The 144,179-nt window shown below is 44.3% G+C and overlaps 2 protein-coding genes and 2 pseudogenes across 2 annotated transcripts; all 4 read left to right on the forward strand.

Moving 5' to 3' along the window:
• Positions 1–46,496: 46,496 nt before the first annotated feature.
• KLHL6 (kelch like family member 6) lies at positions 46,497–98,008 on the forward strand. Its single transcript, XM_066347213.1, has 7 exons — positions 46,497–46,955; positions 62,938–63,103; positions 81,219–81,668; positions 86,609–86,846; positions 91,136–91,338; positions 92,953–93,166; positions 94,439–98,008. The coding sequence occupies exons 1-7, from the start codon at positions 46,663–46,665 to the stop codon at positions 94,738–94,740; spliced, it is 1,866 nt and encodes a 621-aa protein (XP_066203310.1). The 5' UTR covers positions 46,497–46,662; the 3' UTR covers positions 94,741–98,008.
• A 7,667-nt stretch (positions 98,009–105,675) lies between these two features.
• LOC136379545 (large ribosomal subunit protein eL39-like) lies at positions 105,676–105,942 on the forward strand. Its single transcript, XM_066346923.1, has one exon. The coding sequence runs from the start codon at positions 105,676–105,678 to the stop codon at positions 105,940–105,942; it is 267 nt and encodes an 88-aa protein (XP_066203020.1).
• A 25,767-nt stretch (positions 105,943–131,709) lies between these two features.
• LOC136379546 (adipose-secreted signaling protein pseudogene) lies at positions 131,710–132,998 on the forward strand (annotated as a pseudogene).
• A 757-nt stretch (positions 132,999–133,755) lies between these two features.
• LOC136379547 (large ribosomal subunit protein eL36-like) lies at positions 133,756–136,272 on the forward strand (annotated as a pseudogene).
• Positions 136,273–144,179: the final 7,907 nt, after the last annotated feature.

Genomic DNA, 144,179 nt, shown 5'->3' on the forward strand with positions numbered 1-144,179 from the left:
AGTCACAAAATTTCCCTTATTTTATTTGAGGAGTAGAGAACAAACAGTTGCATTCAGGGGATGGTTTGAACAGGTAGTAAAGAAAGGGAATAAAATAGTTTTCTGATTTGGCCAAGTGTATCCCTCTTGCTCAATGTATCTTTAAGATTGGCTTTTCCCTCTTTTGTCCAACATCTAAATGAGGTTGTACCCCAACACCTATCCTGAATAGTCTCCCATTTTTTCCTACAATTCCTTGATATGCTATCCCTTTTCATTCTATAGCTTTGACCTACCCTATGCTGGTGACTTTCAAATGTGTATTTTTAGCTCAAATATTTTCTATGAGCCCAAGAATCATGAATCCAATTGGTACTAGCAACTTCACTTATTAAGCCTAATAGGCACCTTAATGTGCCTCAAATACCCCTGTCTCATCTCCACTATCTTTTTTTCTCCAATTCATTCTTATGATAATAAAAAGCATCACCTTGCAACCAGTTGCTTAAACCCAAACTTTAGGAGTCTTTCTGGGTTTTCCCCTTATCATCATCTCCTACATCTGGTCCATAATCAAGCCCTGTCAGTTCTACACGAAGCCTCTATCTCTAGTCCTACTTCTTTGCATCTTTGTTGTCACCCCTACTTCAAGGCGCCATCAGGTTTTCCTGCATGACTGCCAAGCCCTACTCTCTGGTCTCCTTTCTTCCACCCTTTTCCTGTTTAGTCTGTTTTCTATATCGCCAGAGTGAATTTTAAATCTTTAAATCTAATAATGTCACTGCTCTGCCAAAATCCTCTTATTTTCCTATTTCATATACAATAAATTAAAATAAACCTCAAACTCTTAATCATGGCTTACAAAAGCCTGTGTGACCTAGTTCCGTCTTCCTCTTGAAGTTCATATTGATTGGCCACTCTCTTTTTTCTCACTATGTTGCAGCCTTTCTTTCTTGAATGGCCCAGCCTCTTGCTTGCCTCAGGACTTTGCACTTACGGTTTCCTCTGCTTGGAATGCTCTTTCACTAATTTTGATAAGGCTAGATTCTTCTCAGCCTCGGGTCTCTGCTCAAATATCATCTCCTGGGGAAGGAGCACCCTTTCTAAAGTAGCTCCTTTGGAGTTTTTTGTTATTCTCTAATAACCTGTTTCTTTTACCCATAGCATTTATCACAAATTGAAATGATCTTACTATTTGTTTACTTATTTTATTTTTTATTATTTTACCAAGATGTAAATTGCGGTCTGACCTGTGGTGACGCAGTGGGTAAAGCGTCGACCTGGAACACTGAGGTCGCCAGTTTGAAACCCTGGGCTTGCCTGGTCAAGGCACATATGGGAGTTGATGCTTCCTGCTCCTCCCTCCTTTCTGTCTCTCTCTCTCTCTCTCTTGCTCTCTCTCTCTCTCTCTCCTTTCTCTCTAAAAATGAATAAACAAAATCGAAACAAAACAAAAACACCACACATTAAAATCTTAAAAAAAGGTATAAATTGCATGAAGAAAGAGACCTTTTTGTCTTGGTCACACCAGTATTTTTGGCACCTAGAATAGTATCTGGTAGATAATAGATGCTAAATAAATCCTCAGTGAATGAATGAATGAAAAGTGCAACATCCAACAACAGGTAAGTAACCTCTGGAGGAACCCTGAGTATTTGAGTTAGAAGAGCCCAGGGTGAAACCACAGAGCCCTAAAGAGTGAAATCAGAGGGGAAAAATGTTGCTTCAAAGTGGGGTTTCCTTTAACTGAGTGGACGGATGCCCCACTGCACTGTGTTACTTGGGGAGAAAACCGGGGAAGGTAGATGTGAGCAATAATTAGTTGTGTCTTCTTTGCAGTTATAAGATGACAGTGAAGGAAGCTTACTTAAGGCTTGGGCAGCCCCTCCCCAAGAAAATCCTGCTAGAATGGCAGAAAGGGCAACACCGTAAGCATTAGAACCTGTAATGGCTACACTGAGCCCCAAACCCTTCAGTGCACAGGACCCAGGGGAAGACCTCCCTTCTCAGGGACAGAGTGCTTGCCTATCCTGGACCTCCTAAGCCTGCAAATGGCTAGCGTGCACCCAACTAACAGAGGATCCAAGGTGACTTGAATGAGGTGCTGTGAGTCACAGAGTGATGAGAATTTCTGGGATACTCTCCTATCATTATAACTTCCACTTCCTCCTCCATAAACAAATTTAAGTTGTAAATAACAATAGATGACAATGGCTATTTGATCAGCCATGTGGAAAACACATGGGCTTTGGGGTCAGAGATATCTGGGTTCTAATTCTATCTCTGTCACTTACTGGCTTAATGATCTCGGGCAAGTCGCTTAACCTCTTTTAATTCTAGTTTCTCCGTCTAAGAAATAATTACTTTGTGAAGTTGTTTGGGTTTAAGGGTTGAATATGTGGATAGAGCGAATAAATGATGTCATTATCATTATGGTGGGAGAGTTTCAGCTTATACCTCAGCATGCTAAACACTTCATAGGCATAATAAAACTCAAAATCTGTCTTACTTTTCTCTTCCCATCTTTATAAATCCTGGAGGATCTGAGCCTTTTAGAGAAGCCATATGCCTGAAAACAAGAAGTTGTTCTCAAATGAATTTGGTCAAGGTGTTGGGACATTTAACAAATCATTAGTGTATTTTAAGACTTAGAAGCACCTGTGATCCCTGCTGGAAATGAAAGGACCCTAATTCCGTGGACAGGAGGTTATCAGGAAATAGCAGGGTTATAAGGTGGCAGGCTGAAACATGACCTAAGAGATTAAGTAGAGAAGAATTGGAAATCGTGCTTCCTGGCAGTGCCTTCAGTTTGGCTCAGATAAACTCATAAAAATTATTAAAAAAAAAAAAAAAGAGGTTAAGTCTAAACAGGGGAATGGCAGTCTAGGCCAGTTCAACTTCTTAGTCAACAAATGGAAAACTATAGGGCTATGAAACGATGTTAATGACCTCTTCATGTCATTGGGTTTCTTAAGCCTGTTTTGTTTTCTAGCCCTTTACCAATGACATCTTACATATCCCATCAGGCATGGGGGGTAATTGTTTGCCACGAGAAATGAGCCATATTTTCCATCACATGGATAGAGAAGCTAGAAGAGCCAGTCTGAGAGAAAGAATAAATCAGATGTTAAAAAAAAGAGAGTGTCTGCTAGTTTATTTCCTGGTCATAGGTTCAAAGCGATCTCCCCATATCTGTAACAATATCTATTTTTATGTTTGTGTCACTTTGAGTTGGCTTTTGTTACTCATAACAGCAAGAGTTCAATTTTTTTTTCACTTAAAGAAACCGTTTTATTTGTCCCAAGCAGGTACAACTTTTATAAACATTGTTATTAGAAGTGTTTATAAACACTTCTCTAAATGCACTACGGAACAGCTATCACACCCACTCCCCGAAATAACACTTCTCAAAGTAGCACGCATGGAACATGCAAGAGTCCTATCTACTACAGCATATGACACAATGCTTGGTACATAGCATCTCTCTGGCAAATGATTGCTATTATCAGCAATCGTTTGTTACGACTCCTGCCATTGGTACCAGTCTAGGAAGATCATAACCCTAGCCTCATCGGGGCTTTCCTAAAACTCAACGTCAGTGTGGTCTTCAACGATACTTCCCCCTTTGACCTTTTGAATTAATCTGGCCTTATATCCCCCCTTTCCTGGGTGTGTGCTATTATTTATGGCACAGGGATAATAGTACCGTGCTTTCCCTGTAGATTTGTAGTAATTTCTTTGGAAATGAGACAGAAGGTGTAAGTTCCACAGAAAAGCCTGTAAGCCCCTTGAACTGGGCTCATAAACATAAGAGGCTGGCCATGATATCCCTCATAAAGGGTTAAGTTTGTAGGAGAATTTCTTCTTATTAATCATGTTAGAAAGAAATAAGTTAGAACTTAACTAGTGTATGAATATAGTAAATGAATAAAGTTTAACTAGACATTAGAATCTTAGGTAAGGTGTAGTGGAGTGGCCCGTTGCGTGGCCTTGGATGGGAGTGCAGCTGGCAAGTAAAGAATGTTTTGTTAAAAGACTTGTTTTGTCACTGAAGGCAGTTGCTGGGCTTTTCTCAGTAAAACATTCTCATGAGATTTTTGTATTTTCCAAGAATAAGGAGAGGAATGTGGTAGGATTCATAGCAGCAATAGCAATTAATGCTTTCCGATATTATGTTGCTACTAGCTATCTTGCAGGTGCACTCTATGTATCTTTAAGTAAAAGTTACTCTTAATGCTATGTCAGTTTCTTAAATAGCAAGCCTTTTGTAGTCTTGTGAAAAAAGAATTAGGACATTACATGAACTCAAGGCTATTTGCCTGAGCAAGCGGTGGTCCTCTGCTAGTCCTTGATGATTTCGTCTGCTGTCTCTCTCTGCATCCTTGACTCACAACAACAGTAAACTAGAGTTATTAATTATTACTAATCTTTTAGAAGTTTGTACCGATATTGTTATTACTATTCAAGTTATTGTATAACTGTACTTTGAATGATTTACCACCTGATTTGTAGCTTATAGATATGAATTAACTGTTATCTAGAAATATGTAACCATAGTGAAACTAAAACAATGATGTATTCAAAATACCATGTGATTGTAACTTAGTGTGTGTGCATAAAGTAAAGTTAGACCAGCCATTGGCAGAGATGCCTGGCAGTAAATGCTAACCAGAGAATAAAGAGAAAGAAATAAATTCGGCTCTCTCACTCGATTCGTGCCGACGCCGTCTCTTCCTGTGGGACCCCTGGATCCCCCCCACCCCCCGGGGCTGGACCCCGGCATTTATCTATTTATCCATTCAATATGCCACAAAGTAGGAAAAATAATTTCTTTTTTTAAAAATAGTCATTTTATTTATTTATTTATTTATTTATTTATTTATTTATTTATTTTTGAGACAGAGACAGAGAGAGAGAGAGAGGAATAGATAGGGACAGACAGACAGGAACGGAGAGAGATGAGAAGCATCAATCATCAGTTTTTTGTTGCGACACCTTAGTTGTTCATTGATTGCGTTCTCATATGTGCCTTGACCGTGGGCCTTCAGCAGATGGAGTAACCCCTTGTTCAAGCCAGCGACCTTGGGTCCAAGCTGGTGAGCTTTTGCTCAAACCAGTTGAGCCCACGCTTAAGCTGGCAACCTCGGGGTCTCGAACCTGGGTCCTTCCGCATCCCAGTCCGACGCTCTATCCACTGTGCAACCGCCTGATCAGGTGAAAAAGAATTTCTTAGGTAAATCATCTGATAACAAGAAGCAGAAATTCTTCCCCTTGGTAGCGACAGAATGACCTGCTGGTGGGGTTCTACAAAGAAATACTTGTTAGCACTCTACAGTGAGACTGTTTTGCCCTTGGACAGTGCTTAGATGGGCCATCCCTCTATTGGCAGTAAGTGGGTATTTTACAGGCTTGAGCTTGTCCATGGACTGCCTGACCCTGCTTGACCCCATGTCAGCCTCCCGGCTCCCTCGGCATTTTGCCTTACTAACATTTATTACCCTGTGACAGCTGTTGCCTCCTCCCCTGGTGCTGCCTCAAACTGGGCCTGCCCCTCCCTGGATTCATTAGAACAAGCATCCAAAGGGCTGGAAGAGAATTTCTGCTTGTCTTTACAGACGGGATTTTTCCCCGATCACATGACCTCTTGGAGTCTCAGAGAGTCTCTTTTCTGTCATCTGCACTATTAGCTGTGGCCATTTCTGCCCTCTGAGCTCACCATTGCCAGAGATAGCTGGAGCAGCAGCACATAGCGCCTGGGGAATGTGTCTTTGGAGGTCGATCATTTTCATCAGGCTGGGAACCAAAACCACTCATTCTGCCTCTTCTGAGAGGCACGGCCATGAAAGCACAGACAGCATAGAGAAGCTAAGCAGCTGTGGTAACATGCCTGAAAATGCAAATCAGAGCAGGGAGTGGCCCTGGGCCAGGGCTGTGGCATCACTCAGTGCTCAGCCTACACAAGCTGGAGGCCCCTTCTCTGTTCTGCCAGCAGCTTGGGGGCGTGGCATTGCCGAGACAAAGGAACCAGGGAGGAGCCAGTAGTCCTGGGCCTGGGACTGTGGATTCTTGGTGGACTGATGCCATTCTCAGGACTGGAGATAGTTCTGCTTTTAGGAGTGGTGCCAGGGCAGCGGGGTCACAGGCAGGGCAGATGGGCGAGGGCTGTTTGCTTGAGGTAGCCTGAGCCCATGTGGCCAGGGTGGGGAATCAAAATCACCCCCCCAAACAGCAGCACAATCAGAACTGGATAAAGCCCAGGGAGTGGGTCAGGGAACCCTGTTCAAATGAAGTCTGTGAACAGCAAGTTGTGAAGGAGCCTCCCTTCCCGGAGGGGCTTATGCAATTCTGGGGGTGGTGTGAGGGGTTACACTACCTGCACAGGGTGCACAGATGGAAGGCAAAGCCTGGAACCACGTGGAAGGGGAATCCTGCAGATTCCTAGGGCTGTGGAAGTGTGGCATTGATCAGACTCCTCATATAATTGGTTGCCCTGACTATAAAACTGTATCTTATCTATGTATAACTTCACACACACACTCACTGGGTCCTGCTTGGAAGGCAGAGTCTGTTTATCACATCTGTACCCACTATATTAATTCCTATCCAGATGGCATAACTTTATTTAATTTCCGTAATTGCTTTTAATATTATATCTTCCATATTTTTTTTCTATATTTCTATATATTTAATTACTATAACCTTATATTACTGCAACAGCAATCAATGAACAACTAAAGTGCAACAAAAAAAGAATTGATGCTTCTCATCTCTCTCCCTTCCTGTCTGTCTACCCCTATCTGTTCCTCTCTCTGACTCTCTCTCTGTCTGTCAAAACAAAAAAAAAATTCAGGTGCCAATCCTGGCTAGGTTAGATGGTCATTCTGATATGCCAAGGTTGTGGTTTCAATCCTTGCACACACAAGAATCAACCAATGAATGCATAAATAAGTGGAACAACAAGTTGCTCTTTCTCTCTCTCTCTCAAATCAATAAAAAATAAATAAAAAGGAAAATACAAGCCTTACCTCCAGACAGAAAGATACAATCTGTCTGGATGGGCCAAGGTATCAGTCTTTTTCAAAAATGCTTCAGATGATTCTAGTGTACTGTCAGGGCTGAGTATTACTGTGGTGAGCTCTAGGAGTCTAAGAAAGAATGTCTATATACAGACATACACATATATGCATATACTACTTGTGAGTTTATGCATGTACACATGGTAAGAGAGTATTCTTTTTAATTTTTTTCCAGAAAATGAAGAAAACTAGAATCTTCTCCTTTTCTCTTTGTGATGTGTGAATAGAGATGGCAGAGAAGGATCAGAGGAAACAGCAAAATGACTGTCAGCCAAAAAGCCAGAGTGCACAAGGCCAGCGAGTTGCCTTGTGTAACCCCTGAACGTCCAGACAGGCGTGAACCACTGTGAGGCAGTGCTCCGGAAACAGGCTCCTCAATGCAGAGCGTGCCAGCCAAGGGTGCCTGTCAGATCTGGGGCCATGCCTGACCAAACTTTTAAACGAAAACTCTTTTTGTCTTTAAACCTAAGTAGGTGTACAAACAAGGAGGGCTAAACCACCTGCTAGTTCATAATTTGAGAACTTTATTCTAAGCTTGGAAAAGTTGAGTGCACTTACCATAAACCAGACACCTGCAATAAAAAAGGGTAAAAAGATTTCCACTGTTTATTCAAGCTGAAGAAGGAGGCTCAAATACCTGACTTCTATTGCACCGTTCATTAGAAAAGCAAAAGTAAGAGAAAATGGTTCTTTGAAACCACAGCTGTCTTTAAGGATGTTGAATGTTGTTTAAAAACAAAACAAAACAACAACAACTATAAAGTTAAGGCCTCTGCTGAAAGAGCAAACGACTCATTTATTTATTCAGCTGAGCCCCTTGAAGGGTTTGCTTCAAGTTGGGTCTGGGATGACTCGGGAAGGAGAGGCTGAATGGTTCATCTCAAAATGTGAGGAGAATTTGGACCTAAGGGTGTTGGTGACTGGAAAGAGAAGAGGGGAGAGGGAGGGACAGGCATGAGCCAGGCTGGGGGGTCCCCCGCTGGGTGTGGGCAGTGGGATATTCCCCGTGCTGCTTGTCTGAGGGGCCTGTTGAGAGCAGGTCTGCATGAGTGTCAGCTGCTGTGAGGCAGCCCTGGGATGTCTCCCCTGGCAGCCTGGCTTCCATGGCTGCTTCACAGGGTCACGCGTGGAAGGGCTGTTCCCGTGTGAATCAGATCACAGCCCGGGTAAGGGACAGCCCAGGGCAGCAGAGTGGAGAGCCCGATTCCAGGAGGCTGGGGACCAGAACTGAAGGCACTGTGAACAGTCCCTCCTGCCTTCCCCATTCGCAGAAATCTTGGGTGCCCTGGACTTTCCACACGACCCGGAGCTGGGATTTGAACCTGTCTTATCTAGACCTTAAAGGAGCAGGACTACCCTGCTGACATTGGGGCTACATTTCAAGTCAGGTTTATTGAATGATGTGATGAAAGAAATGATTAAGATTATGCATTTTTCCTCATGCCTGTGCTTTGAACTATTACCCGGTTCAGACATTTGGAAATAGCCGAACCCAGAGTGCAGAGGGAGTGGCTTGTTCTGATGTAACGAGTGGGTAGGATGAGGAGCTTTGTTGACTTGCTACTTGAGAAAAATGACTTATTGGGGACTTAAGCTCTGAGAGACTGCACTTCTTAGTGATACGACTGTGACAGTTTATGGGAACATTGGCCTCGATATCTGTCCAGGGAGGTGCACACAGCTGAAGGCTTGTTTTCCACCTCTGACTTGCTCAGAGCTCAGTGAAGTCCCAAGTTTTTGAAGAGTTATTTGGCAGAAATAAATTGAGACTTTGGAAAAAGTTTAAAGAGCTTGACTCATGCTTTAAAGTTTCTGTGGCTGCTGCTGGGATTTTAGGGAAGGATTTCCATGTAGTTTAGTAATTTCCCAGGAAAACTGGTTTCCTTAGTTTGAACACTGACTTAAAATATAAGTAATGAAAATGCAGTAATGCATTTTGCAGCCAGCGCGTGGCCCAAGTTGGTAGCAGGGCTCAGCGTGGGACTCTGCCGAGTGGCCTTTGGGACGGAAACGCGGGCCTTTCAGCTCTGCTCACGCGGAAGCTCGCCCCTGAGTGGGGCTGCATCCTCTGGGGGAAAGGGTGCCGTTTTAAAATCTGCCTGCCCAGAGTGGGTGCCTCTCTCTAATCACACAAGGATGGCTTGTTTGTAAGCAGACATTTGAAAGGCCTCAGCAGATGATGCCACATGAAGGGGACACCCCTTTGCCTCCCTTTGGCTACGCTGAAATGGCAACAGGGTGGGACATCCCTGCGCAGGTACCACACTGAGGGTGGCCAAGGGAAACTTGGATGTGCCTCTGAATAGGTCCCGGTGGACTGATTAGTTCTCAGTTGCCTTGAGATAATTAAAATACTTTAGCGGACTTGTGCTTTAACTCTGGGTGGCAAACCTCCAGGTTCCTGGATTAGCAAAGTCATGCCTTATCAGTGTATTGTACTTATAAGAGCTTAAAGATAAAAATGTATTATGCCCACGTGACAGCCTCCAGGTCTTTGGGGTTTTGGAGGTGAGCAGGTGCTAGGGGACACCAGACTATAAACTCCACGAGCACACGGGCCTGGTTCTATCTTGTCAATGTTGCGTACCCAGTTTTGGTGCAATGTCGGCCATAGAATGTAACTCAATAAATATATTTGAATTGAAGGATGCATGAATGGTGCTCTGTGGAGGTAGGTCAGAGCAGAGGAGAAAAGACAAACTTCACAGTGCTGACCAAAGAGAAACCACATTTATTTGGGGGCACATCTAAAACAATCCTTCTTTAAGAGGGCTTTTCAAGGGGCTGGGTTTGGTATTAGTAATAGAGCTAAGAGTCAATAAAATTTTATGCTTATTTGTATTTAAGTATCAAAGTATCTTTATTGATGATAGAGTTGCCTGAGAAACATGTGTTTAGGGCATTCACTATTTTATTTATCAGATTTTTATTATCTACTCTGCTTGACACTAGAGAGATTCAAATGTCAAAAACACAGTTTTTGTGCTCACATTGCACACTGGTGTAGTGGAATGGGCACTGGAACAGATATTTCCAATAAAGGGTATCAAGGGCCATGGCAAAGATGCTCAGGGTTCTATGTGAGCAAATGGGAGGCACATCTAACCCAGCCTGAATGGGATGAGCAAAGGCTTCCTGGAGGAAGTGGCCTTTTTGAGTTCCTCTCAATGTAGTACATGGTTTGTTTGGATTCAGTGGTTGGTGGCTTTCCTATGTTAAGTCTTCACAGGTATGAGTCCCACTACAGGTTCCATCCTGGGCGTGGCCACCACTCCTAATGGAAAGTAGCTCCCATCTGGGAGAAGCCTACACCTGAAAAAATGTCACCGCTTCCTCCCCTGCAGCTGCTACCTGACCCATTACAAAGGAGACCAGAATTACTCTTCAATATCTTTCTTCTAACACATTTCAAAATTTGTTGAAAAGACCATTATATGCAGGGTTTTCTGTATTGAAAACAACCACTTATTTAAGTGTTTAAGCTATAATGTTTTCCAATTCTAAACCAGTCACATTCTCAGATTAAGAAATCTGATTGGATGTTGTGAAGCTTAAAATTTTCCCTTCAAGGATAAAAAAAAAATCACATAATTTGTGTTCCATTCCTTAGTGTTTAATTTTGTGAAGAATAAATAAGTCAGGAAGATATTACAAAAAGTGGGGCCCTCTGTCCTGGTTGGTGATAGCAAAATAAAGAGTAAAAAATTGATTTGGGTTTAGGAAGTACTGACCAATTGAATAACAATCATCTCATTTAAAATAGAGTCCAAAGTACATAAATAATTAACTGTTGAGTGTGCCCACATCCTGTTCTTGCTTATGATGAACTTTTTAGGGGAGCATGTTTAAATTTATCGGTTATTAAAACGAGAAGCTAATAATACTCTAGACAACAGGTGGTACTCAAGGCACTTACTGGATGGTCCATAGGAGCTGAGTTGCTTGGAGAGGTAGGACGGTGGTCACCTGTTGAAGTGGGGAAGTAAAATGTGATGGTTGGCAGAGAATCCAATTACCTACAGGTCGTCTCCATCTGAAGGACCTTTGTACACTAGAAACTCAACGCTAAGCCTAAACCTGAACCCACTGTCTTCCTCCTTAAACCTGCTTTGCCTCCTGTGCCCCCATACTAGTAAAGGATATCACCATGTACCCAATTACCCAAAGTAGAAACTTGGGTGTTTTTCTTTATTTCTCTTTTCTTCTTCTTCTTGCCTCTCTCTTCTTACTTCCAATCACTGACCAAATCCTGTTGGCTCTACCTTTTAAATATCACATGAATCCATTCACTTTTCTTCATCCCTATGACCACTTCCTTATCTCAGACATTCATCATCTCTCACTTGGCGTGTTGGCAGGTTACAGCTTTGATTTCTCCACCTCCCTTCTTCTCTTATTCCAAGCCATCCTCCACGCAGCATCCAGAGCTGATCTTAAGATGCATACCTGATTGTCTCCCACTTGTTCATAACTCTTCAGTGGTCCTACACTCCTCCCAGTTAATGTCCAGGGTCCTATAGCTCAAATAGCCCTCAGGAACAAGCCGTAGGTGTGTGTGTGGGTGTCTCTCCAGCTTCGTATGTTGCCCACCCCAAATTCCATGCCATGGTCAACTTCCTTCAGTCCTTTGAATACCTTTGCCCCTAGGCTTTTTCTCATGTCCTTTCCTATGATGGAAATGCTTACCAGTCTTCTACTTGTCTTTCAGATTTTAACTTAAATGTGACTTCCTTCATGAAAGCTGTCCCTAACTTTCTCAAGTCAACAGCATGTTTCCGTGTTGTGGGCTCCCGTACAAGATGTCTCCCATCATAGCCTTTATTCTGGGTTGTCCTTGCTTTCTAAGACCTCAAGAAGACAATGAGACACTGAAGATGGAGCTCTCTTCGTCTCAGGAGTTACCATGTGGCTGGTGCTCAGTAATTGTTTGTCGTTTCTGGGGAGTCCAAAAAGATGGTTGCCCTCCGAAAGATTTGATAGCAAATACACTATGATAAAAAAGATTTAAAGGAATTCTGTTTCCCACCCATCTCCACTCTTTGCAGTTCTATCCTCTGTATGCCGCAGTTTTGACAAGCACGTGTGATGGGACAGTCTGCTCTGATAGAAAAAGCCCCAGACTTGGTCAACATCTTACTACATGCCAGGTTGTGTCCTAAGCACCAATATTAACTCATTTAATCCTTATAATAGCTCTAGTGGGTAGGTACTTTTATTGTCATTTAAGAGATGAGGAAACTGAGGCAGAGAGAATCAGACCCCAGTTTAAATCTACGCTCCATCACATGTAAGCTGTGCGATCTTGGGCAAACAACCTCTTCTGAACTTTTATCTCCTGAGCTATAAAATGGAGACAACACTTGCTGACAACTTGACTTATAAATGTTTAGTTTTCTTATATACCACGCATGTTACACATCAGCCTTCCACAGGTTTGGGAGGCCGTGTGTCCACGTCACGTCTCAGCAGACGCGCGCTCGTCAGCGCAGCATGGGGATGCTCCAGCCGGCTGCCAGCCAGGCCAGTTCCAGTAGCACAGCTGGCATGCTTGTTTGATTAAATATTTTATTGCAACTTTCCCTATTATTTATAAAACTGTGTGGAAAATGAAAATAAAACTTCTGATGCTTATGATTAATAAGAATAACTAACCATTATTCAGAACTGTGCCAGTTAGTAAACTGCTGTCTCTCAGCTTCAGACCCACTCTTACACATTCTGCTTTGTAAGGCCAGGCCGGGCCGCTACCACCCCATTTTTCTTTGCTGGCTGCTTCCCGTTAGGCTCTGCCAATGAGGGGCACTAGAGGGGGCTCTCAGGGCCAGACCAGGAAGAGGGGACTTACTTTTCCTCTTTGTTTCTGGTTAACTTCTGGTTGGCTTCCTGTTCCTGTCATCAGCATCCATCAGTGTTGCTTCTTCACTCCAGCAGTCAGTTCATTCCAGAAGCAGTTTGATATGGGCTAAATTGTGTCCCCCTAAAAGTCATATACTGTCGTCCAAACCACTACTCCTTCAGAAGGAGACCTTATTTGGAGATAGGGTCTTTACAGAGGTAATCAAGTTAATGCGAGGTCATTAGGGTAGGCCCTAATCCATCATGACTCATGTCCTTGTAGGAAAAGGATGTTTGGACACCTAGATATGCATGGAGGGAAGACAAGGTGAGCAGACACAGGGAGAAGGCAGCCATCTACGAGCCAAGCACAGAGGCCGGGAGCAGCCTTTCACAGCCTTCAGAAGGAACCGGTCCTGCTGACACCTTGATTTTGGTGATTTGTCTCACTTCTAGCCTCTGTGAGACAATACATTTCTATTGGTTAAGTCACCCAGTCTGTGGTACTTTGTTAGGGCAGCCCTAGTAAATAATCCAGTTTGAGGTTTTGCCAACTTGCAAAGCCATCCTCATTGCATCCTTGCAGAGACCCCGGCTCAGCTGGTGGGCACCCCTTTTCAGAAGTCTGGGTCCTAATTTACTGGGACTCTCCGGTAAGCTTCTAAAAGTTAATAATTCCAACCTTTCCCTCATGTTGTCTCAGCCCTATGTGCTGCTTCCTGCTGTTGCTACCTTTGTGATAGCTCTAGTGTTCTTTTTGCTTTTTCAGTTACTTAGTTAACAATTTATTTTTATCACATTGTTAAACATTCTCTATATTACATTCTCTGTGTTAAAATAACTGGAGCCTTGGGGACAGATGTGCTGCTCCTGGCCTGGCAGAGCTGTGCAATGAGGCAGCTGCCCACATGGCTCTGGAAGGTAGGCCATTGAGCTAAAAAGGATTATTCGCAAGTCTTAATATCTAAAGGAATTTGTCTTGCTAGGTTTGAGACCTGTTTGGGACCTTCACCCCTTCCTTCGTTCCTATATTTCCCTCATGGAATGGGAATGTCTCTCCTTTGCCTGTCTCACCACTGTGTTTTGGAAACACAGAACTTGTCTGGTTTCATAGTTCACAGCTGGAGAGGGATTTTTGCCTCAAGATGTGTCATAGCTCTAGTCCCACCTTCATCTGACTTAGATACTCGGATGGCAATTTGGATTTTAGAGTTGACACTGGAATGAGTGAAGACCTTGGGGCTGTTGGGATGGAATAAATGTATTTTATATGCAATAAGGACATGGATTTGGGGGGACAGAAGCAGATGCTATGAACTGAATTGTTCTCACAATTGTTGAAGTCTTTACTCCCCAATGTGGCAGAGAGAGCCTTTCTTGCATAGCCTGGCGTTAGGTAAACAAATGTTTTCTTTAGTTTGCTCTCTTGTATTGGGGCAGCACCATGTGTATATAGCCTATGGAAGGCTGTGTGCTTGCCCTCAGGGCAGCAGATTGCAAATTGTGGATCGCCTGCTGCTGTGGAAAGGGGGGATTGCTATTGTTTGCTGGAGAAGGTTGGTTTTTTTTTTTTTTGTTTTTTTTTTTTACCGCAGCCTGTTTTGCTGGAGAGTACAGAGAGCAGAGAGAGAGTCCAGAGGGTAAGTCTGGAGAATGAGTTGTGGTTATGGAATCGGAGACCAGTCGGGACTTGGGAGCCCTGATTTCCTCCCGGCCTGTTTGGCTGGGGAGTGCTGAGACTGGTGGGGTCCTGAGATGGGAGAGAGAGAAGTGGTCTTCCCTGCCTGTTTGCTCGTCCACGGTTAGGAGACTTTAATAAATGGAATGGCCCACCATCCTCTGGCTCTACAGTTCTTTTACCGTCTGCCTGAATCCAATGTGAACCTGCATGGCCACGACAGCGGTGGCCACTGGCTCTACACCTGGTCCAGGTGGTAGTAGGTACCTTTCCTCTAATAGGCAAGAACTCCCAAATTTAGCACAATTGCGACAAAGATGGCAACTTTTAAGCAAACTGAGAGGTGGATTTTGTTTTTTCACTTCAATGTATGGTGGGCTTAAGCCCATTAGCTGAGTGTTCAATTATTATGGAAAAGAACTAAACTGAAGCAAAGAATAAAATGTGGTTAATCTGTGAAGACTGGGTGGCAAGGCTTCTTACAGGGTATCTTGTTTTCTCACAGCAGTCTGCACGCCCCACATTCTGTTTAGAGTCTTTCTGTTCACAGGGGCCTCATTAGGAAGAAGGTCGGCAGCTCCTTGAGGGCAGAGCTGGGGGATATTTCATCACCTCGTGTCCCCTGGTGTCCAGAACTGTGGCTGTCCCATGTTTGGCATTTAATAAATACTGATCAAACGTGAACTTAAATTTCGGAAAAGGGCTTTTTCAGCTCTGCATCGTCAGAGTCATCTTTGACTGTCGTTGGTGGCCCAGGACAGAGCCCGTGGAGAAAGGGGGCAACCTGGGGAAAGGAACTTGCTCTGTCCAATTTAGACACAGAGATAACTTTCCATTGAGGAGGGTTATTTTGAGAGGGTAGACTGATTTACATGACAGTCAGTCAGTGACCAAAACAGTTCTCATCTCTAGAGGGAATTTATGTTTCTGCTTTTTTTTTCAGTAAAATTTGAAACTTTCGTTATTTAATAATAGTCTTTTTTTTTTTTTTTAACACTACTGTATATCAGGTATGGTGCTAAGGATTTTTCATAATGACCTCTCATTTAATAACCACAGCAATGCCATGAGAGGGATAATCCATCTTATAAATGAGGAAACTGAATCGGCAAAGTTAGGCAAATGACCCACAAATGCACCAGTTGGGATTAAAATCGGCTCTGACTCCTGAGTTTGGCCCTTTTCAATGGTTTTGTGCTTTCCTGCTCAAGCTAGGACCCCAGGCCCTGGGGATAGGGTGTGGATCTCCTCTCTCCCCGCACTAGGGTCCTTTCTCTAGGTGCAAGCCCTGAGAATCTCAGTTGTCCCTCTGAGAAAGTGATGCTTAGTTTTTCATTTCTCAGCTTGTGTTGGTTAACACACCTTCCCCTTCTCACACACCTCACAGGAGGCAATCCGCAAGGCAGCGATGAGTTTCAGAACTCAGTAGGAGTTTTAAGTGCCGCCACTCTCAATATCTCTTACCGTATTTGGACCTGGAGGGTTAAAATGATGATTAACTATGTTATGGTTAGACTACTGGCTACATAGGGTACGTTTTAATAATATTTTCTTTTTTCATTTGTGTTCATCCACAATGCTGAGCAGCAGTGTGGTTAACCCAAACTGTATATTGTCTGAAAGTCCTTCTTCAATGGCTTTGAAGAAGGACATTTGATATGTGCTCAAATGTTTCTACATATTTTTAAAGAATCATAAAAAATCAAAGCTATTGGATTATATTTATTGTGTCAGGTTTTAGTATGTTAATCTAGAACAATTTAGGTTAATTTAGGAATCTCTGGATAATTTGGATGATACCCTCATAAACAGAAAAACTTCTTTTGAAGTGATGATGTGAAAAAAGTAGATTGTTTTAACCCAATTTATTGTTTTTCATGCCCCATCTAAAGGTATATTAAAATTTTGTAGCTTGCAAATTCAAACAGACTTGATCACATTTTTTTACTCTGGATGAGGTGTCTTAAGGGTAAAAAGGCCACCTGGTTGTTTCAGAATGAGATTGATTGGAAGTCCCCGCCGCCCACCTCCCTTGCCCCATGCTCTGCCTTGGTTTTATCCTCAGCCAATCAAGCTCACACATTAATTCTATTGCCTCACCCAGAAATGACCTCCTGTTGGATTTATTTACTCAATTGGAGGTTGTCCTAAGATTAAGACCCTGGGAGCTGTGGCTTCGGTGTAACAGTGCTGTCCCGTGCCCTGTACTAACGGTGTCAGTGCTGTGAGCTGCCACACTGTCCACTTGAGGAAGAGGACAGAGACATCCTGACCCAAAGCTAGAGAATTTTGCTCCCCATAAATCCTCCACACATTTAAAATTTAAAACATGGAAGGATAGTGTAAAGAGCTCTCATATATTCTTTTCTTTATCTCTTTCTTTCTATAAAACATTTTTCTTTGCTGAACCATTGAAAGTAAGTGGCTGGTATAATGACATTTCACCCCTAAGAAAGCATGTGTCCCTGAGTATAAGGATATCCCCTCATACAACCACAATGCCATCATCACATGGAAAAAAATCTAATCTTTATATAATATGATCAAGTATAGTTCATATTCAAATTTTCCTTAGTTCTGAAAATGTCCTTTATAGCCACTTTTTGAGCAATGTAATCAAACCTTTAAATTCATTTTATGCTAGATTAATCCACACATAAACTGAAAATGTCATAGATTATTTTAACTATCCCAGGGCTCAACTTTGATTAGTTTTCTATTTCAAACCCAAGTTCGTATTTAATACCATTTCTTCTAAGGATATTTTATAACATGTGACATTTGATGTTAATATATTTGGAACCCTGGAATACCCTGTGCTCAATATTCCCGATGTGTCAAAACTGAATAGAAAACTCTTTTTCGTTTTAAGCTGTTTTTGTAGTTTGTTTTTTTTAACCAAGCTAACCATTTTTAAGTGTAAAGTCCTGTAATTTAAAGTATATGCACAGACTGACTGAGTGGTGGCACAGTAGATAAAGAGTGTCAGCTTGGGATGCTGAGAACCCAGGTTCGAAACCCCGAGGTCGCTGGCTTGAGCAAGGGGTCGCTCACTCTGCTGCTGGAGCCCCCCCCCCCCCCAGGCACATACGAGGAAGCAGTCGATGAACAGCTAAGGTGCTGCAATGAAGGATTGATGTTTCTCATCTCTCTCCCTGCCTGTCTGTCTGTTCCTATCTGTCCTTCTCTCTCTCTTGCTAAAATAAATAAAATAAAATAAAATAAAGTATATGCACATTGTTGTGCAACCAATTTCCAGAACTTTCCTCATCTTGCAAAAGTAAAACTCTGTATTCATTAAACTGTAGCTTCCCATTACCCCTCTTCCCACACCCTCGCAGCCACCATTTTACTTTCTGTCTCTATGAATTTGACTGCTCTAGGTGCCTCCAAGTAGAATCACCCAGCATTTATCTTTCAATGACTGGCTTATTTTACTTAGCTTGTCTTCCTCATTCATATTGTATTTAAATTTACTCATGTTGTAGCATACAAGAGGATTTCCTTCCTTTTTAAGGTGGAATAATGTTCTATTCTCTGTGTAAACCTCATTTTGTTTATTCATTCATCTGTCAATGGACTCTTAGGTTGCTTCCACTTTTTTTTTTTTTTTTCTTCATTTTTCTGAAGCTGGAAACAGGGAGAGACAGTCAGACAGACTCCCGCATGCGCCCGACCGGGATCCACCCCGCACGCCCACCAGGGGCGACGCTCTGCCCCCCAGGGGGCGATGCTCTGCCCATCCTGGGCGTCGCCATATTGCGACCAGAGCCACTCTAGCGCCTGAGGCAGAGGCCACAGAGCCATCCCCAGCGCCCGGGCCATCTTTGCTCCAATGGCTGCGGGAGGGGAAGAGAGAGACAGAGAGGAAAGCGCGGCGGAGGGGTGGAGAAGCAAATGGGCGCTTCTCCTATGTGCCCTGGCCGGGAATCGAACCCGGGTCCTCCGCACGCTAGGCCGACGCTCTACCGCTAAGCCAACCGGCCAGGGCTTGCTTCCACTTTTTGACGATTGTGAATAATGTTACTATGAATATGAGTATGGGTATTGTTTTTCCCTTTTAAATCCAGGACCCAAACAAGAATTACACACCCTATATTGAGCAAATAAATTCAGTTTCTGCTAAAAATCAGCTAGTGGTGACTTGTTACTATTTACCAGAAACTCAGACTCTATCCAAATGTATCTGGGACAGCATAGTTTTCTTGTATGTGAGAGAGCTTGATTTATAAACCAGACGTTAAATGCATTAACTCATAGTGGGTCGTGGTGAATATGACTGCTGTCTCCCACTTCTGATGTTTTTTTTTAATTTTTTTTTTCTTTTTTCATTTTCCTGAAGCTGGAAACAGGGAGAGACAGTCAGACAGACTCCCGCATGCGCCCGACCGGGATCCACCCGGCACGCCCACCAGAGGCAACGCTCTTCCCACCAGGGGGCGATGCTCTGCCCATCCTGGGCATCGCCATGTTGTGACCAGAGCCACTCCAGCGCCTGAGGCAGGGGCCACAGAGCCATCCCCAGCGCCCGGGCCATCTTTGCTCCAATGGAGCCTTGGCTGCGGGAGGGGAAGAGAGGGACGGAGAGGAGAGCGTGGCGGAGGGGTGGAGAGGCAAATGGGCGCTTCTCCTGTGTGCCCTGGCCGGGAATCGAACCCGGGTCCTCCGCACGCTAGGCCGACGCTCTACTGCTGAGCCAACCGGCCAGGGCCCCCACTTCTGATGTTTTCTTTCATTATTAGCCTTACTCTCCTGAGTTTTCTCCATCCTTACTTCCCTCCCATTGTGCCTCCGTGTGATTGGTGAGTTAGGAGATTGGAACTATGTGCATGGCCCAGTGCTCTCTGCTTTGCCACGCTGGTTGTGAGGTGGAGGTGGGGGCGCCCGGGCCATCTTTGCTCCAATGGAGCCTTGGCTGCGGGAGGGGAAGAGAGGGACGGAGAGGAGAGCGCGGCGGAGGGGTGGAGAGGCAAATGGATGCTTCTCCTGTGTGCCCTGGCCGGGAATCGAACCCGGGTCCTCTGCACGCTAGGCCGACGCTCTACTGCTGAGCCAACCGGCCAGGGCCCCCACTTCTGATGTTTTCTTTCATTATTAGCCTTACTCTCCTGAGTTTTCTCCATCCTTACTTCCCTCCCATTGTGCCTCCGTGTGATTGGTGAGTTAGGAGATTGGAACTGTGTGCATGGCCCAGTGCTCTCTGCTTTGCCACGCTGGTTGTGAGGTGGAGGTGGGGGCCAGCCCTGGTTCACTGTTGCCATGACTGGTTGGATAATCTATTGACTACATAATTTGATTCTCCAATTTAGCTAACACGCAAGTATTTGGTCCTTGTGTTACCCGATTCTTTGTTTTATTTATCAATTGGTTCATCTCTAGGATGAAGAGGAAAGCTTGCTGTTTACTGGGCTCCTTAAAACACCTCAGTTATCAGGGAGACACCTGGATCCTAAATGTGGCCGTTTATCTGCACTGTGGGTTGTGGGTTTCGCTCCTATTGCATTTGTCTGGCCAGGACACCAAGTTACAATTTAGAAAATAGCTAGATCTGTGTATACTCATGGAAAAGGAATGTGGTATTGCCAAAGAGATATTAGCATTAAGCTAATTGGGCTTTCTCCTACTCTAGGGACATTCTTGTTGAGGTCACTAATTCCAGCTATGAGAAGTTGAGTACTCTCCCTTGCTACTAGCACAGGGGACAGTTTACTCTTTAAAGACTCTATTTAATAATATATTGTTTATTAATAAAAATTTTACAAAAGCTTATCACCCAGAAATAGACACTTTTAATTTTGATATACCAATTAATATCTCCAAAACAAATTTCTTTGAGCTTCAGACTGTATCAAACATCTCACCTGATAGCACATGTATTTTGAGTGTTTCAGACCAGTAATAAATCCATACTCTTCTTCCTGTTTCCTTTCTGGTGTTCCCTGTTTCAGAGTGTTGATACTGCTATTCATCCAGCTATTCACTAAGGAAACCTAGGCTATTCCTTTTCCTTCCTGAAGAAATGGAATGAAAATCCATTCCGTGTGCAATATATCACCAAAGCCTATTGATTTTAACTTTCATGTATGCTTCAAACTCTTCTGCTGTTTTTGTCCCCAGCTCTACTTCCCAACCCATGCAGCTGTCACCTGCCATCTGGACGGACTACTGTGATAGGTTCCACACCTGCCCCCTTCTCTTCTAGCTCATCCATGCTGGCCCTTGGTGATTTGTTCTCCATATGGAAACAGATATTTTCAAAGTGAAAATTTGATGATATCGTCCAAACCCCACCCTCACTTGCTCCCCGAGTGCCTCAGTGGTAAAGATAAGACTCCTTAACCTGCCTCAATGCGGCCCTGCATGGTTTGGCCCTGCCTACCTCTCCGGCCCCATCCTACACCATTCTCTGCCCAACTTTCGTTACTCCAACCACGTGGCCTTCTTTCAGTTCCTTGAACTTGCTGTGGTCCCTCCCACGGCTGAGCCCCTGCTATAGCCTCTGCCTGGATAACTCTTCATGTAGGTTCTGTGTACTCATCCCCCACAACTCTGTCACCACACAGGCATCTGCAGACCTTCCTAACCAGGGAAAGTGACCCCTGGGAAAGGTTCTCCACCAAGTACGTCTTCTCCCTAGCACTTAGGATTATAGCAGTGATAGTATTAGCTATTATTATTCAAACCCTTTCTGGAGAAAAGAAAGTGTGTGCATTTCAGTCTAAGTCTGGCTTCTGGTTTCAGACCCCGAACTCCTTACGGGCGATGGCCTTGGTTAGTATCTGATCATGTTGGTCCCCTCACTAGACGAGAACTCCTTGGTGGCAGGAACTGTGCCACTTTCTGCTCTCCCTTTACCCTGAGCACCTTGAACACACTCATTCAACATTTGATGAGTGAATGAGGGCCTTTTTCTAGTCTCTTATATATACTTATATTTGCAAAAATGAGAGCATTCCGTACCTACCATTTTATAGCTCCCCCCCCCCCCTTAGCAATATGTGAACATCTGGGGTCTGTTCTTATTAACAAAATCCACTCTTTAGAATTTTTGCTGTTTCCAGTTTGCTCTTTGACTCTGCATTCGGAAAGGTCATTTTCAATTTGGACGTGAATAAGAGACTGAGTTAGCACTGCCTGCAGTTACAGTATCTGACTCTTTTTCAGGGCCCCTCTCTGGACCTGCTAACTTCTCTGGTCTGTGGAGAGAAGGTAGCGCAGAGGTTAGTGTGAGGGTTGTCAGACAGGTGCGCTTTACAATACTGCTCTGTTTCTGTTCCAGTGAGGTCCTTGTAGATATAAGAAACAAAGTCCCAACCAAGCTACTTGAAGAAAAGTGGGATCTAGGCATTAATCTCTGTGAACTCCAAGAGCAGAGCCCTGACCAGAGCCTGGGAGCAGGTCCAGACCCTCAGGGCTTCAGCAGCAGGAGGCCCTGTGTATGGCCAGTGGCCACCACCGTGGCCATGCAGATGTAGGTTCTCATTGAATTCGGGCAGGGGGTAAAGGAACTGTGGAGCCAGAAAATGGTGGGCCATTCTGTTTACTAAAGTCTCATAATGGTGAATGAGCAAACAGGCCGGGAAGACTGCTTCCCTCTCACTCAGGGCTCCCAAAGCCCTGACGCATTCTCTGGCTTTACCGGAGTCATAGGTCCCCACAAGCCTCAGCAGGGCTCCCAAGCCACTCAGCACTACCCTTCTCTCTCTGCACTCTCCAGTAAAACTGGCAGGAGGGGGGGGATCTCTTCTCCATCAAACAATAGCCCCTCCCACGCAGTCAGGCAATTCACAATTTCCAAGCTGCTGGCCTGAGGGCAAGCACCCACAGCCTTCCATAGACTATGGCGTTGCCCCAATACAAGCAAGCAAACCTAAACACACTTGAAACACATTGGTTTGCCCAATACCCAGTTCTCCACCCGACTCAGGACTACCCGTCCACATGTTGTCTTCAGTCTCTTTTTACATCCCAAATCCCTCTGCTTACTTAGAGATTTTGCTTTTCAGAAGTTTGGCTTTGCCTGGTCTGACTCTATTTTATGGTGTCTCTTGATGAATCCTTTTGTGTCCTATTTCTGCTCTCAAATGGCAAACTTTGCATTTCTTATTTAAAATAAGAAATAGAGAGAGAAAGACTCTAATTGTCCTATGTGATCTTATTGAGCCAGTCATATTTGTCCTTGAACTAATCTCTTTATATACACTTGCTGGTCTTTGCATAGGAGCACGCACTCCAGTCCCGTTAACAAGGGAGAATGGCGGAGTCATGTGGTACCAAAAATGACTTCCTGGGGGACAGGGGATGTGGGCTGGGAACTTTCCATTAGAATAGGGCACGGGCAAATCATATACTATAACTCAGTGGTCCCCAACCCCCAGGCCGCAGACCGGTACCAGTCCGTGGGCCATTTGGTACCGGTCCGCAGAGAAAGAATAAATAACTTACATTATTTCCGTTTTATTTATATTTAAGTCTGAACGATGTTTTATTTTTAAAAAAATTACTCACTCTTGATGCTTGTCTCGGTCACGTGATACATTTATCTGTCCCACCCTACAGGCTGGTCTGTGAAAATATTTTCTGACATTAAACCGGTCCGTGGCCCAGAAAAGGTTGGGGACCACTGCTATAACTGACATACCCAATACAGCCTGTGTGACCTGGGGCAAAGCACCCAACTGCAGTCTTGAGCCTTGGTTTCCTCAATTGTTAAAGAGGATAGTGATCCATTTTATCAAGTCATCAGGACAAAAGGAAATAGAATAAGAGAAAGCATACAGAGCACTTAATAATACTCTTTATAGTAATTGTGTATCTGTAACATATTAATATATTTTTCAAGTTGCCTCTCTAACCTGGGTTACTTTTGGGAAGAATTTCCCAGATGGATAAATCCTCTTATGAAGTGTTGTTACTTTGGTAGAATAATACAATATTTCTGATGCACAGGGGTGATGGGAATGTTCATTTCTCTGGGGAGATCGTGGTCTGTGGGCCCCTCTACACTAACTACATTGGAATGATTCAAGGTAACATGGGAAAATAGATAGCCTGCAGATACGAACAAAGGCTATTATTGTACTGAAGGAGTTTTTGGTCTGAAGCCAGAAGCCAGATTTAGACTGAAGTTCACATACTTTCTTTTGTCCAGAAAGCTAATACTTACATAGGGCTTAATATATGCCAAGCATTGTCCTAGGTCTTCACATATATTCACTCATTTCCCCTCTTCACAACAGATTGAGGTAGATGTTATTTTTACATTGCAATTTACAGATAAAGAAACTGAGGCATTGACCTGTTGGTAAAATCCTTTCAATAAACCATAATCAACTGACCTTGCTTTAACCTTATGCCCATCTCTAGTGCTTGGTCCTCTGGGTACCATGGTCGGTATTACTGTTTTCCTAGGACTGGAGTTATTTTTGTTTTGTTTTGTTTTTTTCTGTATTTTTCTGAAGCCGGAAAGGGGGAGAGACAGTCAGACAGACTCTGCATGTGCCCGACCGGGATCCACCCGGCACGCCCACCAGGGGCAACGCTCTGCCCACCAGGGGGCGATGCTCTGCCCCTCCGGGGCGTCGCTCTGTTGCGACCAGAGCCACTCTAGCGCCTGGGGCAGAGACCGAGGAGCCATCCCCAACGCTCGGGCCATCTTTGCTCCAGTGGAGCCTCGGCTGCAGGAGGGGAAGAGAGAGACAGAGAGGAAGGAGAGGGGGAGGGGTGGAGAAGCAGATGGGCGCTTCTCCTGTGTGCCCTGGCTGGGAGTTTTTGCCTTGTACCTCCAACTTCTTCCCAGACTAACATTCTTCCATGAACACTAAACCCAAGGACTGCCACCAGAGTCCTTAATATTTTTTCTTTTCACAGTCCAGAGGTATTTTATTGATTTGTTTTCTATCTATCACACCACGGATCCACAGAGTAAGGGTCCTGGCAGCTCAGGCTCCTTCCCACGGGCTTTCACACGGTGAGCGCCTCTGGGCAGAGCAGGCTGGCGCTTCAGTTGAATCCAGGGACCTTTCTCTTTGGCTGCCTTCCTTTCCTGACCATTTTCCTACACATGTTTCCAAAAGCTAGGCGGTTCTTGGAGTGTTCAATGTGCTCAATATGTACATTAATTCTCTTCACCAGAATCTTGACCTTCACTACTGTTTACAGCAATGCCTGCAACATGCTGGGTGACACTGTAGGCTGGTCCAGTTTTGCCAGGGGAACATTTGTGGAGCATTCCTTTCGGAATGTCCACCCCATTAATGTCTACAATATCATGTTTGTTATAGACCCGCATGTATATGGCCAAGTGAACAACTCCATGTGTTCTGAAAGGTCTAGAGAACGTATAGTGTGTAGTGGGTGCCTCTCCTCTTTTCCTTGTGTTGGTCATTTTTGTAAATTCCTGGAATTCACCAAAAAAGAATTCATTCATATCTTGAGCAGGCCTGGCCAAGAGGCAAACTGGGATATGAAGTCATAATGGGACAATGAGTAGAGGCGACATGGAGCTAAATGGTAAAAAATTAGTGTCTGTTGGGAAATTCCCTGCATGAAAAAACTGCATTTGCTCTCAGGGCAGGTGTAGAAGCTCAAAGGTAGTACCAAGTTAGGCTGTGACTGTGGCTTTGGTCATGTGGCCCTGTGCAGCTCAACCAAGCTACCTTGAGAAAGGGAAAGTTTAGGCAAAATTTCTCTGAAATCCCACAGTACAGCTTTAAGTAGAGCTGGAGGGTGGTCCAGGTTCAACATGGCCTCGGGAACTCACAGTCTAAAGAAAAAAATGTGGTATATCCGTTGTGTATGGTAACCCTTTTCATATCCCTCCTCCCTTCACACCATGCCTGATTACTAGCGTTTACAAGTTTCTATGGTGTAAATACTTCGGTGACAGCCAATTTCAACCAAAACACGATATCACCAAACTCGAAGCAGGGAAGAAATGTATGTAAGTGAGTGTCTAGAGTTGGAACGACTCTATTGTAGTGCACCAAATGTTAACTTTGATCTTTTTCTGAATTTTCCAAGGTTTCAACAGTAATTTATTGTTGTTTACAATCAGAGAAACAGATAATAAAAGTTATTATTTATTTATTTAATGTATTGATTTTAGAGAGAGAGAAACATCAATTTTTTGTTCCACTTATCTATGCACTCATTGGCTTATTCTTGCATGTGGCCTGACTGGTGTTTGAACCTGCAGCCTTGGTGTATCAAGACAAAGCTCTCATCAGCTGAGCTACCTGGCCAGGGCTCAAACATTATTTTTTTTAATATTAAAAAATATAAGAGGTGTAGTGTGGTGTATTGGGATGAGCTTCTCTGATTTCACCATTTGTTGTGGGTCCATCTTTGCTTTTGCCATCAGTTGCCTCTGCTGGCCCTTGGGGTCACCTAAGGGCTTACACAACTTTGGTTGGGCTCAGAGCTGCCTTCCAGAAGCCATTTCCAAATTTTGACTCCTTGTTTTGTGGACATTATTTCAGAGAGAGAGATTGCTCAGACCTGGTGGGGATGTGGGGAACACCTGACTTTCCTTAAATTCAGATTAGTAGAGGACGTTCCAGGGGGATGCTTAGGGACCAGGCTAGGTGGTCCTGAATAGAAAATTTTAAAAAACTATAACCCATATATGACAAGCCTTTCATTATGTGGACTAAAAATGCAAAGTCACACTATGAAAAATGTATGTAATGTATGTGGATTTATTAGAGAAAACAGAGCCTTTGCACAGATCTGTTAAAAACGATCCCGTCCACATTCAGTTATGAAATAGGTGGCCTGGATCTGGCCCTGCACTCAGATTTTGGTTTCCAGTCTCCCCACTTACATCAGCCTGTGCTCCTTTTCATGCATTTGCCAACTTCCTGTTTCTGATTCAGGCCGGTCCCTAGCTCATTGTTTTTGGAAAGCATTTATCCTTTGTTAGTATTTATGCTGGGATATGGTTAGTAAGAGGAGGTGGTCTGAGGAGCCCAGGGCTGGGCGTTTGATGGGCAGAGCCTAGGAGCGTTGGGCAGCTTTGAATTAAGCAGGAAGAGAGACCAGGTGAGCAGGAGGGGCGTGGGTGAGGCTGGGGCACTGCACCCAGGAGCTGGAGAAGCGCAGGTGAACGCTGACCTGAGATGGGAGCTGCAGGCTCTCTGTCCTCTGGTCTGGCAGGTGTTAACTGGAACCTGAAGATGGGCACAGAGAGAAAGCAAAGCTACTCTTGTTTGAAGTACAGGTGGAGAGTCCAATTACTTCCCACTTACGAGTAAGGTGCACCTGATGTCCTGATCCTGCTCCTTCATTCTGGGTGATGGATCACCTGCTGCTTCAGAAGCTGCAAGCCCTGAGCTGTGGTCCCGTTTCGGCTACTAACTAGTTGTGTCACTTTAGGGAAGTCACTTAATTCTCTCGGGTTGTTTCACGATCTGTTGTTTGAGGTATTTGTAGACCAGCCTGGCAAGGCTTTACTGATTTGACAATCCTTCACGCAGGTCTGCAAATGCCTTGCCTGTAACTCCTTTCTGTTGGCTTTGATTTGATTCACTGGAGACATCCTCTCGCCACTCCACCTGATGGCCTTTCCAGTCCTGTATCAGATTCCTTCTCTTTCCTTTTGCTCAACATGTGCCGAGCATCTGAGAGATTCACATTATAACACTCATTCCCAATGAATGCTCCCGGGGCTAGCAGCGTCAGCGTCACCTGAGACTCATTAGAAAGACAGATTCTCGCCTGACCTGTGGTGGCACGGTGGATAAGGCATTGATCTGGAATGCTGAGGTCGCCGGTTTGAAACCCTGGGCTTACCTGGTCAAGGCACATAGGAGTAGTTGATGCTTTCTACTCTTTCCACCCTGCCTTAAAATCAATAAATAAAAATCTTTAAAAGAAAAAAAAGAAAGACAAATTCTCCAACCCCACCCCAGACCCACCAAATCCGAACATCTGGGGCCCTGATCATGCTGATCCCTGCTCTTGTCTTAGCATCACTGCCACAGAGTGTGGGTCTAAGCCCCTTCGCTGGCCTGGGCTCTTGCTGTTGCACCTCTCTTCCCTAGTCCCTCCGCACCCACACACTTTTGCTCCAGGTATACCCAATGGCTTGTCATTCTCCAAATACTCATTGGTCCTTTACACCTCACCTCTGAGTGTATACGCTACCCCTTTTCCCTGGAAAGCCTGTACCCTCATCCTTTTCTCTCCTTATACATTCTCCTTGTCCTCCTGAGCCAGCTGCATGTCCCTTCTACATGCAGGAACTCTTTCTAAGTGAGTAACAGGCTACAAGGCAGAGTGCTTCCTCCTGCTGCCAGCAATAGGTCTCCTCCCCTTCCTACAGCTCTGGAGTATTCTTCCGTCCAGCCAGGAAATCCACTGACCTATCTCATCCTTCTTGACTGAATCATATGTAATTGTGCTTGTGCCAGACTAGGGGGTATACAAGATACTACTTGGGAGAACTCAGCCGTGCCCTCAGTGAGCTCACAGCTTACTGGGGGAGACAGACAAGCAGGCATGTTATGACAACACGGTGCTTTAGCAAATGCACAGAAGCATGCGGGGCAGCGTGGGCATCGGTTCTGCCGTCCAGGTGTGTGGGGCAGCTTTATGGAGGGGGCGGGCCTTTTCACCACAAAAGGTGAACAGACATTGTGTAGGCAGAGAGGAAAGTATGGAGCCCACGTCCTCCTAGTGGAGTTTAGACCCTGACACAAATCTTACTTTGCTTTATCTGCTGGTTCCGCCCTCCCACGCCTCTTTTGTCTCTTATCCTGGATAAATCAGGTTAGCTTGAACTACCTGTTTAATGTATACAGGGTGGGGCAAAGGCAGGCTTATGGCTGTGAGTATGAAAAACAGATTTTATTATTGTACTAATATTTATTAATTATTGTATTGTTTTCCATAGGGACAACTGTACACCTACTTTTGCCCCATCTTGTAGATATGTACATATATTTAATATTTTAATGACAAGAAACATGAGTTCTCTGAATCAGAGAAAATACCATTTATTACACAGAAACCACCTATACCAGTTTCCTGCACCCCGAGCCCTACGGGCAACGTGGTGAGTCTGCCATTACCCTGAGTGCAATGGGGTTGCACCACAGGAGAGCAGCCCTGAAATGAGGAGGCTCAGAGCTTATACTGGGCCACGTGCTCATCCGCCCATTCTCTCTGAGAGAGGGAGAGAGAGAGAGAGAAGAGAGATTCTGGGATTCGTAAACTGATCTTCTCTGGGGAGAGAAGTGGACAGTCCTAGACTCTACTTTTCCTTTACTACCACGTAGTGGAAGCAAATAGCTTCAAGGGAAAACAAGTTCCTAAATGTCCCTGGAACAAGCCACTATCTCTAACTTCCAAGAGAAGCTTTTTTGTTTAATCTCCCTTTAGCCAGTGCTCTTTGCTCAGAAAGCCCATAGCATGCAGAAACATGAAAATGTTCATAGGTGATTATCTTCCAACACTGAGAGGGCTGAAACCACACACTGTCAACACGTGACCTGTGCATACGTTCCCAGGCACACAGAACTCAGCCTAGAGGATGCTGGGTAAAATACTCAAGAAGTGGAAATGTAGGTGTGGAAAGAGGGGGTGGGAATGAGATGAGGGGAAGACAGGACCATTTTCATTTCCATCCAAGTACAACATTACTAATTTCCTTATTCCAACACTAATTGGGCAAATGTTGTTTAACACCTATGACAGACAAGGTATTTGGCACCCAGGAGGACAAAGAAATAGGGTGGTCAAATTGTCTGAGGCCCAGTTTCAGCTCAGAAAGTCCAGCGTCCTGAGAAACCCCTCAATCTGGGCAAACTAGGCTGGTGGGTCACCTCACACACAGGAGGCTCCTTCCTTCTCTCAAGGGCTTCGTTATCTAGAAAGCAATATCCGCTCCACATCGTCAAGAAATATTGAAGCATGCCTTAAGAAAAGTGAGAAGATAGAAAATGAAAGAGAATATACAGCCATGGATATCAGGAAGTTTCATGAAGTTAGTGCCATTGAAAATGGCTAGTATTGTTTTTACAAAACCCAACACGGTGGTTATTTCTGGGAAATGGCAGTCAGACTCTTGTTTTGCTTTATATTTCCTAAATCTTCAGTGAACATTATTACTTCTGTAATAAGAAAAATAGAACACTACCCTCCCCCCAAACCAGAAACAATATAAGTAGATTTCAAATATACAGTGTATCCGTAAAGTCAGGTGCACTTTTGACCAGTCACAGGAAAGCAACAAAAGATGATAGAAATGTGAAATCTGCACCAAATAAAAGGAAAACCCTCCCAGTTTCTGTAGGATGATGTGGCAGCATGTGCGCATGCGCAGATGACATAACACGTGTATACAATGGAGCAGCCCACAGCCATGCCAGTCGAGATGTGGACTGTGGACGGTACAGAGGAAAGTTCAGTGTGTTCTGTGGCTTGCTAAATTCGAATCCGCGACCAAAGTGCAACGTGAATATCAACGCGTTTATAACGAAGCACCACCACATAGGAATAACATTACTCAGTGGGATAAGCAGTTGAAGAAAACCAGCAGTTTTTGGAGAAACCCTGTTCTGGTAGGCCATCAGTCAGTGCCGAGTCTGTAGAGGCTATACGGGATAGCTTCCTAAGGAGCCCTAAAAAATCTGTGCATGCGTGTGCTCGACAATTATACCTAAGCAAGACTACAGTTCATAAAGTGTTAAAGAAACGTCTCTGTTTTACAGGGTACACATTGTGGCTGTTGCACGCTATCAAACCGGCGGATAGACCCACACGATGCGCGTTTGCTACAGATATGCTTCATGAGATCGACAATGATGCAAGATTTTTGTAGAAGATTGTGTTTAGCGATGGGGCGACCTTCCATCTCTGTGGAAATGTTCATCACCATAATGTCCGAATATGGGCTGCTGAACATCCTCATGCCTACGTTGAGTCTGAACATAACACCCCTAAAGTGAACGTGTGGTGTGGCCTGATGCATGATAAGGTGATAGGCCCATTTTTTTTTGAGGAGTAGTCTGTGACAGCAAAGTCCTATCTTGACATGTTGGAATTATATGCAGTGCCACAATTTCCAGAAGGTGTCATCTTTCAACAGGACGGCGCTCCTCCACACTGCGCCACCATTGTTCGTGAGTTTCTGGATAGAACATTCCCAAGGAGGTGGATAGGCAGGGGTTCTGTCAAGCCATGGCCACCACAATCCCCAGATCTGATGCCCTTAGACTTTTACTTTTGGGGTTATGTGAAGCAACATGTGTACATTGAATGTATCAATGACATTAATTACTTAAAACATAGAATCACAGACGTTATTCACTCTGTTACACCAGATGTCCTTACCCGTGTGTGACAAGAACTTCACTATCGTTTGGATGTCTGTAGGGCAACAAATGGAGCCCACATAGAACTGCACTGAATAGGTATGAAATTGGGAGAGTTTTCCTTTTATTTGGTGCAGATTTCACATTTCTATCATCTTTTGTTGCTTTCCTGTGACCGGTCAAAAGTGCACCATGACTTTATGGACACACTGCATATTAGAGCAAAAAGGATATAAGAAGTATTACTAATGTTACCACTGGAGATAATCACAATTTAACATTTTTGACAGGTATATAGCTAGGGCAATGTTTCTCTACCAGGGTGATTTTGCCACCTGGGGGACATTTGGCAGAGTCTGGAGACATTTTTGATGATCACAGCTGAGGGAAGGTGCTACTTGTATCTAGTTGTTAGTGGCTAAGGATGTCTACCATGTACAGGACAGCCCTCTCCTCCAGCAAAGAATTATCCAGTCTAAAATGTTAGAAAAGAAAAGGCTGGGAAACCCTGGTCTAGGATTTACATATGTTTTTGGTTCTAATTTACAAGAATGGTACAAAACCTAAGTATTGTTCGGCAATCTGAATGTGTAGCATTTCTTCAAGAAAATAAGGAGACAGACACTCTAGGCACACATCTCAAAGACAAGAAGACTCTGAGCATATTTAGAGATAAAATATGTAAGTGTCAGAGTATGTTACAGCCATTAAGGACCAGACTTTGGGGAGAGCAAATGGGATTTGAATTTTAACTTTATGTCTTTGGGCTGAGTGGAAGCAGCGGAAGATGAGATAGAAGGTGTGTGACCTTAACAAGACATTAACCTTCTAATAGCCTCAGTTTCCACAGGCTTAAATTGAGGAACAGTGACACCTACTTCAAAGGATTATTGTAAGCATTAAAAGAGGTAATGGTTGGCAAAGCCTTTGCATCCAGTAGATGTTCAATAAATGGAGACTATTGTTACTACTATTACTGTTACCTTTTAATTATTTTTTTATTTATTTTATTTTATTTTTTTACAGAGACAGAGAGAGAGTCAGAGTGGGGGATAGATAGGGACAGACAGACAGGAACGGAGAGATGAGAAGCATCAATCATTAGTTTTTCGTTGTGCATTGCAATACCTTAGTTGTTCATTGATTGCTTTCTCATATGTGCCTTGACCATGGGCCTTCAGTAGACCGAATAACCCCTTTCTCGAGCCAGCGACCTTGAGTCCAAGCTGGCGAGCTTTTTGCTCAAGCCAGATGAGCCCGCGCTCAAACTGGCAACCTCGGGGTCTCGAACCTGGGTCTTCCGCATCCCAGTCTGACACTCTATCCACTGCGCCACCGCCTGGCCAGGCAACTGTTATCTTTTTATTATCAAAGCATAGATATAGAAAATGACAAACAAAAATAACATAGCTCCCCATGTATAAGACGCACCCTGCTTCAAAAAATTTGGGATCTAAAACTGGGTGCGTCTTATACAGTGGTTGTGGCATTTCAAATGCCATAGATGGAACTGAGGACGAAGCAATATATGAAGACAGTGAGTGATTCATCATCAGACACAGATGAGGACAAGCTAACAGATGAGAGTTTTGACAGTGATAAGAAGTATGAATTTTATGATGAATAAAACTTGAGTTCAATAACTTTATGTAATACATTTTTCTTCAAACTTTGGGCCCCCAAATTAAGGTGCGTCTTATACATGGGAGTCTTATACATGGGGAAATATGGTAGATAGCTTAGTGAATTATTATAAGGCACACCATACAGCTCAACTCTTCACTCACGCATGTGGTGCATGCTATACTTTTTTTATTTTTTTTAATTTTAGTGAGAGGAGGGGAGAAAGAGAGACAGACTCTGGCATGTGCCCTAACTGGGATCCACTGGGAAAGTCCACTAGGGGGACAATGCTCTGCCCATCTGGGGCTGTTGCTCCATTGCTCAGCAATGGAACCTTATTTTAGTGCCTGAGGTGGAGGCCATGGAACCATACTCAGCTCCTGAGACCAACTCCTTTGAGTCAGTCAAGCCACGGCTGTGTGAGCAGGGTGGGGGGAGAGGGTAGGAGTGGAGAAGCAGAGGATTGTTTCTACTGTGTGCCCTGACCCGGAATCAAACCCGGGACATCCACATGCCCGGCCAACACTGTACCATTGAGCCAATCGGTCAGGGCTATACTTTTATTTATTTATTTATTTTTAAAATTTTTAAAAATATATTTGGTGGAAGAATGATTACAGTTTGGGATGGAGAGAGAGTGTATGACAGTAGAGTTTTTAGTCTTTTGTTTCCATTTGGTAAATTTATTTAAGCTTTTAAAAAATTTCTTAGTAAAGTTTGTTAGGTTTATCTTACATTTCTTGCTAAAGTTATTCCTAAGCATTTACATATACTTTATTACCATTGTGAATAGCATTATTTTTCCATTATATTTTTAAATTGGCTCTTGTTGATATACTGGGAAGCATTTTTAATATTTTTATCTTGTATCCAGCCACTTCCCTGAATTATCTTATAAATCCTGCAGAAGTGATCTCTCATGGTCCCCTCACCCACAGACTGTGAATCAGGCAGGAGAGACTTCTGTGTAGGGACAGAGAACTTGTCTGGCTTGTGTAGGGCAGAATGGCTCCTGTGTGAACTGGTGGTGGCCCTAGCCTTCCCCCTCCCTTCTTGCAGTCTCCCCAGGCATCTTTCTCCCTTTCTCTTAAGGTTCCCCCCCCATTGCCTCTGTAACTTGTTTGCAAAAGCCCCTTTCTTCCATCTCTGTGGCTTTCTAAATATGCCTTCTCTTATATACTGCCCACAAAAATTAGGTGCTATTAGAAAATGAATATGAAGCGATGAAAAAAAAGCATTTGATTTTTCTTTTTTATTATTTTTATTTTATTTTAATTTATTTTTATATATTTTTTTATTTATTCATTATAGTGAGGGGAGAGAGAGTGAGAGAGAGAAGGGGGGAGGAGCAAGAAGCATCAACTCCCATATGTGCCTTGACCAGGCAAGCCCAGGGTTTTTTTTGAACCGGCAACCTCAGCGTTTCCAGGTTGATGCTTTATCCACTGCGCCACCACAGGTCAGGCCGATTTTTCTTTTTTATTAAACAAGAACATCAGAAAAGCAAAGGACAAGTCAAAGAAAGTTGTTTGATTATGCAAATGAGATGCAAAAACCAACTTTTATTTCATTGGTGAAAATGCACTGTACAAAAGGCTGAAAGTACTGGAGTATCTGCACGTTCCCGGATCCCCTAATTTTTGTGAGCAGAGTAGTTTGAGTTTTGGCTCTGAATTCTTTCTTAGCCAGAACTCAAGTACCAAGGTTGCTGAACCAAGGTCTGGTCTGACCCGACTGGTCTAACGTCCCGTGCCATTTTCATTGTCACTGCCACCAACACAGGATGATGGGCTAGGCACAGAGATCACTAGGGTGGAAAGCCCCAGGGGCCCAGCAATGAGAAAAACTGGGAAAACAAGGACCTCACTCCTAGGGTAACCTTTCCTCCACTAGCAAATTGCTGGTCATGCAGTTAGGCCCATGTAGCAAGGGAGTAAACAAGGGGGCTGGAGAATAGTCTTTAAGCATTAAGCCCCTTGGACAGTGAGATTCTCACCTGAATCAAATAGATCTAGCTCTCCAGGCCCAGAAAAGCAGCAAAACAGGACAGACACTGCCATGACTGATATCAGGACCAGCTGTGATGACCAATGATCCCCTGCACTGACCAATCAGTGGGGACCTGGACCCTAAAAGCACACACCTGGAGAGCTGATAAATGTTCTCTTGAGATCTTCTCCTGGGACCTCCCCTAGACCCCCACCCTGAAAAGCCCTTGGACAGAGGACCCAGTGCTCTCTCCCTCCTGGGAGCACTCCCGGGCCTTTCCTCTCCTCCTCTTCTTCTTCCCCTTAGGCCAGGTTTTCTTGCCTCTCCTTTTCTCCTGAGTTCTGAGGAACCCTACAAGACTAGTGTAAGGCCAGTGGCCATGGCCATGTAGGTTCCCATTGGATTTGGGCAGACAATAAAGGAACAGTGGAGCCAGAAAATGGTGGGCCATTTGGTTTATTAAAGTCTCGTGATGGCAGGTAGAGAAGACCCTTTCCTTTTCTCCATCTTAGGACCCCACCAGTATCAGCAGTCCCCAGCCACACAGGCCTGGCAGAAATCAGGGCTCTCAAGCCCCTCACCCCCGCCCCCCATCTCTGGTCTCTCTTCTCTGGTTCCACAACCCAGACTTCTCCAGATCTAACCCTCTGGACTCCAGTGCTCCCCAGCTAAACCGGCTGGGAGAAGAAACCCCTTCTCCATCAAACAATAGCAAATAATCACCCCCCCCCCCAAGCAGGAAAGCAATCGCAACTTGCAATCTGCTGCCCTGAGGGCAAGCACCTGAAGCCTTCCATAGACTATATTTATACATATGGCACTGCCCCAATACTGTGGTAAGGTTACAAAGAGTTGAAAATTAATATTAATATTTTAGGAAAAAGAGTAGGTTTTTTGCCCTCTCCTTTCTGTAGGGAGTGAGGGGAGAGGAATGAGGGAGTTTTTCTGGCTTGCAGAGACATACTGTGTAGGAAACCCCCTTTTACTAGGAAAATTAAAGGGCATTTTATAATTTGGGCTAAGCCCAAATTACAGAGAGATTTTGTAAATATGATTTTATACTGTGTGTGATTTGCATCAACTCAGGATAGACAACAGCATTATATTGTAAATAGAAAGATTTTGTGCTAGGTTTTGAACGGAAATAAAAAGAAAACTTGAATTCCCCCCCTTCCCCTGCACCTGTGAGGAAGAGAATACACACCTAACCAGGTGCAGGGAGGGGGAAGGGGAGAGAGATTAAGAAGCCTTTCCTTTCCCTTTCTTTCTTTCTTTCTTTCTTTCTTTCTTTCTTTCTTTCTTTCTTTCTTTCTTTCTTTCTTCTTTCTTTCTTCTTTCTTTCTTTCTTTCTTTCTTTCTTTCTTTCTTTCTTTCTTTCTTTCTTTCTTTCTTTCTTTCTTTCTTTCTTTCTTTCTTTCTTTCTTTCTTTCTTTCTTTCTTTAATGGGCCGTTCACAAATGCTTACCCCTGGCGCCCTGTGGGCTCCCCTCCCTCTCGAAGGCGTATAGTTAATGTATGTACCTCTAATAGCAGATGAACACTGAAAGATTTAGAAATATCTTTTAATATGAAAAACACATTATTCGCTATTGTGTTATAAGTTTTAATATATAGAAATGTTTTTTTATAAATCCTATAGCTTAATTATAAGCTTAATAATAATTATAAGCTTAATAATAATTAATTATGTACTGCCCCCCTCCTTTTCCCACCAACCTGTGTGATCAAAGGTATATAACCTGCCTCAGGGATATAGTCTGTACAATATGATTTGGGTCAGCTATGCTCCGTGTTTGTCATATGCGGCCAGCATATTAATAAATCTCCTCCTTTAATAAAACTCCTTAAAAATTCATTTGGACTTGGTGTCTCTACATAAACCCAACGGAACGTTACTTTACAACATTTGGGGGCTCGTCCAGCATCCGGTGTTCCATGTCACTGGCTAGAGACAGCGGAATCGGCTGGTCTCTCCAGGGGACTGCCTGACCCCGCTAGAATCTTGAGGAGAGGCGCCACCTGAGACGTTGCTAGGGCTGCCCATTTTCCTGTGGGGTTGGGACAGTTCTTTGGCAGACACCTCTGGTTCCCAAATTCGACGATTTGGACAATTTGTCAGAGATATCCAGGAGTGTAAAATTCTGACCTCCAAAGGTATGTAGGTAAGGCAAATCTTCTGCTTTGCTGTTCGTGACTCCGGAGGTGTGTAGGTAGGCAGATCTTTTTTTTTTACTGTTTGTGACTAGTCAATCTAGGACTATTGCATGGGGATTGGACACAATCTTACTCATGCAATAGGCTCTCCAAGACCGAGACTTCAGGGGAGAGTTTTGGGTCCTGCTTTGGGCTTTTCTGGGACACATCTAGTTGTACTCTAGAGGGACGATTAGTAGGGACTGAGTTAACCAGGTTGATCAGTCCTGTCTCAGACTTCTGGGGACACCTAGTTGTACTCTCAAGAAAAAGACCTGAGTGGGGACATTTGGTGGTGCTCTTGGGAGGAAACCTGAGTAGGGACTGAGTTAATCAGTCCTGTTTCAGATTCCAGGGACATCTTTATGTTTACTGAGATCTCAGCCTTGGTTTTTAATGTTTCTGTCTAAAACCCCTAAGTGATTGGTGTGTGAGTAGGTATCTCTGGTGCTGGAGCCTGAGTTCCAGGAACGTGGCTGAGCAGGCACCTGAGAGGCTCTCACCGGGAAACCCTTCCTTTGTCTATTGAGCTGTGTGCTTAAATAGCAAATAATCTGTTTTGTCTCTTTGTTTGTCAGGAAAATCTCTGATATAATTTTAATTAAAATAAGTAAAGCATGCTCATTTAACTTTCTTAATTTGTGATTTGTGTATGTAAAGCCTTTGTTTAAGGTTTAAATGTGTCTGTTTTTAAGGCCTGAAATTAAGTTCTTGCATATAAAAATTGGAAATCTCTGGCTTAAAACCAGAAGGCAAAAGTGAAGGGAAATTCGTAAACCTCATATGAGCTAGTGGCTGTCCGCTGGATCTCGTAAATTATAAAACTAACAAAATTTATAAAAGTGTTAAAAATTCCTAAATAGTAAATTGTCTGTGCTATAAATTCTTTTTATGTGTCCAAGAAATCTCTCATGACATTTCATGGTTTGGGCCTTTCTTCCCAGACCCACTACTTCTCTTTTCTTGGATCCAAGACCTCTGGCTTCAGGGCACTCTGTCTGACTTCTCCCCTGAAGAAATTGTTCTCTTCTGTTGGCTCCTGCCTCTTGTTTTGTGTAATAATTGACACCTCTATTGTCAAACATCCTTTATTCTGAGTACTAGTTATTATCTGTGACTTATCTTTCTTGCTTTTATTGGTATGCAGACTCTTGCATTCTCCTGGACAGTTCCAATTTTGTAAATCAGTGGCTTTAGCTATGAAATATGGGAGGAGGGCCCAATACACAAAAGACCCCCTTAGGTGTCTCCTAAAGCATTTTCAAGAAGCTTATGGAGACAATCAAGGGTATGGAATTAAATAGTCAAAAAGAAGACTTCGCGCTCTCTGTAAATCAGAATGGCCCACCTTTGGGGTTGGCTGGTCATCTGCCGGTAGTGAGGGAAGTCTGGAACATCATATCTGAGGATCCAGGCCACCCTGACCAGTTTTCATACATTGACCAACGGCTAAACTTAACAATGAACCCGCCACAGTGGCTAAAAGCATGCTTGATACAGAAAGGGCACTACTCTTCCTAGTCTGGCCAGATTTGCATTTAGGACAAAAAGGGGATTTAAGAGAAAGAATTAAGACTCTGCTAGAAAAGAATCAATGTGCATTTTATAATAAGGAATACGCCCCTCGAAGTGTTTCTCCAGCCTCTGGGGAAAAAAAGCAGCAAGTAAGCGATATAGGTAAAAAAAAAAAAAAAAAAAGTAAGAAGCCAAGCTGGGTGCGGGTTGTGAGGAACAACGAGGTGGAGGCGGAGGTGAGCTCAGGCCCACTGCTCGCCCCCCCCTACCGTGTTCCTGCCTTGTCCCCACCCCCCCACCCAGCACACCTGAGCAGGCAGCCGATCCGGAGATCCGAGCCCCGCCGCCCCAGTGCACAGCCAGGCTAGGGTTCAGCCCGCCTCCGGTTGTGCAAGAAGGGCCAGGTAGAAATGTTTAGAAAATAACAAACCACAGGTGTAAACCTTGTTAATTATTAGTTTCTTAAAATAAATTACAGCTCCACGAAAGAGAATAAATAATAAATCGTCAGGGATAGGCCCACTGGCTGCCTCTTCCCCCTACCCTTTCCCGTAAGACTTGAAAGTCACTCAGGCCCTTCATTGAAACCCTGGTCGGTGAGCTGCAGCTCGCAGACCACATGCGGCTTTTTGGCCCCTTGAGTATGGCTCTCCCGCAGAGTGCCATGCACAGGTGCTGCCTCGATGGGACATGTGCCTACCTATCTAGTTTAAGTTTGAAAATTTGGCTCTCAGAGGAAATTTCAATTGTTATACTGTTAATATTTGGCTCTTAACAAATAAGTTTGCCAGCCACTGGGTTAGGAATAATAGCTTATTATCCTCCACTAGTATGTGAAAAATTATTAAAAAAACTATTTTCTATGTTAAAAATGTATATAATATTTCAAAGGTCTTTTATTAATTATTTTTATTTATTATTTCATAGCCCTATAATGTTGAAATCTTAGTTTAAATATTAGGAAATATTTAATAATATATTTTTATATAATATTTAGTTTATTATCATTTTTGAAACAGTATTGTTTAATGTTGGGTCACCAAACCCAGAGTAACAAATATTACTATTAATTAGCTTAACAGTAAAATTCTCAACATAATAAGTTAAAAAAATAATTAATTAATTGTGATAATAAAAAACCATTTAAATTGAGCCCAGATTAAAAGGGCTAAAAAATATAAACAAAAATCTGTTTCTCTTAATCTTTTTAGACATTATCTATTAGGGTGCATAAAATTAGAGCATAAATAAGGTGTATTTTCTTAAAATATAAAAAAAGTTGTAATTAAATAAAATATAAAATTTATTAGTCATTTCAACTAATGATTGTAACTAAATCGTAGGAAATAGTTTAAATCCCTTTTTCCCAAATGACCTATAGAATTAGAAAACTCAGAATTCCCTTTATCAGGAAAGCCTCAAACCCTAACAGGACTGTTAGACAATCGAGACCATCTCAAAAAAATGTTTCTAGTTGCCTAGCTTAAGTAGAATTCTAACAACCAAACAAGCAAGGCAAGTTTGAATACTTTCCACCAGTTTCTGTTAGCCAGGATCAGAAAAGATACTGAGGCAGTCAACTTAGCCTTTACATAACAATCAGCTCTAAAAAAAAAAAAAAAAAAAAAAGTTATAAATTTTAAAAGAATAGCATCATCGGCTGCTAAAAATAATAAATAAATAAAACTAAGCATTTGGGAAAGGACACTGCTCCTCCCTCGATCACATAACCCTGTCTGGCCCTTAGTGATGGCTGGTTAGTCAAGGATGGGTAAAATCCCTGACAGCAGGCACGACCTGAGACAGGAGCAGTCTAACCTAAGCCAGAAGGAGAAGGCTTAGGAACTAACAAAGTGAGGCTCAAACCTTCACCCCAACAATACTGGAGTCTGCTCCCCTGAAATAGTGAGTTTTATCCACTAACCAGGACACCAAAAGAGGAGGACTCCCTAGAAACTCAAGAACAACCAAACAGCTGAAGATGCTACCTAGAACCAGTGGGGTTTTTAGGAAATTTTAATAACTTTACTAAAACCCTTGTTGCCAAAGGTTTATTCACAACCAATTAAAAAGATTTTGTCAACAGGAAAGGAATAACTAAAAAAGCCAGACTTAGAATCTATTACAGAAGGCATGATGTGTGAGTGTTTAATCTGTGCACAAATAAATACTAAACAAAGTAAAGAAATAGTAAAAAAAAAAAAAAAAAAAGGAAAAAGGAACTTTCCCAGATAAATATTTAAAAATAAATTTTATTAACAAGTAGGTAGAAGTTTTCCTACTAAAATGAGACCACAATAACAGTTATTAAGAAATTGCTATATGAAATTCTTTCCAAATTTAGCTTGCCCATTCTAATGATGGGCCTGCATTTGTATCTAAAATCTCACAGCTAGGAGGAAAGGAACTCAATATTAATTAAAAACTAATTCAAAATTACATTGTGTCTATAGGCCCCAAAGGTTTAGGGCAGGTAGAACACATGAATCAAATCGTAAAGGAAACTTTAACCAAATTTGTTTTTGAAACCGGTGAGAAGTAGCCCTCCTTAAAATGAGATACACCCCCTTTCACCCCTCCAGCACCGACAACACTGTCTTCTCTTCAATCCTGCCTTCCCTCTGATCCAGCATGGAAACAGAGCCTCCGCGTATTCCTGACTGACAGCTAGACGCAAGGGCGGCAACGACCAGGACCCGGCTGCACAGAGTTCGGCCCTCTGTTGTTTACTCAGTGCAGGGCAAGGTGAAGCTTTTGCAGAAGTGCAGTTGCGGGAGCTCGACCTGCTGCGTAGTGACCAAAAACAAGCTTGTCAACCACAGATGCCCCTGCCACAACACACCCCAGCCTCAAGTCCAGCGTGAGGCAGCAGGCCTCCCTCAGCATGTGCACTGGGGAGTGAGGGTCCCTCCTCTCCACCTGTGGCTACAAACTGGCCCAAGCTTGCCGCTTACTGCGAACCTCAGCCTCCATGTACGTCTATGTTGTCAGCCTGGTGTTCGGCATGTGGCTGCTGGTGCTGCTACTGGTACTGCCCATGATGCTGTTATCCAGCTGGTCCACACGGAACACAAAAGCCTCTGCCTGCCGGCTGGGAGCCAAAGCACCTACCGTGCCTGCCTGACACTGCTCTTTAGGACCAGCATTGTAGAACCTGGCGTGGTCATTGGACTGCTCTGCGTGCACCTGGCCTGGGCTTATTGACTGTCGCAGCAGGCCTCCTTCCCACAGACGCAGCGGCCCCAACCCCAGAGTGCTGCACCTCAACCTGGGCATTGTGCTGCTCTTCTGGGCATGCTCCATGCCCTTCTGGATATAGCAGCTGCTGGCCCAGTGCTTTGCCCTCCAGCCGCTCACACCCCGCGGCAGAAGCACCAGTGGGCGCATAGGCACCCAAGACTTCTGGCAGTGCACCCCACTCTCGGCATGCCTTTAGCAGCTTGCTGTTCTCCAGCAGCCAGCTTGGTTGTCACTGAAGGTTAAACTTTTTAAAATTAAAAATTCTGACTAAAAATATTGTTATAAAAGCCAGTTAATTTTATATAAATTACAGAAAAATTGTACAGTTTATAAAAAATTAATAACATTTGTTTCTTCAATGGACTGTATTACTATTAATAAAAACATTAAGTCTGTCTGTTAAGTATCTGTTACATATTATAGGCTAATATTTCTACTCAACAGCCTCATGCACCTCGTTAAAATAAGTCAAAAATTTGACTCAGGATATAAAACCAGTGGGGAATGTGGTAAGGTACCAAAGAATTAAAAAATTAATATTAGTATTTTAGGAAAAAGAGTCAGGTTTTTTGCCCTCTCCTTTCTGTAGGGAGTGAGGGAAGAGGAATGAGGGAGTTTTTCTGGCTTGCAGAGACATACTGTGTAGGAAACCCCCTTTTACTAAGAAAATTAAAGGGAATTTTATAATTTGGGCTAAGCATACAGAGAGATTTTGTAAATATGATTTTATACTGTGTATGATTTGCACCAACTCAGGATAGACGACAGCATTATATTGTAAATAGAAAGATTTTGTGCTAGGTTTTGAATGGAAGTAAAAAGAAAACTTGAATTCCCTCCCTTCCCCTGCACCTGCGAGGAAGAGAATACACACCTAACCAGGTGCAGGGAGGGGGAAGGGAAGAGAGATTAAGTGAAGCCTTTCCTTTCCCTTTCTTTCTTTAATGGGCCATTCACAAACACATACCCCCTGGCGCCTTGTGGGCTCCCCCGCCCCCTCGAAGGTGTATAGTTAATGTATGTACCTCTAGACAAAGGAATAGCAGATGAACACTGAAAGATTTAGAAATATCTTTTAATATGAAAAACATTTTTTGCTATTATGTTATCTTATAAGTTTTAATATTTAGAAATATTTTTTTATAAATCCTATAGACGAATGTTATAAGCTTAATAATAATTATGTCATAACCCCCCCTTTTCCCGCCAACCTGTGTGATCAAAGGTAAATAACCTGCCTCAGGGATATAGTCTGGACAACACGATTTGGGTCAGCTATGCCCTGTGTTAGCCATATGCAGCCGGCATATTAATAAATCTCCTCCTTTAATAAAACTCCTTAAAAATTCACTCGGACTTGGTGTTTCTACATAAACCCAGCAGAATGTTACTTTAAACAATACAAGCAAGCAAACCTAAAAAAACCATTTTTTTACTCAACAACTTGCCACCAGGGAGCAATGGACAGTGGCAGCTGGTCCTGGGCTGACCCCCTGAACCTGTCTGCAAGGCCCCTTATTCTTTGCCTGTTTAGTCCTTTCTGCGTGTGTTTCTGCATGGCCAATAAATTCTTGCTTTACTTGCTGTAAAAGAAAAGAAAGAATTGGTAGCAGCCCTGTCCAGGCTCCTCCTCTCCGGGAGAGAGCAGTGGGCTGTTAGCAGTGGTGGTGTGGAGGGCAGTGTGCCCTGGTAAACGTGGTAGGCAGAGGCCCAGAGCCACTGGAAGGACAGCTTGTGATGCTTTGGTGCCACTGCCATTGTGACTGTGCCCTACAAAGGCAGGCAATGGTCTAGTTGGCTTTGGGAAGTCCTACTGTCCGTGATGAATCAGGCCCTTGAGCATCAAGACGTGCAGCAAAGATGGGAGCCAGAGCTGACTGGACATTGGCTAGGTCAGTGGAAGTGGTAGAATCCTCTCACTATGATGGATCAGGTCACGGTTGCCTTGGAATGTTTCTGGGAAAGCCTCTGTTTGAACTGGGATTCTGTTGGGGTCACAGAAGAACAGTGGAAAGTAGAAAGCACAGGTTTTAGAGTTCGCCAGACCTGAGTTCAACTTTTGATTCTGCCCCTCAGTGGCTATATGTTTTAATTTACACTCCCCACCTCGCCCCCAAGCAGACTTTAAGACAGTGATGGTGCAAGCAGTTTCTTTGGGAGATGACATAGTGGGGTGGGAAGTGAGATGGAAAGGTCAGGAGACCCCTAGAGGATGAGCAGGTCACTATGATGGGCAACTGGAGCTCAGCACTCTGGGAGTCCTCCAACAGACGGTACAGAACCACTTCATTGTTCCACCAAGAGACAAGGAAGCTAGCCCATTTTTCTACTGACTCCTGACCCTGAGGTGAAGGTCACTCTCGGGGCATTCACTCTCCAGCACTTCTGGTGAGCTGATGTCTTCTTGTAGCCGGACAATGCTGTCAGCCAGAGCGATGCTTTTGGAGTGTACGAGAACTGTCTGTGGGTGAACTCCAGGGTGGGCGAAGGGACTTTGGTGTGACACTGAAATTTTGTCTGACAATTGTGTGACCTGATCTTCTTTCATGTTTCTGAAATGGAAATCGCAGTACTTAACTGCACTGGATCAGTGGGAAGGTTAAGTGCATTAGAGTTCATAAAGTGCCTCTCATAGTTCCTGGAACATACGTAGTTTATGCTCAATAAAAGATCGTTTTGTAGCAATAAGTTAACATGAGGGAATAGTGTTTCTTCTTCTGTAGCTGATTTAAGACCTGTTTCTATCACTATTATTTGACTTAGAGAAGACAGTTGGCCGGAGTTAGAGGGGCCATCTGTGGCCTTCGGAACTGAGATTTTCCTTGAGTGAAGCTACCCACTTGCATGGGGACAGAATCTATTCCTTATAACCATCATAAAACCAACTAGCTTAGAAAGATATAATTAAATTGTTTTCTCAGTACTAAAACTTTTGCCAGTGGCTTGTATGTTTTGTTGCCTGGTAGGAAAAATAAATCTTTCACCGAACAAATGTTCTGACTGTAGCTATAAAGAATATATATACCTGTTCATGCTGAATCTTGGAGTATATCCAGTTGACATAATTGCCTATCCAATTGTGTTTTTTACCTTTGCACTAAAATATAATTGTAGGTAGTATCATACAAGAGATGTGTGCTTGCTTACTAGGAAAATGGAAAGTTGTGGGGAAGTTAACAGTTAACTGCTTGTGTCAGGGGATGGGATGGATGGGCTTGGATGGTATATGGAAAATACTAAGAGAACTTAGTGAACAAGATTCATCATAAATAATTGAGTTTTATTTTTAATTTTGTTTTAGTTGGGCTGGTCGGGGTGAATATGAATATGGCCAATGTTGTTCACAACTTGCGTTCCTCCCAGCCAAGGCCTGCAGGAGCGTTGACATTGTGCATACCTTTGTGGCAGGCACAGGAGGTTAAGTGCACACCCCTCTTCTGTGCTAACAGGCCTGGATTTTGTTCAGCTATTCAATCTTGGAGAAAGTAGGCTAGTCTCAGTGGATGGATCAAGTTTGGTTCAAGCCAATCATGGTCTTGCGGTATAGTTCCTGGTGTTGATGTGAAGTAGACAAGTGACCTAGAAATCTGATAGGGATTTTAGGAAATATTTTTTCTCTGATGAAAACAGGGGGATGGAGGAGAGAAGACCTGCTCTTTTACTTCTTGATATTGGCTTAAGGTTCTATCAAGACATAGTGTTTAGTGCTGTGGCAGCTATAATGTAACCACGAGGGAACCTCCATCACACTGAGGGTGACAGAATGGAAAGATGAAAAATCTTGTGCCTCTGATGCATTTTTTAAGCTTCTGGATCAACCTGGGACTCCACACCTCTCTTATACTCAGAGACCCTCTGTTATTGAAACCCAAAACATCTTGATCGACAGATCTCTAGAGAAAGAACAAGTTTGGGGGAATATCAAAGACCTTGATTTTAAGAACAAGCACCTGTGGGAGAGAAGAACTGAGGCAGAATTGAGACGCCTGGAGAGGCTCAGTCACCACTGGCCAGGACAGCGAGAGGATCAGGACGCCCGTTGATCAGGAGGATTGGTAGTCTTCCCTGCTCCTAGAAGGCGAGTGAGGGCAGGAGTGAGACAGCGGAGGCCACCTCGGCAAGGCCTCCGGATGGTGCAGCCGTGGCAGGCAAGCCCTGCGGTCCTCTCTGGGAGACTCAGGAGTTCGGGTCAACATGATGTTACAGCTCTGAGAGCCTGATGGTGGTGGAGGATAGACCGGCTTTGGAGCCCCACGGAACGGGGCCCTGCCACTCAGCGGAACAGAGCTTCAGTGTCCTTAGCTGTGAAATGAGAAAAGTCATTTCTACCCCCAGTGGGTTGTTACAAAGATTCAAATACATTAATTTCTAAAATTGTCTTAAGATATAGTGGAAGTTTAGTAGTAAACGATAGTTATTGCTATTTAAGGGAGATATGCAGAGTAGTGCAAATATATACTTCATGATCCACCGCCAGATGCCTGACGAGATGCTGGGTGAGATCAGGCCAATCTGAGACTTGCTGGGGCAATTTACAGACCTGTCCTAATTCACCTTCTCAAGAGAGAAGACCCTGGGGATGGAGTCTTAGAGCCCATTTCTTCTCTGCTCTTATATCTAAAACAATAAACATTTTGGGAAGGGGGTAGAGAACATAAATATTTGCCATGGCATTGTTTTCCCCTGAGCAGGGAGAAAGACAAAGACTGAAGATATGCAGTGCTGAGAGAAATGAGAACGCAAGAAATAAGGGTTCCCAAGGGACTCTGTGGGTGCTCATCGGGGGCCTCAGACTCCTGGGAAGCTGGAAGGGAGGATTGTAGAACACTCCCTACCCATCCCATCACCGACAACTTCAGTTATAGAAGCACCAGGAGTACAAATTTAATCGCCAGAACCAGCGGCTTCCTGCTCACGGATGTGAGGGGGGAGGTGGACTAAAATAACTGTGCGGCACTCATAGCAGACTCTGAGAAGCCACCCTTCTCTCCCAGAGCCCCTTGCTGCACACCCCTTCTAAGTAATGTCCAACCTTGTGAATATTCACAGAAAGAAGAAGAATGGAAGTCACTGGCGTTTGTAGTAACAGGATGAGAAAGTGCAAGACTTCCTGTTCTCTGTGAGTGACAGCTGGTGATAAGTGCAGGGCCCTGTGCAGGAAATCCGCTCCGCTTCTGCAATGTGACCTGTTTGAAACTTAGACTCCCCTTCAGTCTGCATGTTGATGGCAGGACCAAGGGGTGCCTGGACTATGGACGATGTGGTAGAGAAGAGCTTGGAAGGACCTCTGGCAGCTCCTACAGATGAACCCTCCCAGAAAAGGGGAGACCTGATAGAATTCTTAAATGGGGACAAGGTCAAATTTGACGACACGGGACTGTCCTTAATTCTGCAGAATGGCCTGGAGACCCTCCGAGTGGAAAACGCTCTGACAGATGTCATCTTGTGTGTGGACATTCAGGAATTCTCCTGCCACCGCGTGGTTCTTGCTGCAGCCAGCAACTATTTCAGGTCAGCATGCCTAAGACAGCACTCATATTGGGTGCAAGTTGTCAGGAATCTCTGTGTTGATGGGACAGCCCAATCTAGCTAGTTGCCTGTTGCATTATGGTTTGTATATCTATGCAGGCTTGTGTGTCTATTCAAGATGCAAGAAAGGAAGCTATTCAACCTTAAATTTTAGGATTTAAACCATATTAAAGAGAGATTAGTATTATTTAAAAGCAATATTTATATATTATAGTAAATCTTCTGTGTGATATGTCCTTGTTCCAAAGGGTGGAAACTTACTATAGTCATGGGGGATTTTTCCCTTTGGTCTGATTAGTGTGTTGGAAACACGATGTTGTCTTTTATTCACCGAGAGAAAAGGATGTGGCTGCTCTTCTGGAGTTATCAAATGACTTGCTGAAAATGAGGAGTTTCTGTTGTGCTGAGGGGTGGGTGGGAAGGCAAAGCCGTTACAAAGGTGCTTTACAAGCTGAAGGCTCGTAGTTACAACTAGCTAGGGAGGCCTAGGCTCCATCACACTCTGTCCCTTCCTGACCCTGGGCTTTTATGCAAGTCACTCAATGCTCTAAATTTCTGTTTTCTCATCTGTAAGATGGGAACAATAATGATTACCTCTCAGGATTGTGTGAGAATTAACTACGAGAGGGGAGAAGTCTTCCACACTGCCTAACATATAGAAGATGCTCACTATATCTTTATTGAAATTCAGCACCTCATTCTGCTTGGTGTGGCTAAGAACCACTGAACAATGAGCAAACACCTGCAGCAGGAATGTGGGCGGCTCAGGAACTCAGTGCAAACAGCTGAATCCAGCATGCTCCAGGATGAACCAGTCCCCAAGGGAAATGTGGGCGAAGAGGGTATTTGGAGAATTTTTAAAAATACCCTTATAATTCTTCGCAATGAGATTCTTATGAACTCTTGATTCTGGCTGAGGAAATTAAAAACTATATATTTACCTACGTAAATATTATGGAAGGTATTTTCTTTTATTCTTTCTTTTTGTTTTCTTTTTTAATTTGAGCTGTGCAGAGGGAATTTTGTTTTGGAATTCAGAGTCAGGTCAGGAGGTTGCTGTGGAACTGATTAGGTCCCATATGTAGACAAGACAAGGAGAGGTCTGGATTTGTAGGAAGTGGTGCTTGCTAAGGGCCAGACATACATAGTTACCCGATTTTATTTTTACAACAGCATGATGAAGGTGGCTGATATGCCCTTTTACAGATGAGGAAATGGAAATCCAATATTACATGTCTAGTCATTGCTGGAGCAGGGATTGGGCACATTCTAGAAATCCTCACTTTTACTGCAGAACCATCTGCTACTAAAGTTGGGGCTTCTTTCCACAGGAAGTTTATAAAAGGTGAAGCACAGCCATAAAGATGGGTTGACGTGACAAACACATCACTTACTGCACCAATATTCACCATATGCTTCCACACTGATCACAACCCAATTCAGAAGTGAAGGAAAGTCAACTTAGCTCAATGTCCTGAGTTCTCACTTTTAGACTCATTCTTTCTGTTTTGAATCACAGGAAAACTGCTATCATAAAATGTACCGATTAGTAATTTTGTTAGTTGTTGGCTCCTCCTGGCTGTGTGCTCTCAAGGACATCACTGGCTTCTCTGGCCCTCGGGTTTCTCACTAAGCAGACACAGTGTGGGTCAGTCCTTCGATCCGCGGATGTAGGATACATGCAGGACAGGTAGGGAGAAGTGTCTGCCTGTCCTCCCGCAGTGAGAAGCGCGGGCGCCCACACGCTGCACATGTTTCTGCTGGTGGCTAAAGAGCTTCTTCCAAAACTGTCTGGTCATGAAGGGAAATTCCTCCTATTCTTTTCTTCAGAGCAGTGACTTCTGATTCTTATATTGGTATTTCCAAGATGATTGTCCTTCCTCTCGTCAACATTAATTACTCCTGGAGGCAGGATTCCTTTTCCCGGTACCACTGTTAATAACACCCGTGGTTGAGCACTTATTGTGGGTCAGACACAGACACTATCCCCCAACAACCCTGGGAGGTAGGGAATTTTATCCTCCTTTACAGATGAGGAACCAAAGCTGAGGGTCTCAGTTAACAAAGTGACCGAGAGGGACTTGCCCCTAAGACTGATGCTGACTCGGACATAGCCTCCCCGCCATGCTTGCTTTGTTTCTAAGATTTTGAAAAGGGCAGAGAGTCAAGTTCCCTTTATGTTCAGACTTTGGAAGGGCAGAGTCGGCTCAGTCTGGAGGCTTCCGACACAGCCTTCTAACTTCTGGAGGGCCTGGAAGCTGCTTGTAAAATTATGTAGATTTTAAAAGATCTTTATTTATTGAAAACATAAACATTTTCCACTAAGTGATTAACTTTATTTAACCAGCCACCGATTGATAGACGTTTGGATTGTTTTAAATCTTTTACTTTTATAAACAGTGTTGTAATGAATAACCATATATATAGGTTATTTCATATGCATGCAAGAGTGTCTGGGTGCATTTCTAGAGGAAGGTTTACTGAGTCAAAGAGAATACATCTGCAATTTTAGTGGATATTGGCTGATTCTCCTGGATGGAGGGTCAATCATTTTGTACTTCCCCCACCTTTGCCAAAAGAGGATAGCCTCACATTTGGATTTTTCCCAATGTGATTGATGAGAAACAGTATCTCAATTTAGTTTTAATTTGCATTTCTTTTATTTTAAATAAATTCTGCAGTTTTTTTTCTGTGAACTGTCTCTTCATAGCCTTTCAAATTTTCATATACATTTTTAAAAATTAAAATTTAATTTTAGCAAAGAACTACACAAAAATTGTTATCAGAGTTAAATAGTATTTAAAGGCTTATAATGAAAAACAAAAATTTATCTTCACCTCTTCTACCTGTCAGTCTTGCTCACCAGAGCCCACCATTTTCAATGTTTAGCTGTTTCTTCTGATATTATATTTATTTTTCTACAAAATATGCTTATATTGCTTTCTTGATTTCTTAGTGTTAGACATTTATGAATTCCTAGTATGTCTGATAAAGACTTAACACTTAGCCTGACCAGGCGGTGGCGCAGTGGATAGAGCGTCAGACTGGGATGCGGAAGGACCAAGGTTCGAGACCCCCAGGTCGCCAGCTTCAGCACGGGCTCATCTGGCTTGAGCAAAAAACTCACTAGCATGGACCCAAGGTCACTGGCTTGAGAGGGGGGTTATTCAGTCTGCTGAAGGCCCATGGTCATGGCACATATGAGAAAGCAATCAATGAACAACAACAGTGTCACAACGAAAAACTAATGATTGATGCTTCTCATCTCTCTCCGTTCCTGTCTGTCTGTCCCTATCTATCCCTCTCTCTAACTCTCTCTGTCCCTGTAAAAAAAAAAAAAAGACTTAACACTTATACCTAACTCTCTTACCATATACTTACTTTCTCTATAATCTCTCAATATAATGTTATCACATTTATTTGATAAATTTGTATTAAGAGTTTACATCAGGGGTCCCCAAACTTTTTACACAGGGGGCCAGTTCACTGTCCCTCAGACCGTTGGAGGGCCGGACTATAAAAAAAACCTATGAACAAATCCCTATGCACACTGCACATATCTTATTTTAAAGTAAAAAAAAAAAACGGGAACAAATACAATATTTAAAATAAAGAATAAGTAAGTTTAAATCAACAAACTGACCAGTATTTCAATGGAAACTATGCTCCTCTCACTGACCACCAATGAAAGAGGTGCCCCTTCTGGAAATGCGGCAGGGGCCGGATAAATGGCCTCAGGGGGCCGCATGTGGCCCGCGGGCCGTAGTTTGGGGACCCCTGGTTTACATTATGTCCATGAAGACATTGTTTTCTGTTGAGACAAATTGTGTGATATGATTACATTTCTCTTTTTTGTAAACCCTTTGCCTTTCCTGAAATTAACAATTCAGTTTTTCCATTTGCTTCGGGGATATCTTTCACTCACAAACCTTTCTATAACAATCTTCCATGTGGTCCAATGCACTCGTTCCATTTCCCCTCAGATCTTCCTCCCTCCCATCATCCTGTATGTGTTCTCTGGACCTGCTGCCCAGCTATTGGCTAGCTGCATATGAAAACATGTGGCTGTAAACAGGGCCTATATTAGCAACTCAGACAATGTAGTTCCCTTTGAGGGTCTATTTAAAAGTTTTGAGTGGAATGAGGAAGTTGGGAAAATTTGAGAGTTGAGACTGAGAAAAGGGTGAGTGTGAATAAAGCTTCAAAAGTGGCTCATAACATACATTAAATGTCAAACAGCCGAATGTCAAGGAGTACAAATATTTTCATGGCAGAAAAATTGAGGGAAACTTAGGTTTAACATTCATATTAATATTAAAAATTTTTTTTTTCCTAAGACTACTAGTGTCTTTTATAAGACTACAAATAAAGCTGTCATTTGTGCTATGCCTTGGACACGTCTTCACATTGGAGTCACTGGAAGGGGTTGTTCGTCCTACATTCTGTGCCCATCTCCCCAAGGATATCCACTTAAATCAGTGGTTCTCACTGAAGAATATGGCACACTCCATAAATGATGTTGACCTGTGAGAACAACCATGTTGTAATTTCCAGGGTTGGCAGAGGGATGGGAGTCATGGTGATAAAGGGAGGGGTCATCAGGCTTCTCTCAGTCTTACTGGCCCTTCCTGTGGGAATATAAAAGCTTCCAGGCTTAGTCTGAGTCAATAGTGAGCTCCTTTGTTGGACTAATGCTGAAATCCCTGCCTGGGCATGGCCCCTGCCTTCTACCTCAGTACCTTAGTCTCTGGGTCTGGTTCCCTGAGGCTACAATGAGGGGATTTTGATGACTCAGTACCAAAATCAAACATGAGGTCAGAAATTAAAAGAGTATTGTGGGCACAATCTATTTATAACTACTGGATGACAGAAAGGGAGTGAGAAGTTATTCTTAAACTATATGTACATGTTGTAATCCTTTGTTTTTTTCTCCATAATGTATAAGGTGCCTAAAAAGGAGCCAGCAAGTGTAGGTGGTAGACTGAGTGTGAAGGAAAACAAGAATGAATTAAGGCCACCTGGGTCTAGATAATTGTAGAGGTGTTGAGGATTGCTGCCGCCACTGTTGGTGTATCTGGCAAACTCTAGCGAACTATTTATTGGTGATACTTCTAACATTGGGCTCTGCATTTTATTTTATTTATTTATTTTCTTCTTTTCCAAGTGAGAGGAGAGGAGACAGACAGATTCCCACATACACCCTGACCTGGGTCCACCTGGCAACCCCCGTCTGGGGCCAATGCTCTGCCCATCTGCAGCCATGCTTACAACTGAGCTATTTTTAATGCCTGAGGCAGAGGCTCCACGGAGCCATCCTCAGTGCCCAGGGCCCATGCACTGGAACCAATCAAGCCGTGGCTGTGGAAGGTGAAGAGAGAGAGAGAGAGAGAGAGAGGAAGAAGAAGGGAGAGGGATAGAGAAGCAGATCATCACTTCTCCTGTGTACCTTGACTGGGATTTGAACCCAGGACATCCACACGCCAGGCCCACACTCTACCACTGAGCCAACTGGCCAGGGCTGTGCTCTGTATTTTATACTTTTAATATTTTCCTTTTGGCGGAACCAATACAGTGGTTAATATTTAAGTACTATAGATCTATAATCCCTTATCTGCCTTTCAATTCTAAAACATTTCTGCTTGGTGGAAGTTGCTGCCCCAGGGTAGAAGTGCAATCAGGTCCTTTGAATTTTTAATAAAATGTTTTTTTTGTTATCTCCATTCCTTGTGTCTAGGGCATGTGAATCATCTTTCAATTAAGACCAGAAAATCTAATCTCCTGTTTTGTATAATGTTGCAGTTTTCTCTCAATTAAAATACAACAGAGTAATACTTTCATCATTAACATATCAAGTTCTGAACTTTATCCCTGCCTCAAGTACATGGATATGTAACTGTCCCTGCAGAAATGCCTTTGCAGAACTAGATTCTAATATATGAAACATTAAACAGTCCGTGGGAAGAGCTGGCCCTATGCAGAACATCTGTGTTTTTGGTAAAACTGCCTTGGAGCCCACCAACTATCGCATTGCTCAATCTTCTGTTAGTCAGCATTCTTTTGGTTGTAGGGGTAGGAACTCAAGTCAAATCACTTAGGCGAAAGAGGAAGGTATTTGGCCGCATAACCAAGTCAAAGGAAGGGTCAGGATGCAGCAGAGCCCAGGGGAAGAGGAACCAGGGCCTTGAATACAGTCAGGAGCCTTTCTCTCTACCTTCACTCTGCTGATCTCACAGGTGGGATTTCTCAGATGGACCTGCCACATGTTTGGGAGTTTGCCTGTTGGCAGCTCTGAGACTTTGGTTCCAGAGAGAAACTGAAGGGCTAGCTTCAGTTTGGAAAAGCCCAGGAAAGACTCTGATTGGCTCAGTTCCATTCAATTACCTAATCCTAGACCAATCACTGTGTCAGAAAGGTGGAGCACAATGATCAGCCCAGTTTACAGTTTAGGAGTCCACCCTCAGCCAAAGACTGAGGGTGTGTATGTGTATGCCACTTGAACCAGAGAATTTCCCAGAAGGAGAAGGCACTGGACAAAAGAAAAATAAATATTCATTAAAGAGGGATAGTAAATCCTGGTTTATTTCCTTTTATTAGCCAACTTGTTGTGCTTCTGTTTCTCTTTGGCTGTCAGGAAGGTCATTGCATGGGCTTTTCTTAGCCTGGGTTTCAGTGTTATATTCTTCTCTACTTTAATTACTTCTTATCTTCTTATTTTTTGTTATTATTATTTTGTATTTTATCATTATTGTTTTGTATTTTTCCTGCTTTAGTAAAAGCCATCTTAAATTCTTTTGGAGATGCCATTTCTGTATACAGATAAGTCTACCTTGTTATGAAAGAATCTGAGTTAGGCAACCTATATGCTGTACGGCAGCTAAGGGTAGGCATTCTTTTATTCCATTAAACTTTTGTGGAAAGCTTTAAAGCCATAATAATTACAGGAGTGCTGATACTGCTATGACCTTAAAACACCATCAGACCAGAAGTTGCATCATAATTCTTTCTGATGGGCTATAAAAAATAACCACCAGCAGTTTTACAAATAATGATTCAGGCCCAAGGACAAGGAAGAGCTGACTTCTCTTGGCTTTCAAGAGATCATGATGTGTATGTAAAGTGAGCCTGGGCTTGCAAGGGGCTGGGTATTAAGGGAGGGGCAGATGTCCAGTGAATAATTCCTGGAAGATGGAGTTAATGGATAACACACACACACACACACACACACACACACACACACCCCAAAGAGAATGCAGATTAGGAAAGTTAGCTAAATTCTAGGTGACTGTCAGTATCCTTGAAGCTCAGGATAGCAGGTTGGGTTGGCAGGAGATATCTGTCTCATTTGCAAATGAGCTGGAGATGGAGAATTTGTAATCATTATGAAAACCTACACTCCTCCCACACTTCTTCAGTGAACCACCAGTGATTTGTTGGCCTTTATTTGAGAAACACTGGATCATATAATTGAGAGGTGCATAAAAGGTGCAAATAGGTGGGTGGGGGGAGCGACACAAAGCAGTATGCTTTTGGTACTGTAGTGTTGAGTGGGCTTAGGAAATTCCATTTCTCTATCCATTCATGTATTCATTCAATTAACACACATTTATTAAGTTCTTACTCTTGCTAAGCACTAGGTCTACAAAGATGAATGAGTTATGGTTTCTGCTTGACCTTGAAATCACAGTCACTTGGTGGAGAACAGGTAAGTCAGTGTTTCAGTGTAAGAGAACTCTGCTTATTGAATCAGACTGGAGAGAAAGCAGTCAGAGAAAGCTTCCTAAAAGGTAGTAGCTGAGCAGAGTTGGAAAGGATGAGTAAGCATTGGCCAGAAGAGACTAACTGAGGGGAAGAAGGAGGACAGCATTCCAGGCAAAAGGAAACACATCTGGGAAGGTATCATGCAACATAAGCATGGGAACCATAGGTAGAAGAGCAGAGTTGGAGTAAAGGATATGTGTGGACCCATAAAACCAAGGGATGGGTAGGGTCAGAAAGATTTTGTTGGCCCAAGATGAAGAGTTTGAAATGTATCTTATAGGCAGTGGGAAACCACAGAAAAGTTTTTAATCAGGGAAGTAATCTGTGATATCTTTTCAAATTGTTAAAAGTTTTGTCTGGGAGGACCAATTAGAAATAGAGGCACCTTTCTCTGGGGACTGTTGCAGTCCACACTATGGTTCAAGGCATGGTGAGCCTAGCAGGGTCTGAATATCAACCCCAACTCTGCTGGGGCCTGAGCAGCCCTGAGTAAGCCAATCTGTGGTGGCTGCTTCCTCACCCCCTGCTTGAAAACTTCTCTGCATCCCTGGCTGGAGGATCGCCTATCTTCTTCCCCTTTCCCTCTAGATGAAAAAACAGCCCTGGCAGTCCAGATTTCTCTGTGGCAGCTGGCAGAGGGATGAGTCTGGAACACATGCACCACAGTAAGGATAACTTCTATGACTGGGAAGGTGTCAACATTTGAATACTTGTGACAAGTATTCAAATTCTATTTGAATACTGCCACAAGTATTCAGTGCCAGTTCACATGTTTCAAAGTGGTTAGAATCAGGGAATGCTCATAAAAATCTCTAAGCTGAGGCTGATCCTTGACTTTTGGATAATGACAAAGAAATCATGAGGAAGACACCATGGGGTCTTGGGGTAAAAAAGGACTGATAAAGAAGGTGACAAGGAGCCTCCAGGAGACAACAGCCTGGCCAGGATGTGGCAGTGGGCAGTAAGCACGATGCTGACCTTGCTCCCTGCCCAGTGGGAAGTGAGAATCAGACCAGACATCACTGAAGAGAGTTGTGAAGGAAGTGGCATTTGTTGGGGGGAAGCCAGGTTTCATCTCTGGCAAGGAAGTAGAAGATGCACAAAAGCAAATTAAGGTGAAGAGCAACCCCATCTTTTGTAATGTAAAATCTCAGGCTGTACGACCTAGGAGAAACATCCTGGGCTTAGGGTTCCGATGCAGAGAAGCATTAGATAATACAGTTCTCTACACATACACTTCACTGCAGGTCACTCAGTATGGAGCTCATCATTATTTATTCTCATGGTAGCTAGAGGAGAAATGTGTGATTGGAGAGTGTGGGGCAAAATCAGCAAATCCGCTTGTGTAGTTTTCTGCTTATGTAGTGTCCTGTCCACCCATCTTTCCATTCATCCCATCCATTCCATCCATCCATCCATCCATCCATCCATCCATCCATCCATCCATCATCCATCCATCCATTCATTCATCATTCATCCATCTATCCATCCAACAAACGTTAAGTGTCTACAGTGGGCCAATAAATAAAAATTAACAGAGAAATAAAATATAACCCTTGCCTTTCAGATGCTTAAGAATCTATTAGAGGAGAAGACATACTAAAAATAGGCCCAAGAGAGTGTACCCAGAAAGACCTGTCTGGACCCTGGCCAGTTGACTAAGTGGTAGAGTTGTTGATCCAGCAAGTGGAAGCCCTGGGTCCAATTCCCGGTCAAGGCACACAGGAGAAGCGACTGTCTGTTTCTTCCTCCTCCCAGTTTTCACTTACTCTCTCTTCCTTTCCCACAGCCATGACTCAATTGGTTCAAGTGCATCAGCCCTGGGCACTGAGGATAGCTCCGTGGAGCCTCCACCTCAGGAGCTAAAAACAGCTTGATTTTGAGTATCGGTCCCAGATGGGCAGAGCATCGGCTCTAGACAGGGTCACCAGGTGGATTTCAGTTGAGGTGCATGTGAGAGTCTGTCTATTTCCCCTCCTCCTACTTAAATTAAAAAAAAAGAAAGGAAGAAAGAATAAAGAAAGACCTGTCTGGAGCTCAACAATGTTCATGTAAAGTTGTAAACAGAGGTACACACTGGAAATTGCTAGTTGTTGAATGTAGCTACTCAAGGGATGGGAAGGAGACAGACTAGACTGTAAATATGCCAATGTTGAGAGTACTTTTAACATTTCTTTTCTTGGAGCTTTTTAGAAGATCATCTCTGGCATTTGGGCCCATTTGTTATTCAGAATTTCTCTCTTCAGGTGTGTCTGTCAGGATTCTGCATTGCAAATCACAGATCCTCAGATCAAACTAGTTCAAGCATTTAAAAAAAATTATCTGCTCACATAGTAATTAAAAAGTCCAGGACTGTTGATTTCAGGCTCAATTGCATTCTTGTACTTAAGTAATGTCATCAGGACTCAGTTTCTCTCTTTATCTCTCAGCTCTACTAACCTCTGTATTGATTTCTCTTCCGAACGTGGGGGGAGGGTCCTCACACATGGAGGCAGGAAGATCGCCAGCAGCTCCTGACTTTTATTTATCCCAGTTTAGCAATCCCAGGGGGAAGAGAGCTTATGTTTCCCAATAATTACACAGAAAGTTCTAAAATTGCTTCTCTTGGACCAGCTTCTTTCTGTGCCCTTCCATGAACCAGGCACTTTGGCTTGGGAGCTATAACACGTGACTTGGATTGTGCTCATCTCTGGTCTAAGAAGTGGAGCTAGATCCATCCAAACTTCCCAGTCTGATATTGGAGGAGGGTTAGCTCCCAAAGGAGAATCTGAGTGCTCCTACTAAAACAATTAGGACATATGTTGGGCAGGAAAAACGAGAAGTGCCCATTATATCTTCATGACTGAATCATTGCTGAATCCGAGCCACAGGCTTTGCTGTGATTAATGCTCTAGCCTGACTGATCTTGCAGGATAGAACAAGCCCTTCTTTCTCTCATAAACTTGGATGGGCTGAGTTATACGGCATGCTGAGGCCTTAGCCATGAGCCAGTGGGGCTGGGAGGGACTCTGGTTCTATAGGAGCATGGCTGTAGTGCTGGTCCCCAAAGGGTGCATGTGCCGTATCCTTGAGGAATGGTGAAGTTGGGCAAGGAGCTTGGCAGAAGGCAATTCTTTTGAGGTCTGTTGATGTTTAGAGTCGGGTAGGCACAGCCCTAGAGTTCTAGCTCCTTTCTCGGTTTAGAGCAGAGACTCATCCACCAGATGGGAGTAAAAGGAGCCGACTCCAGGCCCTGGAGCAAGATAGCCGAGTTCTGTTCTCCTTACCTCTGGAGTGGAAAAAGAGATGGTTATGAACCCCTAGATTTTACTCTGCAAAGACCCCTCAGGCGTGTGAGATGCACACACGCACAGCAGGTAAGAACAGAGAATTGCGTGCTGTCACTAGGAAGGCTTTGACACAACATCTTGTTTCAGAACTCCTAACTCCAATGGACTGTGTTATTTGAATATAAGCTGCAGGGGTCCTGTGCACCCAGCTAAGCTAGAGAAAGACTTAAGCAGCCAGGACAAGGTCTGCTTTCATCTAAGGCCCTCGTCCACCCCTTCCAGTTTGGGATGCGGCCCTAGGTCTCACGAAGTCCTAAGAGGAGTGAGTAGCAGAAGCTAAAAGGAACAATCCATAAGGAGGCCAGGCTTCCACAGGCACCTGTGTCCACGATCATTTGTTTCCTTGACCTGCACCTTTGTCTAATCCCCTCATTCTCAGGATGACCCCAGGATGTGAGGGCGATCAGGCTGCGACATCTGTCACCCCATTGATCGCCAGGGTTGATTCGGCTGATCTGGCTGGCTAGGCGGGTGTCCCCTTCCTCCCTCACCGCTCCATGTGCGTCCCTCCCGAAGCTGTGCGCTCGGTTGAAGAGGACGACCTTCCCTGCTAGAGGAGAGGACCGTTCTTCGGTCAAGGGTATACGAGTAGCTGCGCTCCCCTGCTAGAACTCCAAACAAGTCTCAAGCTCAGGATGACCCCAGGGGCCCCTGTGTTGGGAACTGATGTGACTTCTCTCTAGGGCAATTGTTCTTAAACTTTGGTTTGCAAACAAATTTTGAGTGGGGGCTTAGTGAGCTTTATCAAGGTCTCTGTCTCAGCTTTCAGTTTAGAAGTGCTGGGGGTCATCAACAGTGATGTCATTCTAGGCTGGGTCACCTAGCATCTGCTGACTTATTTCTTTTTTTTTTTTTTTTTCCTCAAGCTGGAAACGGGGAGAGACAGTCAGACAGACTCCCGCATGCGCCCAACCGGGATCCACCCGGCACGCCCACCAGGGGCGACGCTCTGCCCACCAGGGGGCGATGCTCTGCCCATCCTGGGCGTCGCTCTGCAGCGACCAGAGCCACTCTAGCGCCTGGGGCAGAGGCCAAGGAGCCATCCCCAGCGCCCGGGCCATCTTTGCTCCAATGGAGCCTCGGCTGCGGGAGGGGAAGAGAGAGACAGAGAGGAAGGAGGGGGGGTGGGGGGTGGAGAAGCAAATGGGCGCTTCTCCTATGTGCCCTGGCCGGGAATCGAACCCGGGTCCCCCGCACGCCAGGCCGACGCTCTATCGCTGAGCCAACCGGCCAGGGCCTGCTGACTTATTTCTTTGCAGTAAAATACCCTTTGATTGGCCACATTAGGTTTATATCCAATAATCCTTTTTTTAATTGATTTTAATTTATTGTGTTTACATAGATTCTAGTGTCACCCCAAATGCATCCCCCCCATATTCCCTCAATATCTCCCTTGCTCCCTCCCCATAGCGCCCTCTCCAATAATCCTTCGTTAACAATAGTGTTCATTGAGCAGCACATTAATTAATTTAAAAAATTTTAACCAATTGTATACATGAAGACACATATTCTTAAGTAGAATGTAGTTCAGTTTGCAACCAATGTTAAAAGCCACTCCAACCCAGAATATCTCACTGAAGCAGGAGTTAGGATTGTGGTGGGGTGAGAGGTACAGGAGGCAGAGAGTGCAGAGCCAAGTGTGGAGGCCCGGAGGGCTGAATTAGCGACATTTAGGAACTACAGGGTCATGTAGAACTCATCAAAGTTGTAAGAATGTACCAGTGTGGGTGTGTCTTCTTCAAGATCCGGGCCTTGGACAGAGGGTGTGATGCACGTTCTCTGTGGGGTGGGGAGCACAGGAGGCGGGCCTCCTCGGACTCATCCTTCAGATGGTGTTTGCTCGTTTTTGGAGGTGCAGACTCTTGTCAAAAGCAAACACCCAGGGGCTAGGAAAGATAAATTTGTTTGTTCATTCATTCAAAGACTATACTTTCAGGGATCATTTCTATAGTTTGTTTGTTCATTCATTCATTCATTTATTCTTTTTCTTCCCAAATAGTTACCAAATCCCTACTAGGTTACAGGCACTGTTCTAATGCCAGGGACGCAGTGGTGAGCAAAGTGCCCGTGTCCTCACTCAGCTCACATTCTAGTGGAGAGACAGTTGTTAAACTAGTTAACAAGCAAATGCATAATATTATTTCAAGTTATGACAGGGTTATGAAGGAAAAGAAAAGAAATAAAGACATTAGAGAATGACTATTTAGATGGGGGCAGTGTCAGTGAGGGCCGCTTGGAGGAGGAGGCATCCCAGCAGACCAGAATGGGTAAGGAGCGAGGCGTGCAGTGCTGCGAGGGGACTGTGGCCCAGCAGTGTTTGGGGCCCATGGCTGTTGTGGGAGATAAACTCACTCACTCAAGCGCTATTTTGGGGTCTGTGCTGATTCACTGCTCAAGTATTGGGCAACTGGTTCCCTGTGGTGAGACTGCTTCTACTGTAAAATGAGGATTTTAATAGCTACCTCTGTTTTACAAGAGTCTCATGAGAATTGGTCAGTGTCTGGCTAGAACTATTTTTTTTATTGCACAAAATTTTTATCTCACACAAGCTACGGGGTAAATGGTTAGTAATAACTAACCTAGGTGTGTTCTCAGAAAGCAAAGCTTGGCCTGGTTTATTCAGTGCTAATACTCGGTTGACCTCCTAAAGATGGCCTTGAACTCCTGCTGATTTTCTTGAATTCATGCCCTGTTGGGTCCCAGACTAAGAGCCCAAAGTCCTTGGTTCTGGTCTCAATTTTATTGTTGACAACCTGTATGGTCTTAGACAATTTACTTGACTTCTACTTCAGTCTATCACCTCTGAAAGGGGTGTGATATTCAAAGAATTAATGTTGTTTGCCCTACAAAGTACTATAAACATAAATGTAAAAGATTACAGCCCAAGTGCTGAGCCTTCACCTCCTGGGTGGGGGGTGGCCCACAGCTAAGACTGGCGGCAGGGGCTAAAGTATCAGAGCCCAGCTTCTGGGCCTCTTGCTGGAACGGCCCAGGAGAGCATTCGCCAGCGGTTCCCCGCAGGATCAGACTAAAATGATTCTAAATACAACTTTTGTCTCGCTTGGTCTCTACCCCGGAACATCACTAGCTCACACAGGTTGGCTTCTGGGTACTGCAGACACCCAGTCAGGTATGGGCTGAGCTGGGGAGGATTTTGTTCAGTGACAGACTCCAGGATGGAATTCAGAAGCTGTGTCTGGTGGCAGTCCAATCAGGAGTCCAAATGATTCCAGTAATTGTGTCACATGGGAAATAGGCTTCCTTTAAGAGCCCTTCTAAGTGCAAGGCACTGAATTAGACAATTTACATATTTATTTTGCTTTGAAACATCCCTTCATGAGACTTTTCCAGTTTTTATTGGAATTTTTGAGATTATACAGAGTCAACAAAATTTACCTTTCATTAACCTTAAAATCACATTCTGGGTGAAGGAGCATTTTTAAATTGCACTCTAGCGATATGTTGCCTCAGTTTTAAGAAACTTCATTTGAGTCACTCACCACTGCCCACCCTTTCCCACTAAATGTCCTGTTTCTCATATATTCATGTACATGTCACTGATGTGGGTGACATTCACTTTACTCCCTGAGATGATTGCCGATGTGGTGACCCAACACCAGAGTTCAGGACTGAAGCTTTAGAGCTGCACTGTCTAATAGAGCGGCCACTAGCCACCAAGCATTTCTGTCATGGCTGGTCTGAATTGAGATGTATTTTAAGTATATAATATACATAAAGGATTTTGAAGACTTAGTGTGGAAAAAAAGGAATGTAAATGGTCTCATTAATAATTTTAAACAATTTAGCATGTGTTGAAATGATAATATTTGAGGTGTATTGAGTTAATAAAACATATTACAATTAATTTTATCATTTTACCTTTTAAAAAATAAAATGACTAGGAAATGGAAAATGGCACATATGGCTCTCATTATGTTTCTGTTGGGCTGGGCTGCTCTCAGAACTCAAACAAAGGAGGCTTAGAGAGCGAGCTTGTCCAACCCCTCCCAGGAAGACAGGCTGGGCCAGGAAGGAATTGTGTGGTCGCTTTGATGGCAGGGTTCTTCATGGAATCAGGAGGAAGCAACAACGTGAGCTCTGTGTGTTGTCACTTTGAAAGGTGTGTGGTTCTGTAGACAGTGCTGTGCCCTCTGACCAAGAGCATTTCTGGCTGAAAAGGGTGGCTAGTAAATCGGTCATTCGTTCAAATGACATCACTGCTCCTCTGGTTCCAGAGGATTTGTTAACTTTCCAGAATTCACATCTGCTCTCTCTCTCTCTCTCTTCATATTACCATATTCTGTGAGGAGAAAGAGAGAAGGAAAGAGAGAAGAGGAGGGAGGAGAGAAGAGTAGAAGGATTACTGTTGATAAAGACAGAGCAAGAAGAACAGAGAGAACCTGAGAGAGATCTCATTGGCTAAAACAAAAGGTTCAAAGGTCAGCTAGTCAAGCAATTTGAAACTGACAAGTGATTTCCAGAGATAAAGAGGAGGTGTGGGGAAGGGAGGAGGAACAGGTTTTAGCGGAATAATCCTCACTTTGTTGGGATGGAAGTCCCAGTTTTGAGAAGTACATTCTGTCACCCGGGCTCCACTTAGGGAGCTTCCCGTTTCAGTGATGTCACCAGAAGATAATGGCACCTGTTCTCATGTTTTTAAAGCATAGAAGTCTAGGATCCTGGTGCCAGCGTGGTCGGTTTCTGTGAGGACTCTCTTCCTCTTCTGATAATGACACCAATCCTATCAGACTGAAACCCCATCCTTATGACTTCATTTAACTGCTCCATGGGCCAGACAGGTCTGAAGGGGGTGGGGTCTTTAAAGTCCTAGAACTAAGGGTCATAGTAGGACTCACATATTCATGTGGCTCTTCCAGGGCCATGTTCTGCAATGATTTAAAGGAAAAGTATGAGAAGAGGATCATCATCAAAGGGGTCGATGCTGAGACCATGCACACTCTCCTGGACTACACCTACACCAGCAAGGCGCTGATCACCAAGCAGAACGTCCAGCGGGTCCTGGAGGCTGCTAACCTCTTCCAGGTGTGTGCCCAAGCAGGCCCAGGGCCTCCTCTGCAGCAGGGAACGCGCGGCTCCCAGGGACCTGCCTGGACTGGCTCCCAGGCCGGTACCTGGAACACACACACACACAATTAGCTGGGCCTGTGCTTACTTGAAAGTCAGAAGATGCTTCTTTGGAAATTTTGTGAGAGCTGGTGAGACGAGGCAGTGACACCTGAGTGAGATGAAAGCAGGGGAGCCTGGTGCCCATACCTACTGTCAGTCCTGACTCCAGGATCACTGACTTGATTTCTAGAAGCCTAATGAGCCTGGGGCTGAAGTCCCCCGTTCTTAGACTTAACTTCCTGGGGAGAAAGTTGCTTTGCCCTACTTCACTGCTGGGGAAAGTAAGGCACATTGAGGATAAATAACAAGGCTATAATTTGAGTCCTGGGCTTTTTGAGCCAGGAGCCACGTGCTTGTCACCACACCACGCAATCTCTTGAGGAGGAGTGCCTAGATTCTTGGGAAAGCCGACTCAATCTCTTGACTGCTCAGCATTTTACTGTGTGTAGGAAAGAAGAGCACCCCTGATGAGGGGCATAACAGAAAGTGAGACAGAGAGCCCTCAGGACTAAGTTTCATTGTTGGCATTTGACTATGTTTCAGTCCAATTATAATAATTATGTTTAATTCATAGAATATTAGACCCATAGATTATGTCAGTTGTATCTACAATTATCACAGGGGTCCTATCCCAAGTTACTAACTTTGCCTAGGTCTAAGATTACACTTTGAACTTGGTTGCATTGGTGCCGGGGTCCAGCCCCGGGGGCCAATCCAGGGGTCCCATAGGAAGAGACGGCGTCAGCACGAATCGAGTGAGAGAGCCGAATTCTTTTCTTTCTCTTTATTCTCTGGTTAGCATTTACTGCCAGGCATCTCTGCCAATGGCTGGTCTAACTTTACTTTTTATGCACACACACTAAGTTATAATCACATGGTATTTTGAATACATCATTGTTTTAGTTTCACTATGGTTACATATTTCTAGATAACAGTTAATTCATATCTATAAGCTACAAGTCAGGTGGTAAGTTATTCAAAGTACAGTTATACAATAACTTGAATAGTAATAACAATATCGGTACAAACTTCTAAAAGATTAGTACTAATTAATAACTATTTTACTGTTGTTGTGAGTCAAGGGCACAGAAAGAGATAGCAGATGAAATCTTCAAGGACTAGCAAAGGACCACCGCTTGCTCAGGCAAATAGCCTTGAGTTCATGTAGTGTCCTAATTCTTTTTTCACAAGACTACAAAAGGCTTGCTATTTAAGAAACTGACATAGCATTAAGAGTAACTTTTACTTAAAGATACATAGAGTGCACCTGCAAGATAGCTAGTAGCAACATAATATCAGAAGGTATTAATTGCTATTGCTGCTATGAATCCCACCACTTTCCTCTCCTTATTCTTGGAAAATACAAAAATCTCATGAGAATGTTTTACTGAGAAAAGCCCAGCAACTGCCTTCAGTGACAAAACAAGTCTTTTAACAAAACATTCTTTACTTGCCAGTTGCGCTCCTATCCAAGGCCACGCAACAGGCCACTCCACTACACTTTACCTAAGATTCTAATGTCTAGTTAAACTTTATTCATTTACTATATTCATACACTAGTTAAGTTCTAACTTTATTCTTTCTAACATGATTAATAAGAAGAAATTCTCCTACAAACTTAACCCTTTATGAGGGATATCATGGCCAGCCTCTTATGTTTATGAGCCCAGTTCAAGGGGCTTACAGGCTTTTCTGTGGAACTTACACCCTCTGTCTCATTTCCAAAGAAATTACTACAAATCTACAGGGAAAGCACAGTACTATTATCCCTGTGCCATAAATAATAACACACACCCAGAAAAAGGGGGGGATATAAGGCCAGATTAATTCAAAAGATCAAAGGGGGAAGTATCGTTGTGCCTTTCCTTTGCGGTGCCTTTGTCAACCCGCAGCTGTTGGTTTTCCCTGCGGTGACTCTATCAACCAGTAGCCATCGATCTTCTTTTGCTGTGACTTTGTCAATCAGCAGTTGTGGATCTTCTCCTGCTGTGACCTAGTTAGCCAGCATTAGTGGATCGGCTTCCGACACATTGGGTTACAACAGAGATTGTCTCACTGAAGATGATAGTATTTATGATAAATCCAGAGACAGACAGGCCAGATCTTGTACACGGTTTGGGACTTCAGGTGGTGGCATCCTCTTGGATCATCACTAGGTCAGAAATTGAGGGGGGAACAGAAAACAACGTCTGGAAATGAGGAGTCAAGGATCAAGACCATGGCCAATGACATTACTCTTGTTGAGGCTGGCAGCTGTGAGGAGTTATGATATCCAGCAAGGAAGAAAGATTGGGAAGACGGAGCAAAATCAACCATGAAACAGTTCTGTTGAAACCTGAGTAATGGATTGCTGCAGGGTCAGCCAATGTGATTGTCTCATTTTCCTCAGGGACCTTTAAAGATACAGAGCAAATTGCTTCCAGCAGGGCGGGTCACACCTTACCTAGTGGTGTCTCCAAGTCAGTTACCACTGACACACCCAGCCTCTCTCCCCTCTCTGTCCTTATCTGCTTACACACTCAGGCTTACTGAGTGTTAGGGACACTCCCCTCATCAAGTGGAGGGAGCGCTCAGCATCTTCTTGCTCAGCACCCCCATGTCATCCCCTCCACCTGCTACTCCAACAATGTAACTTCAGGGAAATGCCTCCCATGTCATGGAGAGACCTCTATCTACTATAGCCTTTATGCTTTTACTGAACTTTCTCTTAAAAGGCAACATCTCCCTCTGTACCAACTCTCCCGAAATGGCCAGTAACACTGACAATAGTAATAGTAATTGTATTACTGTTTCAAGTGTCTGACACCAAAGTAGATGCTCGATGAACACAAATTTTATTGAACACTTACTATGTGCCTTACATGACAAAGTTGGGGCTAGTAACCAAGCCTCCTGGTTTTCTCACTGGCTGAACGGAGGTCCTGTATGATAGCCTAAGGAGATAGGTTTTCTTCAACTTAATCTTTAGACTCTTTGGTTAATTTTTAAATTCTGCTAACATAGCCTTAGTTTACAAGAATTCTTGTTTTAATAGATTTCTACTTTAACTTCTTTGAGGATATTATATTTAAAGTTTTTTTTCTGCTTTCTTTCTTTTGAATATCTTGACTCTGCTTGTCTGCTCAGGTCTCCAACTTTCGTCTTAGAGTGTGTATCAGTTTTCTGTTATATTGCTATCATAACAAATTACCACAAGCTGAGTGCCTTAAAACAATAGAAATTTATTCTCTTACAGTTCCGGAGGCCAGAAGTTCAAGTTCAGCAAGGCTGCAATCCTTTTGGAGGCTCTCGGGGAGAATCTGCTCTTTGCCTCTTCCAGTTTCTGGTGGCTGCTGGCATCCCTTCCCCTGTGGCTGCACCACCGTCATCTCTGCATTCATGGTCCCATTGGCCCCTCCTCTCTGTGTGTCTGTATTTTATAAACATACATGTGGTTGCTGTTAGGAGCCACCCAGATCAGCTTCTCCTAAGTTCCTCAACTTAATCACACTCTTTTGCCATATAAGGTAATATTTACAGGTTTAGGGAATTATGACATGGATGCACCAACCACTAGAGAGGGTTTCCTCAAATGCCTTTTGAATGATTTTGATCAGGGGTCCCCAAACTTTTTACACAGGGGGCCAGTTCACTGTCCCTCAGACCGTTGGAGGGCTGCCACATACAGTTCTCCTCTCACTGACCACCAATGAAATGGTGCCCCTTCCGGAAGTGCAGTGGGGGCTGGATAAATGGCCTCAGGGGGCCACATGTGGCCCGTGGGCCATTGTCTGGGGACGTCTGATTTGATCCTTGGCTGTTCAGTCATCTTTAAGATTGAAGCCTTAGAATGCTGGTTGGAAGCTGCACGTGGAGCAGGATTGGAGCAGGATGAAAGGCTAGTGGTCTAAAGAGTTTTATCAGGGTTATCAGGTGATCTGCCAGTTTTTTGAGAAAAAAAAGTAGAGTGGGGGAAGAGAGAGAGAGAGAAAGAGAGAGAGAGAGAAGAGAAGAAGGAGCTAGAAAGAGTATGAGAGAGGAAGGGAGAGAAAGAGAAGCATCAACTGGTTGTTCCACTTTAGTTGTGCTATTGATGCTTCTCATGTGTGCCCTGATCAGGACTTGAGCCAGAGCCCTCAGGGGCAGCAGCCCTGGGCTGAGCCAACGACCTCAGTGTTCTGGGGCACCACTCTACCCACTACACCACCAGCCAGGACCCTCCCAATTTTTTTAAATGGAGATACCAAATGTCAATAGCTGTCAGACTGTTCTTAGGATTGTTCAGTTTCTCCAGATAAGGACCTTCAGTCTCTTGCCTAGGGATTATAAGACAGCTGCATGTATTCTAGACTGGGTATGTGAGTGTGTGTGCAAATTTTTACTTAACCTTCTTTTAAGATGTTCTCATGTGTTGTCCTTAGTTTCTGGTGTTCCTGAGTCTAGAACCTCTCCAATGTGGTTCCTCCAGAGGATGAGTCTCCTTCTGCATTGGGAGTGAGGGTGGGAGTTGTTAGACAGCAAGAGGTGAAGAGGAGGTCCAGGAGGCTTAACATCTTGTTATCAGCCCCTACCTCCTGGCCTTCCTGGTTCCTCGGGACTTTTATATTCCTGCTTATTTGGGTTCTAAGGGACAAACTTGTTCCTCTGTAGGCACTTAGTATGACCTTTCCTTTCAACAAAGTCACTTAGCAGTCTTCATATTCTGTGGTTTGGGGTTACTGGTGTCTCCTGATTTCACTGAGGATGGAGTTCATGCTTCTGTTTCTTGTTCTCCTTTCAGTTTTGGGTTAGTCTTCAAGAGGCTGTGAAAACTCTTTAGGTAGTAAACACTGTAATCTTTTGTAATAACATTGCAAATATTTTCCATGGATCACTTAACTCATAATTTTAATTATAAATTTTTTATGTAGAAAAGTTTAAAATTAAAATTTTATGTAGAAAAGTATTGAGACAAATCTATTGATTGTTTCCCTGTTGATTTTTTTTTTTAATTTGAGAGAGAGAGAGAAACATCTATTTGTTGTTCCACTTATTTATGCATTCATTGATTGACTCTTGTCTGTTCCCTGACTGGGAATTGAACTCACAACCTTGGTGTATCTGGATGATGCTCTAACCAACTGAGCTACCTGGCCAGGGGTCTTTGATAATTTATGCCGTTGGTGTGCATTTTTAAAAAGATCTTCCCCACTTCTTGATTATATACTTAATCACTTATAATTTCATTTAGTGTTGTTACATCTACAGCTTTTCTACTTAAATCTTTAATATATCTGGAAATTATTTTGCTATAAATTTATTTTATCTTCTTCTTCTTTTCATTCTCTCCCATGTGGTGAGTTTCAATGAGAGTTTAGATTTAATGAGACAGAGAGAATGTAAGAGAACAGAGACAGATTAGAGATAGAGCAAACTCTCTCATTGTTGATTCCCCTTTTCTGGGAATCTCTCACTTCCCAGTTTTCCAAATCTTGTTCACATTCTAGGCAAAAAACAATAAGTTTCTCTCCACGGCCATTTTATTCACTTTCCTGTAAGTATTAATTTTGCTGAAAATAAGAGAAAAGTGCTGTGGGTTTCTGGGTATCCACTTAACTCACTCCTGATATCTCTTGCTTCTAGTTATTGGCTTTGAAGTCTCAGACAGAAAACTGAGAATATTTTCATGCTTACAGGTACCATAAGGGACAGAGAAGTTCATAGGTTGTTGAAATGACTTTACGGTTTTTAAAATTAATTATTGTTTTGGAACCTACCCCCGTTCCCCATTCAGAAACACAAAAGAGGAAACAGTGAAGCATTTCTCCGCTGTAGCCAGTCTCACCGTCCTCCATGCCATGTGTGTGCCTACACCACTCGTACACATTGCCTCCATTCTTGAAACACAGATGTTGGCACACTATACACTTGATTTCACATCTTGCTTTTTTTTTTTTTTTGGCTTCACGGTATATTTTGGAGATTGTTATAGGTATGTGTAGAGTTGCCCTGTTCTTTCAATGGCTGCATATGTTGTTGGGGATCTCTTTAGATGTGAAATATGCCCGTTATCTCTAACTATCTTTCATAAGGCAGAGTGGCTTAGTGGAAAGAGCATGGCCTTTAGGCTCACCAGACCCTGGGGTTAAATCTCAATTCAGTCACTTGTTTGCTGTGTGGCTGTGGACATGTTACTTATATTTTTTTTAGCCTCTCTTTCTGATTTGCAAAATTAGAATGATAATGATACCTACCTTTCAGGGAGAGTTATTATGAGGATTAAATGAGGCAATATTTGTAAAGTACCTGGTGTTGAATAGAAGATGTTAAATAGAAGTTTCTTCCCATCATTTGTGAGTTAATTTTTACCGTACTTTGGACAGTTTTTGTCTTGGATAAACTGAGCTGACACTGAACTGTGGGGCCATTTCCCTAAACCAACCTTAAATCTTTTTATTCTTAGATTAAGATTATAAGAAACCATGATTTAAAGTGTTGTTTAATCACAGTCATATGACACATCAGTAATTCGAAGAACTAGCCTGTGCTGTGGTTTTTAAAAATTAACTCAGAATTACAGGTGGAGAAAAGTGTGTTAGAGTTGGCATTTTATCTTGTTACTTTATGACATCCACAGCAGCTGATCCTCCTGTCGTGGCATTGCAATCAACGGGAATCGATGATCTAGGTGTTCTTGACCCATCCAGTATGAGGCTTTCTTAATATTCACACCTTTGATGTGACTCCGGCTCTCCCTCCTTTTCTGCTAGTCTCCCTGTTACGCATTGATTGCTTCTCTCCCAGTTCAGAAAGAGAGGAGTCTATTGACCTAGCCAGTCACCACGATTGCTATTTAGAAAGAGCTTGTCATGCTAGATGACTTCATGAGTTGCTGGCCTGTGAGCAGACTGATGGGCCTGGGCCAAGGGCCCGCTGGGCCAATCAGCTATGGCAAGGGTGGGACAGTTTCTTTCTTTTAGGAAGAATCTTTCAGTGTGGCAGGTGCTGAATGGTCTTCCCACTAGAGGAATTTTTCAGTAACCTGGCCATGATTTATTGGCCTACTATAGGGAGAAACATATTTTCTCTAAGTAGTTTTTGGAAAGGTAAAAGTACCAGAAGTGCCAAAGGGGAAAGGCCAAAGTGACCTGTTCACATTTGAGGCACAGATTTTGAGATAAATGTCTCCTAACAGGGACTCCAGAGAAGCACAGGGCCTCCTTGCCTTAACTGGACCTTCAGGCTTCAGAGCCCTAAATAAGCAAGGTAGTCAGAAACTACAGACGTGGGACAAGGACTGCAAGAACTTGGTAGGACTTTTCTATCTTGAGGAACTTTGCCATATTTGTTACTTTCATTTTTACTCTTAAAAACTCATAAAAGGAGAAAGGCTTTTGAGCTTATCTTCAGGGCAACAAGAACATGTGAGGTCAGGGAGAACATACTCAGCCTACGTTTAGTCCTGAAGGAGAAAGACCCCTAAGATACAGAACAGCTGGCTGGAAAAGGGAGCTCAGAAGAACAGAGATCAGGCTGAGTCCCAAGAGCGAACATGAGAAAAGAGAAGGATGCAGGAGTGGAATGCTGCTTGTCTGGCCCGGGCCTGCAAAGACTCGTGTGGCCCCTCACAACACCTTCCAAGTGGGGACGTGACTTTCATATGGTGGCAGTTTGTGGAGGCTTTAGAATTTGTAGAGGCTTTGGTGAAGGTCCTGGCAGTGCTCATTTTCGGATTTGTTTTGCTAATGACAGGATGAACGATGATGAGACCTGTCTGGATGAAGTAGCCATGGGCTCAGTGGCTGACTTGATGGCCTGTGTTGGCTTCTTGGCTTCCTCAATACCTGGAATACAGTGAATACATATTTAAAAAAATTTTAATTGAATTTATTGGTTTGACACTGATTAACAAAATTATACAGGTTTGAGGTGCACAAGTCTATAACATGTGTTCTGTGCATTGTATTGTGTAGATATTTGTTGAATCAATGCATACTTGTGTTGTTATTCATTACTTGCCGAATATGATGAAGACTACCTAAGAAACTAATAATGACCCCAACAAAAATTGCCTGAACTCCTTTAAGAGGACACTGAGAAGCCCAATCCTGGCTCTTGGCAACCTCATTGGCTAGTAGAGGAGGAAATAGTCCACAGGCTAATCCTAATAATTGCTTCATTTTTAAGTATGTACCTATCAAGAGTCAGACACCTAGCAAAAAGTAGGTCTCATTACTGTGAGGTAGAGATGAACTTCTGTTGTCATTGACAGGAACCCATAGATTATATTTACTCAACATTGGAATAGCCAATTGATTTAGGCAAGAAAACCAGTCCAGCTATTTCTTAACCATTATCAAGACAGAATCAACCTGCTGACTGTCTGATACACCCTCCCCCCCATACACTCTTTGTCAACCAACTTTGTTGCTATATGGCTACTATGAGCCTTAAAAAAATCAAGGTTAAACTCCCGAGTTCACCTAACAGTAACAGTTGCTCTTTTTAGAGCATTCATTATGTGACAACTCTTTGCCTGTATTATCTTATTTAACATGAGGTAGGTACACTGCTCACAAAAATTAGGGGGCCAGGGAATGTGCAGATACTCCAGTACTTTCAGCCTTTTGTATAGTGCATTTTCACCAATGAAATAAAAGTTGGTTTTGCATTTCATTTGAATAATTGAACAACTTTCTTTGACTTGTCGTTTGCTTTTCTGATGTTTTTGTTTAATAAAAAAAAATCAAATGCTTCTTTTTTTATTGCTTCATATTCATTTTGAAATATCCCCTAATTTTTGTGAGCAGTGTATTTTTACCCCTCAATTCATAGATGAGAAAAATAAGATTCAGCAATATTAAGTTAAAAGCTCCAGGTTTCATGGCTGGCAAGACAAGAACCTGAATAAACACCTGTCTGCTCGTGTGTGGCCCGTGTGCTCTCCACATAAACCATCCCTCAGAGCGAGGCCTGAAACGAGCCAGGATCCTGGTCCCAGCTGGGGCCTCCCGCGTCTTCAGAGACGGCTGCCCCGTGCGAGGTTCTGGGAACAGTGGTGCTTTGTGAGAGTGTGTCAGGAGGAAGGGCTGGCACAGCTGCTACCCTTATGCCCAATTCCCTCTGGGGAACCTGGGACACTTGGGACCACCACGTGTCCCCACAGTGAGCCCTCCGCTGCCCACAGTGTTTCTGTTAACTTTACTTGTCTGTGTTTAATCTCAATGTTTGCTCCTCTTTTATTTTTAGGTATAACGTACATTCAGTAAAATGCAGACATCTTAAGTGTACAGTTTGATGACTTTCTACATGTGTAAACAACCATGTAACCACCCCCCCAGTCTAGAACGTTCTGGCATCCCAGACTGCTCTTCTGTGCCTGTCCCCAAGCTGCACCTGCCCGAGGGGAACTACTACTCTAGTCTCTCTCACCACGGACTGGTTTAGCCTAGTTTTGAATTTCATATTGTTCCTGAGTTCTAATTAGTATAGAGGGTCCAAATCTCAGGCTACAAACTCAAGTATGCAAAAATATTTTTGATTTAACCTGATATGTTTCTAACATTGAACTTAACCTTTGTCTTGAGCTTCCCCTCTACCAGTGGTAGAAATTGTAGTTAACTTAATAACATCTCACTTCAGGAAAACTTGATCAATTCAGGATTTGGGTTGCTTATATAGTTCCAGGGGGCATTTACACAGTGCCCGGACATCATAGAAAGAGGCGTTTGGCCCAGGCTTACCATGGTCCTTTTTGTCATTGGTTCACGCCTGAGCATCTGTGTTCCCATTGGTCTCTCTCTGGTCATTGGCCCCTCCCCATCGGCACCACCTGAAAGTCCCTAGTCTCACCTGGTTCTGGCCATCAGTCCTTTGGCATTCTCTTTGTTCTTTGCAAAGCTTCTTCAGGTCTGCCCATCCTCTCAGCTACTCTGAGCCACTCTCAGGGACACACAAGAAAATTCCACTTAATCTCTTGTGCTGACTGGAACCATAGGGAACTCAGAGCAACTACCATAGGCCCCCTTTGTCTAGAAACAGCACACTCCAGTTTCTCCTCTGCTGCTGCTGTACTGGCCTGCTGCATTCCTGACTGCTCAGTGCTGAAAACATAGTCTTTCGTCCTGAGATCCACAGCCCTTAAGGGGCTTCCAGCATCCCCCTAACTCTGGAGTTTGGCCTGAATTGGGAGACAGACATCATGTCAGGGTCCCACACTGGCTTTCACGCTACTGCTAGACTCTTTCTCCTCTCTTCCAGGTATGGGAATTTTTGTCTCCTCCCAATCTGCTGCTTCCACTGTTTTGGCATTAACTTTATGCCTAGATTCCTTAGGATTCTGGCTTTTGGAGCTCAAAGAGCCCAGTTATTACCACTAATTGGTATTTCAAAACTATTTCCCTTACAAGTTCTGAAAGTGTGTTTGGAAACTCAAAGTTGAAGTTGCCTTCTGCCGTCTGCCCCACCGTGTCCTTCCCTGGTGACTTGGCCGGAGCGCCCGGCTGTTCCCGTAGGTGTGGAATGCAGGAAGCGGGGATGGTGGTTTTAGTTGTAATGACAATCCATATTGCTACCTGAGCGTGCTTTTTACTGCTACCCAACTACCACAAATTACTAAGTATCCTCTATGTTCAGGGTACTTTGTGAGAAAATATCAGGGGGAAAAGATTTGAAAATTATAAATATAGATCACATTTATGTAGCATCTTGTTCTATTTTTTTTCCCCTAGCCCTGGTTGGCAAACCGCGGCTCTTTGGCCCCTTGAGTGTGGCTCTTCCACAAAATACCACGTGCAGGTGCTACCTCGATAAGGGATATACCTACTTATATAATTTAAGTTTAAAAAATTTGGTTCTCAAAAAAAATTTCAATCGTTGTACTGTTGATATTTGGCTTGGTTGACTAAAGAGTTTGCTGACCACTGCTCTACATGAACACGTCTGAAGTTGACAATATTTCTATGAGTGGAAAGCCCAGTAGTAACTGCAAAATGAGCTTTCAAGTTGGTTTTATTATTGTCAAGACTTTTCAGATGAGAAAACTGGCTCAGAGAATATTCAGCTCATCAAGTGGTCGAGCTGTGGTCTGGGACCTAAGCCTTACACTTCTGGCTCCATCCACCTGACTCCATCCACCACCCCTGCAGCCTCAAAAACAAGGATTCCCGATGAGCTTCTAACCCAGAGGGAACCGGTGCAGAATGTAGGGGCTGAGAAAAGTTCTGGCTCTGAAGGAGGTAACATTGAGCCGGACTTCACAGAATGGGGAGGATTTCAGTAAGTGGCAGTTGGATGGGGGGAAATGTGTTCCAGGTAGGAAAAAATTGTAAGTAAAGACAAAGGTTCCTACCTTCTCCACCTGCTACGCTACCAGCTGCAGCTGTCTGCATTGATGGACCCGCTTCTCAGGACCTGGATTCTGCTTAGATAGTTGCTTCTGTGCACCACTCCCACATGCATACATGCACACCCACGCACGTGGGCACGCAGGCGCGCGCGCGCGCGCACACACACACACACACACACACACACACACACACTCCATATCCTGAGTGTCAACCATGTCCCAGATTCATAACCCATTTAATCCTCACAGTGGTGCCCCTTCCTAGCCTTCACCCTGTCCCTGGGCTGAGTCACTTCGCCCCAGCTGTGCCACTTGCCCCTTGAATCTTAGAGCAGCTCAAACACATCTTTGATTGTGTTCTGTTGGGGCCTCCAGTATGTTCTCTGGAAACTCAGGGGCTGTCTTGTCTGCTGCCTGAATCATGACCAAACTGGCTACCGCCTTGAGTGCTGCCCTTTTCTTTCCCTCTGATTCCACTTCTGGGTCAGTTCACCTCTGTAATTGCCTCAGTTCTCCCACATCTGGGGCACACTCCCCACTCAGGCAGCCAAGTGAGCAGATCGTTGGCAGGTCTTAGCTTCAGCCTTTTCTGCCTAACACCCCATATAGTTTCCAGAAACCAACAGACCTCTCAGCCAAGTCTAGACCAAGGCCTGAAAGTCCTGAGGGAGTAGAGGACGTCCTGGGTGCGGGGGAGACATTCTGACAGAGTCTGGGGTAGCATACCACCTGAGAGAGGGAAGGGGCAAGGATGGAAGTTTAGGACAGGTGGTAATTTACAGTTTTTAAGTATGAAGACCCCTCCTTAGTACCATTGCAGAACTGACAGGAGAACAACTTTTAGTAGCTATTGTCTAAAAAGAAAACTAGTGACAAAAAAATCTACAATGAATTCAGAAACAGTTTCAAATACATTTGAGTTTTATTAAAATACAACTTACAAACTCTTCACATACACTGGTTTGTTGGGGCTTAAGAGTAAGAATATCAATGTCTTTATAGACCCTTTGGACCAAAATAGTACTTCGGTTATTCGGGAGTGGATTTGAAAGGCCCCTGGGGAGATGTGGAAGTCCACTGGTGACCCCTGAGGACCCTGCTTCTCGAGAGTAGGAAAGGAAGCAGAGGAGGGTAGCGGAGCTGGGGAAGGGGGCATCTTCTCTGAAGCAGACACTTCTCGTGGGAACTGCAGCCATGTCTCAAGTGGTTTTCTTTTGATGGTATTTTTAGACTCCCTGTTTGAGAATCAGGTGCCTGGCTGTAACCTTTTGCTCACATGTTTCCCAAACAGGAAGTTGGTTGTCTGTTGCCATTAGCTGTCATTGTTCAGCTTTAATAAACAAGTTCATGTGCCATTGGGACAAGTGGAGACAGAACATTTACCCTAAAGTATTAAATATTCTTGAATATGAAGAAACAAAAAAAATTTTTTTTTTAAATAAAGCAATTTCTTGTTCCCTCAACTGCCTTGCTCATCAGCAGTTTCCCAGCCATTGGTTAGGATTACATGATGACATCCCTCACATTCAAAAGTTTTCATGGAGGCACATTTTGGGGGGCAGACATAGGCAACTTGGAGATTCCCCACTCACCCTTGTCCTCATAAGGCCTCTTCAGACTTCCCTGGAATTGTGTTAACTCAACAATGCAACAGTTACAAAGGCAGTGTAATGGCCAGTGAGAAGAGTTAGCTAGCTGTGATCTCACCTCTACCATGTACTGTGTGACCAGGACCTTGGGCAACATGCTTAACTTTTTTTGAGAGGAAGGTGGGAGAGAAAGAAAGAGAGAAGCATCAAGTTGTTGACCCACTTAGTTGTGCCATTGATTGCTTCTCCTATGTGCCCTGACAGAGGCACAAACTGGCAATCTCAGGAGTTAAGCCAGTGACCCCAGGATCAAACTGGTGACTTTGGTGTTCAGGGATGACACTATCTGCTGTGCCACTGGCCAGGGCATGCTTAACTCTGGATTCTCTATTTCCATCTCTGTACAAATGGTAATACTAATATCTGTCTCCTTATTACTTGTTAAAATATATTTGCTAAAATACAAAATTTATTCATTAAATAAAATAATGGAGGGGAAAGTCTCCAGCAGAGATGTTCATACATAGTAGGCATCTGAAAAATATTTTCTTCCTCTCTCTCCTTTCCTCCTGTCCCTTGTTTTGCCAGAGCTTGTGCTAGGTGCTGCTGGAAGTAACAACACAAGTATGACCTAGACCCTGTCCTTGAGATGCCTGCCCATAGTACAGGCAGAAATGTAATTGGGACTCCACAAGAGGGGTGAGTGAGTTGCCCAGTGGAGCACAGAGGATGGGGAAATTGACTCCATGTTGGGCAATTGGAGAAATGAAGAAGGAAGAGTGTCTTTTGAGAAGGAATTCATAAATAGGTGAATGAATTCCTTTTCCTTCCATTTTTCCCTCTTAAACAACTATTGATCTCAAATTAAAAATGCCCAGAGGCAGGGAAGGCTTAAAGCTCAGTATGTTTCAGAGTCTCTGGTTTTCTCTCAGCCTGCCTCTCCCTCTTGTGTAGGCTTTGTCCTTAGGTGGATGAATACTAGAGAGCAATTCAGTGTCTTTTGCAAACTTAGTTCCCAAAAAAAGGCACATGTGCAAATAAATGTTTGCATATAATTGTAAGGGGTTCACAGACTCTCTGGAGCCCGTTCACTGGTCCTAGATTTAACAACTCTGAATGAAGAAAATAGCCCTGTGGAGATGAGTGATGGTCATGGTAAATGTAGCAGTGCCCACCGTGTCAGAGGGGAGCTACCCTGAGTTGTTTCTGTGTGTGTGTGTGGGGGGGTGGCTCTGGAATCAAACTTGCCTGGTTCAAGAGATCAGGATTTTCACAACTAGTGCTGAGGGAGAAGCTGGCCCACGCCGAGGGAATCACGGTCATAGAAAGGCACTGGGGCAAGCTTAGGATGTTGGGAGAGGTGAGCAGACAGGTCTGTGTGGAGGGTTTGCAGCAGAAGAGTCGTGGTAACAGTGCAGAGACAGGTTGTGAATGGTTGGAGGGTAGGAGTAGGACTTTCTTCAGTTTCAGGCAGTGAAATCACTGAACATTGTTCCATAGCCTTTATCCCAGTTGTCATTTTTGTTTGATTACTACCTGCCTCCCCCACCGGTCTGTCAGCTCTAGTGAGCACAGGCTCTGCGTCTCTTTCTGCTCACCCCTGTACCCCAGCACTAGCCGAGGGCCTAGCACATAACTGATGCTCGCACGCATTTGGGAAATGAATGGGTGGATGAAGTAGGTATCTGAGTGCGGAGAGACACGGCTGGATCATGCTTCTAACAAATGTGAACTTTGGCACTTGATTTGATTCTTTTTCATGGTTTCCTTCTTTGCTCATCAATGATCACCAAGCGGGGGCAGACACTGGGTCTTGCTGGCCAGGCCTTCCTGCATCTGGGCGGATCAGATCAGCGGAGCTCTCCGGAGAGGTGTGCAAATTCTGTTTGGCATCTGCAAAGCCACTGTCCTGTGTACACACTAACGGACTGGAGGCAGCTTGGAAAAATGGAAAAACATGCATTTCTGGATCAGATAAGACTGTTTCAAGTTTTAACTCTGCTTCTTAGTTATAAGTCTCTCGGGAAGTGACTGCACTGCTCTGAATCTGTTATCCTCATCTATAAAGCAGGAATGATAATACATATCTACTTTATAATGTTGTGATGATGAAGTGACCTAGTTAATATAAAGGGGCTGATGCATTTCAGGTTCTCTTTATGTTATTCTTTTACTTTTCTATTTTCTTACTGTGAACTTGAAAATTGCAAGACAGCATTTATTTCATTTTTCTGATTTAAAAGCAGCTTCATGCTCAGTATAGAAAACTTGGTCTATACAGAAAACTCTAAAAACAAATGAATAGTGTGATAAAACCCCATTTAAGACACCCACTGGTCGCATTTTTGATGTGTCCCCTTCTAGTGTTTCCTCTATTCATGAGAAGCTTACTTTATTTTAAACAGAAAATTCCTCCTCATGTCACGCAATTCAAGGGGGTACAAAAAAGGTAAACCATGAAAAGTAATTCTTCCTCTTTACCCTGAGCCCAGCCACCAGGTCCCTTCCCCAGAGGCCATCGCTGTTACTAGGTTCTTAGGTGGCCTCCCAGAGACAGTCTACAGATTTAGAAAATCAATTTGGTTTTCATATCGTCTTCCTCTCACGCAGACACTGACGTGGTGTGTCTGCTGTTTTGCTCTGGAGTCTACCACATAAGCGAGTTCGCCTGCAGCCCTTGTAGATGTCTCTGTGGGCAGGACCGCAACGGGCTCTGGTTATAGGTTCTGAGGGCTCAGCAAGGCTTGGTCTCGGTTGTGCAGTTTTGTTTTTTGAACTGAAATCTGTGGACAACTGAACAGATGTTAGAATTCTCGGTCTCAACCGTTTCCACAGCTGCTCATGCGAGGAGCAGACCTGCAGGTGGTGGGGCTGGCTGGCAGGGCGGCGGAGGCAGAAGGCAGGATGCTCCCACATCGTTTCGACCCTCAGCCAATGGTTTCTAACCTGCTGGGTGGAAAGTGTGGTGTGACATGGAACGATGATATTTGCAATTGGAACTGATCCAAAAAAATCAAGAATGTGTGTCCCCTAGGTTGCTCTGGAGAGAAGGGCCAAGCCTAAGTCCATGTGGTCTACTCTAAGACGGGTCCTGCGCCGGAGCCCACCCCCCATCGGGCCCCATTGCCTTGCCGTCCTCACAGTGTCACTGACCTTGCCCAGGGCAGGCCCACCGTCTATACCTTCACCATCTTCAGACCAGCCCTCCCCCCCAGGCCCCCTTTGTCCAATCCTCCGTTAATTGATCAACTCAAGAACACGGAGAACGTGACCCTATAAGGGGCCAAGTAGACAGGAGAAGAAATAGGAGATTAGACTTGTTCAAACCGACCTCCAGAGAGCACTGAATAGAAATGAAATGATGCATCTGAGACACCTCATTTGTAAAATGAATATTAAATAATGTAATGGATATGACAGTTCTCTGTAGCTGTAAAGTGCTATATATGCATAAGGGGTTCATATTATGAGGATAATGATAATTGAAAAATAAGGCATGAAAACCAATCAATTTTACAAATTAATTTTCATTACAGTAGGGTTACTTATTCACTTTAGAGGATTTAAAAAGTATATAAATAAAATAAATTTTAAATTCTTATATTATTTATATAGTACCTATATTCCCTGTCCATCACTATGGAGCCAGTTTCTGTGGGCAGATTACTGTTTCCTTGACAACAGATGTTACCACAAAACCTACTCTGGTCAGTTCAGTGGTGCATGGGAATGAATGGCATGCACTACCTCTGAATAAAAGTTTTAAGAGCCATCTTTTTTCTCCTTGTCACAAGACTAGAATATCTAAGCTAAGGGCTTTTCCATCATTCCTGGTCATGGACTGAAGATCCCAATGAAGGACCTAATGTGAGTGAGAAATCACATTTATCGTTGTAAGCCCCTGAGATTTGGAGGCTGTTTGTTACTGCAGCATAATTAGTCCTATGGTTTCAGATACACAGAGAGATTAATATAGTCTTTCAGTCTTTTTGCTAGGCCTATATTCTATATATCTTTTCTTTATAAAAATAGTATCATAATGTACATGTGATTTTGTGAAGTGTTTTTTCATTTCATCTGCAAGTATTTCAGTACATATTTCTAAAAGGTGAGATTCTTTTTTAAACATAGCCATATCATTAATTATCACACTTAAAATTATAATAATTGCTCCTATCACCAAATATTAGTCATTGCGCTAATTCCTGACTTTTAAAATTATTATTTTTTAAATCGGGGATCTAAATAAGATTCTTACTTTGTGAAAGGTTGACATGTCTCTTCAATCTCTTTCATCCTTGGGCTCTTCCCCTGCCCCGCTTCCCTGGTGATGTACTTGATGAGGAAACTGAACTGTTCGTTCTGTAGAGTTTCCCACAGTCTGTATTTTGCTGATCTTTCTATGGTGACATTTGACATGTTCCTCTTTCCACTATACGTAGTTATAGGCGAATAGGAACACAACTGTGTTTCCTGTAGTTGCTGATTACATTTAGAGGCTTGATCAGAGTCCACGGACAGATTTTTCACTTAAAGAATTATATAGGCCCTGGCCGGTTGGCTTAGTGGTAGAGTGTCCACACGGCGTATGGAAATTCCAGATTTGATTCCCGGCCAGGGCACACAGGAGAAGCACCCATCCGCTTCTTCACCCCTTCCCCTCTCCTTCCTCTCTGTCTCTCTTCCCCTCCTGCAGCCAAGACTCCATTGGAGCAAAGTTGGCCTGGGCACTGAGGATGGCTCCATGACCTCTGCCACAGGCACTAGAATGGCTCTGGCCTCAACAGAGCAACACCCCAGATGGGCAGAGCATCGCCCCTTGGTGGGCTTGCCGGGTGGATCCTGTTCGGGTGCATGTGGGGGTCTCTCTGCCTCCTTGCTTCTAACTTCGGAAAAATTAAAAAAAAAAAAAGAATTATATAAAATTTTCTATGCCATTTAACATTTTCTGCGACATGTTTTCTAAATGACTATAGAGCTCTCAAAATATAAATCTAGTTTTATTTGTTTAGCTAGTTCCTTATTGTTGGTCAGTTCAGTTGTTTCTAGTTTTTTGCTACCACACACAGTTCACTGATAAGCCTCTTTGTGGACTGATCCTTTTCCGGTTTTCTTTGTTGCCCTGCTGTTCTCCTAGTTCCTGCGGATGGTGGATGCCTGCGCCAGCTTCCTCACAGAAGCCTTGAACCCAGAAAACTGTGTTGGCATACTGAGGCTGGCAGACACACACTCCTTGGACAGTCTAAAGAAGCAGGTTCAAAATTACATCATTCAAAACTTTGTGCAGATTCTGAATGCCGAGGAGTTCCTTGAGCTTCCCGTGGACACTCTGTACCACATCTTGAAGAGCGATGACCTTTATGTGACGGAGGAGGCTCAGGTGTTTGAGACGGTAATGAGCTGGGTCCGGCACAAACAGCCAGAACGGCTCTGCTTGCTGCCCTACATCCTGGAGCACGTGCGCCTGCCGCTTCTGGACCCGTGGTACTTTGTGGAGATGGTGGAGGCCGATCCTCTCATCAGGCAGTGCCCGGAGGTCTTCCCGCTGCTCCAGGAAGCCAGGATGTACCACCTTTCTGGCAATGAGGTGAGATGAGAGGCGTTGCAGTTAACCAGCAGAGCGAAGGGGGGAGTAGGGCTTAGAGAAATAGGTGAGGCTGGCTGGCAACCCTTACGGCGCATGGAGAAGATGCTACCCTGCTTATAGTCAGAGTCAGGCAGGCCCAGGAACCCTGGATTTCTGCTCTATAAAGTGGGGGTGATAATGCCTGGTAGACAGGTGCTCAGAGGATCAACTGAGACACAGAGAGCACCCCACCTCATGCCTGACACGTCCCTCCTCCTCCCAGTTGAGTGAGGGCAGGAGGTGGGTCGGGGTGGCACACATGTGGATAAAATGTGCCCTGCCCAGTCGCCGTTCCACGGGATGCTGCTGTTCTCTTGTCCTCTCTGGGGAACCTGATGTTCCCTTAATTCAGACTCCATTATTTCCTTCCTGAATTTCTGATGAAATTTCCTCAAAACTCACCTTCCTGCACCCAGCCTGGCCTCTATCCAGTTCATTCACTAGCTGATGTAAAATTCAAGCCTCGTCATTTCTCCCTTAGGCTCACTTTCTTCACTGGCTCCCGGCCACTCTCAGGATACAGCCGCATCTCCTGCCCTTGCTCCCGAGCCTGGCCTCGTGTGTTCACCCTCTGCCCGCTTCTCAGTGCTATCTGCAACCCCTTTCTTCTGCTAGAGCCCAAATGCACTGCTTGTGATTCCCCCAAAGTGGACCTGCTTTTTCAGCCTCCAGGCTAGTGCAGGTGCCATTTACATGCTTTTTTCCTCTTCTTTATCTAGTTAACTTCAGCTCCTGCTTCAAAACTCAGTTCAGGCACCCTGGCCGGATAGCTCCTTTGCTTAGAGCATCGTCCAGAAGTGCAGAGGTTGCTGGTTTGATCTCTAGTAAGGGCACATACAGGAACAGATCAATGTTTCTCTCTCTCTCTCTCTCTCTCTAAAATTAATAAAAACAAACAAAACAAAACAAAAAAATCGCCTCAGTTCAGGCATCATCTCCAAAAGCCTCTCTCATTCTCACAGCACCTGATGCATTGCTGTATTATGACACTGACTGCTACATGTTAACCACTGAATTCCTCATCTGTGAATATCTCTTGGTTGGGAGCTTGTTATGGTATAAAGTACATTGCATTGGAATTTTCATCTCCAGACTTTAGGAGATTCCCTAGTATATAGTAAGTGACTGATAAGTGTTTGTTGAATGAATAAATGGTCCTTCACTGCTGATCCTTGAATAGAAACTATTCTTTATATTTTATGGCCTATTTTCAGAAAAATCTTACCAACAAATATATAATAGTTATCTAAAATTGTACATTTAGAATGGAGAAGTTTAAATACTAGGTCTCTAAAGTCTGAAAAATAGCAAAAAAGACTGGATTTGGAAAGCAAGGTTTGGAATTGCTTGGAGTTTACCAAGATGGTAAATACACATATCATTTGAATCTACCTGGTTCTCCTTAACAATGGAAGAAACATTTTATTCATTACTATATAAAGACAAGATTAGGTTTAGTAGAGAGAAATAAAACAACCAGAAAGTAATGATCTAGGGACAGTTAAGTTTATACACATGAAACCCACACATCACCACTATACAGTAGGTTTAGGATTGGCTACCAAGCCTTCCTCATTAGGTCATTAGTAGCTATCTTAGCCAAAAGTGGCTTAGAAATGACCTGCGTGAAGCCCTTCAGGAGCCTCCTTTCCTTGTGTGTCCTTTTTAGTTCTGTGTTGTTCTCAGATTCATTGTCACTCACTCACCCTCCAAATATATTCTTAAATATTTGGTAGAATTTACCCATGATGCTATTAGAACCAGGAGTTTTTTGTGTGTGAGGTTTTAAAACTACAAATTGTTTCTTTAATAGATATAGGGCTATTCAGGTTATCTATTTCTTCTAAAATTAACTTTAGTAGTTTGTATTTTTTAAAGAACTTTTTCATTTCATAGGAGTTACTAAATTTGTTGATTTAATGTTATTCACAATATCCCTTTATTATCCTTTAAATATCTGTAGAATCTGTAATGATATCACTCACATCTCTCATTCCAGATATTGGTAATTTATATCACCTCTTTTTTTTCTGATCAGTCAGGTTAGAGGTTTATCAATTGTATTGATTCTCTCAAAGAACAAGCTTCTGGTTTAATTTGATTTTCTCTATTGCTTTTATGTTTTCTACTTCACTTATTTCTGCTCTGATCTTGATTATTTTCTTTCTTCTTTTAGATTTAATTTTCTTTTTTATTTTTCTAGTTTCTTAAGGTAGAAGTGGAGATCACTGATTTGAGACATCCCCCATATTGTCATTAGTACTATAAATTTCTCCCTAAGCACTACTTTAACAGCATCCCATATATTTTAATATGTTATGCTTTCATTTTATTATTCTTTTTACAAATAAATCCTGAGCAGTAACTATATGCCAGACATAATACCAGTCACTACAAAACAGTCTCTGCTTTGCCAAATGTATGTCTGTCAGAGGAGACAGCATACTAAGCAAATGAAGGGTGATGGATAGACTCATGGAGGGAGTCCAGGCAAAAACATAGGTCATATCTCATGCTGGGTATGTGGGTCACTAGCAGGTGGCTCATTACTGGGAATCAAACTCCTCATATACTTGAAGACAAGTGTCAGTTTCTGCAGCTCCTTTCAGTTAAGCATTTAAAGTTCAGAATCTTGATCAACTCTACTTCCAATATTCTGACTATTTTTGTTTCCGCTTTCCATCTCACAAGTCTGAAATGCAGGTGATGAAGGCATTCCTCTGATATAAAATGTCTCCACTATGTCTTCTGAAAAAGTGCTGCTATAAAATATCTGCTCTGCCTTTTGTATTTGCAGTGGGTTGAGGGGTTGGGGAGTGGGACTATAATAAACTTTGGATTTAGGAGGAGAGAGACTTTTGGTATCTGGAAGAGTCTCCAGTGGCGGGACATTGGGCTTGCCATCAGGAGGATTTTGGCTTTAGTCTTGACTGCAAAATTTACCTACATTGTGACCTTGGGGTCCTCAGCTGCTCTAATGCTCAGTTCCGATGGGCAACATGGAGATAATAATACCTACCAACTGCTGGAACTGTTTTAATAGTTAAATAAGATAATGAATGAGATTTGCTTAGCAGTGTCAGGCACACGGGAAATGCCGCACAAATGAAGACTATTCTCATTCTCTCAGATCCTTTACTGTGCTCTGTCTCCCACAATCAAGCATTTTCTTTGTCTGAGGCTGATATCTCTCTTCACTGTTGCCCCATTGCCCCAAATACAGCTCAAGGCACTTTCTCATTCCCATTTTGCTGTCTGGGTAACTGAACCAGCCAACCACTGTGACCCCTAGTTGAGGTCTCATTGCCAGTTGATTCCCTGAAACTCCCTGTCTGCTCACTGCTTGCATGATCTCGGGTTTATTCCTAATGACAGTAGTGCAAGCATGGAGGCTACTCACGGAACTCACTTACCTTTTTTCCTAAACTTTAACCCTTCCTGTCTTATCATTATCTCTCCCTCTTAACCTTGTCCCTCCTCTCAGTTCATGAAGGTGATGACAGTGGGACATTTTAGAATTCTAAAAGCAAATGCCAATCTATATTTAATTTAGGAATGGTTGCTGTCACCTTCATTAGGAGAGGTCTTTTGGGCAGAGAAAATTGCCCCCTAAATTTCCAGGGAGCACCTTGCTCTGTACCAAGACCCAATGGCATAGAAATGATTACAAGCATTCACAGAGATTATATCGCTTCTGTATGCTCACAAAGCCATAGGTGGTAGAACCAGGACCAAACTGTGGTGTATTTGACTCCGTACCTCTGCTCTTTTAACCTGGGTCCAAACATCCATGGTGTGGATTTCTTCCTTCCTTCCTTCCTTCCTTCCTTCCTTCCTTCCTTCCTTCCTTCCTTCCTTCCTTCCTTCCTTCCTTCCTTCCTCCCTTGTTTCCTCCCTTGTTTCCTCCCTCCCTCCCTTCCTCCCTCTTTCCCTCCCCTCCCCCTCCTCTCTCTCTCTCTCTATTTCTTTCTTTCTCTTTCTTCTTCTTTCTTCTTTCTTTTCCTTCCTTCCTCTCTCTCTCTATCCTTCCTTCCTTCTTTCCTTCCTCCCTCCCTCCCTCCCTCCCTCCCTCCCTCCCCTCTTTCCTTCCTTCCTTCTTCCCTTCCTTCCTTTCTTCTTTGTAAAAGATTTTATTTATTGATTTTAGAGAGAGGAGAACAAGAAAGGGGGGAGGAGCAGGAAGCATCAACTCATAGTAGTAGTTGCTTCTTGTATATGCCTTGACTGGGCAAACCCAGGGTTTCAAACCGGTGACCCCAGCATTCCAGGTTGATGCTTTATCCAATTGCACCATTACGGACCAGGCCATGGTGTGGATTTCTTTGCTAGTTCAAGGCTCTGAAGGGTCATATGCTTGATGTTGAAAGCCAGCCCCCCAGACTACCTGGCCATGCCCTGCTCCCTTTTGTTTTCTTCTCCTAAGTTCCTGGTTACTCGGTTGTGCCTACTGTCAGGATCTCTTTTCCAGAAGAAGTTTAGTAGTGAGCAAAGTCTGGATATCATCAAGATATTGAAATGAGGTGGGAGTGGAAGGTGGCCAGAAATGAAATTCCAGGATTCAAGCCTTGAGGTCAGGCAGGAAGAGAGAAGCAAGAAGTGTATTTGATAGTAAACAGACTTGGATTTCTTAAAATGGCAGCAAAAACAACAACAGATAACTTTTACTGAGTACCTATTATATATACACCAGGTTCGGGACCAAATATACTACATCTATGATCATATTTAATCCTCACAATGAACATGTGAGGCAGTTATCACTAAAATCTCTAATTTACACATGATGAAACTGAAACTCAAGGAAGTGAAGCCACTTGGTCATATAATGGCAGAGTTGGAAACCGGCCCTGCTCTGAACCACTGTGCCATCCTGCCTTTCTGTATTCCCATTGGTTTTCCAGATCATTTCAGAGCGCACCAAGCCCAGGATGCATGAGTTCCAGTCTGAGGTGTTCATGATCATTGGCGGCTGCACGAAGGATGAACGGTTCGTGGCGGAGGTAACCTGCCTGGACCCCCTGAGGCGCAGCCGCCTGGAGGTGGCCAAGCTCCCGATGACGGAGCATGAGCTGGAGAGTGAGAATAAGAAGTGGGTGGAGTTTGCATGCGTGACATTAAAAAATGAGGTCTACATCTCAGGTAAGCAGGAGCCACGTGATGCCAAAGCAAGCCTCCAGTGGCACTACATACCGTATTTTCCTGAGTGAGAGCAGGCAACCTTCCTAGAAGAATGAGTGTAAATGGCAGTGATCTAGCTCTGACTGGGTCAGGATGTGGAAACTGGGAGCTCAGGTGGTCTTATCTTGGAAAACACACTAGTACTTAACGAACACTAACCTGTGAGCAGTATTGTCTGAGGACCTGGGGCAGCAGGCAGAGGTGAGTCCTTCATGGAAAAGGAACAGAGGAAGTGATGTTACAACTTACTTTGTGTCTGCACAGTACACAAGCTTCGCACTGGGAATGCAGTAATCCATAAAATGTCCACTCCTCTCCCAAACCTGACCCTCAAGGTTAGGAGGTCATACAGACACTTCAGTAGCACCCAGTACTTTTTCACTTCTCATTTCTAAATAGTTTGATTAATTATTTGCAATTACTTTATGCCTGTCAACCACTAGTCCTTCAATTCTATGACAATCAACACTATTCCCGGCAACCTAGCACTGTGCCTGGCTACCATAGTAAATGCTCAATAAATATTTATTAAATTACATAGTTTCTACCACCTTTATAACTCAGTAGATGAATTTACAACTTGGTAGCATTTAGTGATTTGTTTCTTACATCAACTCTATAAGGTAGGTGACTTAGGTTACAAATAGAGAAAATTCAGTTCAGAAAGGTTACAGAATATACCTAAAGTCACACACTGGTAAATGTCAGGCAGGAGTGCAACCCAGGTTCTCTGAGTCCCATGTTCTTCCCATGACATCAAAAGCCACTCAGCTGCCTCAGGTGCTAGAATGGCTCTGGATGCGACAGAGCGACGCCCCAGATGGGCAGAGCATTGCCCCCTGGTGGGCATACCGGGTGGATCCCGGTCGGGCACATGCGGGAGTCTGTCTGACTGCCTCCCCATTTCCAGCTTTGGAAAAATGGAGAAAAAAAAAAGCCATTCAGCTCCTCTTGGGGCTGCAAGGGAGGAGACAGGTATCCTTTCTCCTCTCTGGAAGGTTCTCTAATCTGCACTTATTTTGAGAAAAACTATGTCCCAGAGCTGGCTTCCTCCACAATCACAGGCAGGTCAGTTCTCCTTTGGCTATATTAATATCATAGATTAGGTTATAACTTTCTTTCATTTTGTAGAAATACATTTTAATTGTTGTAGAAGATTCAAATAATATAAAGTAAAATGTGGCAGTTTCTCTGTGTCATTACAATCCTATTATTTAATTAAAAATAGTTTTATGTTGTCTTAGAGTAATACCAGCTTCTGTAACAAGCCCTAAATCTCAGCAAATTACCATAACAGTAAAGTGAGGGTCGCTCCACGCAGTCATTCAGGGACCTAGGCTTCTTCCATCTTGTGATGCTGTTTTCTATACATTGCCTTCATTTCAAAAAGAGAGAGAAACTGAATGAGTTGATAAGGCACACCTGCTCATAACAGCCTTAACCTGGACATGAGGAGGAGTCACATGCCCTCCCTGCACCCCCACCCCCTGAAGATAGACTGGAGAATGTACTTTAATCTTGTGCCCAGGAGGAAAAGACAGGGTTGGTAACAACAGTCTTTACCACATCCACTGCACATTATTCTACAACTTGTCCTTCCTCTCTCTTAAATTTGTTGTCGTCTCTTTAAAAAATGATACAAGCAATACATGAAAGCATGTTTGTTATACACAATTAAATCAACAGAAGCTTGCACTTCAATTCCCAATACATTTTCCATCTCATTGCATGTTGGTACGATGGATCTATCCTATGTGTTAAGTGACATAATACATGTAAAGCACAGCACACTCCCAAGCACACAGTGAGTGCTTAACAGCCATCATTAGTGTCATTTTCATTATAATTATTCTTTTCACCAGCTGCAGGGCAGTCTGTTGAATAAATGAACCATGATTGTTTTCAGCTTTTATTTTCCTAGTTAAAAAAAATGCTACAATAGGCACTCTTATGCATGTATGTTTATGAACTTGTGTAGCTAATTGGAGAGATTCCTGGAAGTGGTCATAAGCTGTTTGAATTTAGAATTCTTGTAGATATTGCTAAATTTAAAAGTTTGTACCAATTTATAGTTCAACCAATGATGAATAGCAGTGGCCATTTTCTACATCCTTGCTAACATTTTTTTTGTTGTTATTTCTTATTATCAATTACATTTTCAATATTCTAGAATGCTTAAATTTACACTCGGATCATTAATGAGGCTGAACATATTTTCAATTATTTATTAGCTAACTATATTTATTTTTTTAATTATATGTTCACACTCTTTGTTTTTCTATTGGCTTTTATCTTTTTTTATTACATTTTTGGAGCTCTTATCATATGGCCTGTGCCATTTGTAGTGTAAATACTTTCTCCCAGGCTGTAGTTGTCTTTTAACTTTGATTTGTATTTTATATAGTAACTTTCTTGTATGATTCTGAGTTTTAAATCTTGTTTAGAAAGTCCCTCCTCACCCCAAGATCATTAACATCTTCTCCTATATATTCTTCAGTTACTTTTATAGCATTTACACTTGAGATTTATTTCAGGGTAGTGTGAAATAGGGATCTATCTTAATTTTTCTCTAAAGAAAGCATTCTAATACCATTTATTTAATTACCTCTATGTCTTCTAGTCTGTTTCTTTACTCTTGTCTTTCATTCACAAGTTTTTGTCATCTGATGCAGCACCACACTATTGCTTTGTTTTGTTGTTTTTTTATCATGGCTTTGAGGATATTTTGATATTTGCTAGGGAAAGCCTCCTTTTTTCTTCTTCTTTTTCAGAAGTTCCTCAGTAGTTTTTCCAAATTCACTCTTCCAAATGAAATTTAGAATAATCCTGCTAAGTTCCCTTAACAGTCCTGAAAGCACTGAATAAATAGATTGATCTGGAAAATTGACATCTTTCCAATAACATGTCTTCTTGTCTATGCACACGATATGCCTGCCCAGTGAATCAGGCTTTCTTTAATGTCCTGAAGTAAAAATCGTAGAGGTTATTTTTTTTCTTTTAAATAAATTGGCATACATTTCTTTGAAGGTTTATAGCTATTTAATAACTGTTGACACTATCTAAATGGGACCAATATCACAGTGTTTTAAGTAAATAAAGGTCTCTAAAAGGCACACAACCCAAAGAAAAAATGATTAAAGGAAATGAACGAAAAAGTCACAGCAGGGGAAAAAGCTCAGTCTCCCTGGTGGCCAGGGAAAACCCAACTGTGACATTATTTTTTTCCATTAGCCTGTAAAACAACAAACAACAACAAAGCCCCAAAACAATCCCAAACCCCTCCTTACATCCACTGGGCTGGGTGTGGGGATAGGCCAACCAAGGGTCTTAGGGGCCCTTTGGCAGCAGCTCTAACAAGTCAGTATATGCACACCTCGACCTAGGAAACCCACTGCCGGGCTCCATCCTCGGGAAATGCCAGCCTGTGATACGGAGCATCATCGGTGACAGTCATTGCCACACTTGGGCACTCAGGCACATTAATAAGAATGAAAAGTACAGCTTTTTCTTAAGTAGTTGGTACTCTGTGCTGATGAAGAAACAGAAACAAGGTTGTTAAAATATCTGATTAAAGTCACCAAAAAAGACAGTTCTCCTTTGTCTTGTCCTCTCTTCCTAACTGAATTATTTATTTTCTGTTTTTATTAAGAGAGTTGTCTTGAAAAAATAATTTACCAGCTCACTTCTTTTATAATAAATATTATTTTAAAACAGAACAAATTCCACTTATATTTTTAATATAGATATAAAACAAGACAATTTTTAAAAATTTCTTGCTTTGCATTTTTTAAAATAAATAAAGAAACATAGAACTTAAGCTGCTTCTTAATTTGCCTGCTGGTCAAGGAGGGCCCTACCATCGTTGCCTGCAAAAGTCCAGCCTTACCCGTCCTGCCTTCCATCCCGCCTCGTAGTTGCACAAACGCGGAGCCCAGGCTCCTGCCGGCCCCACCTTCACAGGAGGATGTGGTCCCACCTCCCTGAAGCTCACCTCTTCCCTGAACTCTCACTGCACAGAAGTGACACTGGGCACAGACTAAGAGTTATTCACCCTGGCCGTACACTGTCTCTCCCTGTTCGCCGGTATTGGCTCTGTCTTCCCAAATAGACCACACACCTTCAGGTTTCGTTTCTCTTTTCTTAAGGGGCTAGCCTGGAGATTTCACATGTATGGACCTGTGGGAAATTTTGGGAGAAGATGTATTTCTGACTCATCTAATGGTTTTTAAAATGTTCTGTATCTCTTCTAGGTGGCAAAGAAACACAGCACGATGTTTGGAAATACAATTCTTCAATCAATAAATGGATTCAAATTGAATATTTGAACATCGGCCGCTGGAGGCATAAGATGGTGGTGTTGGGTGGCAAGGTCTTTGTGATCGGAGGTTTTGATGGCTTGCAAAGAATCAACAATGTGGAGACCTACGACCCCTTCCACAACTGCTGGTCAGAGGTATAGGAGATTATTTCTATAAATAAATCTGTTTGTATTATTGCTTAAAAAAGTTAGTATATGTCGATGTTAGTATGTGGCTGACTTTCTGATCACTCAGCTCCCACTGAGAACATTCTGGTGGCTCTGAGCTCCCCTCCTCATAGCAGCCATTGCTTCAGCATTGCCGGTCAGGTCAGAGGAATGACTCCCCACCAGCTCTGTTGTCACCTGTCTTACTTTAGCATTGCCGGTCAGGTCAGAGGAATGACTCCCCACCAGCTCTGTTGTCACCTGTCTTATCCTGGCCAGAACCCCAGTTGTGGAGAGGAAGCTTGGTCCTAACTTGGGTGCATGTCTTGGCCCATAGTCTCTGTGTCCTCAGATGCCATCTGCCCTTGTCTTCTCAACACAAGACAGGCAGGGATCCCTTTAATACACTGTTTGTTGAACGCAGAGCCATTGGGTAGTGTTTAGAAGTCAACCCTTTTTTATTTGCCTATGAATGAATAATTATTTATACACCTGCATGCAAGAGTTTAACAATGCAAACTCTAGTATGTACATGCTGGGACATGTATGACCATTGATTAGCAATGTCTTACCTTTGCACACTCAGGCAAAGGTAAGGCATTGCTAATCAATGGTCATAAAGATGGATAAGCTCTGGAGATCGACTACAACACTGTGCTCTAGATAACAGTACTGTATCGTGTACTTAAAATTTTGTTTAGAGGGTAGACTTCATGCTAAATGTTCTGATCACAATATATTTTTTTAAAGTTAAAGCAATCTCATTTCCTGGTATTTCCAGGTTATTCCCATTTTCACATTTTCTTTCTCCTCATCAGGTCATATGTCAGAGTACGAGCCAGCTCTAGGGAGGACGAAGCACAGTCACTGCAGGCACAGCAAGGGTAGCCAGGTCCTCACGGCATCTTCCAAGACCTGCCACCTGAAAAGTGCCAATAGGGAGCCCTCCATGTTGATGGTGGGAAGGGGGGGTGTACCTAAGATCTTCTCAGTTTGGCAAGTCTCGTTACTTGGCATTTGTGGTTGCTCCATGGACCAAGAGGGTCATGTCCTCTTGGGCAAGGAACTCTCAGAGGTCGCTTTTAGTGCCCTGGGGTTCACAGGGTGGAAGCACAAATCTGCATATCGCCCCAAAGTGGGAGAGTCTGCTTACCTGTGGCCACCTGAAACCCTTTTACCAGTTTTTCTTCCTGATATTTTAAGTACCAAGGACAATGGCTGGCATATAGTAAATAATTTTTGAGTGAATAAACACATGAATGAATATGAATATGCACGTTTGAAAAAGCATTTTTCTTCAACTGTGGCTGTTTTCATCTGTAGAAACACTTATTTCTGTCAATACCCCTTCTCATCTGGTAACTGAACTCTGGGAGAAGCAGGCTGGAAACATCCAACAGCTGCCCGGAGCCTGGGGGGGAGCGGGGATTTGTGCTGTGATGCTCTCTGTGTCCCCCGGGGCATCAGGGCTACAGGCCTGGTGACTTCAGGCGAAGGGTGCCCAGGCTGGTGCCCCTGGCTCCTGGCCTGTGTCCTGCAAGCCACCTGCAGTGATCTGGGCAATGTAACTAACAGCTTCTCCTGGGCCCTGTGCCTCCGCAGGCAGCGCCCCTCCTGGTCCATGTCAGCTCTTTCGCAGCCACCAGCCATAAGAAGAAGCTCTACGTGATTGGGGGAGGGCCCAATGGGAAATTGGCCACGGACAAGACTCAGTGTTATGACCCCTCAGCCAATAAGTGGAGTTTAAAGTCACCCATGCCAGTGGAGGCTAAATGCATCAATGCAGTGAGTTTCCGGGACCGCATCTACGTTGTTGGTAAGTGAGCAAGTGGCCTGATATTGATCTGAGGTCGCCCCCTACCAATGCAGCCATGCAGGTAGATCAGACAAAGCCCTCCTGGGAACTCACACATTCCTGGTTGAAAAGGAAGAGGATGGGAGGGTCCAGGCTTAGGTGGGATTTCCCTTGCAGTCCTGTAGGCAGAAAATAGCCCTCATGAAGGAGACATACAAAGCAGATCGCCCCTGGGGCCCGGGGGAGGAGACAGAAGTTGTTGCCAGAAAATGTATAGATACTGATATGTGCAAAGTATGATGCGTGCCAAATAAATAGTAGCTTTATAATTTCTAATTTTGTGTTCATGTGAATTTTATTCTCCCTACTTGCTTTGGGGGCTCTGAAAAGTTGCGGTTTTGCGGGAGAAAAGCCTGGGCAGCTGGGCCACAGCTGGCATGTAATTGTTAAGGATGATGGCTCTCAATCCTGACTGCTCATTAGGCTCACTTTGGGAGCTTATTACAAAAATATGGGTGGCTGGGCCTCACTTCAGACCAATGAAATCAGAATGGGAAAGAGGATGTTGGCAACAGCACCAGTGTTTTTAATGTTCAGGTGACTCTAATGTGCAGCCAAGACTGAGAATTACTGATAAAGGAGATGCTCAAAATTAATAATTTCAGCAAGTGAGAGCTAATCAGAGAAGTAAAATATGAGAACAGATTAAGGGGAGAAAAAAACCTCTCCCTTATTTCAGGTTTCATGTGTGTTTATGGTCAGGCTTGTGACTCTGCTTGATGGTCTAATCTCCAGATGAGTAAGTTGGGCTGGTGTCCTAGGTCATGACCAGTTTCAAAGAGGGGCTACCATCTCCGGTTACTGTCACGTACTGATGGCTTCTATGTACCAGGCCTTCTGCCAGTTACTTCAGCTCGTGGTCCTTCTGACGTTTTATAATCACGTGCTGGGCGCTACAGATCAATAGGTGGCAGAGCTGTGGTTATGAGCAGAGTCGACCTGATGCACCAGGTGGTATTTCTTCAGGGGACAGTCTTGGGTGCGTTCTGGCAGCCAGGTGAAGCCAGGTGTCGCTTGGAACCTGATTAACACCTGCAGAACTTAATAGACAATCTACATGTCCCAGCACGTCCTGTCCCTAGTGACCCACGCTGTGTTTTTAGAGAGTCATACATCTACTTTCTCTTGGCAAGATGGTAGACTTGACCTAATCAGAAGTAGGGTTTTGGTGGTTAAAGGGAAAGAAAACCAGAAAAACAGTGAGACGCCCAGCATGTTTCCCTTCGTCTTCAGGTGGGGCCATGAGAGCGCTGTACGCCTACAGCCCGCTGGAGGACAGCTGGTGCCTGGTGACGCAGCTCAGCCACGAGAGGGCCAGCTGCGGCATCGCGCCCTGCAACAACCGGCTCTACATCACCGGGGGGCGGGACGAGAAGAACGAGGTCATCGCCACGGTGCTGTGCTGGGACCCCGAGGCCCAGAAACTGACCGAGGAGTGCGTCCTGCCCCGGGGGGTGTCTCACCACGGCAGCGTCACCATCAGGAAGTCGTACACCCACATCCGCAGGATCGTGCCGGGAGCGGTGTCGGTCTGACTGCGGGAGGCGGAGTCACACCGGGAGCCGCACCGCGCGGCCCGGGGACCCTCCGCACCCGTCACCCACATCCCCACCGCTACACGCAGCAGGCTGGGCTTGGGTTTAAGCCAGACATCAAGGAATCCCCTTGGCTTCCCCTAGGGGCTCCTTGGAAGTCACAGCTCTGGGACACTTGAGAGCAGCAGGGATGTCTGTGTGACCTACCTCAGGAGAGAAGAGTGTTAACATTCAGGACACATGTTCCCTGTGCTAGGTGTGGTGCCCGCGCTTTTGTGTATTAATTCACAGAACTGTCACAATGACCTGGTGGCTGGATATTATCATTTCGGTTTTACAAGTGAGGAAACCAAATTTCAGAGAGGTTAAATGGTGTGCCCCAGGCCACTCAGACTGCACGTTGCAAAGCCAGGAGTCTAAACCCAGGTCTCTCCACTTCGAAGTCAGGGCCCTGTCCGCCACACTGTCTCTCTCTCAGCAGGAAACAAAAACAAAACCGCTAAAACACTGGCTTTTTTATTTTATTTTATTTTTTTACTGTTGTTGTTCTGACAAGTTTGCTCAAGGATTCACTAAATATTTTCCCCTTATCATTAAACCATCTGGATTCCTTGGTGTTGGAGTTTTGGGCTCCTTTTCAAGAGAGTCTCAAAGGTCTGGGGAGATGAGACTTGGAAGACCCGTTCCCTTTGAAAGACATAAAAACAAACAAACAAACAAACAAAAAACTTGTGTTCTGTTCTCCCATCAAAGTCTTTATCTTTTTTGTGATCACAGGGGGCCCATTTAGGGTCTAGAACTGTCACTACCACAGAATTGTATCTTCCGCACAGTCCAGTGCGCCGGCCTCTTAATATCTAACTGTTGTATTGCCATGGAGAGAAGGTTCCCAGAGAAAAGACGTAAACATCCTAACAGACTGCTGGCCACTGTAGGACTGCCAGTCTTCTCCATGGTTTACACCCCGCTTTTTAGACAGTGATTTGGGTCTGTGTTCCTGAGACCCCCCCCCCCTCCTGGAACCTTAGTTTTCTGGGTCCCTTTAAGCCCTTCTCTTTGGTTTTTGGATCAGCTTGGCACAATTCTGACTCAAAGAACAGAGTCTGTCCTTCCCTCTAAGTGCTAGGGCTTTCAAATGAGCTCACTGGAAATTCATGCTAATCCCCAAATTGGGGAAACAGATTAAGAGATCCTGTTTCATGGGCTGCATTTAAAAAGCAACAACAATGGTAACAACATAGTAACTGCATTACCCAATGTGCTTTATTTTCATCATATGATTTCAAATCTCTTTGCAGAGTGTTATTTCATGTCAGATGTGGCCTATATCGTGCTTGTACTTCTCAGCAGTTTGAGAATTAGAATTAATAGTGAATTTAATTTCATAGAAAAGTTATGGTTAGAAGAAGCTAAAATTCAAAGCAGATAAGAAAGACTTGGAAGCTTACAAGTGAGATTTGTTTATGCTTAGATTATTGAGGACAAATACAAGGGCACGTTGGTGCGTGAGAAGCTCTGTGCCCGAGGGCTCAGCTCCCTGCTACAAAAGTAAGATGGGAAAATACAAATATATTTGTGGAAATTTAGAACATATATATTACTTACTCATGAGCAATAATAAGCTTAACAAAGCTCTCAATTTAATCTAGTTCAATTCAGCAAATATTCAAGAAGTTCTTTAGGTTTGTCAAGCCATAGGGACACCAATGAATAAGACAAATCCCCACCATGGAGATACTCAATACCAAGATAAATGGGCCTGACCAGGCGGTATGCAGTGGATAGAGCGTTGGCTGGGACGTGCAGAGGACCCAGGTTCGAAACCTCGAGGTTGCCTGCTTGAGCATGGGCTCATCTGGCTTGCACAGCTCACCAGCTTGACCCAAGGTTGCTGGCTTGAGAAAGGGGTCACTTGCTCTGCTGTACCCCCCCCCCCCCCGGTCAAGGCACATATGAGAAAGCAATGAATGAACATCTAAGGTGCTGCAACGAAGAATTGATGCTTCTCATCTCTCTCTCTTCCTGTCTGTCCCTATCTGTCCCTCTCTCTGTCTTTGCCACAAAAACAAACAAACAAAAAAACCCAAAGAGATAAATGGGCCATTTGTCAATATTTTAATTTTTCTTTTCATCAAGTTTGCAAAAAATTAGATGTATGTAAAGTTATGAGGCTGCACCCAAGCCTGTATCATCCTTCCAAGTGGTCCCTCTGGAAAGCGGTGGCCTTAGGTCAGCAATGCCGCTGCTTACGTGTGTGTCTGTCTTTGCGATCGTCTTCCGAAACTATTTATGGGCTACAGAAGAAATCAGTCATATACCAAATATAGTTTCAGGGAAGAACTCCAAAGCAGATATCCAGTGACAGCAGCACAGCTGTACGCGAAGAACCTGCCCTCAGAAAGAGAACACTCCTTGTCATGCAGTCCTTAAATAAGAGAAGTCAGCAAGTTCTGAGCCTCTCGGTGGGTCAACCCTGCTAGGAAATTGAAGGTTTAGGAACTCTGTGTTATAAGCCTGGTTCTAAACGTGGGAGCCAAGTTTCAGGACTGGTTCAGAACACCTAAATGAAGACAAAGAAAGAAGTCTGTGTAATGTTTATATCAGCATATATGCTGACTTGGGGTAAAAATCTCAGGTGCCTGGCTCTCAAGATATAGGGATTCTTGATGATGGCATGCAGTAGTGGGCAGCTATACCTGATAAGATGATCAAAAGTTCTGCACTTCAAGCTGCCAGTCTGTAGCTTTTAGGGGGAAAAATGTTCACACACACACACACACACCCACACACACACACACACACACACACACACACTACCCTTGAACCCAAAGCAAACTATGCTCTCAGGGAAATGCAAATACCCTTTGCTTATAGCTGTGAAAAGTGTAGCTTAGCTATTTATAAACGTCCTTGAGGTACTGTTGTTACTTATCTTACTTAATTTTGAAAAAGAAAAAGTACTCAAAAGAATTTTCAAACTGGGTAAACGCCACTGGAATTTCTTGTATAAAGTTCTAACTTGGGGTAGTGAAATAATTTTGTCTCTTAATATCTGATCTATAGTATTTCAAATATGTCTAATGTAAAACCACTTTTAACAGGTTAGATTTTCGTATTCATAGGTAAAAATAGTCAACACTTTGTTAGCTGAATCCTTTTAAGTATTTTGGTTACATGAGTTTGTATTTTTTTTAAAAGATATTGTTTTTGATAAATATGTAAATTTTTATTTATAATAAAATGTGTTTGGAATTGATAAAAATATATTGTATACAATTACTAGGTGAATTTTTTGTATGTTTTGGTTGATATGAGTAAGTGGTATCTGAACAGAAATTAGTTTAGGAGGTGGAAATTTAGAACATTTCAGTTGGTTCAAGAGGGTTTAAATAAATTCATGAAATTAGATTGATTAGATTTGGTTTATAGAATGACAAAAAATAGACAGCTTTTCTCTCCTTAACCCATCATTGCCTCTCTGAGCAAGCTTTTACCAATTCATTTGCAAACTGCTGACTCTCGTTCTGCTTGGTCTTACCTCCTGTTCCAGGGGCTCCCTTCTAGCTTCCTAATTTCTGGTCTGACCCTTCATCCCTGCCTAATCCAACCGACATCACCATGCTGTCTCAAAAGCCTTATCTGACCTGTGCTTCTTAAATCAGACTGCATGGAATTTAGCATAGGAGACAGAGCTGTGGTTCTCAACCACTGGAAAACCTGTCATCAATTTAGTTTGTTTTGGATTATGATGAAAAGTTCCTATGCAATCAAAAAAGAACACCTGAGGCTTTAAGGAAATATGGAATCACCTGAATTGCTTTAGATCATTCCACCTGGGTCTCCTTAGAAATCAAGGTTTTTGCTCCTTTGCACAGATTCTGTGTGGAAGACCTTGGGAAGCAGAGCCCCATCTCATGGGTGGAGAGTGTTCTGGGGTGAATCTTGGGCCATAGATCAGACAGTCAGTGTACCAGCTGGGGTGGGTCAAAAGTGGAGTTTTGACCTAATTTCACTGCTGAGCCCTCCAGTTTCCCTGCTGGATCTAAGTGGAACCTGGTGCCCGGGTAGCCTGGCTGGGCCTGGCATCTTCCCAGCTTTCGGGGCCCCTCTCCTGTTCCTGGTGCTCTCTGCAGGTGAGTGCATCCCCTAGACCAGCCCAGCCCTCTTTCACCGGGTATTCGACCTTTACACGGGTCTCAGTTCTCCCCTTCCACTTCTGGGCCATGTCACAGTTTCTGTGCCTTTATGCCACCATGATTAAAGACCCTCAGTGCTGGAGTCTAATTCAAAACAGGCCCCACCCAGCCCCACGCTGCCCAGAGTCGTCTCCCTGGTTACCAATCAATGTGGCTTTCTTCCGTGTTCGATGTGATCACGTAAGGATTTTCCTTTCCTTCTGGCATCTGCTCAGATGTCTCCTGCATGAAACCAGGCTCCCTTGACACCCATGCCTGACCCCTCTCTGATCACCTGCCTAGTTCCCTAACCTGCTGCCTCCCCTGGGATCTCCCAACATAGAAACCTCATTGCCCTCCGTTGTCTTGACCTCTAGCTACCCAGCACCATACTGCCTCCAGGGTCTCCTACCTTCTGAGGTTTGGAGACAGAGCAAAAAATGACATACGATTTCCTGGCTACAAATTCTTTTTTTTTTTTAATTTTTATTTTTTTCTGAAGTTGGAAATGGGGAGGCAGTCAGACAGACTCCCACATGCGCCCAACCAGGATCCACCTGGCATGCCCACCAGGGGGCAATGCTCTGCCCATCTGGGGCGTTGCTCTGTTGCAACCAGAGCCATTCTAGTGCCTGAGGCAGAGGCCATAGAGCCATCCTCAGCACCTGGGCTAACTTTGCTCCAACAGAGTCTTTGGCTGCGGGAGGGGAAGAGAGAGATAGAGAGGAAGGAGAGGGGGAGGGGTGGAGAAGCAGATGGGCGCCTCTCCTGTGTGCCCTGGCCGGGAATCGAACCGGGGACTCCTGCACGCCAGGCCGACGCTCTACCACTGAGCCAACCGGCCAGGGCTTCCTGGCTACAAATTCTTTAGGAACTTTTTTAAAAGGAAATTTTCCTGCTTCCTTAGCAAAACTAACCCAGTTCCTCCAAGTTCAGCAACAGAGGAAGAAACTCCCAGTGGGGACAGAGTTGGATCTCATAGTTCCAACTCTTGTCCCTAGAAGGAAAGAGGCCTGTACATGACCCTTCGCTTAATTTCCCAAAGGACTTCACAGAGCAGGCTGGAACAGTTAGGTCGGATTTTCCTGGTGACTTAGAGATGATTCGGGGAAAGCAGCCGAGACAGGACAAGGCTCTGGGCGATGAGAAGGACATGAGCCCCCGAGACACAGTGTCTGTCCTTGGGGGGGGGGGGGGGGTGTGCACGCACGCGTGCATGTGTGTGCTTGTGTTTGCATGCTGTCAAAGATGAACTAAGGCGGGCATTCAAGTGATGAACACAGATTTCACTCAGTAACTCCTGACAGTAGGGAAAGCAGAGCCCCATTCTGATTTGTGCAGAGCTGACTGGGTGCTTTGAAGGGAGAATGAGGGAGCAGGGAGGGGAGCAAGCAGGGGGCTTAGGAAGATTCAGGGAAGTGAAAAACAGCAAAGCGTTGGTCAGTAAATGTGCTTAGGCCAGCTGTACCTGCTAGCGGTCAGCCATAAAGGTAGGATTCTGTCTGTCCCCAGAGACTGGCTGACAGAGGCCCCATTCTTCCTGATGGTTACATTTCAAAAGAATGGCTTTCAGGTCCTTCAGAAAGACTCTCCTGGGCTATAGGCGAGACATGCATCTATATTTCAAAGATAATAACAGAGGTAGGTTTACAATTCTAAGACTTTCTTAGTAAATGTTCTAAGAAAGGGAGTCAAGGGCCTATCATCAGATCCTGGTGAGAGCAAACAGTAAACTCTTCTGACAGCCCTGAGCTTTTTCTGGAGGAAACTCATGAGGGGGGATGTAGCCTCAGGCTGCCAGCTGCTCGGGTTGGTAGGTCTCTGGGTGCAGGGGTTTGGACAGAGCATTTGTACAAAGAGTCTGTGTAGTTCTCAGCGCCTCACGAGACAGATAGTGTTAAAGAAACAGATGTGCCCACTACTGGGAATGTCTTACAGAGAATTGACAATTTTCTACAACCCAGCACAAGCCCACTGTGAGGCCAGCAGTGCCAACCCCCTACCTTCTAGAATATTCTGAAGACAGCTAAATAATACTAAAACTTTTTTCAACCTATATAGGCCAGAACAGTACTTCCAAACATTTTGAACTATATTCCATTGTCAAAATAAAACCATTTTCAATATTTTCTATTCTCTTCTATTTTTTCTTAAAACGCTATTAATTTCATCCCACTCTATTAATTTCATCACTCACCCATGCCTCACAAGTCAGGGCCGTGTTTGAAGAACACAGCTTTGGAGGGGTGGACCTGGGCAAGGACCACGCAGGGTGATGGGGAGAGGAGGTTGGCACACCCCTGCTTGTCCACTGCAGACACTCAAGGGTGAAATCTGATGGCACGAAGCAATCTATGAGTCTGAACTTAGATAGACTGAACTTCTTCCAGTGAAATTCTACTCTTTCCTAATAAAATCATAGTAACAAGATCAGATGACCCTTTTGAGTAATTTCCCAGAAACATGGGCCAGAGCCAGAAATAGTCAAAGAGCCTGAGATAGTGATGAAAACAGTCTGGGTAGAAACGCTAGAGTTTCTAATTATCAAAGTGCTTCGTGGTGGTATGTTGTATTCTCCCAGAAATGGCCACTGTGGAAACTCTGATAAAGAAAGTACTATATACATTTGACTTTGTTCTGTTGAGACATAAAGACATTAATGAAGACAGTAATGGGGTGAGCATTCGTGAAACAATGCAACAAGTACTTATGGAGCACCTGCTGTATGCTAGGTGTAATTCCAGGGGCCAGGACTTCGCATCCACCACCAAAACAAAGTTCCTGCTCTCAGGTGCTAATATTCCAGTAGAGAGAGACAGGCAACAACCAAACAAGTGTATTATATAATGTCAGGTAGCGATAAATGCATGTTACTTTAAATAGGGAGAGCAGAGATGCCCTTTCTGATAATGAGACAGTTAATCAGAAAGTTGAGTGAAGAGAAAAAGTGTGAGGCCCGCAAATATCTGGGGGAAGCCTGTTCCGGGTATAAGGAACAGCCAGTGCAAAGGCCCTGAGGTGTGTGGCTCCATTTATTCAAGGAACAGTGAGGATCTTGGTGGCTGGCATGCATTCAGAGGTATGGTAGGTCTCAAGGCCACTGCAAGCACATCGAGTGTCACCAGAGTAAGATGATAGGGCATGAGACTGAAATGTAGAAAAGAAAGGCTCTTAGCATAAGTAACTTTTAGCAGAACTTACTTTCTCTAAAACAAAGAGACTTTCAGCAGAACTTACATTTTTTTTCTAAAAGACTCTCTACCCCTGGCCTTGAGGCTGGTTTTCCAGGCTGTAGCCATGGGATAGTTCCGCAAGGTTGCAGATGTTCCCAGAATGCTCCTCCCTGAATTAATCTTATAGATAAACATTGTAAAAGATCTTGTTTCACTGCTTTGTTTTACTGCAATGCTTCCTCTCCTCCCTATTCCCCAATCAGTCTGTAATTTTCTCCTTCAAAGCTGACTTCAAACTGTGTTCGGACTGCATGATTTGAATGACTCAGGTCTCCTTGCGGTCATCAGCTGGCTTTAGAATAAAGACTTTAATTTGGCTGCTTAATTGTGTGCCAAAACGTCTGTTTCTCACTATTCCGATACAACAAGACAAGTTCAGAAATGCTAAAGATTCATAAATGCTACACGCCCAAGTTTGTGGCTTACAAATTCAAGTCTGCTACAATGAGTAGCTGGAATCTGCTGAACCCAAGGTTTTTGTGATGTCAACAAACATTGAGTTCTTTCTCCAAACCCTTGGTCTTTCTGATCTTGCCCTGTGTTCACACCTCATGATGGGCTGGCTGGCTCTCCCAATTGCCTAGTCACAAGAATCTAGGGTGCTTTGGGGGAAAGCTCTTACATGAAGATCTATCGATCTCTCTCTGTGTACATAGAGTCAACAGCATTCAGATACAAGGGCATTCTGGTGGTAATGAGGCCATAGTGCTGATGCTGGCGGGGGTGGGGGGCTGATGATTGCAAGGGGCATGAAAGCCAGTGACTTCCAGGAAGCCTAGATGATTTCTGAAAAATGTGGACTGAGATTCAGCACATTCAAAAACAACCTAGTAAAAATCCTTAGTGGTTAAGTGCAGACCACCAAACCATTTAGAAAAATGTATATAATGTGGCAATTTAGATGTGAAGTAGAAATTAGGCATTAAAAGTGTTACTTCCAGGTGATTTTGGAGAATACATCTTCCTGGGAGGAAGGCTGGAGCCCGCAGCAGGAGCAAGGCTGGAGACGTGATGGGTGGGCGAACCTGCAGCATCGTCACATCACCTTCCTGACCCCAACGCAGGGAATCATACTTTACAGATGTGGGAGGTTAAATGAGATCACCGTGTGAAACCCGCAGCTCACACTGTCAAAGCCCACGGAGCTAGGGACTCTTTTCTCACTGGTCGCTGTGTCAACAGCACCTGGATCTACAGAGCTGGGCACATCATGACCAAGAATGTTTCTACTGTCACTGCCTGCTAAGGGTAGTCCTGAGAAGCTGCCGCCCCAGAAATTACCACCATTATCAATCACCACTTCACACACATCAGAGGTAGAGAGGTAAAAACCATAATTACCTTTTGCTTGGACTGTTCAATATTTTTAAAAATTGGCCACACATATTTCTGCTTCAAAGAGCTGGAACAAACTAGGGAATGTTCTCTTAAGAAAGGGGCCGTCCTCCCCAGTTTCCCAGACCCCAGAGGCTTGCTTGGCCCTGAAGGCCTTTGAGTTTGCAGCCCCTGCCGTATGCTATCTTGTTTAACCCTTGTGCCAGCTCCTTGAAGTAAACTGAAGCTTTATTGGTGAGAACACCGAGGGTCAGAGAGGCTGAGCACCTTCTCAGTGTCCTGGCTGGACACAGGCCTGAGGGCCTCCCACACTGATGATGTTTCTCCTGTGCTCATTGCTTCTTGCAAGGAGGAGGGTATATTGAATGCAGTGATGACATAGGACCCAGTTATCTCCCATTTAACTATGACTCAAAATTTTAGATCATACAAGTCACAATTCCAGAGTCACCCAGGGAAATCTAGAAATACGCATTACTGTGTGGTCTGTGCAAGGCCAGAGACCTTTTTCCAAAAAAACAACGAAGGGATGGAGGTGACCTCCAGGTTGACTTCCAGCCCTCACAGGCTACCCAGCAGGAGGCAGGGCTGCAGTTTTAAAGGTGTCCACGTGGGGGCAAAAGATGACACTGTTTCCTAGTTGCATCTTGGCAATGGGGCTGAGCCACTGACTCCCAGAGGGTTTATTTTCCTGAAAGGACAGGTCTGGCTGGAACAGCAGCTCTTCTTTGCTTTTAAGTGCCTTTCCTCTGTCTTCAAAGATTTAGCCATTTACCTGCCCACTACTTGAATTCCCTGGCACCATACAGACAATTCTTTATTGAGCACATCTTTTTGATAAGGTAGCATCACACAGTGTCATTTCCTTAAGTCCTGCAGTATTTGTGTGTCACTGTGCAAGAAAATATGGGCTGTGGCTATTCCTGCTGTAGTGAATCTGTTTCACTAGTCAGCTTGCATTTCCTACAACTTTATAGAAATGGAATCATACAATGTGTACTTGTTTTTCTCTGGTTTCCTTCACTCAGAAATTATCTTGAGATTCATTACTGTTGTATGCTTTGATACATTTTTTCTTAAAAAAAAACAACCAGCTTTATTGAGATATTATAGTTACACGCCATAAAATTCACCTGACTTAAGTGTCTAATTCAATGGTTTTAGTCACAGAGCTGTGTAAACATCACCAAAATCTAATTGTAAAAAAATAAAATCAAAAAGAAAAAATATCTGAAAAGCATGGTGCCAAAACAATATTGTTGACTTTCGCTCCAGCCATGTGTGTTGGTAGCCCTTCACATTATGTGTCTGTCAGTTGAATACTGGGGTTTATAATTCTAGTCATATATATGTATAATAAAAATATCTAATTGTAGGACATTTTCATCACCCCTTCAAAGAAACTTCATGCCCATTTGAAATTACTCCCACCCACACCCCCAGCCCTAGGGGACCACTGTTCTACTGTCTGCCTCCACAGGTTTAGCTATTCTTGACATATCATATAAATGGGATCATATATTATGTAATCTTCTAACTGGCTTTTTTGATTTAGCATAATATTTTCAAGGCTCATGTATGTTGTAACATATGTCAATGTTTCATTCCTGTTTATGGCCAAATAATATTTCATTATTTGGATATATCACATTTATTCATTTTCCTTTGATGGAAACAACATTTGGATTGTTTCCATCTTTTGGATATTATAAATAAAGCTATTATAGACATTTGTATACAAATTTTTGTGTGGATATACATTTTCTTTTTCTTGGATATACACATGTAGGAATGAAATTGCTGGCTCATATAAGTAACTTTATGCTTTCCATTCTGAGAAACTGCCCAACTATTTTCCAAAGTGACTGTACCATTTTACATTCCCTGTAGCAATGTGCAAGGATTTTAATTGTTTCACATCTTGACAACTCTTGCTATTGTCTGTTTTATTATATCCATTCTAGTGGGTGTAAAGTAAGTATCTCATTGTGGTTTTGATTTACATTTTTCTAATGACTAGTGATGAACATCTTTTCATATGTCTACTGGCAATTCATATATCTTCTTTGAAGAAATGTCCCTTTAAATATTTTGCCCATTGAACTATTTGTCCTTCTACGATTGAGTTGTAAGAATTTTCTACCTTTCTCTTTTTCAGCCATCATGGTGCGTGCAGTTGACTCTTCTTTGCCATGTCTTCTAACAAGACTTTCAGGTTCAAGAAGGTTCCTGGCCAAGAAACAAAAAAAAAGCAGAATCAGCCCATTCCCCAATGGATTCAGAAGAAAACTGGCAACAAAATTAGGCACAACTCCAAGAGGAGACACTGGAGAATAACTAGGCTGGGCCTACAAGGAACCACACACGAGAGATGGCTCCATATTCACGCCGTGGCCAGTTGCACGTGTCTGACCCACTCACTGAGAAGATCACTAGTGTCTGGACAGTTGGGTGTTTGAATTCGGAAATTATTGAAAAAATGATTTTTCTCTTTGTTGATTTTTTTTCTGCAGGAGTAGGTTGGTTCAGTAATAAATGTGAGAGCTCTAAAAATTTTTTTCCTATGTATTCTGCAGATAAGTTCTCACAGTGTTTTCCAACCACTGGTCTGCCAGAAATTTCTTGCTGGTCCGCAACAGAGTTAACCACTCTGATACCAGAAATTTCTGGCAGGCTGGTGGTTGAAAACACTAGTTGGTCAGATATATGATCTGTAAACACATGTTTTTGCTCTCATGTTCAGGTCTAGGATCTCTTTTGAGTTATTTTGTGTACGGTGTGAGATGCAAGCCCAAATGTATCCTTTAATTTTTTTTTTTTTTTTTTTTTTTTTTTACAGAAAGAGAGAGTCAGAGAGAGGGACAGACAGGGACAGACTGTCAGGAACGGAGAGATGAGAAGCATCAATCACTAGCTTTTCGCTGCGACACCTTAGTTGTCCATTGATTGCTTTCTCATATGTGCCCTGACCATGGAGCCACAGCAGACCGAGTAACCCCTTGCTCAAGCCAGCGACCTTGGGTCCAAGCCGGTGAGCTTTTGCTCAAACCAGATGAGCCTGCGCTCAAGCTGGCGACCTCGGGGTCTCAAACCTGGGTCCTCCACATCCCAGTCTGACGCTCCATCCACTGCGCCACCGCCTGGTCAGGCTAAAAATGTTTTTTTAATGTGGACATCCAGTTGTCCCAGCACTGTTTGGTTTGTTAAGAAGACTAAATCTTTCCCTCACTGAATTGTCTAGGCAAGGAAGAAAGACATCATGACTGAAAAGGAAGAATTAAAGTAAGCTTTATTTGCAGATGACATGACTATTTATGTAGATAATTTTATAGATTATCAGAAAATAGAAAAAAACAATAAAAACGTTCAGAACATATTAAAGAATTTGTTACGGTTCTAGGAAACATCAATGCAAAAAGATGGACTGTGTTTCTATAAACTAACAATGAATGATCAGAAATCAATATAAAAACACTCAAGCAACTACTCTTTCAGAAATTGAATAAAGGACCCTGTGTCCTGGCCCGTTTGCTGACCTGGTTCAGTGTCTGATTCCAAATGCCGGCTTGTGAGGTGTTCTAAATATCTCCACAAATTCTTCAGTGTTTTTCCTCTTAGAAGGTGGAGGCTAACTCCCTTCCCCTTAGGCAGGGCTAGACGTAGTGACTCATGTATAATGAATAGAATGTGACAGAAGCAAGTATGTCACTTCTAAGACTAGATCATAAGAAAGCACTATGTCTTCTTTCTTTCTCTTGGATCACTTGCCATGAGGAAGGCTCACTGCTGTGTTGTGAGGACACGTAGGTGTCCTGTAGGAAGACCTCCTGGCGAAGGACTGTGGCCTCACACCCACACCGTGCCGGACTGCGGATCTCCAGCACTCAAGCCTTCAGACAGCCGCAGCCCTAGCCATCGCTTCCCTGGGCCACTTAGCTGAGTCGATCCCCAGAAACCATGACATAATGAATGTTTGTTGTTTTAAGTTATAAAGGTTTGGGAATTTGTTATACAGCAAGAAATTACTAATATATAGGAAATGGCTGAGGGGTGGAGGCTAGAGGAGAAACTGGCTCAGGGAGGTGCTGTGACCCCCAGAGATGCCTCTTTAGGGCAATCATCCGATGTGGGACCCCTATGCCAGGATCAGACAGAGAGGACAAGGCATGGTGGTCCTGCTGAAAGGCTGTGGGGGAGGTGGGAGCAGCCAGACCCTTGACTAACCCATCCCTGTGGGAGCTCGAGGGCTGCGTCTCCGAGTCTGAAGCCTGAGAGCCAGCGGTGGGATTCAGCCGGCTCGCACTGGTTCAGCAGAACCAATATCTAATTTTTTGTTGAATTTGGTGAATGGTTGTTAAAATTGCACTTGTAATTAGAGTTCTCTCTAAGGTGGGCGCCTGGGCAGCCGCCCAATGTGGAAATCACGAATTTACATTCCTTACTCTTTTTTAACATTCATCTGTGCAACAGCGTAATCTAAGCGCCCATAGTAATGTTCATTCCGTCCACAGGTGAAAAAACTTGACAGAACTATGCTTGTAATATTTATTTATTCATTGCATAGAACTCATTATACCTTTGATGAAATACTACATTTTAATTTTCTCGGGTTTGTTACTTCAGTAGAAAGTGAGGACGCCAATCAAGAAGCAATGTGGAAATATCCTTTTTTTTTTTTTTTTTTTTTTTTTTTTGTATTTTTCTGAAGCTGGAAACGGGGAGAGACAGTCAGACTCCCGCATGTGCCCGACCAGGATCCACCTGGCACGCCCACCAGGGGCGACGCTCTGCCCACCAGGGGGCGATGCTCTGCCCCTCCAGGGCGTCGCTCTGCCGACCAGAGCCACTCTAGCGCCTGGGGCAGAGGCCAAGGAGCCATCCCCAGCGCCAGGGCCATCTTTGCTCCAATGGAGCCTTGGCTGCGGGAGGGGAAGAGAGAGACAGGGAGGAAGGGGGGGGGGTGGAGAAGCAAATGGGCGCCTCTCCTATGTGCCCTGGCCGGGAATCGAACCCAGGTCCCCCGTACGCCAGGCTGACGCTCTACCGCTGAGCCAACTGGCCAGGGCCGCAATGTGGAAATATCTTACATAACAGTTTTATTGTTTTTTTTTGTCAGATGTTATTTAATATTTCTTCGTTAATATTTTAAAAGCCTTTTTTATAACATAATCTAGTTTTGTGCACCTCTTTTACATTTTTATTTAAGTATTAAATGCATAAAATAATAAACTATCTTTCAGTATATCGTTTTCTATACTTAAAACGGGCAGAGAACTGGTTGTTAAATTATTTGAATCCCAACACTGAGCCAGTGCCCCAGAAAATGCCGGTGCCAGGGGCCCCAGAGCCACCTGCTGGGAGGCTAGGGGTGGCACCCGGCTCAGGCCTCCATCAGCCATACAGCACCCACAGCGAGGGGTGGGCAGGGCTGGAGGCCACTCAGGAATAAAGGACCTGACAAGACCCAGCCACTCTGAAGGGTAAGTGGCACCTGGGTGAGATGATTGACGACCTGGCGCTGGAAGCTGCTTCCTTCTCTCTCCTGTGGGCCCTGCAGGAGGAGAAGGAGGCTGCAGCCCGGCACAGGGCTGGCACAGCAGGACTCTCAGACTTGGTGGGCTGATTGCATTATTTCAGGGTCATCTGGGCCATTCCGCAGCTCCCGGTGAGGATTTGCCTGAGCCTGGAGACAGGAAGGACCCTCCCAGCACTGCCAAGACTCAGATACCATCTCCTTGCTGCGACTGTCAGCTCACATGGGCTCTTCTGCCCACGGTGCCACAGGCGAGGGTGGGAGACACCTAGGGACTCACAGTTTGGTCTGGAGCAGAGTTTTCCGTACTCCTTAAAGTGCAACCAAAGGGAGATGCAAATTTTGCATCTCAGCACGGGTTATGCACATAAATAAATTTATAAATTAAAACACAGGTTTATAAACTAATATTACTCTTACAGCATATGATGTCCTCATCTGTTCTACTCTGTTCTGTTCTGGTCCATTCCATTCTATTCTATTCCGTTATTTTTTCTGTTCTATGCTGTTATTCTATTCTGGTCTATGGTGTTCTGTACTACTCTAGGAGCTACAGGAAGAAAGGGACTTTGGGAGGCAGTGGGTCACCCACAATCACCTCACAAGATCCTTCAAATGAGAGTTCCTTCCGAGAAAAACTAGCTGCTGTGCGTATGCTCTCAAGTGTCTCCACTCTTGGCAGCAGAGACGATGCCCTATTCACCAGAATCACCAGAATTCTTGGAGCAAACCTTGGAGAAGGTCCCTCAGTCAAAGCCCTGGTCTCACAGGGGAGGGAAGTGCAGCTCTCAGGCTGCCTTCTGCTCCACCTTCGTCGTGTCCCTCACCCCTGCCTCCTGGACTCACTGGCCGTGGGCTCTGTGGTACTAAGGCTTTGGTACTAGGGGGTGGCAGCACAGAGGGGACCCCAGAATCTCGGGTCTGGCAGGTCACAGGCACGGGAGTGCACAGACGAGAGGCCCCTGGCCCGGGGCAGGAGCAGGGCTTTGGAGTCAGTCAGACCTGAGTGCCCTTCGGACTTTGCTGAGCACTCACTGGCTGTGTGATCTTGGGTGAGCCACTTCGCTCCTCTGAGCATCAGTTTCCTGGTCTCTAAAATGGGAATAATATTTATTTTGTAGGGTTGGTGTGAGGATCAGCAAAAATGTGTATAATGTACAGTTCCTGGAAACTCAAAGTTAGCATGGGCTGTGATCATAGTAATTATGACAACATTAACTAGAGGGACTCAGAACAATTCCAGGTCCTTCAGGTGTGCTTCTGTTTCTTACTGTTGGGGGAGATTGGGCTGCTATTATTTCATCTCAGACAAAAAAGGAAATCCTCATAAACACCTACAGGAGGAAGCAAGTTATATTTGCCATGAATAGCCTTAGTAATAAAAGGAGAGGAAAAACACACACTCAAACACGTCCCATCCCCCACTCTCAACCAAACCAAGGACACAGGCCCCGGCCAAGTATTCAGCCAGGTTACAAAGGATAGCTGCGTTCTTGGAAAGGAATAAAATGACTCTGGTTTCAGACAGTGTCGTAGACTGTTGGGAAGACATGACCCTGATCTCTGGGCCATTCCTTGTCCACGCGCCAGAGTAAATGCAAGTGTGTTGGTGGAGGGCCAGATGAATGGAGTGGTGAGCCATGGAAATTCATGCTGGTAAGACCTGGGAGCAGTCTCCCTTCCCGCAGCTGACCTTCATCACCATAGCATTTAGGAAATTTAGTTTAGGGGTTTAGTGTTTAAATATACTAGTATTGTCTTTTTGCTTTAACTAACAGAGTGAAATATTTTAACCAGTGAATGTTATAGGGAGTTTAAATTTGAATTATCCTGATCAGAAAATATTTTCCATGGATTACACACTGAAAACTGAATCGTGACAATATCTTTTGCTCTAAATTTATCTTTTCCTTTGCTTTCCACTAGATGGCGACCTAGGACCACTCCAGGTCCCACTAGTACAGAGGCAGCTACTTCCACACAAATTTCAAGTAAGGAAACTACTTTTGTTCTGGTTCCATCTAATTTTTTTTTTAAGATTTTATTTACAGATTTTACAGAGACAGGATAGAGAGGGACAGGGAGAGAGAAGTATCAATTTATAGTTGCTTCACTTTAGTTATTCATTGATTGACTGCTTGTCATATGTGCCTTGACCGGGCAAGCCCAGAGTTTTGAACAGGCGACCTCAGAGTTCCAGGTGCAGGCTCTATCCACTGCGCCACCACAGGCCAGGCCCAGCTAATTTTTTGTTCGGAAAAGAAGGGTAAACAACTTACACACAACTTTTTAAGGACCCCCTCTCGCACATAAAGGGAGGTTCGCCATTTCCCTGTCTGGAGGTAAGACCTCAGGTGTTTTCCTCTTATCTTTGAGGAGCAGTGATGATAACAATTAGTAACGAGAGGCGGCTTACCCTGAGCCTGGTGCTTGTGCTGGGGAACTTCATTTTATTCATTTTGCACAGGGAGACTAGATGCTATTGTTTTCATTTTGTTTAAAAAAAAACCCGAAACAGCTATCATTTTGTTGCATGGACATTTTGTGAGAGCTGTGACACGAGAAGGGTGACTGGGACCCCACGGGCCACAGGGTGACTCTGGCTGAGAGAGACCAGGGAAGCCAGCCTCCAGAAGAAGACCCCTTCTGGGTGCCAGGTTCTCATTCCTGGCGGGGACAGCACCGTGACAGCCATGGATGTCTTGCACAGAGAAGCAGGAAACATCTGGATAAATGGGTCAGCATGAAGCCTGGTCCAAAGTGAAAAGCAGAAGCTGTGGGACAGACAGGCCAGGATGGCAAGTGGGTGACAATCGCCAGAAGCAAAGGGGAGCCTCCCCTCCCCCCTCCAGTCCGGGCAAGCGCGGCATCAGCACCCATGGGTGCCAGGCAAGGATTAAATATGATTGAGTCCTCCTTTACTTCTTACCACCACTCTTTGACATAGGTGTTGTGAGGGAGGAAAAATGCACAGGGCAATTTCATTGAGTCATTAAGATACTTCTGCAATCAACCATCTGCTCAGGGAAGTGGAGATTAAAACAGAAATATAGGCCATGGTCCTTGCCTCTGAAGAACTTACAATAAAAATACTTCCGTTGCTGTATTACACAAACTAGTCCCAGAAGAGACATCATTTTTCCAGCAGGGATATTCGAGCTTCAGAGCCTGTTGGTGCCAATGAGGATTTAGATAGACTTTGAGTGCATTTCTATCGTGCATGGTATGCAACAGACAAAAGCCTTTGGCACATATACAGAAATCAGCCTCATCTGGATTCAGATCCGTATGAATGGCCTCTAAAAGTGTATTCTAAGTTGTGAATTAATTGAGTCATGAACTAACTGAGCGCACAACTTGGAGAAAAATTAAGTATCAAATGGAAGTTTCTCTAGGTGTTCTATTAATGAATTCATCCACTTAAGTACAACTACTTTCCATTATAAAACCATGTTAAGTTTGGACTTTATAATTGTGAATCATAAGTCAGATCGTGGTATTTCTCTGCTCAAATCCTCTCAGGCCAGGAGTTCCCAGAGGCCTAGAGCCATACACATTCTGCTTTCTCTCTCGAACCTCATCTGGTTTCTTCCCTCCTTCCTTCCTTTTAATACATCGATTCTACAATGAAAAGGGATTGTTCCTGGCAGCTCTGGGAGTCCCCACCTATTTCTGTTTTCTCCATCAGCAAATACAGTTTGTTAGTGGCTCAAATCCCCGTGTTTGTATGACCCACAAGCTAAGAATGGTGTTTATAGTTTTATTTTTAAATTTTATTTAAACTATAACTTACATTATGTATTAGTTTGTTTTAGTGGTGTTTATATTTTAAATGGTTAAAAATCAGAAAAATACTATTATATGATATGAAAATTCTTTGAAATTCAAATTTCAGTAGTCATGAATAAAATTATATTGGAACATAGCCAGACCATTTTCTTAGAAATATCCCACCCCAGGATCCCACAATTCTTTCTAAATCAAGAGCAAACAGCCTGACCAGGTGGTGGCACAGTGGGTAGGATGGGATGCTGAGGACCCAGGTTCAAAACTACAAGGTCACAGGTTTGAGCCTGGGCTCATCTGGCTTGAATGTGTTGAGTGTGGTCCCACCAGCTTTAGCATGGGGTCACCGGCTTGAGCGTGGGATCATAGACATGACCCTATGGTCGCTAGCTTGAGCCAAAGGTCACTGGCTTGAAGCCCATGGTTACTGGCTTGAGCCCAAGGTCACTGCTTGAGCAAAGGGTCACCTGCTTCACTGGAGTCTCCCAGTCAAGGGATATATGAAAAAGCAATCAATGAACTACTAAGGTGCCGCAACTCTGAGTTGATGCTTCTCATCTCTCTCCCTTCCTGTCTGTCTGTCTCTTTACCTCTCTCTGAAAATAAAAAGAGCAAGCAGCTGACAGGCTGTTTCCAGTCACTTTGCCCTGAAACCCTCTGTATATGGTGCATATATATCATTTGTTCTGTGCATGTATGTGAGTGCTTGCTTGTGTATGTATAACTACATATTTTTTTCTGAACCATTTGTGAGTTAAGTTTTATCCTTCAGGGCTGCTTGCCCCTAAATACCCCAAGATGTATTTCCTTAGGACAGTCACAGTTATTCTATGTAGGTATAATTCTGAATTTCATAAGTTTACTTTGATATAACACTTTATCCAACCTACACACTCCCTGTTTGTACAACTAACAAAGTGTAGTTTTTCTATTTTTAAATAATTGAAAAATATTAAAAGAATCTTGTCACATATGAAAAATTTAGAAATTCAAATGTCATGACCATAAATAGTGTTTCGCTGGGACAGAGCTCTGTCCATTTGTCCACCTACTGTCTATGGCTGGCTTTGTGCTACAGCAGCAGAGCCAAGCAATGTGACAGACCATGTGGCCTGCAATGCCTAAAATACTTATTCTCTGCTCCACTACAGGAAAAGTTTGCCAAGTCCTGAGTTAAGCCAGTGTTATGTTTTCATATCTCTCATATTCTAATCATCCTCAAATGTCCCATTTCCAATCCCACCCTTCAGTAAACCTCTAACAAATTCTGCCAAAATCAGTACCACAGCTTTGGTCTTGTCGCCTGTCTAAAATCATTAAATGCATTCACAAAATATGTATTGGCCTCCTGCTATGACCCAGGATGATCACAGGGACTTAGGCTGGGGAAGTGAACCAGATGCTCTCCCAGCCTTCTGTAAATCCATAACCTAATAGACAAGACAAGGACAAAAAGTACAATGGAAACTGAGAAGGTAATAGTGATACTTACACAAGATTTTACATAAACTGAGGGACATCTAATTTAGCCCCTGGTAGGAGAAGACAGTAGAAATATTTAGTGAGTGAAGTTTGAGCAGAGTCTTGAAACCAGCAAGCGAGGGGAACAGAAGAGGACAGTGTGCCCCAGGTGGAGAGGACAGTGTGCCCCAGGTGGAGGGGACAGTGTGCCCCAGGTGGAGGGGAAGAGTGTGCCCCAGGTGGAGGGGACAGTGTGCCCCAGGTGGAGAGGACAGTGTGCCCCAGGTGGAGGGGAAGAGTGTGCCCCAGGTGGAGGGGACAGTGTGCCCCAGGTGGAGGGGACAGTGTGCCCCATGTGGAAGGGACAGTGTGCCCCAGGTGGAGGGGACAGTGTACCCCAGGTAGAGAGGACACTGTGCCCCAGGTGGAGGGGACAGTGTGCCCCAGGTGGAGGGGAGAGTGTGCCCCAGGTGGAGGGGACAGTGTACCCCAGGTAGAGAGGACACTGTGCCCCAGGTAGAGAGGACACTGTGCCCCAGGTGGAGGTTACACTGTGCCCCAGGTGGAGGGGACAGTGTGCCCCAGGTGGAGGGGAAGAGTGTGCCCCAGGTGGAGGGGACAGTGTGCCCCAGGTGGAGAGGACAGTGTGCCCCAGGTGGAGGTTACACTGTGCCCCAGGTGGAGGGGAAGAGTGTGCCCCAGGTGGAGGGGACAGTGTGCCCCAGGTGGAGAGGACACTGTGCCCCATGTGGAAGGGACAGTGTGCCCCAGGTGGAGGGGACAGTGTACCCCAGGTAGAGAGGACACTGTGCCCCAGGTGGAGGTTACACTGTACCCCAGGTGGAGGGGACAGTGTGCCCAGGTGGAGGGGAAGAGTGTGCCCCAGGTAGAGAGGACACTGTGCCCCAGGTGGAGGTTACACTGTGCCCCAGGTGGAGGGGAAGAGTGTGCCCCAGGTGGAGGGGACAGTGTGCCCCAGGTGGAGGGGACACTGTGCCCCAGGTGGAAGGGACAGTGTGCCCCAGGTGGAGGGGACAGTGTGCCCCAGGTGGAGGGGACAGTGTGCCCCAGGTAGAGAGGACACTGTGCCCCATGTGGAAGGGACAGTGTGCCCCAGGTGGAGAGGACACTGTGCCCATGTGGAAGGGACAGTGTGCCCCAGGTGGAGGGGACAGTGTGCCCCAGGTAGAGAGGACAGTGTGCCCCAGGTGGAGGTTACACTGTGCCCCAGGTGGAGGGGACAGTGTGCCCCAGGTGGAGGGGAAGAGTGTGCCCCAGGTAGAGAGGACACTGTGCCCCAGGTGGAGGTTACACTGTGCCCCAGGTGGAGGGGAAGAGTGTGCCCCAGGTGGAGGGGACAGTGTGCCCCAGGTAGAGAGGACAGTGTGCCCCAGGTGGAGGTTACACTGTGCCCCAGGTGGAGGGGAAGAGTGTGCCCCAGGTGGAGGGGACAGTGTGCCCCAGGTAGAGAGGACAGTGTGCCCCAGGTGGAGGTTACACTGTGCCCCAGGTGGAGCGGACAGTGTGCCCCAGGTGGAGGGGAAGAGTGTGCCCCAGGTGGAGGGGACAGTGTGCCCCAGGTGGAGGGGAAGAGTGTGCCCCAGGTGGAGGGGACAGTGTGCCCCAGGTGGAGGGGAAGAGTGTGCCCCAGGTGGAGGTTACACTGTGCCCCAGGTGGAGGGGACAGTGTGCCCCAGGTGGAGGGGAAGAGTGTGCCCCAGGTGGAGGGCACAGTGTGCCCCAGGTGGAGGGGACAGTGTGCCCCAGGTGGAGGGGAAGAGTGTGCCCCAGGTGGAGGGGAAGAGTGTGCCCCAGGTAGAGAGGACACTGTGCCCCAGGTAGAGAGGACACTGTGCCCCAGGTGGAGGTTACACTGTGCCCCAGGTGGAGGGGACAGTGTGCCCCAGGTGGAGGGGAAGAGTGTGCCCCAGGTGGAGGGGAAGAGTGTGCCCCAGGTGGAGGGGAAGAGTGTGCCCCAGGTGGAGGGGACAGTGTGCCCCAGGTGGAGGGGAAGAGTGTGGAGGAGGGCACGGGGAGGGATGTGCTCCTGCTCCTTGTTGGCATTGTGGTGGGGCTGGGCCACCTGCAGTAAGTTCATAAAGTTCTAGAAGCAGAAATGCCTCAAAGGAAGCAGTTCATGCCCTCATTTTACTGCTGAAACAACAGAGGCCCAGAGCCAGGAAGTGATTTGCTATAGGTCTACGTTTTAGAGATAGAATGGGACCTAAGATGTCCTGACTCTCACTGGCTCCAGTGCTCTTTCCCCTTCCTCATGGAGTTTTGGGCCCCTGTTGGTGAATATCTAAAATCCTATTTGCTGACTATGAAATAAAACCCCAAATGAAACTAGTATGGGGTCATAAAAGTAACTGGGGTTCAGCAGACTACAGTTCCAAGTCTGTTTTAACAACTAACACAGTGGTTAGCCTTGAGCAAGTCACTTCTTTCCTCAGAGTCTTAGTCTCTTTATGTGTAGAAGAGCTGGACTATATATCCTCTTTACTATTCTTCCTTGCTTTATAATTACCATATACATATATTTCTATTTCTAAAAAAAGTTACAGTGTGGTCTTTGGTCTAATCGCACCTTGTTTTTCATCTCCACAAGAAATGAAACAAAGGCCATGAGACTTTCTATTCGTTTAAACCCTCAATTAACTAGTTAATGTATAACTAGAAAGCCCGGCGGCAGTCATATGAAATGACCGCTGTTCTAGATATTATAAATTGTAATTAAAATGATTTGTGCAAAGGTGTCTACTAATTCAAACTGAATTACCCAGGACAGGCGGTGAGGATGCCCCTTTGCTTAGTGCCCCACGGGGTTTCCCCCTTCTACTTGCTTAATTGCTTAAAGTAGAGTGCAATGAAGGAAACCACTGGCGGTACATTTCTTAAGAGCCACCGCTAGCTCAATAAATAAAGGTGATTTAAATAATAAAATGTTAATTCACATGTCAAAGATCTCTTTGTTCACAACATTTCTTGTGTAGATTTTTCCAGGATTATTTAAACCAAGTTTAGGCTTCCAGCCTTGCTCTCCTCGTGGAAAAAGTAAAGGATACATCATTGGGTCAAGATTTGGATCCCATGTGCTGATTCGCTTTAATTCAGTTTGTCCAGGTTGAGCCTTTGGGTAAATTATTAAATCTCGCTCATGTGGTGGCTCTCCATCAGTGTTTTCAAATATGACAGCCACTTCGTTGGCTTGCTGGACATTATACCACCTTTGATCTAAGTTACGATCACAGACAATGGCCATGGCAATGCTGATTGCTGGCTCATTGCTTGCTATAGCATTAGAGGCCAACTTTTTTTCAACTTCGTGCATCATTTTATATGCAGTAGCAAATGGGTTAATGTCTTGAAATAATTCCCCCATTTCATTAAGTAAGGTCTCAGGAACTCTTTTATTCCATTCTAAACGTGCCGAACTGGCTTCTGAGGGATCAAGTATATATAATTGAGCAAACTTTCTTTTCCCGTCAGAAGGATGCAAAGTTCCAGTTTGATGGTAAACTTGACCATGAAGTCGAAAGCAATAAAGTCCTGGTCCAGGCAAGTCAATTGGTTTGTTTCCCATGGATGCAAAAGCAAACGAACTATTAATGGATCGAATGTTATCCATGTACTGTTTGCTATTTGGATGCTGATTAGTCAATAATTTATTCAAGAGTGGTAGATAATTCTCAATTAGTGGAACTACAATGTTTCCATACTTGCAACATTGAGAAAATCCTTTCTTACCACGGTCAAATCGATTAGTTTCTAACTTGAAGTTTAAGGACTGACAGTGTTCACATTTAATATTCATGTCACCAGAGGAATGCTCAAAAATTAAAGTTTCTCCGTTTGAAACTGTTTTAATCCTTTTTGCATTTCGGTCAGCATTACTCTGTCGTTTTTTTTTGCATTTCTCTCCTGCCTTTGTTCAAGGGACTCATTTTGTCAAGACAGGCTTTTTTGTCTTGCATCTGAGGCAAGCCTTGTTTCTCTATGCTCATCAGTCTCATTTTGCTGAGAAAGATGCATTTGCTCTGCGACTGAAGCAAGCCTTGTCTTTCTCTGCTCAGTGGTTTCTTTTTGTCGAGAAAGCCGTTTTTGTGCAGCTTTAGCTCCTTTTCTCTCCTCTTCAGTGCTGTATTTTCTAGGAGGCATTCTTAAAAGAAATTATGTTAAGACGTAGTTTTTATGTAAAACAGATGATTGCCAATGCAAACAAATGTTCACCTTCCCCCTGACCCGCTCAATTTGCATTCAGCCGTGGCAACTTCACCCCATTGGCTAGTACAGTTACGCAAGCAACCAATAAGCTATCGGTGACAAACAGACACTTAAGCCGCATATAATAAAGATGTGCAATGGGACAGCAAGAAGAAGGAGAAACAACGTGGCTGGAGAGGTCTTAGGGAAGGTGAAATCTGAACTGTCCTCTGTAAGAGGTGAGGACTTGGCCAGGAAGACAGGAAGGTGTTCCAGGAAGGACACATGAGCGGTGTACAGGAGTCCCGGCTACTCATGGGCCTGTGGGAACCAGGCTGTGGGGTGGGGTCTGAAGGAGGAGCCCAGTGGAGGAGAAGGCTCTCACGCCGGCTACTGTGCAGACTTGATGTAGGAGCCCAGGGGGTGATGGAGGAGACTGATTTGACCAGCAGAGCGGCTATCTCTCCAGGAGCCTGTTTCAATAAGCACAGAATAGGTTCTGAGGGTTCAGACTTAAGAAAACATGTTCTTAGTTTACATCCTTCTTATGTTTCAATTAGGTATCTGTAACTACATTAATAAAACCCCAGAACTGTACATGATGAAAACAGAAAACACTGTACCCCCATGCTGAAATCACTGTGGTTTTTTTTTTTAAGAATTAATATAAGAATCTGATGAATGTAAACACTTCACTTAGTTCTTAGAGGCTAACTAATAGTTGAGACTCTTGTCAGTAGCTCGTCTGCTATCTGCTCCTTCCTCTCTCCTTTTGTGTCTCAGTTTCTATCTTTGTGGTCACTGGACTTGGTCTTATGTTTTTATTTTTTTATTTTTCTAATACAATAAACTACTTTAAATGCTTTTTTGGAAGTGGGTGGGATATAGATTAATTATTATTGAAGTTTCTCTAGATCAGGGGTCGGGAACTTTTTTTGCTGAGAGAGCCATGAACACCACATATTTTAAAATGTAATTCCGTGAGAGCCATACGACCCATGTACGTTACACATTATCCAATAAAAATTTGATGTTGTCCCGGAGGACAGCTGTGATTGGCTCCAGCCAGCTGTAACCATCAACATGAGCGGTAGGAAATGAATGGATTGTAATACATGAGAATGTTTTATATTTTTAACGTTATTATTTTTTTTATTAAAGATTTGTCTGCAAACCAGATGCAGCCATCAAAAGAGCCACATCTGGCTCGCGAGCCATAGGTTCCCGACCCCTGGTCCAGATGCATGTTCTCCCATATCTCAGTATACTAAATAATGACAAAACAGCTCTTCCTATGTGCAGCCATTTTGGACAGAGATCTGAAGTTCTTTGTAACCCGTCTTATTAGACCTAACTCAAGTTCATTTGCATTTATATCGCATTTTAAGAATGAAAAAGGTGGGGATCTATTTCCTTAATTTGAATTTTTTTATTTGAGTCACAAATTCCCTGACAGTGAGCTCTTTCACCCCCAGTACCTGGCCTTTGACCTAGACTGATTCTCCATAAATGTTTATTGAAAAAGCGAATGATCCAAGTAAGTCAGAAATGACCATTCTGGGAGTGAGAACATGTATTCATCATCATTCCCACTTCACCGAAGAGGAAGCAGCGGTGTGTTGGGGTCAGTGGGACTATCTCCGGAGAGCCAGTGGCTCAGATGTCTTCCCAGCTCCACTCTCATTAAGTGACTTCCCCTTGTCAGCTTGAAAGTGGCCCCTGTGGCAGTATTTACACAGAGAAATTAGCAAACGCTATAAGTCATCCCCCCTTTCCCTCTATCACTTGAGAGCTAGGTTTTTAAACATTTGTCAGCATACCACTGAAATTAGGAGTCAGACTTATGTAGACTAGACTGAGGTTAAATTGCTGGCTAAGAGGTCAAGACTGGGCTCTTGGTTCTAAAAACAGAGACCATTAGGGAAACTGATGAGTCAGGAATGAAACAGCAGCCAATTTCTGACTTTGCTGTGTCCATGAGTGACTAGGCCTGCGCAGCAAGGCCACCGGTGAGCAGCTTAGAGGAGGAGGCTGCCCCGAGCCCTCACGTGTTTATGCACAAGGTTGAAGGAGCCTGACCTGAATCACAGAGCTGTGGTGTGGAGCATACTTGTAACCCAAACACAGCAAGACACTGAGCAGAGAGGTTTCCGGTATACCACAGAGACTCCTGGGACACTGCCGAGGGGCAGTGCTGACAAGACCATTCCTGCAGCAGCCGGAGGGGAAGAACAGTGCAGGCCAAGTCCCAGCAGGCACACCCAGGTAACTGCACCGTTCCCAGTGAAGAAAAACCTGAAATGATCACTGTGCTTTCCCCTGGGTTACACAGAAACACAGGCAGATCTAGTACAAAAACTCTCAGGGGTAAAAATCATGAGCATTCAGTATTCAAAAAGCTGTAAATGTTTAGAATAGCCTGCTGCCTTCTCTAGGCCTACTTCTTCCACTGTTATCAGCCCGGCAGATAATCTATTACTCTACCAATCTCTTTACTCCCAAGAGAAATGTGCTCAATAAAACACGAGTGCGCCTCTTTGGGATGCTGTCCACCATTCCTAACATTCTTTTGTTGTAAATTTCAGTGTCAAAAGGTATTATCATTGTGCTTAGACCATTTGATCAACCAGGATTTTAAAAAAACACCAAATTTATACTATTTTAGGTCCCCTGCATGTATCAAGGGCTTTAGTAATTGGTTTTTAAGAAGTTTTAGTATAAGAAAATTCTCAATGTGGAAAAATATTTTTAATACTCAACAAACAGTCCAATTACTTTAAAAAAATACTATAAATTCCAGACAGACCTATAACTGCCTCTTAGAACTGGTTTAGGTGGGATTTGGGCCACACATGCTCCATAAAGTAGGCAAAGAACATTTAGAATTGTTAACTAACTTAGCAATTACTAACTACAAAATTAGTAATTGTTAACTTAGTAATTGTTAAGCTGAACAACTAAAGCAGAAAATGAGCACTTAGAAATGATTAACTATTAAGGAAAGGGCAATGGAGAATTCTATTGTAGTTATTTTAAACTATCAGCACAACTAAACTTAAGCGCAAAATTCCCAACAAAAATGGTTGCATCAGGGCCAGGCCTGCAGCCTGGGCATCGCTGCAATTTTCTTGTTTTCTTGGTACCATCCCATCACAGGACCCAAATTATTTTACTCAATTTAGATAGTTATGGCAAGGCCGGTACCAAAATTGTCTTTTTAAATACGTTTTAATCAGACAGCATTTAAGAGTGTCCCTACACAAATGTCATGCATTCCCTCCATTTCGATCTGCCCTCCTGAGAGGGAGACAGGGAGATGGAGTGGGAGGTCCCCTAGGAACTGCACGGAACCCTGAGCGCCCGCCCCGGGAGCGGGAAGTGTGTGTCTGATCTGCGGTGGGAAGGGAGAGGAGAAGCTGAGAGACCCAGTGTCTGGGAGTGGGGCCGGGCCACTGTCACCAGGGCTGTCGACCATTTGCAGCATGGAGGGAAACCTGTACCAGCCTCACTCCCCCCCAACCCTCCCCCTGACCCCTTCCCCCCAGTGAGGCCCACCCTCACAGCACAGCTCTGCTGGACCAAGGAAAGTGCAGCAGCCAGGGCCTGCCTCTCCAAGGCTGTCCCTGTCCCTGCGGAGCCCCTGCTGAGGGTTGGGCAGGCACATAGAGAGGCCCTTAGTGCTGATGTAGGAGGTGATCAGTGCGGGAGCCCTCCCCCACGCGGAGGAGAGAAAGGGAGAGAGCAGGTTCTGAGAATGGCCTGCGGTGAGCGCCTCTGTGTCCGTCAGCCCCGGGATCTTCCAGGTCCGGGTGGACCTAGCACGGCTTCATCCAACTGCCAGGTCCTGGGCGGATGCTTCGTATCATGTTATCAAGATCCCACCATTTTGCTGTAAATGTTCCGATGTCATCATTTCTTATGGCTGAGTAGTATTCCATAGTGTATATGTGCCACATCTTCTTTATCCAGTCATCTATTGATGGGCTTTTTGGTTGTTTCCATGTCCTGGCCACTGTGAACAATGCTGCAATAAACATGGGGCTGCATGTGTCTTTACGTATCAATGTTTCTGAGTTTTTGGGATATATACCCAGTAGAGGGATTGCTGGGTCATAAGGTAGTTCTATTTTCAGTTTTTTGAGGAACCACCATACTTTCTTCCATAATGGTTGTACTACTTTACATTCCCACCAACAGTGTATGAGGGTTCCTTTTTTCCACAGCCTCTCCAACATTTGCTATTACCTGTCTTGCTAATAACAGCTAATCGAACAGGTGTGAGGTGGTATCTCATTGCCGTTTTGATTTGCATTTCTCTAATAGCTAAAGAAGATGAGCATCTTTTCATATATCTGTTGGCCATTTGTATTTCTTCCTGGGAGAAGTGTCTATTCATATCCTCTTCCCATTTTTTTATTGGATTGTTTGTTTGTTTGTTGTTGAGTTTTATGAGTTCTTTATATATTTTGGATATTAGGCCCTTATCTGAGCTGTTGTTTGAAAATATCATTTCCCATTTAGTTGGCTTTCTGTTTATTTTGTTATCAGTTTCTCTTGCTGAGCAAAAACTTCTTAGTCTGATGTAGTCCCATTCATTAATTTTTGCCTTCACTTCTCTTGCCTGTGGAGTCAAATTCATAAAATGCTCTTTAAAACCCAGATCCATGAGTTGAGTACCTATGTCTTCTTCTATGTACTTAATTGTTTCAGGTCTTATGTTTAGATCTTTGATCCATTTTGAGTTAATTTTTGTACAGGGGGAGAGACTGTAGTCCAGTTTCATTCTTTTGCATGTGGCTTTCCAGTTTTCCCAGCACCATTTATTGAAGAGGCTTTCTTTTCTCCATTGTGTGTTGTTGGCCCCTTTATCAAAAATTATTTGACTATATATATGTGGTTTTATTTCTGGACTTTCTATTCTGTTCCATTGGTCTGAGGGTCTATTTTTCTGCCAATACCATGCTGTTTTGATTGTCGTGGCCCTATAATATAGTTTGAAGTCAGGTATTGTAATGCCCCCAGCTTCATTCTTTTTCTTTAGGATTGCTTTGGCTATTCGGGGTTTTTTATAGTTCCATATAAATCTGATGATTTTTTGCTCTATTTCTTTAAAAAACGTCATTGGAAGTTTGATGGGAATTGCATTAAATTTGTATATTGCTTTGGGTAATATAGCCATCTTGATTATATTTATTCTTCCTAGCCAAGAACAAGGTATATTCTTCCATCTCATTATATCTTTTTCGATTTCCCTTAACAATGGTTTATAGTTTTCATTATAAGTCCTTTACATTCTTTGTTGTGTTTATTCCTAAGTATTTTATTTTTTTTGTTGCAATCGTGAAGGGGATTATTCTTTTGAGTTCCTTCTCAGTTGTTTCATTGTTGGCATATAGAAAGGCTATTGACTTCTGTATGTTAATTTTGTATCCTGCGACCTTACTGTATTGGCTTATTGTTTCTAGTAGTCTTTTTGTGGATTCTTTGGGGTTTTCGATGTATAGGATCATATCATCTGCAAAAAGTGATACCTTTACTTCTTCTTTTCTGATATGGATGCCTTTTATTTCTTTGTGTTGTCTGATTGCTCTGGCTAGAACCTCTAGTACCACATTAAATAAGAGTGGAGAGAGTGGACAACCCTGTCTTGTTCCTGATTTAAGGGGAAAGCCTTCAGTTTAGTGCCATTTAATATGATGTTAGCTGATGGTTTATCATATATGGCCTTTATCATGTTGAGATATTTTTCTTCTATACCCATTTTGTTGAGAGTCTTAAACATAAAATTGTGTTGTATTTTATCGAAAGCCTTTTCTGCGTCTATTGATAAGATCATGTGGTTTTTGTTCTTTGTTTTGTTGATATGGTGTATTACGTTAACCGTTTTATGTATGTTGAACCATCCTTGAGATTCTGGGATGAATCCCACTTGATCATGATGTATTATTTTTTTAATATGTTGTTGTATTCGATTTGCCAGTATTTTGTTTAGTATTTTAGCATCTGTATTCATTAGAGATATTGGTCTGTAGTTTTCTTTTTTTGTGCCATCCTTGCCTGGTTTTGGTATGAGGGTTATGTTGGCCTCATAAAATGTGTTTGGAAGTATTGCTTCTTCTTCAATTTTTTGGAAGACTTTGAGTAGAATAGGAACCAAGTCTTCTTTGAATGTTTGATAAAATTCGCTTGTATAGCTGTCAGGGCCTGGACTTTTATTTTTGGGGAGGTTTTTAATGTTTTTTTCTATTTCTTCTCTACTGATAGGTCTGTTTAGGCTTTCTGCTTCTTCTTGACTCAGTCTAGGAAGGTTGTATTGTTCTAGGAATTTATCCATTTCTTCTAGGTTGTTGAATTTAGTGGCATAAAGTTTTTCATAGTATTCTACAATAATTCTTTGTATACGGTGTCCGTGCTGATTTCTCCTCTTTCATTTTGGATTTTTTTTATATGAGTTCTTTCTCTTTTTTCCTTGGTAAGTCTTGCCAAGGGTTTGTCAATTTTGTTGATCTTTTCAAAGAACCAGCTCCTTGTTCTATTAATTTTTTCTATAGTTTTTCTGTTCTCTAATTCATTTATTTCTGCTCTGATTTTTATTATCTCCTTTCTTTCCCAGGGTGCTGGGGCTGCCCAGAGACTCTGCCCTCGGCCCACAGAAAGGCCTCTGACCCTGCCTCTCCGTGGGGCAACACGGGCACCCACTCTCGGGGCCTAGGAAGAAATCTCTCGCCCACTAACTGCGCGCACGCCGACCAGGAGACCGGGTAAAATGGCCGCCCCGCTTGTCTTTCTTTGTCTGGGCTTGGCGCGAATGTTAGCTGTATTGACTGGGTTGCCTCAGGCACAGTTTTTCCTCGGCTTGGATCTCCGTGCCACAGCCTGGTTCGGCCGTTTGTGCCGCGGCCTGGATCTATTCACCCCCTTTGCCCGCCTCAGTTTCTATATTCACAGTTACCAGAGAAAGCCGCCCTGTTTAGGTTAGTGAGGAAGGCGGAGCATTTCTTACTCCCTATTTCCTTCAGGGTTTGGTTATATATTTAGCCAATTTTCACTCGACCATACCTTTGGGTGTATTGCGAAGCATCTGGAGGCTCCAAGTATAGGTTTTTCTGTTTCTGGTTGAAGATCTTGTTGAGTTTTGGGGGAGATTTATCGGTATCGCTTCCTACCCCGCCATTACTCTGACGTCCTGGATAGATTTTTATTCAAAAGTCCTGCAAGTGAAAGTGCTGAAAGTGCAGCGTAAAAGGCAAAAACAGATGATGATTAAATGAAAAATATGTAATGTTAAGCTTAGGTTAAGTTTAAAGTTAAGAAAGTGCAGTTTTTTACAATTAAGTTTTTGTGGTTTTATTTTAAGTAAAGAAAGTGCAGTTTTAGTTTACATTTAGTGTTAAGAAAGTGCAGTTTTAGTTTACGTGTCTACAGTGCCTGCATCCCTTCCTCCCTCCCTCCTCCTCCGCCATTCACCTCCGTTAGCTGCACTCGTCTGTCTCCAAGGTAAGAATACAGTACTAAATAACACCTTTTTCTTTTATTTCATATATTTTGTTATGCATTGGTAAAGTATACATGTGTATTTCTTAATTAAAAACATCTTTTTTCATAACTTAGGATGATTTGGGGATGTTTCACAGGGCTGGAACGGATTAAATCTATTTCAGTTATTTTAAGTGGGAGAAATTTGTTTGATGTACGAGTTGACTGACTTACGAGCTCGGTTACAGAATGAATTAAACTCATATCTCAAGGTACCACTGTGTGGGGAGGAAAGAACACCCAGAGGACATGTGGGTGGGAGTGGCTGGCGAGCATAAAGGAGGAGGAAGCAGCCAAGGGGGTATTGCATTATTATTATTATTATTATTATTATTATTAGTGTGTGTGACAGAGACAGAGAGAGGGACAGATAGGGACAGACAGAGAGTAAGGGAGAGAGATGAGAAGCATCAATTCTTTGTTGCAGCACCTTAGTTGTTCATTGATTGCTTTCTCATATGTGCCTTGAATGGGGGACTTCAGCTGAGCCAGTGACCCCTTGCTCAATTCAGCATCTTTGGGCTCAAACTGGTGAGCTTTGCTCAAACCAGATAAGCCTGCACTCAAGTTGGCGACCTTCGGGTTCAAACCTGGGTCTTCTGTGCCCTAGTCCAACGCTCTATCCACTGCGCCATTGCCTAGTCAGGTGGATGTTGCATTATTTTAATGGGCAATGCTGTTAGCCGAAATGCCTTTTCAGAGATGTGAAACACAGTAGGTCCTTCTACAGCGATGATACTGGGGTGCAGCATGAGGAACCCCTCTGCCAGCTCACCAGTGAGAGGAGCTTTCTGCAGCCCCAGATGGACATGAGGATGACAGCTGTCCACCCACTAGGGTTGCCGTACTTGGCACTTCCTACACATTCTTGTCATTCTTGTTACTGCATTCAGTCTTCACTGCACCCTTCCAGGCGGGAATGACCGTGGGATGTAAAGAAGTTGGGTCACTTGCCAAGATCCAGTGGTCAGCAGGGAGTGAGGTCAGCATTCCTCCCCATCTCTCTTGCAGCCAAGGCCTTGCATGAACATCCACCAGTTTTAGAAACACACAGCCTGGCCCTGGATAGTTGGCTTAGTGGCTAGAGTGTCAGCCAGCATATATACATCCTGGTTTGATTTCCAGTCAGTGCACACAAGAGAAGTGACCATCTGCTTTTCTCCCCATCCATCTCCTCCTTTTCTCCCTCTTCCCCTCCCACAGCCAGTGGCTGGATTGGTTCGGAGTCTCTCTGCTTTAGGTGCTAATAATAGCTTGATTGATTCCAGCATTGGACCTAGATGGGAGTTATGGGGTGCATCCAAGTTGGGGCTCATATGGGAGTCTATCACACTATCTCCCCTCCTGTCATTTGAAAGAAAGAAAGAAAGAAATGAGAGAGAGAGAGAGAGAGAGAGAGAAGGAAAGGAAGGGAAGGGAAGGAAGGAAAGGGAAGGGAAGGGAAGGAAAGGAAAGGAAAGGAAAGGAAAGGAAAGGAAAGGAAAGGAAAGGAAAGGAAAGGAAAGGAAAGGAAAGGAAAGGAAAGGAAGAAAGGAAGAAGAGAGACAGGAAGAAAGAAAGAAAGAAAAAGAAAGAAAGAAAGAAAGAAAGAAAGAAAGAAAGAAAGAAAGAGAAAAAGGAAAGGAAGGAAGGAAAAGAAAAAAGAAAGAGAGAGAGAAAGGAAAGGAAAAGAAAGAAAAGAAAAGAAGAAAGAATTAAAGGAAGAAATAGAGGCAGAAAGAAAGAAAGGAAGAAGAGAGGCAGGAAGAAAGGAATAGAAAGAAAGAAAGAAAGAAGAAAAGAAAGGAAAGAAGGAAGGAAGGAAGGAAGGAAGGAAGGAAGGAAGGAAGGAAGGAAGGGAAGGAAGGAAGGAAGGAAGGAAGGAAGGAAGGGAGGGAGGGAGGGAGGGAGGGAGGGAGGGAGGGAGGGAGGAAGGAAGGAAGGAAGGAAGGAAGGAAGGAAGGAAGGAAGGAAGGAAGGAAGGAAGGAAGGAAAAGAAAACACACAGCCCGTGGTGTCTGAAGTCATAGGAGAGACCCTGAACAGGCTCTGGAGAAAACCTGCCACCTAACAGAATTCAGAAAGAGCAAGTTAATTTCCAGCCAAGCCTGGCTCTGTCTATGTGTTTCAGTTGTGATAGGTGTTAAGCTGATAAGCTATCAAACTTGGTTTTATGTTTATTCCTATGTTCTCTCAGTTCTAGGTTTTGGTTATCTCTTTCTGCGGTTAATAAAACTCACTCTATTTACTGAATTTTTCCCATAAGTCTGCTTCTCCCCATCCTTTCTCTGCCTTATCTATCCCTCCTATTTCTGACATGCAAATCACAACTCCTCTCATTTTTCAAGCCCATATCCTGATGCTATAATATTCTATTTCTAAGTTTTTGTAGTGCCCTACTGCTCTGTTAATCAAATTCCTATCTTCCTTCCTTTAAAGCAGCCACTGTCTTGTCTACCTACTGTCTTCATTTTAGTTGTTACCATCATCAATGTTCTCTGTTTATTTCCAACCTATTTCAAAATCTTTGTGTAAATCTTTAATTTCTCCCAATTAAAGTAACAATAATTTGTTCTGAACCATGAAGTCTTCTCCTTTTTTTCTCCTTTGGGGGCTTTTTTGGGAAAACAGGTCACTTTAGAAATCCTCCCAGATGAGCAAAGGAGACTTCAGACTGCTGCTCCTTTCCCTGGGTGGTGTGTGCACGTGGGCACCAGGGCAGGCATTCTGGGCCACCCTATCGGTCCCTACCTCTCATCCTTACCCTCTCCCCTTCTCCCAGCAAAAGCCTCACATCCTCAAACCAATTTCCTGACTCCTTCTGAGAATGGTTATTTATGTGGGATTTGTCTGTATATAAGACAATGTGAAGTTTTTGTTTGTGGGTACGTCACTCTATAGTTTGGGGGTAGGGGTATAGCTCTATGTGCCTTTTTTTTTACTTATGTCATGGCAATATTTATTATATTATATTATTATAACTGATACAAATTTACTTTACAACATTCAGGTGGAAATAATTTCTTTTTTCTGCTAAAATTAGCATTTTACATAATTTTTACTTTTTAAATTTTTATTGATTTTAATTTATTGTGTTTACATAGATTCAAGTGTCCCCCCTATGTATCTCTGCCCCCACCTTGTGTTCCCCTCAACATCCCCCTGGCCCCTTTCCCCCCAACGCCTTCCCCCCTTCCCTCTTCGATTTGCATTCCTGCTCTCTATAACACTGTGTCATGAATATATAATTTTATTAATCTCTTTCCCTTCTCTGATCCCTTCCTCTCATCCCCTTTCCCTCTGGTTCTATGTGCTTTTTCAATGCAAGTCTGACTTGGGGACTCAGAAGAAATATAAACTTGTGTGACCATGTGCACATACATAGTATCTAATATACATAACTGCTTCTGCTCAGGACTTAAATTGGAGTGGGCAGAGCAAAGGAACAGATATATTTGTTCTTTACTAATAATGAATCAGCTTATTTATAGATTAATGTCAATGGGTTTTTAACAAATTACCCATTATAAATTATTACTCTCTGTGGTTTGATGGGCAAAGAGTATTTTATACTGAGGCAACCCTCCTTGCAAACCTGTATATTTGTACTGGGACCAAATAATATGAATACTAAGTCATGAGATCTATAGAAGAAATAGAAGGATTGAATGCAATCATAGAGAGAAAGAAAAGAAAGCATTCATAGATTTATAAAGTTTTCATTTTGCTTTCTAATAACTGAAGGGTAGCTTTTCCAGGAGTTGGAGGGGGGCTGGTGAGAAAGAGACATCAGTTAATAAATTTATCTAGATAAATTTCCTCTAAGACATACTCACTGGTTACCACATTTTATTCTTTTCTCCTCTCCCTGTTTTCTCTCCCTCTCTCTCTCTGCCATTTCTGTCTCTCCTTCTTTCTTTCCACCATTATCCCTGAGATCAGCATTTACCACTTCAGATCCCCCTCCCTGGACGTACCAGTTCTCTTTCTGGGGCAAATCCTGTATGTACACTGTCGGAAGCTGATCCACAACTGCTGGCTGACAAGGTCACAGCAGGAAAAGATCCACAACTGCTGATTGACAAAGTCACAGCAGAGAAGACCAACAGCTGCTGGTTGACAAAGTCACAGCAGTGAAGATCAGTGGCTGCTGGTTGACAAAGTCACAGCAGAGAAAAGGCACAACGATACTTCCCCCTTTGACCTTTTGAATTAATTTGGCCTTTTATCCCCCATTTTCTGGGTGTGTGCTATCATTTATGGCACAGGGATAATAGCACCGTGCTTTCCCTGCAGATTCGTAGTAATTTCTTTGGAAATGAGACAGAGGGTGTGAGTTCCACAGAAAAGCCTGTAAGCCCCTTTGCCTGGGCTCATAGACATAAGAGGCTGGCTATGATATCCCTCGAAAAGGGTTAAGTTTGTAGGAGAATTCCTTCTTATTAATCATGTTAGAAAAAATAGATTGTGACTTATGAATAGGTAGGAAACAGTACTATACACAGAAGCACCTTTCAGCCTTCACTTAATTCATTACTTTACCTCCCTAGCCTTTTCATGTAGTAGAGTAGAGAAACTTTCCATTCTTCTTGCATACCTGACCTGCAGGTGGTGGAACACTCTGAGAAAAATAAAGTTAGAACTTAACTAGTGTATGAAATTAGTAAATAAATAAAATTTGACTAGACAATAGGACATTAGGTAAGGTAGAGTTACTAATCAGTACTGACCTTTTAGAAGTTTGTACCAATATTGTTATTGCTGTTCAAGTTATTATATAACTATACTTTGTATGACTTACCACCTGATTTATAGCTTATAGAAATGAATTAACTGTTACCTAGAAATATGTAACCAAAGTGAAACAAAAACAATGATTTATCAATGTATTCTGAATACCATGTGATTGTAACTTAGTGTGTGTGTATAAAAATAAAGCTAGACCAGCATTTGGCTGAGATGCCTGGCAGTAAATGCTAAAGAGAAAAAAAGAATTCGGTTCTCTCACTCGATTTGCGCCGACGCCGTCTCTTCCTGTGGGACCCCTGGATTCCCCCCTGGGCTGGACCCCGGCAGTACACAGTGGAGGGCAGCTTTGCCCCTTATCTAGTGAAGCAGTGCTATTTAGTACAATTGAGGTGGAGGGTTGGGAAAAGGATGTATCACAAAGAAAATGAGAACCAGCTCTGACAAAATGCAGGTGGTAGATAGTAAAGCCTAAGTGACTCCAAACTTCAGACAGTGAAGGAAATTCTTTGCTTTCTTGGGTGCTTCTCTCGGCCCTGTCCCACCTGCTCCCCTGCCCTCACCCCAGACGGGAGCTCCAGGAAGGGCAGGGCAGGAGCTCAGGGCCGGGACCGGACCTCAGCTGGAATTTATGGAGGTTAAGTGGTGAGCCTCAGTCTCGGTACTTCTGTTTCTTCTGCAAATTGGGGAGGTCATTTCTCCCTGATAGGTTGTTGTGAGACGTGAAGTTAATACAGATGTGAAGCATCTGCAGGTGCCTGCTGCACAGTAAACACACCCGTGTTAGTGACTGTTGCTAGAGTGGGCAAACGGAGCCGTTAGTTTCTTAGGTAGGCAAGACCAAAACTGACAAGAATCGTATTTAAAAGAGCAAGCAGGAGGCCGGCGGCTGTTGTGCGGGGCTTCCTCCTCGTGTTTGTTGTTGAGCTCCGCTGCCTCCGCGACAGCCCCCGCCCCACGTGGTCGTCCCGGCTCGCCCCGGGTGCGCTCCGCACGGCTCCTGCTGGCATCCCTGGAGCATGGGAGGCTGCCACGCTTGAGTGGCGGGGTCGCTCGGAGCTGCGTGTCTCACTCATGGCAGGGAGGCCGTCCGAGGCTGCAGCCAGCGAGGGCAACAGGCCCAGAGTCTGGAGTGTCCGCTTCGCAGCAGGCCATGATACAGAAGGTTCCCAGAGCCACGTCCACTTTGATGAGAAGTTGCACGACTCGGCTGTCATGGTCACCCAGGAGCGTGACCGCAGCTTTCTGGTAAAGCTGAAGATCCTGCATAGGTATGAGATTACCTTCACTCCGCCCTCGGTGCAACGGCTGAGCAAGGACGTCCGAGAGGCACCTGTCCCCAGCCTGCACCTCAAGCTTCTCAGCGTCATGCCTGTCCCTGAAGGTGACAGCGTCAAGTGTGAGTGCAGGGCGCACAAGGAAGGTGTCCTCAAGGAGGAGATGCTGCCGGCCTGTGGAGGTGGCACAGGCACCTGCGTGCGCGTGCTGGTGCAGGCCCGAGTCAGGGACGGCACCACGCACACCCATGCTGCCGGATGGTTTCAAGTGTGCGTGCTGGTGCAGGCCCGAGTCAGGGACGGCACCACGCACACCCATGCTGCCGGATGATGTCAAGTGCGCGTGCTGGTGCAGGCCCGAGGCATGGACGGCTCCACGCACACCCATGCTGCTGGATGGTTTCAAGTGTGCGTGCTGGTGCAGGCCCGAGTCAGGGACGGCACCACGCACACCTATGCTGCTGGATGGTGTCAGGTGCGCGTGCTGGTGCAGGCCCGAGTCAGGGACGGCACCACACACACCCATGCTGCCGGATGGTGTCAAGTGCGAGTGCTGGTGCAGGCACGAGTCGTGGACGGCACCACGCACACCCATGCTGCCGGATGGTGTCAAGTGTGCGTGCTGGTGCAGGCCCGAGGCGTGGACGGCACCACGCACACCCATGCTGCCGGATGGTGTCAAGTGCGAGTGCTGGTGCAGGCCCGAGTCAGGGACGGCACCACGCACACCCATGCTGCCGGATGGTGTCAAGTGCGCGTGCTGGTGCAGGCCCGAGTCAGGGACGGCACCACGCACACCCATGCTGCTGGATGGTGTCCAGTGCTGGGTGCCGAGCTAGAGGACGACTCGGAGCACAGAGACTGGCACAGCTTCGACCGAGGCCCACGCCCAGCCCACCTCGTGGGCTTCATCTCCACCTCATTTCCCCAATTGCTGCATGATAATTGTGGCTTTCCGATCCCTCCGCAGGGGGCGTGGAGCTGTTATGTCTAGGGGCCTCCAAGCTGGGGCCTGGCCCATGCTTCACTTTGCCTTTATTCATGCCTCTTCCCTGCCTCTCCTGCGTCATCCTCTTCCCACTTCCTCCTCTCCATGTGCCTCAGTCTCCTGCAGGAAGAAATGAGCCCCCAAGGAGGCTATCTGAGGAGGGGGAGGGGAAGGGGCAGGACCTGGGTGTTACCCACCCCACACTGAAAGCCATAGAGGCTCCAGCCAGGGCCTGGGAGAGGAGGGAGCCTGCTCTGTGATGCCATCACCCCCATTACCGCTGCTGCTATCTCATTAAGCCACTTCTCTTCCCCACTGCTGTCCATGTTGAGTAGGAAGTAGGTGCAGTTCCTAGCCCCTTCCCCCAGGTGTGTGTTACTTGGTTTTTAAACTGGTTGGGATAAAACCCTAAAGAAATAAAATTTTCAGTAAAAAATAAATAAATAAATAAATAAATAAATAAATAAATAAATAAATAAATAAATAAATAAATAAGCAAGCGGCCTTGTCAAACCAAACAACTGTGTTCTAGAATGAATACAAGGCTAGTTGGTCCTCACCCCCCCCCCCCATAGGCAGGATTAGCCGCCATCAGGACCCCGGGACTCCAGTGCGGCCTCGGGGAGGTGGCTGCACCCGGAGGGAGCGCCGGCCGCGGTGAGGCGGGGACTCGAGTCCCCGGAGGCCGCGCTTTCCCAGCGGGACTCACCGCTTACCCCTTCTCCTCACCTGGTCTTAGCCACGGTCTGAGCTCCCATGCCCCATGGCGGTGGGCCTCAACAAAGGCCACACGGTGTCCAAAACATAAGCAAGCCGAGGCACAGCCGCCACTGCAGGCGCCTCACCACGCTCACCAAGTTCACGCGAAACACGATTCTAGAAGTGTGTGGCTTTGCCCCGTATGAGCAGCGCGCCATGGAGCTGCTCCAGGTCGCTAAGGGCGAGAGGGCCCTGGAAGGCAAGAAAAGTGGGGACGCACATCCTAGTGGAGAGCAAGGAGTGAGGATCTGAGCAACGTCCTTGCAGCCATGAGGAAGGCATCAGTTAAGGAGAGACCCCCATCCCCTCTGCGTGAAATAAACTTTTTCGGGGGGGGGGGGGCGAAGGCTGCGCTTAGAAGAGCAAACGTTGAACTTTTAGGAGGCTTAATTTACTTTATAATTCAGCTTTTTTATTTGCTTCAAAATCTGCATAATCAAACTAGTTATTAGGAAATTCTAATGATTTTTAGCATAATGACTTTAAAATATAATACTTCTCTATAATCCCCAACTGCCGGTTTCCTTAGCAAGGACTCAGAACTTGTCTTTGCCTGTTAGTCCATTCAGCATTTCTGCCTTTACTTTTCCATACCAGTGAACAGAAATCCACCCCCAGGTGTAACTTGTGAAAAGAGGTAAGCAGTTTATATTGCTGGGATCTTGCTGCTGAACTCACACAGTATCTCTAAAGTGGCCGACAGTGAGAAATGGTAATATAACCCAAGTTTCCTCTTTCCACATCCATGCCAAATTGGAATTTAAAGTCTTTAGACTTACACTGAATCAAGAACTGATCTATTCTTTGTGGAGAGGTAACTCCAGATGGCCCCCCGATCATGGGGTAAGTTAGAATTTGATAGCTAAAGTCATAGCCACAAAACACAGGAAGATAGTTACTGAGTAGAATTTTGTCTTTTCTAGAAGTCATACTAATTGAAATTCCCTCAAATTTGAATTAATAAGTCACATAATATACAAAGAGAATACTTAGTTTTCCACACACACAAAAATGAGTTATAAATTCAACTTCAGGCTGTTGCATACTCCAGAGGCAGATAGGATGACGGAGTACTGCTGAGCAGTTACCTTTTATGCTTTTCAGTACCAGTTGTTACAGCGGATTTACTGAGATAATCTACCAAGTTGAAACTACAAGCTTCCCAGTAAATTGTGAATGATTTGTGATTTCTTTTAACATGTCCATTTGACCACTGGACTGGGTTGAGCAGGGGTGTATTTGTTTAATGGGGAATAATAGATCACCAGAATAAGCTAGGAAAAACATTTCAAAAATGTGGAAATTGATATAACTAGCATAAAGGATTTCCAAGTAATTTTCTGTCTTTGCCATCCCAGGACAAGAGCCAAGGATTATCCTACCATGGAACTTGAAAGATTAAAAGTTAAAGGTACAATGTAGGAAAATAGATTTATATTGTGGCTTCCAAAACATTCTCACCAGTTTATCTTCATAGCTTTTAAACCTGCCAAGTTCATCTTTAATAAATTATTTCCAGTGTATTCTGAACATTAGATTTTTTAAACAAGAGCACAATTCCTATGAAACTATTTGACTAGAATAAGGGAACTAAAATTTGAGTATATTTCTATAGAGAAGATATAGGGACTTCAGAGGGTCCGTTTTCATTATATACTTTATTTCCCCAATAAGAAGGAACCTGCAGTTAGAATGAAATAACTAAATGACTTAGTTTTTTTTCCCTGGTAGTCCTAGTTCTAGTCGTCTAGTCTTCAGTTTGGATTTCATCACCTATTTATATGGAACTCCGAGGCCTGTTTTTGTTTCGGCCATGCTCAGGTCAGATGATCCCTTTAAAGTAGGAACCTTGGATCCCTCTACTGGTGGTTTCTTCGAATTTCATGTCTCCACTCATTGGTTCCTGGAATCCTTTAGTGGGCTGCGTTCAGAATTGTTTTTAAGTGCAAGTATGTATTGGATGTAGTGCCGTAAGTGCAAGTGCTGTTTGGTGAAACCTTGTTTCCAGAATATATAGTTGAATGCAGAATCAGGACTATTTGCCAGTCTGAAGCAGTCAGTCCTAGTGGGCTACATGGAGCCAGCCACAGGATTAGGGTGAGGCCAGTGAGGCAGGACTGAGTAAATGCAGGTTGGATCCTGTTTCTATTGAAATTCTGATATTTTGTTCATCGTGAATTTTTGCATTAATTTTTATTTCTAAAAGGAGCTTTGCATTCAAATATGATCTATTTTCATTAATGTATTTTCTTGTATCCCCTTAAATGTTGTGCCCCTTATAAGCACCTCACTTGCCTCTCCCCAGTCCTGGCCCTGACCTGCAGTGTGTCCTGGCCCTGACCTGCAGTGTGTCCTGGCCCTGACCTGCAGTGTCCTGGCCCTGACCTGCAGTGTGTCTGGCCCTGACCTGCAGTGTGTCCGCCCTGACCTGCAGTGTGTCCGCCCTGACCTGCAGTGTGTCCGCCCTGACCTGCAGTGTGTCCTGGCCCTGACCTGCAGTGTGTCTGGCCCTGACCTGTAGTGTGTCTGGCCCTGACCTGCAGTGTGTCCTGGCCCTGACCTGCAGTGTGTCCGTCCTGACCTGCAGTGTGTCCGCCCTGACCTGCAGTGTGTCTGGCCCTGACCTGCAGTGTGTCCTGGCCCTGACCTGCAGTGTCCTGGCCCTGACCTGTAGTGTGTCTGGCCCTGACCTGCAGTGTGTCCTGGCCCTGACCTGCAGTGTGTCCGCCCTGACCTGCAGTGTGTCCTGGCCCTGACCTGCAGTGTCCTGGCCCTGACCTGCAGTGTCCTGGCCCTGACCTGCAGTGTGTCCTGGCCCTGACCTGCAGTGTGTCTGGCCCTGACCTGCAGTGTGTCCTGGCCCTGACCTGCAGTGTGTCCGCCCTGACCTGCAGTGTGTCCTGGCCCTGACCTGCAGTGTGTCCTGGCCCTGACCTGCAGTGTGTCTGGCCCTGACCTGCAGTGTGTCCTGGCCCTGACCTGCAGTGTGTCCTGGCCCTGACCTGCAGTGTGTCTGGCCCTGACCTGCAGTGTGTCCTGGCCCTGACCTGCAGTGTGTCCTGGTCCTGACCTGCAGTGTGTCCTGGCCCTGACCTGCAGTGTGTCCTGGCCCTGACCTGCAGTGTGTCTGGCCCTGACCTGTAGTATGTCTGGCCCTGACCTGCAGTGTGTCTGGCCCTGACCTGCAGTGTGTCTGGCCCTGACCTGCAGTGTGTCCTGGCCCTGACCTGCAGTGTGTCCTGGCCCTGACCTGCAGTGTGTCCGCCCTGACCTGCAGTGTGTCCTGGCCCTGACCTGCAGTGTGTCCGCCCTGACCTGCAGTGTGTCCGCCCTGACCTGCAGTGTGTCCTGGCCCTGACCTGCAGTGTGTCCTGGCCCTGACCTGCAGTGTGTCCTGGCCCTGACCTGCAGTGTGTCTGGCCTTGACCTGCAGTGTGTCCGCCCTGACCTGCAGTGTGTCCGTCCTGACCTGCAATGTGCCTTAGGAAATGGAGAGGGTTGGCGAGCCTAGGAAATTTGTGACCCACAGGGGGTGAGAAGCTGACCTGTGATGTCCTCTCCTTTCTCTATGAGGCAGGAGGTAGACGCATCAGCTAAGGGTGGGGAGGACAGGTCCCAGGAGGGGAAGACAGCATGGCTGGTGAAGAGACTGGGGAGGGAGAAGGTCCAGGACAAATGAGGGACAGTCACAGCATGCAGTGCCCTGCCCACAGAGAGATGCTGCCGTGCGCAGTGTGCTGCCTGCCCTGCGGGTCACTCGCTCCTCAGCAGCCTGGCGGGAGCTGTGGGAGCAGAGAAGACGGGGAGACTGAGGCAGGGGCTGCTGGGAGCGAAGGACAGGAACCGAGGAGAGGAGGGCAAAGGTGCCCGATGACTCCTCCCTTGAGTCAGGAAGGGGGTAGGAAGAAAGGTCGGGTGCGGTGACAGGGTAGGGGGCAGGCAGGGGTGGACGGAGGAGTCTAGAAACATACACAGAGCTTGTGGTTGAAGAGTGAGTATGTGAAGAGTATGTGTACTAGAATTTAGAATTAGAAGAAACGAAGTTCCAAGTGCAACTACATAAAGGATTTCTTGCCCATAAGCTGTCCTGTGTGTAGCAGGAAAGAAATGTGAACACAATGGTGGATTCATTATATCTCATAAAATAAAGTTTCTTAAACTTCTGCGTGTTTTCTTTCTGCTTAGAGTGTTGTAAAGTACCTGTACCTCACTTTCACGAGTTTACGTAGAGACATCAAGTCCAGATGAATTTTTTTTTTTTGTATTTTTCTGAAGCTGGAAACGGAGAGAGACAGTTAGACAGACTCCCGCATGCACCCGACCGGGATCCACCCGGCACGCCCACCAGGGGCGACGCTCTGCCGCGACCAGAGCCACTCTAGCGCCTGGGGCAGAGGCCAAGGAGCCATCCCCAGTGCCCAGGCCATCTTTGCTCCAATGGAGCCTTGGCTGCGGGAGGGGAAGAGAGAGACAGAGAGGAAGGAGGGGGGGTGGAGAAGCAAATGGGCACTTCTCCTATGTGCCCTGGCCGGGAATCGAACCCGGGTCCCCCACACGCCAGGCCGACGCTCTATTGCTGAGCCAACCGGCCAGGGCCCAGATGAATTTTGAAGGGTTTTATTAAAAAGATGAGATTTATTGGGGAGAAGACAAGATGGTGCTGGAATAAGCGGACGTACCAACATCTACCTCCCAGAACCAAAGTGGATTACAAACTAATTTTAAGAACTATCATCTGGAAAAACCAACTTTGGACTAAACTAAGAGGACTCTTCAACCAAGGAACACTGAAGAAGCCACACCGAGACTGCTTAGTGTATCCCAAGGTTCTCTTGACCAAGCCACAGTCGCAGAGCTCCAGGGAAAAGCAACATGGTCTCATCTCTCCAGGCAGAGGAGAACAGAAGCTCCATCTCCACACCTGCTGCAGATGGCTTTTCCAGTCTACCTGAATCATTACCAGCTAGAAGCAGCAGTCATTGGGACTTGGACATGAGCTGCAAAGTATAGAATTGTGACAACAATTCCAGTGCCATGCAGACTTTTCCTGGATGTGGACTTCTCCTGGACTCCTACTCCTTGTGACAGCTCCTAACAGACTCAACTGGGGTTAGGTTGCATTTTTCAGGGATTTGGCATGGTGTTGGGGCCAACTTGGACTTGGTGAACGTGTTAAGGACACTACTCTTTTATGGATTCTTGCTGTATTGGCCAAGAGTTTGCTTAAAGGCTTTAATCACAGTAAAAAAAAAAATAGAAGACTAGATAAAGAATATGTGGCACATATACACCATGGTATACTATTCAGCGATAAGAAATGATGACATCGGATCACTTACAACAAAATGGTGGGATCTTGATAACATTATACAGAGTGAAATAAGTAAATCAGAAAAAAATAAGAACTGCAGGATTTCATACATTGGTGGGACATAAAAATGAGACTAAGAGACATGGACAAGAGTGTGGTGGTTACGGGGGGTGTGGGGAGGGAAGGAGGGAGAGGGGGAGGGGGAGGGGGAGAGGCACAAAGAAAACTAGATAGAAGGTGACGGAGGACAATCTCTCTTTGGGTGATGGGTATGCAACAGAATTGAATGACAAGATAACTTGGACATGTTTTCTTTGAATATATGTACCCTGATTTATTGATGTCACTCCATTAAAATAAAATTTTATTTATAAAAAAAAAGAGGTGGCCCTGGCCAGTTGGCTCAGCGGTAGAGTGTCGGCCTGGCGTGCGGGGGACCCGGGTTCGATTCCCGGCCAGGGCACATAGGAGAAGCGCCCATTTGCTTCTCCACCCTGCCCCCCTCCTTCCTCTCTGTCTCTCTCTTCCCTTCCCGCAGCCAAGGCTCCATTGGAGCAAAGATGGCCCGGGCACTGGGGATGGCTCCTTGGCCTCTGCCCCAGGTGCTAGAGAGGCTCTGGTCGCGGCAGAGCGATGCCCCAGAGCATCGCCCCCTGGTGGGCAGAGCGGCGCCCCTGGTGGGCGTGCCGGGTGGATCCTGGTCGGGCGCATGCGGGAGTCTGTCTGACTGTCTCTCCCCGTTTCCAGCTTCAGAAAAAAAAAAAAAAAAAGAGGAGATTTATTAAATATGCCAGCTGCATATGACTGACATGGGACATTGCAGACCCAAATTGTGCACTCCCAATACATTTCAGAGGCTGGTTATATACCCTTGATCACACACAGGCTGGGGGGAGCATGACATCACGACACAAGCTTACAACATTAGTTTAGGGGATTCATAAGAACATTAACACTTTTAAGGTAATACAATCAAAGACATTTACAAATTTTTTAGTGTCTATCTCCCCTCCTTTGCCTAGAGGTGTGTTACTCTCAGGATTCTGGGAAGGGATAAGAAGCCAAAATCAATGTAGGGTGGTATGTAAATTCTGTCTCTTATTGTAAGAGAAAAGAAGTTCCTCAGACAACCTTTATTCTATAGTCAAAACTAAATGATCCATTGTCCTTGTAAGTCAGGAAGCTTCTACATTCTTCTCCCTCCCCTCCCCTAAGGAAAGGACTGGAGAGGAAGCCTGACCTTCCCTCCTAAAATATCAATATTAATTTTGCAGCTTTTTGGTACCTTACCACAGGAGCGCCCACCCATCTTCGGTCCTCCGTGGTTACCTGCTGGGCTTCTCTACCTGCTGTGTCTCCAGCACCTCCCACTCGGCCCAAGTCTAAACCATTCATGTCCCCCTCACTCAAACTCCGGAAACCAGTTTTCCCTCCTCCGTCAGCCATGCTTGAAACTAGATCCCCCCCCCCCCTCCTCCTTAACCCCATCCCAGATCACTCATCAGGCACTGCTGGGCTCTTGTTTTTCTTAGAGGGTCTTTCTTATCCCTTCCTTCCCTCCCCACTGCCCTCACCTCATCCTGACCAGGCCCTCACCTCATCCTGCGTCTACACGAGGCCCTGAAGGAACCATGTCCTGATCTCCACCCACCCTGCACCCCCCCTGCAGCAGTCCCCTTTGCATAAAGCTTAGTTCATGCTGACAAGGTAGTTATCATTAAAAACAAAAACACAACCTTCTGTGACTTCCTGCTGTCCCGGCAGCTCTCCCTGGCTCCTCTGTCTTATGTTCAAGGTTCTCCATAGTGGCCCCAACAGCCCTGCTTTCAAACACGGGCCTGGTCCTCACACACTGCCCATACTGCCGTTCTTGCCTTTCTTGCCTGGAAGAGCTTGCCTGTCTTCCTGCAGCCACCCAGATCCTGCTCATGCTCAGGTCCTCCTGGTCCAGCGGCCGCTGGTCTCTACTCCTAGGGACACGCATTGTGCCTGGAGCCGGTACTGCCCAAATCGGCGCTGACACGCAGTCTGTACCTTCTGTGCCGTGTCGTCGCCCATGGGAACTGCTTTCATGTGGGCGCATGAGTCTTGTCTCAAGCGGACTGTAGCTGCTTTCAGACGGGAGACTATAAGATATCACTTCATGACTCCCACCAAGCCTGGCGCAACTATTTCCATAGTGCCTGCTCAGGTTCTTGTAGGATCCATTGAAACGGTGGACACTGAGGTTGTTCAACTTGAACTTAAAAAGCAGGCATTACCATCTTGACTAGAACTTCAAGGTTTATAGCAGGTTTGATGATAATTTAGGGTCACAGAAATAGACTCAACCAAGAAATGAGTTGACGGTGTGGGTGAAGTAAGTGGACAAACACCCGGGGTCTTTAAGGAAAACGGGGAACCTCTGTGCACTAACCCGTTTTGTTTTTCAGAAAAATTTAAAGAGCTCCCTTTGGAAGAAATATTATTGAGTAACTGAGGGGCACAGCTCTCAGACTGAAGTATTTGGGGTGGGGTCTGCCACCTTCTTTTCTGATGTTCCTACTTCTTTCTTCTGACTACTTTTATCTTTCAGGGAAGAGAATATTAAGGATAGCTGTTCTTTCTCAGTCCCAGCAGAAGCAAACCCAAGTTATTTTCCAAGTATTTGCATATTTTCCCTTAAGCAGTTCTTTGTCCTGCTCTCCCCTACAGTCTTTTCTGTTTCCTATTTTCAACAGGCTCTGAGCCATTGCCATTTCTATATCCCCTCATTAACAATACTCCGATATGCACCTCCAATTTGCAGATGAAGTCACCACCTCAGAGTGCAGTGAGGGTTGCCCGAGGTTACACAATAAATCTGGCCCCAAATGGGGGTAGCCCTGGAGATTCCAGCCTGTTGACTGGTCACCGCCCTAGCTGGAGCTCGGGCACACAAAGGAAGCTGCACCCACAGCATTCTGTCAGACGAGCTGAGCTTTGCGAGTATTGCTGGGATTGCCTTGTTCTGCAGGGCCCAGCGTTTTCCTTCTCGGAGTCTGGCAGGTCTGTGGGCTGGTCCCAGTCCCCGCCCCTGCCCCTGGACCAGGGAAACCAGAAGATGTGCTTTGGAGAAGCTGTAAGACTGCAAATCAGAAGAGTGGGTGTTGATTGCATGTGTGTGGACTCGTTAGCAAAGCCAGAGTTGGGGCAACCTTGTTTAGTTGTAGTTAATGAATTTAAATCCAGAGGTGCTTTTGCTTCTGGTTGGGAGAGGCTGCCTAGCTCCTATGTTCAATGTGGAGGCATTCAGGTGTTCTTTTGTTATAGCAGAGAAACTGGGTGCTATAAAAGAGTAATACCTTTCCCAAATCTTCCCCTCATTTGATCAGCACTGTCCCTAGAGTTTAGTTCTGACTGATGTACTGTAAATGGTGGGTAAACAATTCAAGTTGCTGTGGATGGACGGTTTTGGTTTTAAAACTTCCAAACTACACTAAACTGAGGAGGGTGACCCTTTGCAACCACACCTGAGTTTTATTTAATGAGATGGGTTTTGGATAGGCCCTAAGGATGGAGGATGGCTGCCAGGGGAAATGACCATGTTATTAGAGAGTTGGAACTTTCAGCCCCATCTCTTGATATATCTATGGATGAGAGGATGACTAAGAGGATAATTCACTCTTTGAATGAATTAATCAATCATGCCTCCATAAAGAAGCCCTCATGAATACTCAAAAATACAGGATGTGAAGTTTCTGGGCTGGTGAGCACATGGATGTGCTGGTGAGGGGTACGCCACAGGGGCACGGAAGCTCCATGTTCCTTCCCCCACATGTTGTCCTGTCCATCTCTTCGATCTGGATACTCCTGAGCTGTATCTTTCTATTTTAGACTGCTAATATGGTAAGTAAAATGTTTTCTTGAGTTCTGTGAGACACTCTAACAAATTATTAGAACCTGAGAAGGGGGCGCTGAGGCCAGTTGCACGGCTTCACTTCAGGCACTGAAATAGCTCAGTCGCTGAGCAACAGAGCAGCGGCTCTAGATAGGCAGAGCATTGCCCTGTAGGGGCTTAGTGGGTGGATCCTGGTCGAGAACATGTGGGAATCTATCTCTATACCTCCTCTCCTCTCACTTAATTAAAAAAATAAAATAACTCAAGAAGGGGGTCATGGGAATTTCCAACATATAGCCAGTCAGAAGCATAACAACCTAGAGTTGCATTTGACATCTTAAGTGTGTGAGAAAGAGGCTGTCCGATGGGACTGAGCCCTCAACCTGTGGGATCTGGTGCTATCTCCAGTAAGGTGACCAGTCATCCTCCTTTAGGGAGGACAGTCCTTCTTTTGTAAGTTCTGTCCTCCTACATGTCCTCCATTTTGAAATCGGAAGACTAATCTATAAATGTCCGTATTCAATTGATGCAGAATCCATCCATTGCGTGTGATGTGACGTATTTTTATCTAAATGAGTACTTCTTTCTTACAATTATTATTAAAAATTAATAGGCATGTAAGCATAATTACAATATAAAATATTACAAATGTTTTTATTATGCATTTATCATATTAGTGTATTATTGTTGCAATGAATAAAACGTTTCTTTTATTTACAATATTGTTTTCTTCAATTTATTTTTGTCCTCCTTTTCATTGTAAAAAAGTTGGTCATCTTAATCTCCAGGTTAGTTAGCGCCAGAATTGAGTTAAATTGTAGGACACTCTTGGTCATATAAGTTTGTAAAATAGGATTTTTATGTTTGCTCGCTTATAGTTTGCATTGGGGGCTGGGCAGTGCCAGGTATATGTAGTCTGTGAAATTGCAAATTACCTTCCTACTTGGGAAGGGCCATTGTTTTGCTAATGTTTGGTGGAGAAGCGGTTTTCACACCAGAAAGTTCTGAAGAGAGGACAGAAAGAAGCCATGTTTGCAGAGTGTGGGAGAGAGAATGCAGAGTGCTGAAGAAGAAGCCATGTTGTGCAGAGAGAGGTGTGCAGATGGGGAACCAGAGCTGAGGGGCTTTGCGAGCTCTGCTAAGACTTGGGGGGGGGGCTGATTCTGGGAAGAAGATTCTCCTGGTTGAAGAACCAGAGAATGTGTCAGGGCTTTGGTAGCTCTGAATGACTGAAAAGGAAATGTTTTCCCTGTGTGCT

The sequence above is a fragment of the Saccopteryx leptura genome, chromosome 8, assembly GCF_036850995.1.
Source record: "Saccopteryx leptura isolate mSacLep1 chromosome 8, mSacLep1_pri_phased_curated, whole genome shotgun sequence".
In the NCBI taxonomy this organism is placed as follows: domain Eukaryota; kingdom Metazoa; phylum Chordata; class Mammalia; order Chiroptera; family Emballonuridae; genus Saccopteryx; species Saccopteryx leptura.

What these genes read in the sequence shown, in the direction of transcription:
- KLHL6 (XM_066347213.1), top strand. Translation starts at nt 46,663, where the DNA reads ATGTTGATGGCAGGACCAAGGGGTGCCTGGACTATGGACGATGTGGTA. An exon ending in AGGCTGCTAACCTCTTCCAG is followed by an intron (nt 63,104 to 81,218) that starts GTGTGTGCCCAA and finishes CTGTTCTCCTAG; the next exon opens with TTCCTGCGGATGGTGGATGC. An exon ending in GGACCGCATCTACGTTGTTG is followed by an intron (nt 93,167 to 94,438) that starts GTAAGTGAGCAA and finishes CTTCGTCTTCAG; the next exon opens with GTGGGGCCATGAGAGCGCTG.
- LOC136379545 (XM_066346923.1), top strand. Translation starts at nt 105,676, where the DNA reads ATGTCTTCTAACAAGACTTTCAGGTTCAAGAAGGTTCCTGGCCAAGAA.